Raw genomic sequence first — 112,374 nt, 5'->3', positions numbered from 1 at the left:
GTTTAATTCTTTGTCCAAGTTTGTAAAGAAGAAAAATAAAGGTCACACTTCCTCTATGAAATATTTGTATTCTTCTTTTCCCGGAGAGTACTTGAGTCTAATGATGCAAGAGTTAATCTGTTACTTTAAGTGGATCGTATTCACCTAAGTCTCAGCAAGATGATGGTTAGAAAACTCTTCAGGTCAATGTACCAAAACAAATCAGGTATTTACACAGGGCTGGATTTTGGTCTAGACTGCATCAAGAGCCAGCAAGTCTAAATATGTATTCACACAAAACTTTTATGGCGTTGTTTGTCTGTGTTTAAATGGGTAATTCAAGATCCGTTTTTTTTTTTTTGGTGGGGGGTGAAATTGCTTTTCAATGAAAAAATGGCAATGAAGATCAAAGAATGCACACTGAAAAGGGTAGATCTAGTCAAATCTCGTGGTATTGTAAGAAACACACATTATAGGCATGGGTGAGTTCCGAGTTCTCCACAATTTTAATTTCTAGATCCTTCAGAACAACAAATGTGAAATCTTGAAACATTCTTGGTACGAATGTTAAAAAAAAAGTTAAGTACCCATTTCAGACCTAGTCATCTATAGGACAGATGATGTAAAGGTCATCTGTTTTTATGGTCAATGGTTAATTATGCTGTCATGTGGCCAGCATAACGACCAACCGCCTTTACTTTCTCCAACTTACGTCAGGAGCACATCAGAGTTGGCTGAATTCAGGGGCGTCATCAAAATCCCGAAGTTCAAAATTACTGCCTTCGTTGACTTTGGAGCCCGAGGCCATCGGTTTAGAAGCCATGCGCTATATCACTCAGCCCCCCAAAGCCCATCTAAACTAACATAAACTGGTCTGAACCTAGCAATGAAATGTTTTTTTTTTATTTTTTTTTTTCCGAATTTTTTTTTTTTTGTATCTCTATAATCTTTTAGATCTATGAACTTCACTAACAACTTCATCAAACAGTCCAAATATACCTAATTAGCGTCTATCCTAAAGGTTTAGTTTGGAGAACAGAGATTCTGGTCTAATGATGATGTGAAAATATTCAAATTCAACTAGAGTTAAATTTTTATTCAAAATTTTATATTATTACTAAAGTCTACTACATATATTTTATCTAGACAGATATTGAAACCGTTTCAATTGGAATAAAAATTATATTTGGTATTGTTAACAAAGAAGTTATTCAAGTTATTACAAGCTTTATATGTTAAAATAGAATAAGCCTACAGCCGTTTAGTTGTCTACCAGCAGTTTGGTGCTACAAGTCAACGACCGACAACAGCACCTATATTGACAGAACTATTAGTGAGAAAACAACAACTGAACAGTTATGATTTTACTGACAGTGAGATCTTACAAAAACGCCGACAAAGTTTAATCCCAACACTATTCTCAATAAATACCAAATGTCTCCACATAACAGTAAATTATATGTTAATGTGCTGCCTTGGTTGGTTTTTTGGACACATTTTTCGGTCATTAGTTTTAAAAGACTTTGTTGGCAAGGAAGACAACTTAGATAAAGGGACATAATCATATTTAAAAAAAAAATGTTAACAGTATGTGTATGCGTATGCTGTAAGAGAGGGGAGCTGCTGGGTCTATTGCACCTAGTAGAACAATGCGGTGTGTTGGGAAGGGACATAAAAATGACAGATTTCAAGGGGAGTAATTAAATTTATGTCTAGAAGTTAATGTCAAGATGATGAATGCGCGGCCAGCCAGCAGACGATGTCAGCCCTAGTTAAGACTGATAATTACGTAAAAATATTATTTCGCTTTTGTCTTTTTTTTTTTTTCATATCTCTAAAATTTCTCAAAGTGTGTGTGTGTGTGTGTGGGCACTAATAATCGTTCATCTTGACTTGTACGTCTCTAGGCGTTCCTTCAGAAATAAAGTTCATTACGCCCTTAGGCCAACCCAGGAGATCTCAGTGTGCAGGGTTGGAACCCGGGACCATCGATACCACAGCCCCGAGCGCATACCACATTTTTTATACAAAAATGTCTTTACAGGTGAATAATCGACAAATACCATAATATATTTATAATAATGTTTGATGTCTTTTGAAGGGCTTTGATGGTAATGGTCTACATTTTTCCGGGTGGCCAAATTTCCGATGCCCAATTTACCGATGGCCAAATTTCCAGTGGCCAATTTCATGGCGTGCAAGGTTGCAAAATATAAACTTTGAGCAGATGAAAACCAGACCCCATCGTCTCTTTCATTTGACTACCAACCCCCAGCCTTTTTGTTTTATCTTTTTTTTTTAATTCTATAACATTCGTGCACGGCTGTAGTTAAAAAGAAAATATGATTGTGAATATTATATCAATAATTCTGTCTTCATGTGGCTGTTATGAATTGCTCACATCACTTTCATCATAATTATTTGCATTCACGTCAGGACCTGGACATTTCCATGGCTAAGGGGAAGAACCCGAGCCTTTTATTTCCACCACTACCACTCAGCAGTCACCACGAGTAGCGCCCCTTAGTCCGTTTCCTTGACAGTATTGCGTGATTTAATACCGAAACATTACCACTGGTGTTTTAGATCTTCTGCTAGGCAGACGACACTAGAGTGTGTTAAAACTTAACCAAAATGTCCTTTTCTCATGGCAGCCAAAGTGAAAGTAACAAGACGTTTCTACCTGTGGTAACAGCGCACACAAGAAGAATACCTGATATACATCAGAAGCGGCCATAACAGTGCGCACGGCTTTGGGTGAGTGCCATATGCGAGGCCCAAGACTAACTTTAATACAAAATATTTTTCTAAAAGCTTTCATGGTAATTGGTATAGATGCTGGAAGCAATAGTGAGTAACAAAAAAAAAATGTTTAGGAGAACATGCGTGGCGAGTCTTTGTTAATTTTACGATAGTCTGATGATGGCAAAAAAAAACAACAAAAAAAAACCTAGGTGTGTGGGCATAGGCGGTCGCCTCTGTAAGAAGGCCAGTGTATAAATCAAAGGTACAATACAAGTCAATTTTTAGGAAATAATGTTTTAACACTTATTTAACACTGGTATTTTGAACTAACTTGAAGAGAACTCTTGTCCTTTCTACGTACGTTATTTTAATCAAGTTAATATTACTTTAGAGATGAGGCCGAATCCAATGATTGTACCGACCTACGAAACTTCTTGTTTTAAAACTACATCCACCCCCACCCCTTCGTCCATGTTTTTTTTTTTTTTTTACTTGAACTAATGTCATTGTGTCACTCTTTGGATGTCCAAGGGGGGGAAATCATCCTAGGGGGTCACTGTTAACAGAGCATGTCTAAATAGGTTACCTGCCCCTTCCAAAAGAAGACCGTCATTTGATTGGTGAATGAATACAATCGTCACTAGCGACAGCTCTAAAATACAATTTGGGATAACTCGAGTAAAACCACGGGAAATAGATTCTCTCCCCTAGACCAATATTTCCTTACTTCACCCTTCCCTTGTCTAAAACTAAACAAGCATGGGCGTAATGGAGCTACGACAGCCTACCTTTCAAATGTTCTGTTCTTTTTTAATTTAGTACCAGAACAGTTGCGTAGCTTGCTTTGTTTACGTCATAACTTCTGCTTAATCCGCGCCCTTCCCATTTCTTTCCGCCTCCTTTTTAAATTGCCAGTTAATCTCTTTTGGCCAAATATTAACAAAATATACAATGACAATCGGAGAGATATTATTAATATTAATAGTACACTATCCGGGGAGAAGCCAAGTAAACGGCACTTGACAGGGATGAAAGAGAACGTTATTATTACATCACTATTCACCACACAGTCTCTTTTATGGGAGCCCTTTGCAAAAGTACATTCCCACGTCAGTGGTGGTACATTGTAGGACTTGAGATGGTTTTCTCGTGTTGTTGGACTTCCGAGCTCGTTGTCTAGTTCTGAATGATTCAGATTGTGGAGAAAAACAAAACCAGGCAAGACACATTATCGTCTGCTTACAGCCAGCTCAGAAAGTCAGCATCCATCCACCCGGCAGAAGAGAAAAATCACAAATTTGCACAATCACTGTCGATGACAACACGTCCATTAAAAAAATACCAATGAATAATTTATTAATGGTAATTAATTATTTATGCTTATATGAATAGGAAGATAAATCTTGTACCATTGAGAGATATGACAATAATTGTGCTGTTCTGTAACTTATATAAGCTTTGTGTTAATAGGTATATTTCTAATTCTGCTTGTACCCTAACCCGTATGAAGAAGAAACACACTCTCTAGTGTGCTGGCCTGTAGATGAAGCAGCCTACAAGTGTCTGGTCTGCAACCCAACCAAAGTGCCACGGACTATCTTCAGATCGCTGCCTTTGTTTGTTCTGCTGCTATTTATTTAGCGGAAACATCGAGATGGTTCAAGAGACACCAGGTGGAGCCACAGGATGACAGAGAGCACGTGTACAACTTGAAGACAGTACGGCCATGTTGACCTACTTCTTCTTGCACCATGTGACTTTTCTTCTCCGTTCAAACATCTGTATTCCTAAAATAATTTCATAAGCCCACTTCCTTTTTTTTTCCAAGAGTTTCCCTCTCGCTATATTTGTACAATCTTTAAATCTCTCTCTCTCTCTCTCTCTCTCTCTCTCTCTGTCTCTCTCTCTCCCTTTCTTTCGCTGTCTCTCTCTCTCATTATGTTTCTGCATCCTCGCTCTCTCTCTCTCTCTTTTAGAATATCTCTATATTCTCCCAATTTCTCTCTCTCTCTCTCTCGCTGTCTCTCTTTTATTATATTTCTATAGTCTCTCAATCTCTTTCTCTGTCTATCGCTTTTATTTCAACGTTCTCTAGACCTTGTTCTCTAAATGTCAATTTATTGTTGCACTTTCTCTCCCGCCCCCTCTCTCTCTCCCTCATTATATTTCTTCATTCTCTCAATTCCATTCTCTTTGTTTCATTTTATTTCTGCATTTTCTCTCTCTCTCTCTCTCTCTCTCTCTCTCTCTCTCTGTCTGTTTTTCTCTCTTATTTTATATCTACACTAGCTGATAGTCGTCCTCGCTATGTAGGCCTAAATTGGACAGTGAAGTATAATAGTACTCCTGATTTCATCCCCTTAAACCATCCACCTAAAAATTTATGTGTCGACTTTATGATGGAACCAAAGAATAAGAAGTAAGAACATGAAAAGAGAAAGATCAAGAGAGTGAAAAAAAATGGGCTGAAACTGAAAGAAGAATCCGATCTTTTACAGGAACTGTCACAGCACTCCTCGATGTAAGTCAAGAGACAGATATAAGAGATTGCTAAAAGTGCACACAAATTATAAAATGCTTTTTAAAAATACACATTAATACTTCAGCATTATATAGACTAGACCGGATATACCAAAACCTACATTTATAAAACAAAAATATCCCATAGCTGGATCTAAACAAGATACAGCGGCGGATGAATGGTTAAAAAAAAAACTCCAAAGCAACGAAATTAACAGGTATAAAGAGTCAGATGGACGAAGAAAGACTTTGAATAGACAGACGAGGAGATAGTCAAACCAGAGGCATGTTAATTCACTTATATCATTCTCCCCTCCCCCCAGCAGAGGGCCTCCAGCTCTTCCCGCCCCCATCAGAGAGCTGCCACTACTCATCAAAATCCTAAGCCTTCAAGAGACGCCATGCCGCGAATTGTCCGTGTACGCTGCTAAATGAAGCGGCCTCCTATGATATATACATTTTGACAGCATTTCTAGCCACCTCTTACCTAACGCTATCGTTCTGCTCTGGATTAGACCACACTCTACCCCCTGCCGTCCCTTCCCACTCACGCTCACACACAGACAAGGGGATCTGAAGTACTCACCTAGGCTAGTTCAGCCAGACCAGTCTATTATCTTAGCATACCTCTGAACACAGTTTCACATCGCCAGAAAACAAGCGAGGAGGGGAAGAGGAAGAAAGAGAGGGAAAGGAGAGAAATGGAGAGGGGAGTTTGAGTAGATTGAGAGGGGAAGGGAGAAGAAAGGTTCAAGGCAGGGAGGGACCAAAGATTAATAGAGAGTCACAACAATGACTGGTAATCTTCAGTAAAAACAGTGCTACAATGGAATGCGTTGGTTATTGCGTCTCCAGAAGTTTTGGTCTTATGTCCAAAGTTGGATCTTTTGACCCAATGTCTAAAGTTTGATCGGATGACCCAAAATCCAACGTTTGGTCGGATGACCTTAAGTCCAAAGTTTGATTGTATGACTCAATGTTCAAAGTTTGGTCGGATGACCTAATATCCAAAGTTTGATCTTATGACCCAATGTCCAAAGTTTGATCTTATGACCCAATGTCCAAAGTTTGATCGGATGACCCAATGTGAAAAGTTTGATCGGATGACCTAAAGTCCAAAGTTTGATCGGATGACCAAATGTCCAAAGTTTGATAATGACCCAATGTCCAAAGTTTGATAGGATGAGTTAATGTCCAAAGTTTGATTGTATGACCTAATGTCCAAAGTTTGCCGGTCAAACTTAATTAGGAGAAGAAATAAAAGAATAGCTCTTTACAAATTTAATTTTCACGTAGAAATGGTGAGAGATAGTTTTAAATTTCTACGTTTCAAGTAATACTACACATGGCGATCCAAGTTCAATTAAAGTAGACTTAACACGAAGCTTTAAACTTATTGGCGGATACATTGATTTGTTGACACTGAAACAAGCGCATCCTCTATGTAAATAGATTTTCAAACCGAAACTTCTAGTAGCGGAAATGGAATAAATGTTCTTAACATAGACTTTTCTATACTATATCTAGACTGGACATGGAGATTTAAAAAAAAAACAACACTACAAAAAATGTCGTGAAATTTTTTTTAGAAAGTTGGAACAAGGCGTTGTTTTGTAAAGTAGTTATAAGAAGTAAAGTTGTTTTTTTTCCACCCTAACCTATGTAACATATAATTTAATTTTTAGATCTAGATCTAGTAATTGAACATCAAAAATAAGATCATAATTATTATTTTGCAATTTTAGATACATAATCTAGAAATATCTAGGTAATCAATCTATTTAAATGTACATAAGATGATTAAAATCAACATTAATTATTTCGATCTAGGATTTTTGAAATACCGTCTCAATGGAAACAAACAGGAAATGGCTTTGTTTCATATATTTTCGTGAATATCCGAGAAATGAGTTTGCATTATTTCTAAACTTTGAAAACTAAAGATCATTACTTTTCTAAGACAGAAACGATTGATTGGGGCGACTCCCCTTAGAGCTTGAAAAAGAGTTTACGTACATAAAAATCTAAATATAGAGAGATCGGTGAATCGATCAATCGGGGATAAGAATATATTTCCGGTTTCCAGTCTAGTATAATATATAAGTCTATGGTTCTTCCTTTCTAATTAACTCCCTTTACACCATTCTGTGCATAATTTCGCATAATCGGAAAGCTAATGTCCAATAAATTTTTTTATTTCGTATATATATTTCAAACAAACTTACATACACCTTTATATACGAAATAAAAAAAAAACATTAACTCTGACAAAAACGGAAAATATCTTAGTTGTTAAGAATTATGAATTTTTTAGACTTAAATGAAAGAAAAAAATAATAATTAATACAAAATGTATCGATTAATAGTAAAGCTATATGTTAGCTTATATAGATTGTAAATGTCATGTCAATATCAGTCAAAACCTTTGAAAAGGGGAAATTGTATCTTCTTAAATAAAAAAAATGAGATAACCATCTTCTTACTAGCAGAGTGAATAAAGACATTGTCTTTTTCTTCCATCTTTCACTGACAAAATGAAACAGCAATAATCATAATACATCTGTCTCTCTTTCTTACTCTCAGTCTCTCTCTCTCTCTCTCTCTCTGCTCTCTCTTTCTCTCACTCTCTTTCTCCATTTCTGTCCCTCCCTAAATCTCCCTTTCCCTTCATCCCTCTTTCTCTTTCCCTCACTCTCTGTCTCTCTCTTTCTCTATATTTACTTTCTCTCTCTTTCTCGAACTCTCTCTTTCTCTAATTCTTTCTCCCTCTCTTTATTTCTATATTTTCTTTCCCTCTCCCCGTCTCTCCCTTAATCTCTCTCTCTGTCTCTCTCTGTCTCTCTCTGTCTCTCTCTTTCTCTCAATTTTTCTCTCTATCTTTTCATTCGCTTTGTCTGTCTGTTTCTCTCCGTCTTTCTCTCACTCCTCTCCCTTAGATTTTAATTTTTCTGTCTGTCTGTTTGTCTGTCCATATCTCTCTCTCTCTCTTTCTGTATATATATATACACTTGTCTACCAAACAATTTTCTCCAATATGATTTGAATACTCTTAACCTTGACATTATAAATTATTTACAATAGTGGCGGTTATTTATAGATTCTTAGTTACATATGGTAAAAACAACAGCACAATGAAGTCACCCAGTTGAGACTGGACCGGATACTTTGTCTTAGAGCTGCCTTGAACACACGATGCATTCTTTTCTTCTAAAGCAGATTTCTTTGGGAGGAAAAAAACGAAAAAAAAAAACCCAACTTTCCTGAAGCTGGCAGAGATGAAGCCTAGTGATAGTGTCTAGACTCATTACATGCGATGTATTATGTTAGGAATGTCAACAGTTCACAACATGGAATACATTCTCAAACTTTCACAAGAAAAACCCAACTTCTGCAAGGCATAGAGTGAGTACTTCTGGGATGATTTTTTTTTTTATTAACGACCTGCACTTAACCTTGCATTTGGTATGTAAGTAACCTTTGACCCATTTGTTGATGCAGGTCGTTGCGTAGCTCCAGACAGCGGGTCCCAAAAAAACCGACATAGGTGAGTCTTATTTTCTTTATACAGAACTTGAATAAAACTTGAACAAAGTGATTTCTAAACAAAAATGAACATTTAATTTTTATTGACAATTATAGAAAAATCTTTGAACTTCAGTGTAGAGGTATATAGAGACACAAACAATGGAAACAAACATCTTTGAACTTCAGTGTAGAGGTATATAGAGACACAAACAATGGAAACAAACATCTTTGAACTTCAGTGTAGAGGTATATAGAGACACAAACAATGGAAACAAACATCTTTGAACTTCAGTGTAGAGGTATATAGAGACACAATCACTGGAAACAAACATCTTTGAACTTCAGTGTAGAGGTATATAGAGACACAAACAATGGAAACAAACATCTTTGAACTTCAGTGTAGAGGTATATAGAGACACAAACAATGGAAACAAACATCTTTGAACTTCAGTGTAGAGGTATATAGAGACACAAACAATGGAAACAAACATCTTTGAACTTCAGTGTAGAGGTATATAGAGACACAATCACTGGAAACAAACATCTTTCTAAACTCACGTTGAAACTTCAACCAACGATTTTCCCCTCTCTCTTCTCCGACTATGAATTTTATCAGCCGTTAAACCCCCGCCCTCTTTATCTACTCATTCGCACCAGTCTTAATCGCAGGTTACATAAGAATTTATCAACCACTACACACTCGCGCACTCACTCTTCATAACACCAGTATGTTGAACAGTCTTGTCCAGGTGAGTTTAATCGTTATAATAGGCCTGGCTGCAGATATTTGACCTGGCAACGAGTGGTCAGTTGAGACCAATAGCTCGTTGCCACGTCACAGGTCTGTGGTCAGGCTTGCTAAAACGATTGGTCTTGGTTCAGGTCATGAAACGTGTGCATTCAATCTTTTGATAAAGAAGATTATGTATCAAAAAAATTGCAAAATAATAATTATGAGACGAGAGTACTCTTATTTTTAATATTCAATTACTAGATCTAGATCTAAAAATTATCTGCTAAAACCTAGTAGGGGGGTTTAAACTCAAACCCCCCTGGTAGGTGTTTTAAACTCAAAACCCCCTGGTAGGGGTTTTAAACTCAAAACCCCCTGGTAGGGGTTTTAAACTGAAACAACGCCTTGATCCAACTTTCTAAAAAATGTTCACGACATTTTTTGTAGTGTGAAAAAGTCTCCATGTCCAGTCTAGATATAGTATATATAACATGGACGTAGCCGGGGGGGGGGGGTTTGGGGTTCACCCCCCCCCCCGAAATGAAATCCCCCCCCCCGGGGGGAACGGAATTTATTGACCTATTTTTTGCTTTTATTTTGTTTATTTTAGGTGAGATTTAAATTCTAAACCATCACTTGCACCAGCACAGCCAAGGGTTTTTGAGTTTAAAACCCCTTACCAGGGGTTTTTGAGTTTAAAACACCTACCAGGGGGTTTTCAGTTTAAAACCCCTACCAGGGGGTTTTGAGTTTAAAACACCTACCAGGGGGTTTTGAGTTTAAAACACCTACCAGGGGGTTTTGAGTTTAAAACACCTACCAGGGGGGTTTGAGTTTAAAACCCCCTACTAGGTTTTAGCAGTTAAATCCCCTTCTTCTATAAAACAAAACCAAAAAAAAAATGCAAATGACAATCCCCAAATTCCAAGAGCACAATTAAGGAAGATTTTGATTATAAAACCCCCTCCAAAATTTACGATAAACCCCCTCTTTAATATAAAAAAAGTAAATTACACACTCAATATTTTGAAGAGGTTTTGAGTTTAACCCCCCACCCTCTTCAGTAGTGTTTGAAGCTATAAAAATATCTCTTCAATATAAAACAAAAAGCTAATTACGCACTCAAAATGTTATGAGCGTAGCTAAATGGGTTTTGACTCAGTTTTGAGTTTAAACCCCCCTTCAACGGGGTTTAAAGGTAAAAAAAAAAAATCTTTAATATTCAAAAACAAAGTTTCTATGAATGTAGTCAAAGGGGTTTTGAATTTAAACTCCCCTCCAGTGTATTTTGAAGCTAAAAAATACATTTTCAATCTAAAATCAATGAGCATAGCTAAAGGAGTTTTGAGTTTAATTAAACCCCCCGCCAGCGGGGTTTGAAGTTAAAAAATACATCTTCAATGTAAAAAAAAAAAAAAAAGCAAATTACGCACTTAAAATGCTATGAGCGTTGCAAAAAGGGTTTTGAGTTTAAACCCCCCTTCAGAGGGGTGTGATGCTTAAAAATACCTCTTCAATATAAAAAAAAGCCAAGCCAATTGGGGTTTTGAGTTTAAACCCCTCTCCTCCTGATGATTTTGAGTTTAAAATCCTCTTACAGAGCGTTTTGAGGTGGAAAACCTCAATCTTCAATATTACCGGTATTCTAAAGCAAACTGAGTTACCAAATTCTATGACCGTAGCTAAATGGGGTTTTGAATTTAAAAAAAAAACAACAACTCTAGAGAATTTTTAGTTTAAAACCCCCAGCAGATGATTTTGACGATAAAACTTCCATTTTCGATATAAAATCTAAAGCAAACTACAGTCACATAATTCCAAGAGCATATTCAAGTGATTTTACACATTTTTACCAGTGGCAGGGCTCCCTTAATAAAGTGCATTGAAAAGTCATCTGCGAAATTGTAAAAACACTAAATGTGGCTCAACAAAGATGGCTAAGACAGATTTTAGGAGTCAGTTATAGAGATCGGGTCTAAATCAAGAAAATCCTATGCCAAACTGGGAGTCGACCCCTTAGAAAGATTGTGACAGAGCGTCGCATGAGGTTTGCGGGACATGTTCTCCGACAAAATGAATTACGCATAATAAGAGTTGCGATGACATCCTATTAAGTACAACTTGGCGCCACACATTCATGGAGGTCCTCAGAGCAGGTGGGAAGAAGCTTCCGACATTACCATTGACAGATTTTTGTGGAAACAGCTTGACGGCAAATGCGCTGAACGGCGCGGGAGGCTCAAAGTCAGTAAGAATAGCACATAAGGTTTTTGAAATAAAACTTTTTAATAGCAGGAAAATGCACTGTAGATACCTCAGAATATGATTTTGTTGGCTTTCAATACCAGAAATAGTTCTTGGCGTCGAGGCTGCGCCCCGCGCTGGGGCGAGCTCCTCGCGCTCCCCCAGACCCCCTTGCTAGCAATGGACGGGGATTCTACAATGTATCCACTAACTCTAGGAAGAAATTCTAGGGCACAATAAACGTCTTCCGAAAGAATGGTCAGAATGTAATTAAGATTATGTACACACACACACACATACATACATATAAATATATTTTTTTGCGGAGGGGGGGGGAAATCCCCCCCCCCCCTGGCTACGCCCATGATATATAAGTCTACATTTAGTATACATAAGTTTAAATTTGCTTTACATACACTTTGTGTTCCTTGGGATATCACTCAAAGAGATCCGTTCCCGGGCCAATTTGTCGGGAAATCCCAATAAAGATTGTTTCTTTTTCAATGGGCCAGTTTCTTGCAAGGCGGAAAGAACAAATGGGGGGGGGGGGGGAAAGGGGGCGAGCCAGAGTGTTGGAAAGAAAGGAGGCGTTGGAATAAAAAGTGGACGGAAAGAGAGTATTAGAAGCGCAAACACCGGGCCAGACGGGAAGAGGACTTCGTTGCAAATGTTCAAACGGAATACACCAGATGATAAGACTAGACGAAAACATTGCATAATTGAACGTGGCAAGCACGTGAGAGTTGCCTGCCCCTGAGTCCGGACAAAAAGCAGAGGTCCTCGCACGTGACTTCACTTGATAGGAACTCTTTTGTCAATAAAGATCTAAAGGTGTTATTTAGCGAATCCTTCTCGTTCTGATACGGCTGCTATTATAAAGAGTGATTTTTTTTTCTTTTCTTTTTCTTTTTCATTTCCCTCTCTCTCTCTTTCTCTTCCTTCATCTCTCTCTCTCTCTCTCTCTCTCTCGATGAAAGAATTCATCTTTTTCTTAGTTTTTTTTTATTCATCCCCACAGCGCATGCAGATCTAGATGGTAGCCAGGGAAAAAAAAAGTGTCGCTTGACGAGGTAGGGAGGAAAAAACCCAGAAAAAAAAAAGCTAGGTACACAGTGCGTGTTTTTACACAAATAAGCTGATAAGACGCTCCACAAACACAGGGCCCGCTATTATTGTTTTTTTCCCACTTCAGTTTCTGCGGAGTGATTTCCCCTGCCCTCGGGGAACCTTCAAAGTGATTTTCCGACTCTGAAGAGTAAACTAACATTGCAACATGCCGTCCGGTGACTAACTGGTCTAATCTTTGAAAGATGAGGAATACCGAGGTATGGAGAGACGAGCGGGACGCTGGAAACGATGTTTTCCTTCAGATTTTCTGAGATTTGTGGTGCAGACAGAAATTTTTCAAACAGATGAAAGACCGTGAGGACATGACACTCAGGGCCTCGCCTTGGTTACTGTCAAGTACCTAACAACAAATGCCATCTAACGACAAATCAGTTCATATTGAACTCTGCCTTTTTTGACTCGTTAGTAGGGAAATACCTGGACGAGACAGGGGTCCCTTCCTAATTGGAGATTATTAAGTAACTTTTCTAATTTAAAATCATTTTTTATAAGGAGGAAATACGTATTCTATATGGTCAGGACCGGCCTGAGGCATAGGCAAAGTACTTGAAACTAGCCGGCCGCCTAGGGTCTTATTTGGTGGGGGCCTCTTACAGGACTCGAAACATGGATCAAATCTCAAGCATAGCAGAATTCTATTGGCTAAATCTTTAGTATAATTCAAGTTTGTACTTTTTAACGAATGTTTAGATCTACTTGTTAGACTACATATGTTAGAAGACCATTGTTTAGATCTTCTTGTTAGACTATATCTGTTAGAAGACCATTGTTTAGGTCTACTTGTTGGACTATATCTGTTACAAGACCATTGTTTCGATCTACTTGTTAGACTATATCTGTTACAAGACCATTGTTTAGATCTACTTGTTAGACTATATCTGTTAGAAGACCATTGTTTCTTCCTTCTGGTGAAAGGTCAAAAGGTTATTTCTAGTCACGTGATCAGGAATCATTCATGAAGCACATTTTTGATATCGGCGTTTGGATTGAACAGAAAAATCCTTTTATGGCATCTGTATGAATATGTTTATGAAGCTTATGGAACGCTAATTGGACAATACGGAAATTGTGCTATATGAATTAAACTTATTTGTTGATTTAGAAATAGTTATTGGAAGGTTTTTAATTCATTGCGTATTCTTCGGTCTAAATTTGTTTTTTTGTATTATATTTGGGGCCACCCAATTTACTTCACCTAAGGTCTGTAATCACCTAGGGCCTTGATATGTCACTCCGGAATAGAGTTTAGCAGTACTAAATTTCGCAACATCAATTCAAAACTTTGCCATCACAACATCACAATATCAAATTAAAACATCAAGTCAGTTTCTTGACATTACAACTTTAAAGTCAAGTAAAACTTTCAAACTATTTTTTCAGTAAAACACAAAAGTTGTCTTTGGTTTGGCTTTTTTTATTCTTTTAAACAAAATACTTTTTGAAATTTCAAAAAAAAAAAAAAAGAAAAAAAAAAGTGACCAAAATAGTTAATTTTAGCAACTCTAAAATAAGTCGCTGAAACTTCAGATATACAAGTTTCAGCTTGGCAACAAAAATATAAAAAAATAAGAAAAAAAATTAAAAAAAAAAAAAAACAGGACATACATTTAGAGGTAATAATATGTTCAAACTCTATCCATTGGACATATGTATACAAAAAAACTTGTACTAAAATATAAAACTACAGCCACAAAGACAACTATTTAAGAAATGTACAGTCAAACATTGTGGCCCGAATTCTAGAAATGACAATCATAATATACAATTAAATAATTTACATTCAAAGTCATAGAATGGGTTAAATAATTATGTCACAACTTTTATTTTGGTGACATGACCATGTATGTAAATGTCATTACATGTCATCTGTTCATGTCACTATAAATAGAGCATACACTAAACATACAGGGGGGTTGTTACAGAGTTGTTCAAAGTCTTCGCTTCACTAAGCACTTCTTAAGACATCCTTTTATTGATCTATTGATTTGTTGTGCAACTCAAAATGCTCATTAAGTTCCGTATGTATTGTACTTCGTGTGGACTGTCTGTTTTGTCTTGTATGTGTGTGTTTGCTGTCTGTTGTATTAGTTAATTCAAACTACGTAATGATTTTAAATTCAGTCAATTAATATTTGTAATGCATTGAAAGATAAATGTATAAGCGTGGTCGAGATGCTAAGTACGCTTGAACTTGGCTTGGCTAACTATGAAGCAGCACGGAAAACCTTCTCCCAGATACCCCCCTCCCCAACAAGTGAACTTGGACCATAGCGACTATAAGCTTGAAAGTAGCGCTATATAAAAGCTATAATTTATAAGTATAAATATACAAGTCGCTGTAATCTGAATTTGAATGTACTTTCATTGAAACGACTGATAGTGAAGATGACTGCATCATTTACGATATCATTTGTGTAATTCTTCTTCTTATTATCAATCTTACTATTATAAATTCTTTCAGTTCTGGTGTCATGCTTCCACTTCTGGTGTTGTCACAGCTACAAGTCGAAGCAAACAGAGGCGTGGAACACCTTCCTGATTTGTCACCCAGCTGCAAAGTGCAGTGCCGGCCTTAGGTTGATTTGATCGATTGCCTAAATTGGGCCCCGAGCCTGGCAGGGGCCCCGCAATTTTAAATTTAGCATACACTATCAGTCATGTCCTCTTGTCACAGATGTAGGACTTAAAGGGTTAACATGAAAACATTTAAGCTTCTTGTAACTACAGTACAATACAACTATCTACATTGATTCGTTCCTATTTAGCGAGAAAGGTCGATTGTTGACTTGTCCAGGCTATTAATATTAATAATAGGTCTATGGGTTTAACTGTTGCAGTGAAGAGTCGGGCAAAACTTTGGTGTGAGTTGTGTGGTTAGCAGTGTCGCAGTGAAGAGTGTGGTTTAATCGTTGATAAGAACGTAGTGTATCAGCCTTAGTTATATGTGCATAAAGCATGAGATGTATGAGCTTAGGTTGAGTTGAGAGTTAAGCTTGTGTTTACCGGAAATGTGTGTTCATTAATATATTCAACAGTGACGGATGACAAGCGATGGGATGGGAGAGAACCACGAACAGCTGGTATACAAATTAAGAGAAGCAGTGATCTAGTAGACTTGAACCAACATCTCTGGTCTATGAGATATCTATTTATGTACAAACTCTACGTCACACAAACTAGAACTGACAACATTAGACATTCACCATTGCTCGCAGCTGGGCGCCCATTGATTCATTATGGATGCAGTTATTTACACCATTGTGAAATAGCTAAATGTGTTCTATGTATCCGTTACAACAAACAACATCGATGTTTCAATTTCATGAACGCATGAATATTGTAGCAAAGTCCACTTGAAATTGCCGATTGCTTTAAAATATGAAGCCATGAACCTTTAGTGTTCTTTAATACGACTGCTTCTTACAGAGCTGGCTCGTAGTCACCAGATTTATTGGATCTCCCATTAGTCTTCATATAAATTCTGCTGGAAGTTCCCCTTCTACTGGACAGATAATGTAAAGGTCATTTGTTTTGTGGCCCACGGTTAACTAGGGTGTCATGTGGCCAGCCTAAAGCCTTTACTTTTCCCCAGTCTTCGAATCCGGGACCCTCCGATTCGGCAGCCAAGCACTTTACAACTCAGCCACAGCGCTTCCGAATTCTAATTAGTTATTACAAAAAGAGATGCCGCTTACTGACATTTTAAATTAAAAATTTAAGGTATAAATGAGCTTCCAGTTTGCTTTGTTCTTTGTGTTGACAATAGCAGTAAAAAACCGTAGAATGTTAGCACAAAATTTAACAAATGTACTCATATTAGTTTCTATACAAATAAGTGAGCCTCTTGCTGTTAAAACATATAGAGATACCTTTGTTTGACAAAGAATACAACGCCCATTATGTATTGACAAGATTTAGGTTTTCTTCTCCGGCTCTCGTTAAAATACTGGAGCAATCAAATGACTTCTAGATCAAAGTCTCAATGATAAAACAAGAAGAATTTCTCCTTAACAAGGTTAAAAAAAAATATTCTCATATAGCTTTACAATGTACAATATCTATTTACAATGACAGCATTCTTTACACACGATCTAAAAGTAAATCTAATTTACACGTGAACTATAAACACAAAAAGAACATAAATAAATATATTTATAGACTCTGTTGTTGTTGTTATGAATGTTATTGATAAAGATGTCGTTGCTGTTGTTGTTGGCATTAGTGTAAGAAATCAGATGGTGTTGTATTGAGGTATTTTCAAAAGAACTTAAATATTCACCAAGTCATCTAAATTGAAGTCGGAACTTTCTTAAACGTTTTTTTTTTTGTCTAGTCATGCAAATAATTCAGATTATCTTTTTTCGACCTCAAATTTCTAAATAGATCGATATATTATAAAACTTTAAAAAAGGTTTTTATCTATTTTCTTGTGAGGTGTTCCTTCAATGTTGCAATGTTTAACGATTTAATGTTCAGTGTTGAAATGTTCAGTGTTTCAATGGTCCATGTTTGAATGTTCAATGTTTAAAGGTTCATTGCTTCTTACCTAATGTTGCAGAGAATGATAGAATATTTTGTTTTGCAACAACAAAAAATGACCTAAGTTGGTTAACATTATGAATTGTACAGACTTGAACTCCGATCAAAGTTGTAGTAAAATCCCACACAATTCCAATTCCTGTCATTATGAAGTATGAACATTTTTGTTCGCCACTTAAAGAACTGCTTTGTTCATTGTCAGGAAAAAAAAAGTTCTAGTCTTCTGTTCTTTGCCCACATTGTTAGTTGAGGCTCGTGTTCATATAATATTCACAGAGCATCACTTCCGGTGCCAATAGCCGGCTTCCCTCTCGTTAGTGATTGCTGAGGTAGATGTCTTAAGTATGTATTTTGGGCTCTTTATAGCGCTGTCTCTACAGTCTCTTTATAGCTGTGTGGATAAATCCTCTAATACGACGTGTGAATACATGGCTTTTATAGAGTTGGTTTAGTTCATCCAGTCCTAACGTAAGACCTGTAGTTAAATACAAAGAGATTCAACTAATTGAAACTGGATGAGTTTCAGTCCTTAAGACCTAGTGGAAATTGATGGTCTTAGCTCTCAGGAAGTTGTTCCTTAAAAGATTATTTGGCCTTAAATAGACATTTACTTTTGAAATGCATCATGCTGTCATTAGTTATATAGTCCGAACAATAAACAGCATTATGCATGAAATATACACTTTCACAACTGAATCCCTCAAAGCACCCAAATGAGTTCTGTTTTCTAAAATTGTTGATGTCCTTAGAATCAAATTGACTCATTGAATTGTGTACAGATATTCAATTTGTGACAGTTCATATTAAGCGATAATGCAATAGGAAATTATGAAACTCTTGAATTCTCAGGCTTTTGAGTCTATTTTTATGAGACTCTTTTTCCTATGTTGGAGTCCAATATAATGTGACTCTTATGATATCCAGAACTGGAGTCCAATATAATGTGACCCTAATGTTATCCAGTACTGGAGTCCAATATAATGTGACTCTTATGATATCCAGTACTAGAGTCCAATATTTTGAGACTCTTCTCCTGCACTGGAGTTGATATTATGAGACTCTTATCCAACATACATAACTACATTATAACACCATACAAGCTCTACTATTGTAACATGTCCATAATTTAAAAATATAATAATAATAATAATAACGTTAATAATTAAAAAAAAAACTTGTTACGAATATGAACACAGCCTTATTAACAAACAGAAAATATGTTTAGCTTTTGGCTTTATTTAGTGGTGCTATCTTCAGCTTAGCATGTTACAGCGATGTAGAAGTCTCTCTTGTAACTTTGTTATGAGTTTGTAGAATTTCCTTTTGTATTTTAGTTTTGGTAATAATAGTGCTTCCTGTAACTTGTCAAAGCCTCATTTGTAACTCTGTTCCTTTAATGTAGAAGCCTCATTTGGAACTCAGTTTCAGTAATGTTAAAATTCTCTTTTGTAACTTAGTTACAGTAATGTTAAAATTCTCTTTTGTAACCTAGTTACAGTAATGTTTTTCTAAGCTTTTTGTACACTTTTTACACTCCACTCGACAGCACCAGTAAAATTTACAGTCGCAGTCATGTTTCTCCTCACTAACCAATGTCTGGTACCCACGGCCGCAGCACATGAGCGTGCAGCCGTCCAACCCGTAGCTGGTCTTGTTGCACTGCCGACCCCGGGTGCCCAAGGAGCCATAGTCAGGGTTGTACTCGCAAAAGTCCGGTGACTCGGCCAGATAGACCAGGTCCTTTTTGGTGGGCCTCTTTTGCTTGCCTGTGATGCGCTTCAACCGTTTCCGGCTCTTGTCCCAACGGACGTAGCTCGCGCCGTCGAATTTTTGCTTCAGTACTGCGCCAATGTCTCTGAAGGTGCGCATTTTACGCCAGCAGATCTTGACGGAGCAGTCGCCCGATACGCCATGGCACTTGCACTGGACATCAATTTCATCTTTTATTGTCTAGATGTTGGGAAGGAAAGAAAGAAAAAAGATTAGCCCATGTAAGCGTATGTAACAGCAGCACTAAAACTAATGCTTACATCTTGCATTCATTTCTATTGTGTAAGCTTAGAGTACAAGAATGGTTTAAGTAACAAGTACGTAAAATATTGTTGTTTTTTTAAATCAGTTCTTTCCTTATGACGTTGATGACGTCTATTATTTGTCATTATATTTATTTCTTATAATGCTTCACTTTTACAAGAAGTCTTTCCAGTCAGATTTGCACAGTCATGTTCTTCTGTTAAAGTCCAGCTACTAATTTCTACATAAGACGGTGCGCAAATTGTTCTTGTAAGTCTATCTATTTCTTCAACTCTTTACTGACTACAAAGAAACATTTGAGTCGAGTGCGGGAATTCCCGCTGAAACGTGTTCAGAATAAAAAGACGTTAGCCAAATTTAATTTGAACATGATTATAGTTGCAAATATTATAACGTCAGGCCAGGTTTTTACCGTGTGGCCAATTTTTTTTTTGTTCCAGAGATATACATGAATTATCCAATTTCTCGGAAAATCGTTAGATCTGTTATCAGTGTCCAGTTTCCAACTTTTGGAACTCATGAGTTTGTAATAAGAGGAATTTAAAACAAGAAGGTAAAACTAGCCCACGTCTTCCAACATTTCTATGTGTCTGCTTGAAGAAGTCCGGGCTATCGGCGTGCACTTTGTGTCATTTAATAGTTTAACGCCGCAAATAGGTCGATAGAGTGAAAGTAGGAGCTCACAGTTATCAATTACTTTGTTCATCAATGCATTTCATAATGAACACACTTGTTAAAATTATAGTTTTATAATTAAAGTAACGTTACAAAAACTTGCTGCTATGATAATAGCAGATAGAGGGAGAGAGAGAGAGAGAGAGAGAGAGAAAGAGAGAGAAAGAGAGAGAGAGAGAAAGAGAGAGAGAGAGAAAGTGAAAAGGACGTGATAGAAAGAGAGAATGAAAGAGCGTCAGAGAAGAGGATTGTGTGTGAGGGAGAGTGAATGAAAAAAAAAAAGACAAAGAGAATGTGAAGTTTTAAGAATGGAAAAGAGAGAGAGAGAGAGAGAGAGAGTGAATACGAGATATAGAGAGTGTAAGAGAGATAAAGAGTGAGAGAAAGAGCCCAAGAGATAGATAGATATATATAGAGAGAGATGTTGAAATATAAAATATCAATATGTCTGACGGTGTGGGATGAGTGAAAAAATCAACTGGCTTTGCGAAAGTGACAAATATGAAGACCGGAAATACACATTTAAAAAAAAAGTAATCTTTCTATTTACTCAAACTGTGAATTGTAAAAAAAAAAACAACCCACCTTCCTTCCTGCGCCATTGTTCCAGAGATTCATGGTGCCGTGATCCTTTGATCTGGTTTCGTTTTGATCCAAAAAATCTTTAGAAAACTTGGCGCCGTAACGTATGTTGTCGGAACAGCCGCCCCACTCAAAGTCCTCCCCTGGCTGGCGAGTCTTCACCTTCGTGTCACATCCACATTTGTCAAGCTCCCCCTTGGCGCATGCGCGGGTAACAGCATACATAATTCCCGCAGACGATATGGCGTAGATGTATGCAGTTTCTCGACTTTCTGGAAGAAAAATAAGACGCAATGATATTTCATTTGATACAGGTCTAAATGTTTATACATTATACTTAACAAAACATACAACCAGATACAGGTCTACATGTTTATGCATTATACTTAGCAAAACACAAAATTAGATACAGGTCTACATACTTAGCAAAACACGAAATGCCAGCACAAATATGAAGATTTCATAAAACCCTCTTACAAGCGTTCGTTTTTTGCCATGTTAGCGGAAGAAATACCTTCGCCATATTATCTACACAAAACGAATGGATTCATTGTGTGTCTTCAATTATTCTATTTCGGAGCATTTCGTAAATAGTAGTTGAAAGCATTGCAAAGCCTGAGACAGCTGAGACAGATCGAGACTTTGGAGTCTTAGAACCCTGGGCTGGTTGGCAAAAGAGGCACAATTTTTACGAATTAGGGGGCGCGGTGTCTGGGTGATTAAGCGCTTGGCATCTGAATCTAGGGACCTATGCTCGAATCTCGGTGAGAACTAGGATTTAAAACTTCGGGATTTTAAGGCGCCACGGAGTCCACGCAACGCTAATTGGTACCTGAGTTAAATTGGGGAAAGTAAAGGCAGTTGGTCATTGTGCTGGCCACATGATACCCTGTTCGTTACCGTTGGCCAAAGAAACAGCTGACCTTAACATCATCCGCCCCATAGGTCTGAATGGAGAACTTTACTGACTTTTACTTTTTCACGAATTTAAAGCCCTTGTACCTAAATTTATTTACTATATTTTGGCCAGTGTGAGATGCGAAAATGCATTTAAACAAAAATCTCGAGAAACTTTAGCACCAGGACTAGTTTGGATGCTCTAGTCCTCTACAAATTTAGGGTCTAAAAGAATAAACTCAAGAAGCCACCAATTAATAAGCCCGAATAGATGACGCCAAAACTCAAGTATTAATAGGAAAGGAAGAAATCGAAGAAAACATTGGGGTCAAATCAAAAGTACAAGAAGTAGCAGATCTCGTCTCAAACCTAACAACAGACTCCTAGATCTCGTCTCAAACCTAACAACAGACTCCCAGATCTCGTCTCAAACTTAACAACAGACTTCTAGATCTCGTCTCAAACTTAACAACAGACTCCTAGATCTCGTCTCAAACCTAACAACAGACTCCTAGATCTCGTCACGTTCTCGCCGTGGTCAAAAGAAACAGGTATAAGTGAAATGATAAGTGAATTTACATTGCATCTTTAAAGTATTTGTTAACAACATTTTGTTTTAAGGTTTTAAACAAGTTGTTTATTCACAATAATAGACGTTTAAATTAGGGCTCAAAACCAGCTATTTTTTAGCTGTAAGCTAGTTATTTGAGTACTTTTTTTTACAAGTAAAACTGAAAATGTATGTTTCTTAGAAACTGTCTCAACTCCCGTGCATGTTTAGGCCTACAACTAATTATAATCCATGTATTAAATAAATATAAATGTCACAGGTCGTAAATAAATACTGAACCAAATCGATAGAACATGTTATCACTACATAAACTACCAAAAAATAAAAGCATCTTTTCAACCATAAAAAATGACTGTGTTCTAAATCAAACTACAAAAAACGATCCCTTAGTCTATAAAACAGGTAGTTAAAACAAGAGATGGTCAATATTGATACAACTAACAAGTAAATAATTAGCCATAAATGTCTTTGTGAAAGCTGTCAGCAGATGGCTAAGTACAACAATCGCTCTCCAGTCACAGCTTCAAAAAAAGTTGACGTCATTTCCTTAATCGATTGTCTGTTTCAATGTTTCAAGCTTCCGTCTTAGCAGACGATAATGAGAACTATCTCATGTCCTCAGATTGCTGTGAAACTCAACCTGCCTTTCAAAACCGGTTATAGCTGAGGCATGAATTTTAACTGGTTACAGATGAGCCATGAATTTTAACTGGTTACAGATGAGCCATGAATTTTAACTGGTTACAGATTGGGATTAGGTTAAAACTGGTTACAATTGAGGCAAGATTAACACCTGTTGCAACTAATGCATGGGTTGAAACAGGTTACTACAAGGCATGTCGAACTCATTAAGGTGTATGGGCCACATAAAACTTAATATGACCTGAGGGGCCGCAGCCAAACATAAGTTGCAATACAATAGAATACAATAATTAATTGCATACCTGTCTCTTAGTTAGCTAAATTTGTAGTACAAATTGGTAATTAAACATTACTATGATTACGCATTACGATTGTCCTGATCAGTCCTTTTTTGTTAAAAAAATTAGTGCCGGTACTCAGTGATGAATTGCTTAACTTTTAACTACTAATTAATTAATAATAAACGCTAAAATACAATAAAAGTAATATTTTTCCACAAATTGAAAAAGGTTCCCGTACGCCGTAACGGTGGGTACCGTCACAAAAAAAGCACTGGTTCTGAACTTGACATCTTTTCTGGGATACAAGTTTATTAATGTCAGGTTGAAGGTTTTTTGCTACTGACACTTTCATCACTGATGACAAATTTTGATCAGATAATCACGAACGGTGTGATGATTTTGTAGCTTGTATTATGGAAAAGAACTGCTCACAGAGATCAGTGCTTGCAAACATAGCTAGAATTCTGGCTGCAAATTACCGCAATTCAAAGTACCGTTCAGGTAAATAACTGTAAAATTTTGGCACAGCCACTAGTCTATACTTCGCTTTCAACAAAGAATCTGACTGCTATTTTATCAGCTTTAGTTGCACATTACCAGCAGCAGTTTCAGAAGCAAATGAAAATGGAGATAGGCATGAAGAATCGTCTTAAAGCTTACTTTCTCAAGGTAGATGTCTTTATTCCATATGCTATATAAGGAGAGGACCGCATGCTAAAGTCTATCTTCTTTGGCAAGCTTAAAGAGGGGTGGCGTAACAAAGGGGACCCGCGTAAGCGCTATAAAGATCAACTCAGGCGCAATTTCACCTTAACCGGCATAGAGAAAAGTAGCTGGCAGCAGATGGTCTCTGAAAGAGACGGAGAGCTCTCACAAAGGCTGCGGGACAAACATTTGAGACTCAAAGAAAAGACATTATTGAAGACGGGCGCAGAAGACGGAAAGAAAACTTAAATAGACTGCCAGAGGACAACGGCTTTCTCTGTTGGAGATGCGGGAAAATATGCAGGTCGCAACTGGGTCTGCATAATCATGTGAATCAATGCACACAGCCTTAATCTTCGGAATCGAGGACATTGCCATTATATGGACATCTTGAGTCTTTCTTTCTTTTTGACATGTCCATCTCGTGCAGTTTTACCTTGAATAGTTCCTAGTGTAATACTTTGTTTGGTCGAATTAGGTGTCTGTCGAGCCAACATGTCCTGACCATCTTAATTTGGTATATAATGTCCACCTGAGACACTTGTAGTAGTTCACGACATGGTCATCTTGTCCCATTTTTATTGGTCAAACTGTTAGTAAGGTCAGGGTCGGTAAAAGTCAACGAGGTTACAACTGAGTCTTTCATCAGTCGACATTTACATTGTGTGAGAAACTAGATTGTTATGTTATTTTAATCTTTCACCGTAAAAAATGTTCTCAGAACCAAGATTACTATCAATAGTGTCTAATTATTGACCATAAACATTTTCTCAGTAAATCCAATTGGTCATGGCTGATCTTATTTCTTAGCTAATCTAACAACCAAGCCAGAACACTTGGCTGATGTATTGTACTTATTTCTTAGCTAATCTAACAACCAAGCCAGAACACTTGGCTGATGTATTGTAATGCAATTTTTTTTTATCATAGTTCAGTATGACATTATACATCTGTATAGTTAGGTGCGACATCTTTATAATTCAGTGTGAAATGGCAATTTTTACAAAGCTCATAGTGTCTGTCTGGTACAAATCTTGCACACCTTCTTTCTAGCTTCCCATTCTTGGATCAAGTTAAAACTTTGCACAATTATTCGAAGACAAAACATAAATCATGGAACTAGTTCATGCATAAATCAATAAAAATCAACAACTACTAACCAATTAGTTAATTGCAAAACGGTAAGTAAATAATTTTTTAACAGAAATATTTCATGGCAGTAATTATGTGATCTTATCCAGGGCCTGCCCTAACCATTGTGGGACCCTATGCGAACGGAATTGCGCGGGGCTAGTTATGAGATAAGGATAATAAGTGTAAATTAAAATTTTGGATTAGAAAATAAATTTGTTTTGCATTACATTTTTATTAAAATGAAAGCTGAAAATGCAGATTTTTTTTTCATTTTTATCACGCGTAGGATTGGCGTTTTCCATATTGAATGACACCCCAAAATGACAATCTCTTATGAGTTTTCGGGATATTTTAGAGATTTCAGATTTCCAGGAGCTCCTGGAAAATCTGGAGGCCGCGATTATAATGGTTTAATTTAATAATTTACACCTAGAATTAGCGCGGGGCCCTCTGCCACCGCATAGGTTGCAGTGGCCTAAGGCCGGCCCTGTTCTTACCCTTCTATAAGCCCTTTTTTATAATTTTGTTATTTTTCAACATGACATAACTTTTTGTTTTATAGCTCAGAGTGACATAGCGATAGTTCAGTGTGAGGCATGGGTTAAAACAGATTACATTTGAAGCAAGGGTCCAAACTGGTTACAATGATTTTATTCTACTAAAAACACTTCTCTATAGCAATTCTTTCTTATTTCTAGTAAGGATTTAAATGACCTATCAATCTTGCGTCCTCGTGTCAACGTGCCCTGCTCACGGTTGACCCCTGTACTCCAGGTGTAGTTCGTTGTTCTTCTTGGCTAGCCCATCATGCACCAGGTATATTATGTTACCGCTCATGCCTGGCCCCGTGCTGCTTGCTCGTGTCTACGTGACCCAGGGATACTCAAGCCGCCCAGCAAGACGTGCCTGGCTGTTTGTTTTCACGTGACCAGCCAGTGTTGTGTTATTCTACGAGCGCGGCCAGCGGCACTATCTGTTGTGTTCCGACAATGTCAGATTCTCAGAGATATGGCTCCTCAACCTGAGAAAGCAGTCGGGTTATGTTCCTTTTTTACCTAGTTCTGAGCTCCACATTCCGACTCTCTCTCTCTGTCTCGCTGTCTCCCTCCCCCCTCTCTCCCTCTGTCTCCCTTTCTCTCTGTCTCTGTCTGTCTGTCTCTCTATCTCTTTCTCCCTCTCACACTGTCTCTCTCCGTCTCCATCTTTCTTATCCTCTCTCTCTCTCTCTTTCGTTCTCTCTATTTCGCTCTCCATGTCTCTCTTAGCGTCTCTAGCTCCAGGGTCTTCTCTTTTAATTGTAATTTTGAAAACGTCTGTGTTGGACCGCCACTATTTCAACCATTTTCTGAGCATGTTTGTGGGAAAGTGGGGCTGGGTGGGGAAAGAGAATTGAAAAGGGAGTATACACATTTGGAGGAAGAGAGGTGCAGACCAAAACAAAAAGAAGGTGATCCAACATGAAGCTAAAATGAGGTGTGGGGTAACCTGAGCCCCCTAAGAAGCCCACAGCGCCCTGTGGAGATCGCTCCTATTGAAAAAGAGAATAAAGAGAGTATAGCTGGGACATGCAGTCTCATGGTTCCTTGCAATTAAATTGTAGTATTTACACTAGCTTAGAGGCGCCGGGCGCGAAGTGGAGAGGAGAAAGGGAGAGGAGGAGGGGGGAAGAGGGCGAGGTTACAATACCACTATTGTTTTTCTGCCCCCCCACTCCCCACCTACACTTTTCTATTCTTGTGTTGACTTCATGTGTCCATCAAATGATTCAATAAGTCAAGTTTGTTGAGCGTGTTTGACTTGGAGCGGTGTACACTCAAATGTGATACTAAAAAGACATGTCATATCCTTGTGCTCAACAGATGGTACGTGGATTCTTAGTATGTTTCTCCACTTTTAACTGCAGTCAGGCGGAGGAATAGACGAACTAGAATCTAGACCCAAAAAAAAAAAAAAGATCGAAGCCTTCACGCGAAAGCTGCAGAACAAAAAATCTTAATACAAAATAATTATAGAACCCCCCCCCTTTTTTTTTTTACCCCACAAAAAAAAAAACGAGAAAGAGAGAGAGAATAATTTTTTATTGGTTTCATATTTCAATAAATCTATCGAAATTTTTGGTCAAATCTGAAACTCAATAACATTTTTTTGTTGTTGTTGAGCTCTAAGCAGCAGCAGAAAGTAAACAAAATTTGCTGGTTATTTTTAGAAAATAACCGCTTTACCACTCAGACATTACGCGCCTTTTTTTTCATACATTAAATGTGACATAAAGTAAATAAATATGTTTACCTTTTTTCTATAATTTAATAGAAAGTTTAGTTTTTTCTTTTGAATGTGTATTTGTGATAAAGCATGTACGAGATTTGTTTATTTTATTTTTTCATCTGCGAAGTACGCGATCTGTATATGTGATCCACGAGGTTTGTACCTGTGCCGTGTGCGCTTTCAGTAAAAGAATTAAACATTGTAAAAAAAAAAACAACACTTTTTGTTTCAGTTGATATTTCTTGTCAGAGTAGTCGTTCTTTACTAAATTTTGTAAACAGTAAAAATGATAGATGTAAATATTGTAAAAACAAATATATATGTATAAAAAAAAAATAGACCTTATAATTTGATAAAACGTTTTTAATAGAAATATTTCCCGTTTCGAAAGGATAAAAAAAAAATCGAAACAGAGAATCGAAATAGATTGGATGCTTTAAGGTATGCAACTACCTTTCACAAGCTGGGTGCAGGCCTGTGGAGCGGAGTAGAGGGGGGGGGGGTAGATACCTATACATTTATATTGACATAGAAAACGTTATGAAATGGTAGACACGTGTTTCGTAGGTCAGTGATACGCTCTCCTTGCAGTTTGTGGAGAGTGAAACAAAATCTTGAAGAGAAAAAAAAACTGTTTATTTTTGGCGTTTGTTTTAAGGTTTTTTAAAACAAGCAAGTAGAAAAAAATAAATTTCCTTTTTTTTAAAAAAATCTTTTCCTTCTTTATGAATCTGACGAGAGAGAGAGACAGACAGACAGACAGACAGACAGACAGACAGATAGATAGATAGATAGATAGATAGATAGATAGATAGATAGATAGATAGATAGATAGCTAGCTAGATAGATAGATAGATAGATAGATAGAATGTTGAAAGCCAAGCATGCGAAAAACGTTAATATGCCTAATTAAAGATGTGCAGAGAAATGATGGTATATACGTATTTAGAAAACCAGTCACTATTTTAAAGCTATAATTCTAGTCCCTTCTGATACCTGAGAGTTCTGGGAAGTCATACAAGAACTAGAACTCCCAAGAAACAAACACTGCCAAGTTACATTGTAACGATTTTAGTTGAGATCCATTTTGTGGGAAGAGAGTACCACTGGGGACAGATATGTGGTGGCCAATGCCATTTATTGTATCTGCTCAAACACGCTAATTGATTACACATGTGAGCCCTTTTCATCAGTCCCCGGAGGTCTAAAAGAAAGAAAAAAAAGGATGTGTGTGAAAAAAAAATGACTGGGGGGGGGGGGAGGGATTGGGTGAGTTTTTCTCCAGTGCTGACTCAAGTTGGACTTATGCTTTAACTAGGGCCAAACGGAATCCGTTTGTTTCAATTCACGACTGTGAGCCTGAATTTGATAAGCCATTTTTCCCCGGAAGCTCATCTCTAAAGCTCAGTCCAGCGGGCCGATGTCCGGCTCTAAAGCAAATTTGGTGTTTATTCCAAATGTCTTTTCTCATGAGACGCTCACCCCGCAGATAGAAGTGACCTGGACTTCCTCTCGGGGCGCTCGCATAGGGACCATAGATTTACAGGGGCCCGGCTTGAACTGGCTACCAGGGTGCGCCATCACGAGTCTCTCCCCTTTTCCCCCCGTTTGGATACAAACAGCGCGCGTTGCTTTTGCGAGGCGTCCCTGGAGGATTTCTTTGATCCGACCATCTTGTCCGGGTTTCTTTTCGTGTTCCTGATAATAACGTGCGCAAACATAGACCGACAATCGGTCACGACCTGGAGTTAGCGCCACCATGCTTCCCCTCCTACCCAGTCTATGGCGCCCCTAGCCTGATACCACCTTTCAAGAAGTCTATTTCATTGTAAAGTGAAAGTCAATTGAAGTATTTTGTTCGGGGTGGCCGACCTCTATTACCCAAAGTTTTTTTTTTCTTCGAATCCATTTATCTGTTCGCTTCCTCTTTCCTTCCCATTTTAGTTTTGGACATTTTTTTTTGTATGTTGAACAGTCTGACCGTAGGCAGGACAGCTGTTGATTCTGTTTGGAAAAGCTAAGAGCAAATAGTCTTATTGGAGTTGATTCTCTTGGGAAGACTAGAAAAAGCTCTTCCATTGTTTCCTCTTTTAGTTTGACTCATGAATCACACCTGAGTATGGAAGCATTGAAAAATTGACAGACACCAGAGAGAAAGATAGAAAGACAAACACCTGAGAGAGAGAGAGAGAGATGGAAAGAGAGAAAACAGAGTGATGGACACCACATAGACACCTGAGAGAGAGAGATGGAAAGATAGAAAACAGAGTGAAGGACACCACATAGACACCTGAGAGAGAGAGATGGAAAGATAGAAAACAGAGTGAAGGACACTACATAGACACCTGAGAGAGAGAGATGGAAAGATAGAAAACAGAGTGAAGGACACTACATAGACAGACACCTGAGAGAGAGAGATGGAAAGATAGAAAACAGAGTGAAGGACACTACATAGACAGACACCTGAGATACTGCACTGGAGAGATAGACTAGAGACACAGGCATCAGAGAAACTCGCAGAAAGACAGATATCAAAAGAAAAAAGACATCAGCGAGACAGAGAGATCCCTGAAAGACAAACAGGCAGAGAGACAAACACAAGAGATACAACAGAGAGACAGACAATAGAGAGACACCCGAGAGACATACAGACAACAATTGAGACAGACACCAGAGACATCGGAGAGAGACACCACAGAGCTAAACACCAGAGAGACACCAGAGTGAGACAGACAGACATCTGAAAGATAGACCGACACCAGAGAGACACCAGAGTGAGACAGACAGACATCAGAAAGATAGACCGACACCAGAGAGACACCAGAGTGAGACAGACAGACATCAGAAAGATAGACCGACACCAGAGAGACACCAGAGAGATACGCGAGAGACAAACACCAAAGATAATGGAAGTATAATCTTGTACTTTTTCAATTTGTCGGCTTCAAAATTTAACAAAAAATGTAGGATCGTGGGCGCGAATAAAAAAAAATCGATTTTGGTCATTTTAACTGCTGCGATTTCGATCCTAAAAAATATCTGAGTAGTTGTAGACCAAAGGTAAGTGATAGCAGGTTCAATTCTCGCATCTTTTCGTCCGCGATAAGTGGGAGAATCAGTGATGAGTCAGTGAGGGTTTTTAGAAATGTATATATCTTTACTTGTTGCTTTCTAACCTACATTGTGACATTAGTTTTTGTTACACATTTTTCTTAGACGGCATATTTCTAGAGGATACTATATTAATTGAAATAAAAATTGTCTTCGTTAATTTTTTTGTATAAGTAAAAATGTAAACCTCTCTGACACACCCATCATCTAGTAAAATTAAAGAACGAGAACAGTGAAACCAAGGTTTTCAGGTTAAGAAACAGTTTCGTGAGACAGCAACGTCCTCAACAACCCTTGCCTATGCCAGCGAGGTGTTATTCCTCTTTGTCAAGTCTTTGAAGTCCTAGGCGTCAAAGAAGCTTCAATTTCCTCATTCACATCGCGAGGCCGCAGAAACAGAGTCGGTGGTAAGGTTTTTGGGGACGAATAATCAAGGAGGTTACGCTCGGCACCTGAACGTCGTTTGATGCCGTATTGGGTCAGCTAACCTAGCGCCGCCCAGCTTTCCTTGTATCAAAGCGAAGTCCTTACACTTGCTTGACTGAATCATCCAGACATTTTTTTATTTCGTTCATACCCTCCTACTCCCTCCTCACTAGTTCTTTATGCAGACCCGTTCCCGATGACAAGATTCTCCAAGCAAACCTTTTTTTTTTTTTCTGTAAAAATTAATTTAAAAAAAACAGTATTAAATCATTATTTGAGTACCTCGGCTGGAAAACTACTTATATAATCAACAAACCATAAATGAATACATTAGTATTTAGAGAAGAACTAATGGACGCAAATGGCATCGAAAAGAGACACCAGGAAATCTATTACAAATGTCGCGTACTATACATTTTGAGAAGAAAAGAAAATCTATTGTAGAAGAGAAGTGTAGACGGGGAAAGTAACTCATATCCTACTACTACCAGCAGATATCGGCTTGGTCTGCGTTGAATGTTGCGAAAAATGTAGATCACAGCTAGGACTGCATTGTCTGGTGAAATATTGCATTCCCCCTTTGACTTTGGGCTCGAAGACTAGTCAAAAAAATTATTTTAAATAATTCAATAGAGATTTACAAATCAGATTATCTAAGTAGAGCAGAACAGGCGAACATTTGGCTAAATACTTTTGAATATTTGGTAGGACCATTGGGCGAAATGTTTAAAAACAAACTGTTTAATGATATCAGTAAATAACAGTTGGATATTGATCGAGCCACAATAAAAAAGCTTTTGAAATAAACGAACATCGAAATCAGATTGACCTAAAACAAAACAAAACAACACTGACATATATAGAGTTGACCAAGAGGAAAAAGATGTGCCTATGAAAATGAAAGACTTCTAGTAATGGCTCAAGAGAGACGGATACCAAGGGCAAGCCACTTACTGATATAAAGAACTTTTCCAAATACATCCGTGCTGTTGGTGGTGGAGCAGTTCCACCGTCGATCTCGGAACTGATACTGACACTCCTCGATGCTCATAGAGGCACCACTCCGAATGACGTCCAGCAGTTTGCCGTCGTTGCTGCAGATGTCCCTCTGGTGCGGCAGGAAGTACTGAATGTTAGAGCAGGCTTGAGGCTTGTGACGGACCTCGTCAGCCAGAATCTGATAGGAACTGGTCACTCCCAGGTACCTGATGAATGAAAACACACACGTCTTTGAATTAAGACATTTTTACAATGACATATTTTTTGTAACAGTATTCTGTAAAAACACTTTAAAATATTCACTACTTTAGATAAAATAACATTACTCAGACCATGCCTATCATATTATCACTTTATAAAAACTTATAGCATGATAGTAGTACACTAAATATTTGTTAAAAATTGAATTGAATAAAAAAAAATAAAAAAATTCTGAACTTTTGTAAAAAAAAAAGAAAGATTGTTTGTTTCTGGTCGCTATTCCAAAAACCAGATCCTCATCACACAAATGTGTTAGTATCACGTGATACAGATCTAGCATCCTTTCAACGTGAAAACCACGTGACAACAGAGTAACATATATTCATCTAATAAGTCAGGTGAAATAATCACGTGGGCTTTACAAAAAAAACAAAAAACATCAACAATAACAACAAGAAATTAGTTATTAATGTACATAAAAACTACGACTGAAATTTCATATCAACTTGAAGAAAACTACAGAAGAAAAATACAAATTGCAAATTACTACAATCTTTTAATCAAGCAATTTATTGATACTCATAAGAAAAAAAAATTTAATTTTCTTGTTAACTATATTCTGATCAAAACCAAACGTATTACTGAGTATTACAATACAATCCATTCCTTAAGCCTATACTTTTTTAATACATGACAAGCGCCAATAGCTTGAACCAGCCCACCGCACCCCTTTCTTGTTCCCACGACTTGGACTCGACCGTATTTAGAAAAAATCAACACAGTTCTTCTGGCAACATTAAGTAGGTAACAAGTCCGTGTTATTAGAGCCATAACATTTGAAAAGCGGACGACCTAGCATAGAGACATACGGTGTCTAGAAATGGAGATGTGTGTGTGTGTGTGGTTTGATTCTTCTACTTTTTTTTGTTTGTTATAGCTTTAATATTAGACAGACTGAGCCAAGGATATAGACGTCTGCCAACTTTTCAATGTGTGCGTGTGTCCTCAAAGTCTTGCTGTAGAAGTGTAAAAGTCCTTAAGTTATTGCGTGATAAAAGTACAAGTTCTTAAACTATAGCAAGAAGTGTGCTTGAATCCTGAAGCTAGTTTGGTAGGGATGAACTAGCTCTTGCTATATGTGTGTCTACAATTTTATGCTACCGTTAGATGTGTGTTTGAGTCTTTGAGCTAATTTTAGGTGTGTGTATAAATCTTTAAACAATGTCCGATCAAGCTGCAAATGGTCAAGGCTTGAAATTACGACCAGAAATATAAGATTGATGCATAACAAAATGAATATATAACTTTCTTATTTACCTGTAATATAATTTCTGAAACATAGTTAGAAGTTACCGTACAGTAAAACCATGGTAAAACAAAAGAGACATTTTAAAAAATGTGTTTTATTTCACTAGCATTGGGCAGTTCTTTGAACCGAAAGTAGTACAAAGCAACAGAGAAACATTTCAAAATTAAAACAAATACTGTACGTCACAGAACAGATTATGTTATAAACAGGATTTTAAAATGGATAAGATTCCCCAGTCCCAAACTAAATGCAGCAAATATTTACCAAACAGAACATCACACCATCGATACTAGCAGAGAGAGATTAATGACGTCATATACTTATTGCTTATTATGGCCAGAAAGTAAGGGGGAAATATTCGACATAGTGATACCATCCTTCTTGAGTAGAACACCATAACAATGTTGGCTTTTGTTTGAAGTTATTAGCTTTTATCTGGAATATTTTTATGATTCTAATATATAGCATTTATCATGCACTGGCCTGTTAGCTTTTGTGCCTAGTAGTATCAACTCCTGGTCTTCACTTGTGGCTCAGATGTTGTGTCTGGCCGAACTGTTGTCACTGACAGAGCAATGGGTAAAGGCTAGAATCTGTCGCCTGAATCAGAGAGCTTCGGGCATGAGGGGTTCGTTGGCCTTTGCTGGCTAGAATCTGTCGCCTAAATCAGAAAGCTTCGGGCATGAGGGGTTCGTTGGCCTTTGCTGGCTAACCTTCTTGGAGGAGCAAAACTCCGCTGCCTTGCAATTAAAACCCATTAATCCTATGTAAAAAAACAACAGGAGCTGGTGACCCTTGGGCAGCTTGTAGTACACTTAACTACACTCTGGCAGACCTTGCGACGCTGCTGATCCAAAACTGATCACATTGTAAGGCTAATGGCCAGCCTTCTGCGAGATTTTCCATCTTATCTTCCATGCTTTCTTGTCCTCTGCAATTTTAGTGCCAGTTTTCACAGCGCTACGCCATGGTGCTCTATCATGTGCTTCAGTCTCCCAGGTGGCGGGGCCAGTCTTGAAGGCTTTCAGAGACGCTTCGAGGATGTCCCTGAAGCGTTGAGATTCTCTTTCGAAAATTGAACAAAAAGGAGTCTTTGAGGGATGCAGAACTCTTCAATCTTGGAGGCGTGACCTTCTCATTGCAACTGAACAACTCTCCATGCTAAGTCTATCGTAAGTATTGCGTGTGTGTGTAAATGTGTTTATGTGTGTGCATGGTTCTCTTTTTTTCCCCGCTTCATTCCTTTTTCTTTCTAGTTACTCCATTGAATTCATCATTGCGTTTAAACTCCGGACATACATACAGACATACATACAGACATACATTCATATAGACATGCAAAATTACATAAATGTTTATACATTTTTGCTATAAGACAGGCATCAACAATCACTCCCAACCGTTGACACCATTGCATAATAAATTTCTTGGTGTCTAGAGTTTAGTCTGTTACAGGTTTAGAATTTGTATAAGTCTACTTCATGAAATGCCTGGCTACTTGGACACGACAGATACTGGCAGGTGACATCTGGGACTGCTGGCGGGAAACGGAAATCGAACCCATTCTGCCAAACACACACACACGAACTAAATCATACAAACACACATGCATACTCCATAAACGTAAAATGTACAATTATAATTGGTTAGACAATTTATTTGACAAAAAGCAACAAACAAAACAAACAAAACATTTAATTTGGTGATGATTACACAGAAAAAGTGAAGGCATTGGACACTTACTCCATGACACGATCGGAGTTGCACTGTTGAGCAAAATAAAGCGATTTTTAAAAAATTCGCCGTGGTTCTCAAACATTTTTACAAGCGTGTCCTACAAATATTGGGAGATTGTCATCTATGGTGCAGAATTTTAAATAGCTTATTTTTTGTAGCATCAAGCATACATATAACAGGAACTGTGGATGACCTACTTATTTTAAAAGGACTAATGCTAATTTGTGCTCTTCTACATCTTTCTTTCGCAGAATAATGTACTTTCAAGATGAAGATGTTTTAGAGTTTAGAGATTCTTTCTCTCATTGGCAGTAAAGGTAACAACGTTAAGTTCCCCTTTCACACCATGCGATCTATAGAGCAGATGATGTAAAGGTCATCTGCTTCTGCTTCTGTGACCCACGGTTAACGAGGGTGTCATGTGGCCAGCATAACGACCAACCCCCTTTACTTTTCCCCAACTAATGTGAGATACCCATTTCAGCTGGGTAGACTCAGAGGCGCCCTAAGAATCCCAAAATGTAAAATCCCAGCCCTCGCCGAGATTTGAACCCAGGACCCCAGATTCAGAAGGATTCGAATCCGGGACCCTACATTTCAGAAGCCAACCGCTTTACCACTCAGCCCCCGCAAATTCTATCACTGACAGAGGAACTAACAAGCGATACTGAAGCAGAGCTGATGCGCAGAGGAACAACTCCTCTAGAGATCAGCAGCAGTGACCTTTACATTTAGCCTACTTAAATATTACATTTTCTTATTCCAAAACGTCAATCTTCCTCTTTCCGTCTCTTTCGTTTTTCTACATGTTTCTTTAAATCGCCAACCTTCCTCCCCCCCCCCCTCAAGTTTCCCTATGGACTCCCATCTTTGTTTCTGTTACTTTACAACGTATGTAATTACTCATGTAATGTGCATTGGCTCTTATAAATCACAATGTAGTTACTGTCATTACCAATAGGCATAACAAATCCCATATAAACAACAAATGTCTACAGAGAGAAATAAAATAGGTTGAAAAATGTAACAAGTTTGATCAAATAGTTTCTTTAATATGAATGCTTGGAACTTGTAGGTAGTTAGTTTGTTGATAGGTTGAAGAAATTAGTGGTTAATTATTAAAATAATAGTAACTAGATTGAGTCCATAGATATTTACAGGTATTGACTGGAAAAAGGAAATAACTTCATGTAACTTGAAAACATGTATATCTATTGTTGTCGGATTTCCGAATTCTGAAAAGTTGTATGATCTTCAGTCTTAGAGATTAAACAAAACTATAATGCTCATAAGACTAAGACTAAGACTAAGACTAAGACTAAGACTAAGACTGCTTTATTGATCCTTACGGAAATTTGTTGTGATTACACAACACAACAGAAAAATACACATAAATACAACAGACAACATAAAGAGTTCATTCAGCGACTACACACAGGTATCTTGGTGCATTTCATGTTCCCTGATCAATGAGTGGCGGTGATAGAGTCTGACCGAGTGAGGTACGAACGAGTGCTGTATAATAAAGTACACAAAATTGCAAGTCACAAATTTTCGTTTCATAAAACTCTTTTATCGGCTAGACTATATTTATTTATGTCTATGATTGTGTCACTATGAGTAGTCTTTCTTAGTCGCAGTTTAATGAGAAGGGGACAACTCTGGATTTCTTTTTCTAGTATGACAGGTATATAAGAGATACACACCGACAGCTCCCTCTCCCCCCACACAAACACACACCCGTGACACGTCACTTACATGAAGAACTAATTCAGACCTGAACATGCAATGAAGGCAAAATATTATTTTCAATTTTAACTAATGTGATAGAACGATATATGTGAACCCCGTAAGCGCTATAAAGATCAAATCAGGCGCCATTTTGCCCTCACTGGCATAGAGGAAAGTAGCTGGCAGCAGATGGCCTGTGTAAGAGACGGAGAGTTCTCACAAAGACTGCGGGACAAACATTTGAGACCCAAAGAAAAGTCATTATTGAAGACAGGAGCAGAAGACGTAACGAAAACTTAAATAGACCGCCAGCGGACCACGGCTTTCTCTGCTGGAGATGCGGGAAAATATGCAGGTCGCAAGTGGGTTTGCGTAGACATGTGAAACACTGAACTTATCCTTAATCTTCGGAATCGAAGACATTGCCATTATTATTATTTAGAGTATGAAGAAATATTTAAAACACAAACTTAAGAAAATACGAAAGGACTTGAGAAGACCATGTAAGTAACACTGGCAACTTTTTTTTTTGAGCGCTAAGATGAATATAATGTCATTGAATTTTTAATGGCGTGCATTGCAGGTCTGTTTGAGATCCAGTCGTGACTTACATAAGGACTAACAGAGTGCACAAAACCAATAGCAGCTTTGCACTATGGAGCCACTAAACAAAAAATTGTCGGGACTGTCGGGAGGGTGAGACGGAGGAAACCGGCCAGCGGGTGTATTTGTCAGTTGTCACTGTCAGTTGTCACTGAACTTATCAATGGCAGACATGCGCGAGACTTCGATGACACAATAGGAAGACTGACGCATGACGTGCTCGCGCGGGGTGGGTAAATGATCGAGGCGGTAGAGGAGAGGGGGGGGGGTCAGCAGTTGGATGGGTACCATCGGAGTTGTTTCAAACATTCATTCCTTAAGCTGTCTCTATGTTTTATGCACTGGGTCATGTCACGTGACTCGCATTGTTGTTGACACTGTGTCGTCCACCCCCCTCCCCGGGGGAACATCATTAACATCGAAACAATTTGTACACTCAAAGAGTGATTCACGTGGATAGCGCTTTAGTAGTTCTACCACGGAGTGATTTACTCGAATCACGCAATCTGTGTCGCTATCATTCTATCCAAACGAAACAAGCAAGCACACACACAAAAAAAAAAAAAGTATCAAGAAAAACGTACAAAATACTTTAAAAAAAACAACATTAACTCTTTAACTCCGTAATTATTTTCCACGTTCCGATGGAATTATTTATTTGCTCGATTGTGTTTCACTACCATGTTCTTTTTATGTATGACAAATTAAAGTTTATGAAACCAATAATTAATTTAATTTAATGAGGTCAAATCAACATCGGTATCGTCAGTTAGGAGAGAAAGAGTTAAAGCTGAAACAAAGTGTAGTTGTAACAATTCGTTTGGATCAGTCATTTCATGAAGTTCCTAATAGATCTAGACCAATAGCAATAAATCTGTGCAATTAGAAATATTTGTACCCATTGCTTTTTGTTTAGCGATATTAAATGCGTTTAGCTTTCTCAATACGCTATTATCCTATCACTTCTCTGGACCAGTGGGGAAAACTGGATTGGGGGGGGGGGGGAAGAGAAAGGAATATTTATTTAAAAAAAAAAAGGGGGGGGGGATGACCTGTATTCGAACTCATGACTGAAGCCTCATCACGTCGTCATTCCGACCAGTCTGCTAAGGAAGTGTGTATGAAAAGAGAAGACTGTGTATATTTATCTAGTGTTTGTTTCTAACGGCGACCTATAAAACTAATTCAGCGCATACCACCACCTCAGTCAAGTACTATTTCTTTTCCTAGAATAGGGTATATTAATCTATTGTTTGTTTCAAACTTGCTTTAAAGCGGCGACATTTAAGGGGACAATTCAGCTTACACCACCACCTTATTTCTTTCCCTTGTTCAAGATAGCCACAAAAATAAAATAATTATCAATAGTTAATTCACACTAATAGTTTCTTTTTATTATTGATTCTTGTGTTGTCAGGTAAAAGAAATAATTGTGCAAAATTTCAGCTTGATCGAGATTGGGTGATCCAATTTTAAAACAAATGGCTAAAAACAAAAACCGAAGCAACTTGACACGCAACACTTTGTGATAATATCTTATAACATTTATGAATATGTTTTTGTCATTTGGGAAAGCAATGTTATTTTAAAAAACATACACAGACACATACATATCTAGATATATCCCAAAAGCTCACTTGAAACTTTAAATGTTCATATATTATTCAAATTCAAACACTTCAAACACTCCACTCCGCCCCACCACGAGCAACTAAGTAAGACAAAGTAATAATCGCCTCTTTTATTCACATATCGATTCCAAATTCCTATCATTAATTGGAGGGGGGGGGAGGGAAGAATCGAGTAGAAATGCTAAAATCGGTATCCCCACTCATTTGAATTATGTAGAAACGTAACACTTTTACTTGCTTAGAAATTATCCTCATTTTTATTTTTTTTTGAGGTCTTCTCTATCCGGCAGACATTGGATTGAAGCGTGAAACTGTCCGACTTGTATGTACTCAACCTCCTCACGATATCAAACTATTTCTTTGGAACAAAACGTTTTCACTGGTCAAAGCAAAGGCTTGGTCTCGTCTCAGTAGACAAAAGTGAGAAATATATTCCCCATTGACTAAAACAGAGGTTGTCTTCTCACCAATGCACTGGGAAGAACTGTCGTTCCTAGCGTATGTTTCATAGTTAGTCGCAAATAATGAACTACTTCAAAAAGTCGTTTCCTCTAAGTATTGAGTTACTATATATAGTAGTTTTACAACCAATGGCTTACAGACATGTTATTTTGTGCATATGTGATGCAAATCTAAGAATCTCAGAGTATATTTCGTGCCTAAACACATAGAATCTGAATCTGTGTATTTTCTTTCAAAAACAGGCGAGGAAATGCCAGTCCAAGTGCTGTGAATACAAGATCAAGGTTTCGTGTACTAAACACATAGAATCTGAATCTGTGTATTTTCTTTCAAAAACAGACGAGGAAATGCCAGTCCAAGTGCTGTGAATACAAGATCAAGGTTTCGTGTACTAAACACATAGAATCTGAATCTGTGTATTTTCTTTCAAAAACAGACGAGGAAATGCCAGTCCAAGTGCTGTGAATACAAGATCAAGGTTTCGTGTACTAAACACATAGAATCTGAATCTGTGTATTTTCTTTCAAAAACAGACGAGGAAATGCCAGTCCAAGTGCTGTGAATACAAGATCAAGGTTTCGTGTACTAAACACAGATTTGATAACTGATAGATTTTCTTCCGGCTGGGGGACATTTATAGCAGGGCCGGACATCGGTATTACGACACCCTGTGACACATATGGCCAGAACAATAATTTCCCCTTTTATTACTATTAACTATAGGGGCGGAGAGCTCAACAGAAAAGGGAGAAAATGAGTAAAACATAGAATGTCAGAATGAGACAGGGGAAAGAACTTAATCGAACTATATCTGTCAATCGTCTTTGTTCTTGCTTTTTTAAAAACATATTTTATTAGCACATATGTTAAAACTCTGTGTGCATAGTAATGAATATTCATAGGAGATAAAACGGTAATTCAGGAGTCCTGTGTTTCAGTAGCGTAGCAAGGTAGTCATAGGACCGGGTTAAAGAACAGGAGTGGTGGTCGCCCTTTTTTGGTAGATATTGTGTAACAATAATTAAACTGAAACATATAAATATCGGTATGGCAAACATATTTCTTAGAAGTACTTCTTGGAGACTATAAAGGCTTGGGCCCTGACGCATTGAGTACCTTGCAACAGTATTTCGCCATCTGACTTTGTTCAGGGCCATTCCCCAGAGTTGGGTCCATATCTATTCTGTCATCCCTTTTTCTTGATATACCGACGCTTGCATTAGTGTCCCAACCTTTCTCTTCTCCTGTGGGTTCCAATCTAGGGCCCCAGTCTTACGACTTTTTCTGTTGAATTGCATCATTAAGCAGCAATTTCAAAATGTCATATATAGTATGTAGGTATATGTGAATATGTTCGATGTGTGTATGGGGTGCAGTAGAATTTCTGCTCTGACAGTAATCTAATCAAAATAGCTTTTTAGACTTGAAATTATAATTCCTTCAAGATCAATTGCAAGATCATACAACCAAAGTTCATTTCTGTCTCCCATTCATCAGAACCAAAGTTCATTTCTGTCTCCCATTCATCAGAACCAAAGTTCATTTCTTTCTCACATTGAAATGTGGGCCCCTTAGTCTCTAAAGGTTAGGAACCACTGGCCAACGGTTTCTATGAAAGCTTGGAATTTTCGTTTAATCGCTACACCTCATCTTGCTGCTAAAGGAAAAAAAAAGATTTACTCGGAGGAAAATGCTTAATGAAGGAAATATATCTGTTGATTTAAAGCGCAGACTAGGGTAAGGGTGGGTGGGGGGGAGGAGTCTGAGCTCACACTTCTGCTATTCGTATGTCAATCATAAACATGACATGCAGCCCTCGCCTATATGAGACATACCATTTACATCCGCATCTTAACAGTTTTGGGGGCTCGCCCCAAGTTTGACTATTCCTTCCTTTTTTTTAAATTAACTCCTGCCCCTCCTCCCTTACTCTTCAACAACTCCCCCCATCCATTTTTAAATCCTCCCGGCATCACTCCTTACAGCAACGGAGAAAATGTCTGTTACAATTGAAACTAATATAAGCATCTATCAAGCCGAAATGTCAAAGTCTGGGAGGGAGATAACTCGCAACGGCTAGTCAGCACAGAGTCAAGAAAAGGTAAGTTCATGAGGAGGGAAAAGAAAAAAGGTTAAAGGGATGGAACACGAGCACAAGTGCCGGCTAACGGAATGAAACCGATAAATAATATCACATGAGATACCCGATTGCTTACAGAAAGAGAACCGAGGGAGGAGGGGAGGCTTGAGGAGGGGGAGAGAAAAAGATCGAGAAATAAATAACAGGGAGTTAGGCTGTGGGCGAAACTCATCTTCCAAAAAAACAAAAAACAACTTTATTTAATTTTTTTTTTTCGGGGGGGGGGGGGGGGGGGGAGTCGTAGAAATAGTCCATCAAAAATGTTAATTATAGGAACTTGTATATTGCTACAGTTTTGTGTAGATGTGATCCCACCGCTAATTTAATCTTTACATTCTATTAGTAGATCTGGTGAAAACAGTTTCGTAGGTCGAAACAGAAAAAAAAAATGTTTACTGATAAACTTTTCTCTCCAGTTTAGGGGAAGAGTGATGAATATCAACTATCGTTTTTGTTGAGCTCTCTAGAGAAGTTGTCGATATGGTTTGGTTGTTTAACTTGTATGTCCAGTGATTGTACAAAGTAAATGTATTGTTATTACTTATTATTGCATAATGAACTTGACATCAACACGTTTATACTATTGGATCTCTTGGACTAATTATTTATAAACTATTTAGTATTTATGGACTAACCTGTTTGTATAACTGATTAATTATTAATTTAACTTCTTGTTATTTTTACAATCCCTCTATTCAAGTCAGAACTTCATGGAGCAACCTGGGTGGGTGGAACCTGGGTGGATGGAACCTGGGTGGGTGGGACCTGGGTGGACACGGATATCCGAAACGGCTCTAACGATTTTGCTAGAAAATTAACAGTTGGTGTATATCGCTAACTTCCACAAGCGCTGAATCTCAAAGCGATGCTTTTCATATTGTGGTATTTAATTGTTTTTGTTCCTTTTAAAATTAATGGTCGATACTAGTCGATAGTGGTACTGTAAAGTCAATGATTGCTGCGTATTTTTAATGTTTGTTAATAAATAGTTGACTAGATCGATGAAATCCACCGTATGGTCTAGTAATACTCTCACTCAGTAAATGGAAATAACATCCTCGGGCAAGCAGTTTTAGAACGATAACTCTTGGACATACAATTTTGGAGCGGTAACTCTTGGACATACATATTTAGTATGATAACTCTTGGACATAGAATTTTGGAGTGGTAACTCTTGGACATACATATTTGGAATGATAACTCTTGGACATACAATTTTGGAGCGGTAACTCTTGGACATACATATTTGGAATGATAACTCTTGGACATACAATTTTGGAGCGGTAATTCTTGGACATACATATTTGAAATAATAACTCTTGGACATACAATTTTGGAGTGGTAACTCTTGGACATGCTTATTTGGAATGATGACTCTTGGACATACAATTTTGGAGCGGTAACTCTTGTATCTAAAGCATGAAATTGCTAAATCAACACATAAGTACGAGAGTTGAGAGGCCAAAGTTCAAAAGAGCCAAGAATAAAATGAGAAAATGTGTAGAGAAAAGCATCAGATCTAATAACCAGTTCTTCGCTTAACCTCCCATACGATATCATATCATTTTCAATCTATGTCTATATTCACAACTATTTGCATACATTAAAAGTTATCACATGATTTTCTTCTACACTTTGGGGTCTGTGTCTATTTTCATAACTATCAACATATTATCAAAACCATCACAAGAATCTTTTTAAACATAGAGGCCTGTGTCTATTTTCACAACTAACAACATGCGAAATTATCACAATTATTTTTTTTTAGACATTAGGTCTATGTCTATTTTCACAACTATCGAAAGAGATTATCACAAGAATCTTTTTAGACTGAGGTATATGCCTATTTTCACAACTATCGAAAGAGATTATCACAAGAATCTTTTTAGACTATGAGGTCTCTGTCTATTTTCACAACTATCGAAAGATAGAGATTATCACGAAATGACACGAAATTCTTTTTGCATTGAGAGGTCTATGTCTATTTTCACAGCTTTGAATTTAACGATAGTTTGCGATTCACTTCTTTCCAATATTTAGATTCCTACTTTTTTGAGTTGTTTGTGAGTGTGTGTGTTGGTGTTAGGGTGGCAGGTATTGTCCTCTAACACAAGGAAATATATTTTTTCTCTCTCTATATTCGGAATGTTTCTGCGCGTTTTCACACATATTTCTGTGTGTATATAAGATCAAGTTTTATGGACGCGATAAGGAACACACAACTGGAGAAGTGTCTGCAGCTGGGGTGTGGGGGTCGCTAGTGGTAGGTGGCTGAGGGAAAAAAATTGGGAGAGGGAACAATAAAGAAATCAACAAGCATCCCCAAACAATAAATCGAAAAGGAAAAAAAAGAGGGGGGGGGGGAGGGGGAAAGCAGATGTTGAAGATTGAGTAAGAGTGACCTGCTCTTGCAAACATGTATCAGCCCATCGCTTGATTTGCGTCCTCTTGTTATCCGTCCCAGCAGCCGACAGTGTGGAAGTTTTCATCGCCGTGCGAATTGTATAGATTTCAAACCGCGCGGTGTCGCTGATTTAAAACCCGCCACACGGGGTGTCAGGGCAACCATTGTCACGAGCGGTATTCTCAACTTGATGACACACAAGGACCCGGCAGGGAGGGAGAACCGTGGGGGGAAGCCGGTATTATCTCTGCCTCGAGAGGGCGTGGCCAGCAGACAATGAGAATAGGAAGCCAGGAAAAGCTGATAAATACATCATGAACTTGTTGATGGAAGGTGAGTCCTGATGGAAGGTGAGTTCTTTTTTTTTTTTTTTTAATCAAGTCTACAATTACTGCAATCTTTTCAAAGAAGCAGACGGCCAGACAAAGAAAACGGGGAAGTGGGCGGTAGTGTCAGAAATGTCAAAGGCGGCACCGCGCCAAGTGATATATGATTTGGTTTCATGCAAACATCTTTTAATAATCTGTATTTATTTTTATGAGCTCTAGAAAAGTTGCATATTAAAGGATTAGTCTAAAATTGTAGCAGACTGTACTTAGATAAACAGGAAAACAGGTACACTTTTGGATCGGGTTAAGAAATAAGATTTGTTTTTAGCGAAAAAATATTTTTATTCTTTGCTTTTCGGTGATACAGTTTTAATAGACTACTGAGACGTTATTTAAAATCATACTTAATGTAAAAATGAGTATGTTTCAGACGTTATTTAAAATCATACTTAATGTAAAAATGAGTATGTTTCAGACGTTATTTAAAATCATACTTAATGTAAAAATGAGTATGTTTCAGACGTTATTTAAAATCATACTTAATGTAAAAATGAGTATGTTTCAGGCGTTATTTAAAATCATACTTAAAGTAAAATTGAGTATGTATCCTGCTTTTAAATACACCAACTTGTCTCTTCTAGAATCATTGATGTCTTCTTTGTTTTCAGCCCACGTGCGAACTGAAGGAACAATGCACAGTTTCCACTCCAATCTCACAGAACAATAAAAAATAAAGTTTCGAAATGTTTGCAAAACTCTTTCATTTAATTCTTATCTTTCTATGACATTTTATTTCATCAAGTCAAGTTCAAACGATAAACTAGGTCACTACGTCAGCCACTCAAGACGGATCTGACCAGCTAGACACGAGTCTATCCCGCCGAAGCAACCTGCGCCATTTGTTAGTTTCCATGCACATAGGATCTGCATTAAGGTTCAGTATCTCGTCTAGGCCAGTCTAGGGATCAGTTCTCCATAGGGTTTCCTTTATCTCTGTAACAGCAAATTCTCTAGACGCACTCAAGGAATTTCGAATCATGAGAAGTTACGAACAATAGGACGTCGTTAATCCGGACGTCAGTAATACGGAACGTCAAAAATTCGGACTCCCCGCTTTGTCCCTCTGTATATTTAACTTAAATTATAGGAATTTTTTTTTATGTTGTTGGTAATAGGGACCTTTATAATATTCCGCATTCGGTTTTCCGGACGGACCTGGTTCCCTATAAAACCGTTCTGGTGTAGGCCCTATATAGCCTTTAACAAATAGATATAGAGATAAGCTATATAAGTGTTAATGAGGCGCGGTGGCCAAGTGGTTAAGCGCTTGGCTTTTGAACCTAGGGTCCTGGGCTTGAATCTTGGTGAAGACTGGGAGTCCATCGAACTCTAATGGGTACGTGACTTTAGCTGAGGAAAGTAAAGGCGGTTGGTCGTTGTGCTGGCCACACGACACCCTCCTCGTTAACCGTTGACCAATGAAATAAATGACCTTAACATCCTTTGCCGTATAGATCGCAAGGTCTAATAGGGGACATGTTCTTTCCTTTAATCTGATGTAAGTGTTAGAGAATTTTAAAATGTGTGCTATGAATAAGTTACGAATGTCGTGTGTGTGTGTGCGGTAGAAATATTTTAGAAGTGTTTAATAGTATGATGATTGGGTGACCATCGATTCGCACTGGCAAGACGGAAACTTAGACTTTGATTCTCAAGAAAATATTTGAAAATGTAGAACCTTGCATCGCGCACCTCCGTAATTATTTGTCACCCCCTCTTTTGAGATAGTGTCTGGCGTGAGACTTGTTTTGTTTTGTTTGACATGTTTCGGATGTTCCTTCAGAGTTGAAGATAATTTACTTCCTAGTCCGAACCTCCCGCAGGACGACGGGGGATGGGAGCGGGAAGGGTAAAAACCCGGGACCATTGATACGTTCGAACGACAGTCCAGCGCGCAAACCGCACGACCAGGTAGTCAGTGTCACTCTTCTATTTACTTGTCCTACTAAACAAAGTATATTAGGAAAATAAGAAAATTCAAGAACAAATAAAATAGAATTAAACTAGAATCCACCTTTAAGACCAGGCTGGGAAGCAGTATTGAAATAATACACTCACGTGATATGTAGGTTAAGAATAAAAAAAAATGTTTAATGCTCACACTGTATACCACGAGCCATGTCAGGTGCCAGCGATGCATGCGAGGAAAATGATTATAACGCAAGTGACCGTCTGTCCTATTTATGAACGGTATAGACCAAATCTTCAGATGATAAATGCCCGAAACTCAAATCTTGACAGTTTAAGTGCAGAACAGTGACACGATGGCATATTGGAAAAATGAATAATCCCTGGCACATTGGAACTATTGATAACCGGCATAAATCTATCGTCAGGTTCCAATGTTTATCAGAAGCAGCACAGTTCTTGTGAACTCGTCCGTCTGTGGACATTAAACAAAACAAACAAATACCAGAGGCTGGAAGTGCCGACAGACTGGTTTTAAAACGAGTCCATTTATTTATCACTGGGACATTTCTGTGTGGCATGGATTCTATTTGAGCAATAGGTAGACGTCTCCATTGCATGATTATGAATAGCCCAAGATTGGGCAGCATGTGGATAAATCGCGCGAGCTTGTATGATCATGACAGATTAATCTCCAACTCATCTAGAAGAAAACAATAGCAATGAATCAACTAGGTGTATACTTCATCTCGCCAAGATATAAGCATAGTAAGTATAAGTACGACGATATGCATAATAAAATCTAGATTGATATTTTTAAAAATGATTTGGTTTGGGAAAGTCAACTCTCTGGGTCAAAAAGTAGCCTAGAGTCAAATGACTGTACTTAAAAATTGGTTAACTAACTACTCGGCTAGGTATTTTTTTATTTATTTCAACTAACAACCTTAATGAAGACATACTTTCTAGAAACATACACGGGATCATCTCTAAGTGTTATTTACGAACGATGAGTACAATCTCATAGGCTATATGTCAATTGTCTCTTAAATTTTTTCACTCAAGTCGATGTTGATTTATCTGAAATTTGAAGAAGGTATGGAGGCTTATGGTTAACTTTATTTGTTGCAGGGTATAAACCATTTATTGTCTTGAACTAGTACAAAGTACAATGGTATGCACATATCAATTACCTTTTCAGTTTCACTATTTTATCAAACAAACATCTAATTGCCCCCAAACACACCCTCCTCAACAATTTCTCACTCTCAATATATTTTTACTCAAACGGTTTCTCTCTTTTCCTCCCTCTCTCTCACCCTCCCTCTCTCTCTCTCCCTCCCGCCCTCTCTCTCCCTCCCCCTCCCTTTTTCTCCCTCCCTCTCTCTCCCTCTCTCTTTCTCTCTGTCTCCTTCCCTCTCCTTCCTCCCTCTAACTCTCTCCCTCTCTCTAACTCCCTCCCTCTCTTTCTACAAGTCTTCATTCTCCTTTAATACCATTCTTTTTCTCATCCTCCATATTTCTCTGTATCCTCTTATACACAAACACACACACAAATCAATGTATATATAAGTTTATGTTTGTCTCCATGCGTGTATATACTATTTGTGTGTGTGTGCGCCTGTATACTGTGTGCGTATGAATATCTTTTTTTTTTCCTTCATAAGTTTTTACCAGGTGAAGTTAAAAATAAATATGGCGGTCAGAAACGTCTGCAAGGAATTTTGATGTTTAACTTTATGGAAATTCTAAGGATTAATGGAGTCCTAGGTGGATTTAGGTAAATTGCTAGAAATGATGGTTGGACTGTTGAGTCGGGAGACCAGGCCAACACATGTCAATAGACTGACACACGTCATAACATCTTCTGGTCTCTTAATACGGGTCAGCTATTATCCACTAGCTGGCTCCAGTCGGTTTTTGATGTGATTCAGTTAATATACTAGAAATCTATTTCAATATTGTCAATACTCGGTGGTTGTGTTGTACCTATGAAACAGAATTAAGCGTATTAATTCTTGATGAAATAAACTTGAAAAAAAAATTGCGACGACTTTTAAAACAAAACTGAATATAGCTTTAATTCATAAATATACGCAGATTGAATTTGGAAGTAGACGTAGATGTAGACTTAAACATGAAATACACATATGCACGTCTTTTCTGTAAGTCTTTTTTTTAACTCTTAGTCTTGTATTTATCCAATTGTCTGCCTGGTCGTGCGGTATGCGCGCTGGACTGTCGTTCAGATTTCTAGATGGACCCGGGTTCATTACCCTGCCAGCTCCCACACCCCCTCGTCCTGGAGGAGGTTTGAACTAGGAGGTAAATTATCTTCAACTCTGAAGGAACAGCCGAAACATGTCAAACATTTTACCACACGTTTCATTTATACAAGCATCCGAGACCACCTTATGGTTTCATCAAAAACTCTTCCGTCTACACAACCAAAACTATCCGCCCTGCCGACACAATTGTTGGACCAGAAGCACGCGAGTGCACTACATAACAAATATCATAGCAGACGTCTTAGATATTTAAACGTTTTAAATAGAACACATGTGTTTGATTCATTTTGTTGGATTAAAAAGGACTAAATTTTAAATTGATTTGTAAAAATGTGTGATTTAGGGACATTTTAAATTGAAATATTACATTATTTGTTTTGCCCACAAAAATAGTACAGAAAACTAAAAACAGTTCATCTAAAGGGTTCTATGACAATCACCTGATCTGCACTTACTCGAAATTTTGACATGGATTGCTACATACAAGATGGCGGAATTAAATTTAGCTAGATCTAGAAACAATAGATAAACTAACTGGTAATCATTGGCCTCCATCGTGAAACGACTATGGTTCATCTCGAACACTTTTTCATATGGCTGTGGAGAGACTCTCCCGTCCACATATATTGCAGGTCAAGGTGGCTTTCTCTTTGGTGGTAGAGGAGCTGGCCATTTTCCGTGTGGCACGCTTTTCTTCAAGAATCGAGGCCCATGTTTTCTCGCTGTCGATAGCTTTCTTGGTCACCGTCTCTCTCCAACTAGTGCGATCTAAGGATCTGTCTTCCCAATGGTGAGTATCAATGTTAACTGATTTTAAATCCGTAACGAAGGTGGGGGCGACGAGTTTTTCTTGAGCCAGACGCAAGTTGCCCGTACAGAGAGATTTTCGGGATGCGATTGTCCTCCATCCGTCGAACATGTCCGAGCCAGTGCAGGCGGCGTTGCCTGAGGACCGTAAAGATGCTGGGAAGGCCCGTTCTCGCGAGGATCTCAGTATTACACACTCTTTCTTTCCATGTTATTTTTAAGATGCTCGAAGGCAGCGCAACAGGAATAAGTTTAGTTTCATCTCTTGTTTTGTGTAGGTTGTCCACGACTCACTGCTGTACAGTAGCGTGCTAAGAACGCATGCCTTGTAGACCTCCATTTTGATCGCTGTGGTGAGCTTCTGGTTTTCCTAAACTCTTGGTCGGAGTCTAGCGAAGGTTGATGCGGCCTTCCCTATGCGTTTTTTTTTATCTCCTCTTCTAGTGACAGGTCACTTTGGATTGTAGATCCAAGGTAGCAGAATTCGTTTACTGCATCTAGCTTGTTATCGTCAATGAGGATGGATGGTGGTGCTGTAGCAAGTGGTCCCATAACATTAGTTTTCTTTGTGCTAATGGTTAGGCCATACTCTTTGCAAGCCTTAGAGAAGCAGAACATTAGTGATTTTAGTCACTAGCTTGTAATAGCGCGCTGGATCTTGAGTGTTACACATAACATTTTCAAAATCTAGAAACAACATAAGAGCAATTTTTGTATAGCAAACATTATTAACAAGGTTTCAAACCAACAAAATGGCGCATTGCCGAGTCCAGTATCAAAGAACCTCTCGTTGTATAAGACGGATACGTCACTTCGCCCGTCCATAGGTAAACTCAAAATAACGAGTCTGTTTTGTATTGAGTGAGTTGAGCTTAATAGAAAGCTAAGACACTTCAAATGTAATTTTAGAATATTCCTGGCAAGTATCAATATAATAACACATTTATCACACTAAATAATCAAGTACAGAGCCTCACTACACCCCCTCCTCCATCACCCCCCTCCTTTTCAAAAGTTTCCACCTGAAAGCCTGAAAGTAGTTAGCGGCTCTGCACCAGAAGTAACTACAAAATGTAGCAGTAGTCACAGTGTCCTCATTTCTGACTATCTTATGAATGACTGAGTCATGGCTACTGACAGGTATGGTAAGGTGATCCTGCTACTAAAGTACTTAAGATAGTTATCTGCTCCTGTTTACAGGGATCAAAATTGAGCTGGAATGTTTTTAAGCTAAAAGAAAATAGATTTAAAAAAAAAAAGTACTTCAAAGTACGAGATAAGACTGAAGGATTTAGCTAGGAGAAAATTTGGGGGAAAAAATTATATCAAGAAAAAAAGACGATCACGACAATATGAGATGGTAAAATAGTTTTAGATTGTTAATAATAGAATCAAGGGAGAGAACTTTGAACAGTAAATTTTGGAACGATCAATAGTAAGTTCATTTGCGATTAGTCTGTTGAAAACAAGTTTCAATGTTTTCCTTTCTTTAACCTCTTTTTTTTTAATACAAATGTATGTTTCACTATCAAAATAATTGTATAAAAATATCTAAAAAATAATTTGCTTATATGGACAGGTGAAAAATAAATATTTACTGATGTCTCATTCGGTGTAAGCCAACAAAAGTAATCCACAATCAATTTTTGGACTTCAAGCAGTAACATCAGTACAGCACGATTAGAAAACGAAGTAAAATAATTAAAACGAATCTGTACGAGTTTATTAGAATAACAAACAGGTTTATAGAAATAACAAACAGGTTTATAGAAATAACAAACAGGTTTATAGAAATAACAAACAGGTTTATAGAAATAAGAAACAGGTTTATAGAAATAAGAAACAGGTTTATAAAAATAACACACAGGTTTATAGAAATAACAAACAGGTTTATAGAAATAACAAACAGGTTTATAGAAATAACACACAGGTTTATAGAAATAACTAACAGGTTTATAAAAATAACAAACAGGTTTATAGAAATAACAAACAGGTTTATAGAAATAACAAACAGGTTTAAAAATAACACACAGGTTTATAGAAATAACTAACAGGTTTATAAAAATAACAAACAGGTTTATAGAAATAACAAACAGGTTTATAGAAATAACTAACAGGTTTATAAAAATAACAAACAGGTTTATAGAAATAACAAACAGGTTTATAGAAATAACAAACGAGTGTAAATTAACATCAGACGAGATAGATCTAGTAAGAATTACAATCGGGTTTGTTGGAATAACAAACGCGTTTGTAGGGGGAAAAGTTTTTAAGAATATTAGAGTTTGATAGTCGATAAATGTATTGTCAAGATTTGTAGTCCCAATCATGGCTTATCTTTACAACATAAAATATAATGATATTCTATTGTTTTATGGTTTGAATGCAAGGCTAACATTTGATTGGTCAAAAACCAATTTCATGTTGAACCAATCACCATTGTTGCATCATTCTAATGTCACCGATACTTTGATTTACTAAGTCTTATGATATTGTTTCCTTTCTTGTTACGTTTACTCAGTGTTGATTCTCTCTGTCACCCCTAAAGCTACGAGATACCGTCACGTCGGTGCTTAAACTGGATCCCTTGAGTCCAGTTACCATTTTACTAGGTCATAACATTCACCCAGGGTCCACTGCAAGCACCAGACTAAGCCAAGGTGATCACCTTACTGATTCATCTATCAAACTGACGTATTTTGGTGGGGTGGGAAGAACAGGACGGTGGGAGGATTCCCTCCCTTCGAATCCTGACCTAAGTCTTCAGCTTCACACTCGCAAGAATAGCTCAAGGAGATCGTTTACCTTCCTTTGTTACCTAACTCTAGAGTTACCAGGTACCTGAATACAATTGTAGACTTCTGGGACACAGGCACTATTCCACAATGTCCCCACTTTTTTTTTTCATTCTGCATTTGCGACAAAGTGTATATCCCACTTCGTCAGAGAATAAGCAAAATATAATAATACTTCAAGGTTATATGAGGGAAAGAACTGCACATTTACAGACACGAGTCACAATACTGTAAGATTTATTTCCCTTTATCAAATAAATAAATTTCATACCACTAATTAATCAATTAATTGGTTAATAATCGATTTATGTTTTAGGGGACAATGAATAATAGTTCAAAGTCTTCACTTGGTCCGAGAATGGGAAGTATGAGAAAAACGTGCACACAATTTTTTTACCAGACAGACAGACAGACATATAAAATGAGTTGATATAAGCTTTGTAAAAAAAAAAACTAGACATAACAGATATTTAGAAAACAATCTAGGTTTTCGCAAAAGTAATTGAAGGTTTCGCGATAACTATTTTAAATATTGTTACCTGCTTTTTGCTTGCAATTGTAAGACACTATTTACATTCTTGAAGCAATCCAAACACAGTCAAATAGTTGGTTTTTAAAAAAGAAAAACAGCGATACGGAGAAATATGGGGACGCTACAGTGGCGTAGCTATGGTGGGGGGGGTGGGGGAGGAATTTGAAAATCGCCCCGGGCACCCACTTGAAGGAGGGGGGCAAATGATTGTTCGAACTTTTTTTAACTTAAATATTAAATATTACGCCATTATCTCATATCATACTGTCGAATGTCAAAATGCAAGGGACCCTAAAATGATGGTAAATCCCTAGTTACGCCAGTGGGGCCCTCCCTATATGTTACCCTAAAAGAAACGTAAGAATCTACAAAGAGAATAAGAGAAAGATTGGGAGACAAACTAAACTAGGTCAATAACGCCATATTGAAAATGAATTTTGCCAACTAAATAATACAAATTACTAGAGCTGCAGCGAAAGAACTTAAAACTATTGCTTAAAATGTATCATAATTACCATCTACCTTTTACAATATCAAAATAACTAACAATTTTTAGTTATCCGTCATGGGAATTTTATATGTAATTGTATATTGAACTTATGGTATTAACATTATGGCCGAACTAAACATTTGGTACATACTTATAATACAATAATTGTAAAATCGATAGTTATCAGAATTGAACATATTTTGTTACGATATTGCCTTTAAATGATTTATTTTTAACGTTGCACGATTGACAAGTACATTTTCACGGCGGCATTGTTTCCCCACATGAACCAGAAGTCGATCAAACATCGTTTAGTACGCATCAAGATCCGTGTCACTGAACCTGGCATCAATCAAGACAGAAGGTCAAGCACGTTTAAATCTTTCTTCCAGATGTAAGGGCTTTTCTTGATGCAGGAAATCAGCGCCGTGACTTCATTTCGAGACCCCCTGTTTGGTATTTAGCGAGAAGGCCGTGATACACCCCCCCCCCTTTTTTTTTCAAACGGTCGTAATTAATAACATTAGTAGTCAACCGCTTAGTAGATAAGTCAAGGCGCTACGGTCACCTAATGACCCTTGAGGCCATGACAGGCATGGGTCACGCCAATTAGACTCAAACTAAAAATAAAAGGTCAAAACACGCAGACAGTGAAATCTACCGGGATTTCTTCTCCGGACATTTGAGGACTTATGGGTACCGTTGGGAGGGGGAGGGAGAATGGGGTCAAAGGGCTTTACTAAATGACGTGTGACTAACGCGTGCGAGGGAGGCTGACCTCATGCCCCAATGTAAGATTAATTACATTGATTACCGATCCTTTGTATGTTCCCTTCTTCCTGGCTAATCAACATTAATGTAGTCAGGACACTTGTTTTTCATTAGGGCAGAGATTTGAAACTTTTCCTTAGGTCTTGCTTCGCTGGTTTTCGAGTCGTGACCCACACACCAGTTTCGACGACTTTGGGACTGCATGCTCATGCTGGAAAACTACAGACTTCGAATGCTGAAGGACTTCTGTTAAGTTTATGAGATAGTAACGTGGCGAAACTTTAAAGGGAATTCTGAAACTTAGCTCTTTATAGAAAACATAAGCAAAATGTGTGGCTGAGTGGCTTAAGCCGCTCGGCTGCCTATCAAGGGGGATTGAGTTCGAATCCAGGCTTGATCTGAGTTTGCTGAGCACCTAAAGGCAAACGGAACCTTTCTCCCAGATTCCCCTGTCCACAAAAGAGCCTGGACCAGAATGCAATGATGTTAAAGTAACATGGAGACCAAAGCGCTCTGAGCATGCTTGAACAGTTGAACAAAAAAAAACGAATGTGCTACATTTGTTTAGAATTATATACTGGTATTTGTATGCAATACCGTCATACCTTGACCCTCTTCTTCAGAGTTCGTTGAGCTATTGCCCTGTAATCACGTTAAGATTTGTTTGAAAAGTCTGTCAATAATTTTTGTTGCATCAGGTACAACTGACTGACATTTGTCTTTTTTTTTTTTTCAAAGCTTCTACTTTTGCAGTTTTCCTACGTAGAAAACCAATCGTCTGCTAATAAATAAGATACTAATTGGTATAAATGGTGCTTCTATTTTCTGAACGCTGTATACGGTACCGCCACAAGATCTTTAGTGTAAGAAATAGTTGTCTAAAAATTTTTCAGTATGCCAAAACATTTAATTGGCGCCAAAAATGTCAGTAACGCCAAAAAAATTCAGTAGCGCAAAAATACTTCAGTAGCGCCTAAACTTTTTTAGATCATGTTGAGTCATGACGTCTGTGGTATTAATAAAAATAGGTCAAATGATAGAGTCTCAATAAAACAAATAAATGCTGGACTGTTGTAGAAAATTCTTAAGAAATATTTTTGAAAAAATAAAAACTGTTTCGCACACTAGTAAACAGGTTCAAAAGAGACAAGGATAGTTTAAAATCTGTGAAAGAAATTGTGGGTAAAATGAGGATCAATATATTTGAAGTTAAGTGCAGCTAGTTCAATTTGGTTTCAACCTACATACAAATAATTATTGCTACACAGTTGTCAGTTTTAGTGTTTCAAACATAATACTTGACTTCACTAAAACTATACTTTGTATTGCATTTTAGGGTCAAGAGAATCAAAGTTCAAGTCCGTAGTTCAACTCTTTCTTTCAAACCTGCCCCGCATTCGAGTGAGAATCATCAGGCGCTTTTTGGTTCATTAAAATTTTATATTTCTAACTATTTCATTTGTTTCAGGATCTCTATTTTTTAAAGTAGGCCCTACCAATTACTTATTAAGACTGTTACAATTATGCTATACTACAATTATTAATATTATATTATCAATAGTTATTCTTGAATTTCAAAGAGCAGCTTCTCATTAAGACAAATTAAGAGAAATACATACTATCTGAAGATATTCATTAATAACCAAAGCATCGAGGGTAATACATCTTCACTAATACATACAGCAAATTCACTAATACATCCCGCAATTTCTTAATGCATTACATATCTTCACTAATATATTACATATCTTCAATATATTACATATCTTTACTAATGCATCACATACCTTCGCTAATGCATCACATACCTTCGCTAATGAATCACACATCTTAACTGATACATCACACATCTTAACTGATACATCACACATCTTAACTGACACATCACACATATTACCATCAGCTGCACGTGGCTCTAATAAGAGCTGTGACGTCAAGCCCTTGGTCTAGAAATCTTACAAATAAAATGCCAGGAGAAAGGGGAAATACAGGGTTTTTTTGTTTTGTTTTGTTTTTTTATTTAAAAGATACTGATATAGAAAATGTTAGTGTGCTCAGAATAATTATTTAATCCTGATCGCCAGTGGAAAGTCCACAGCAGCACTTACAAAGTTCAATACATTCTGGAAAGACAAATACATGGCCTTCGATACTAAAATCAGACTAATGCGCTCCGTGGTCAAGGCCACATTCTTATATGCTTGTGAATCTTGGATGCTGACTGCAGAACTAGAAAGGAGGATCCTAGCATTGGAAATAAGATGCTACAGAAAGATACTTGGTATCACCTACAAAGAACGCATCACAAATGAGGAGATTCGAAAGAGGATCTCAGTGGCTATTGGGCCTCACGAAGACCCTGCTGACCACTGACGAAAAAGGCAAATTAAAACTTGATGGCCATATCACAAGGTCCTCAGGGCTCGCCAAAGACCTTCCTCAGAGAACAGAACCAAGAAAAAGAAGAGAGGCAGACAGACAAAGCGATGTAAAGACAACATTAAAGAATGGACTGGCCAGACTTTAGAAGAGATTCTATTCAATGCCAAAGACAGAGAGGAATGGAGAAAGACTTTCGGCAAATTACATGTAGTGATGTAGTAGACCAAGATTCAATAGACTACGAAACAGGTGAAGGTGAATCGTCAGAGATCACCGCAAAGGGAAACACTTCGTTAAAAAATAGTTGGACTCATTAATGTTCTCGACCTTCGTCTCATGCATTAAATCAGCCAAACTTTTGAACTTTTCTTCTTATATTTGTTTATTTCTAGCAGACCTAAAGTTCATTTAGACTTTTTTTACTTTCTTATGAAATGTTTAGTACTCAAAATGAAACCCGATACTTTGTATTGGCTTAACTATTCGGAGTGACTGGTAGGTATGTTAGTCATTGAAAGACTCAAGAAAATAGAATTTAATATCAATGTCTGCAGAAAAAGAATGATTGGAAAAAGTAAACAGCTTAAGAGGACGGAAGGGACACATACGCGGTATGTGATACTGGAATGAGTATCCCATCCTGCACTACACAAGCTATTCCGAAATGTAATCATATGCACTGGGTAGAGGAGTCTCATCAGAATAGTCTCTTAAAGTGAAAAAAAAAAACGTCCATACCAAAGTGTCTTCAAAAAATTAAATATTATCTCTATGTTCTATCTCCCTCTCTCTCTCTCTCTCATTGCCTCGGTTGGCCTACCATGAAACCTACAACAAATAAACATTACAACAGATCACAGAGTTAAAGATATGTTTAGTGTAAGTCTATCTTCTGGGCTCAGTTTCACCTTGCATATTAAAAACAAAAAATCAAGCTAGTTTTTAGATACTTCTTTTTTTCTGCATATGTTACGCCGTTGCTGTATCTAGTCTGTGAAATGTTGACTAAATGGAAAAAATCAAACGAGGCTAGGGGAAAAAATTCTTACAAAAAAAAACAAAAAAAAAAAACAGCCCAGTAATAACAGCTAATCCGTTGAGCCGTAAACCGTTTGGTAAAACTAGCAGACGATTCCAGCAATGCGTGGATGATTAGCAGTACTCGTGATCTTCTGCTAGGAGCAGACGTGACGTTGTGAGAGCAGGCGAGACGTTTTGGCTTCACTAGCATGACCACTCTCCGTGACATTTCTCCTCGTCATATATACCTAGTTCTGGGTTCTCTTGGAAGGGAGAAGTGGGGAGAGAGAGGAGAGAGGGAGGGGGTAAGTGGGTGGTAGAGAGGGTGAGTGAGGGAGAGATAGGGGGAGGGAAGGAGACAAGAGAGGGAATAAGAGAGGGAGGGAGATAGAAAAAGAAAGATTGAGAGAGAGGCGGAGAATAAAATTTAGAGTATGAACGTTAAGTGGATGTATGGAGGTGGGGGGGGGGGAAGATGGATGAGAAAGGGAAACAAGTGTGTGTGTGTGGGTAGATACAATGGGTTTTGTAGCAGATGTGGGTGGAATGCATACTTTTTTTTTGGTGGGGGGGGGGGGGGGTGTTGTATTCTTGTTTTTATGAGGCGCAGTGAAGGCATGTCTAATTCGGAAATAAAAGGGAGACGGGGGGTGGGGGGGACGAAACAAGAGTACAGGGATTAAGGCGTAGAGCACTGTCGGGGAGGTGGAAAATGGAATGTTAGGGGGCGAGGAGGGGGGAGGAGAGAGAGGGTATAATTAATGAGGCATGATGAGATAGAGAAGCCGAAGAATGATAAAAGAAATGGGGAAAAAAAAAAAAGATTGGAAAGGTGAAAGCGGTCTTTACCTGAAAAAGAGAGGAAGAAGATGGCAGACTCGGAGGGCATGAAAGGAATACCTGATATTTTCTGTCGTTAGCTGCTCTCTCTCTCTCTCTCTTTTCTCTTTTCTTTCTCTCTCTCTCTCTCTCTCTCTCTCTCTCTCTCTTTATAACATTTAGTCCTCAATCAGAATGACATCTTTACACTAATTACACTAATTTTAAAAAGTAAAAAGGAAAGTAGCCATTTCATATCTTGCGATCTATGGGCCCGATGATGTAAAGATAATCTGTTTTAGTGGCCAACGGTTAACAGTGGCCAGCGCAACAACCAACCGCCTTTATTTTTACCCAGCTATTGTCAGATACCCGTTAGAGTTGGGTGGACTCAGGGGCGCCCTAAATTCAAAATCCCAGTATCCATCGAGATTCGAACGCATATCCATCAATTCAGAAGCGATTCTCTTTACCTCTCAGCCACCATACCCCCCAAATCTAGTGTAATAGCGATGATCAAGCTACGACCCGCGGGCCATATCCGTCCCGTAATATAGCGCTTTACTCCCATTGGAAACTTCTAACAGTGCGTAATGAAGCAGCACAGGCTCTAACTTTTTAGCGGTGTGGCCGCATGTGACAAACATTTCTGTTATTTATGCCTCCCCCCCCCCAACTCATTTTTTACGCCAAGGAAAAAAAAAGTTAGCCCACACTGTGGTAAAACAGAATTTAGAATAAAAGCTTCGAATAAAATGCGGGTACTTATTCACCACATTTAAAGCTATGAAACAAATATTATCTAAAGCCAAGTTGAAAGAAGTAATATGGTAGCAATGTTTATATCATATATTCGAACGCGGGGTCACGAATATTTGTACGATGGGCTGAAGGTGACAAAATATTCTCCTTATCGCAGGGGCTCCCTAAGGCGCATGGTCTGTTACTGTGGCCCCAATCTGAATAAAGTTCTACAGAACATTGCAGACCGATGTCCAAGACACAAGATGTTAAGGACGTTTCCATTGTGTGGATCCAATGTAATAGTGTACCTGAGATTTAGTGGTTGAAAAGTAAAGGTAATAGGTCCGTTGCACTGACCACACAGTTCATATCGGCACTTCACTGACAGTTGCTTTTGTTTTACTTACTTTTTATTTCAAAAGGATTAGTGAGGGGTATCTTTGAATGACTGGATCTATAGGACGATAGTTCAAAGAAAGCACTAGAAGTACTGCAATGTATCCAGAGAGAGAGAGAGAGAGAGAGAGAGAGAGAGAGAGAGAGAGAGAGAGAGAGAGAGAGACGCAGACGTAGACGTAGAGACAGGCAGAGAGACGGAGAGACGAAGAAAGAACAGATATAAATTTAAAAATGGATTTTTGAAGTTGAACCGTGTTGATGTGCACAATGCAAGAGCAATGTCTGTATATATTCACGTGAGTAATAAGCACCGTGCAATCCTACTCACCCACACACCCACACGCACACACTTATCTATTGCGTTTTTAAGAGGAAGCTATAAGTTTTAAATGCCATCTAAAAATATTTTTTTTCTTCCTTAAAAAAAAAAAGAATTCCCCAAGCATAGCCTGGATCCAAGCCATGAAGTCTAGATCCTCACGCATTGAGACAGTACGAAATATTAACTCGCTACTTTTCATACGCAGGTCTCTGCTACTGCGTGTGTTGTTGTTGTTGTTTTGTTCCTAGTGAGGGTGTGCGGCCATTATGTCTTCTGGAAAGTACTGGATGAGCCATGCAGCTTAGTGGTAACTTAAGATCTTCCGAAACGTCTGCTCTACATGGGGATTACGTCACATTCACGTTAATACTTCACAGGTTTCTTGTGGGTAAACATTGACGTTGTGTTTTTGTTGTCTGCACCTCACAAAGTCTGTCCCACCCCCACCCCCTTTTTTTGTATGATTTGTTTTTAAAGTTATAATGTTGAACATTTGTATGAAGTTTAATTTGCTTATTTCAATACGTCTGCAATGCGTCTATTTTAGTTGGCTTGCTTTAGTTAAGGGCTGTTTGTGTGTATTTTGACTGATGTCATGCATGTACTGTATTGACTAAGATACTATTGCGTGCATTGGGCATGTACCTGATGAAAGACGGAGACGACGCGACGTGTGACTAGCGGGAGCAACTAGATCTGAACCAGAGATGTTACAAGTCAATGGACATCATGTGATCACATTTGTATTTGACATATTTATCGCAAGTAGATATTTGTAATGACAATAAGTTTTACATTTGTTCCTAAAGATTGTATTTGAGACTAACCAAACATTGGACTGAAGGAAAGATTGTACTTGAGACCAACCAAACATTTGGACTGAAGGAAAGATTGTATTTGAGACCAACCAAACATTGGACTGAAGGAAAGATTGTACTTGAGACCAACTAAACATTTGGACTGAAGGAAAGATTGTATTTGAGACCAACCAAACATTGGACTGAAGTAAAGATTGTACTTGAGACCAACCAAACATTGGACTGAAGGAAAGATTGTATTTGAGACCAACCAAACATTGGACTGAAGGAAAAATTGTATTTGAGACCAACTAAACATTGGACTGAAGGAAAGATTGTACTTGAGACCAACCAAACATTGGACTGAAGGAAAGATTGTAGAGAAATCTGGTGGGACACGCCAAACTGGCAAGCGACGGATTTGAAATATTTCTCGATTTTTTCTGACCCTTAACTAGGGGAGATAATAAAAAGTTTATTTAGATTACCGTAAAATTTCCATTTTTCGATTGTTCTCATTTTCTCTAGAGATAAACTAGAATGAAAACATATAAAGAGAGGATTTCCGGATAGATCGAGAAACTTTAGGGATACCTTGAAGTACCACTACCAGCAGTACCAGTACCACAGTTTGAAAAGCACTGATTTAGGAAAGAACAAATTTTTAAAAAATAATTATCAGCTTTAAAAACAATTTAGAAATAACATCATAAGCCCAAAAAAATAAATATTTATGATAATAGAAATGACTTGGACGCATTCTTTTGTTATGCGGCCCGCGTATCGTAACGCCGCTATGGTTTTTTTTTTTGCTGTCCGACTTTTTGTTGGCCAGTCTGATGTCGCTATCTCAAAAGTAAAGCCACTCTTCAGTCTGTTGAAAATATTGTTCACTTTGTGTTCACTGTCTAATCTCGCTCTTGTGAAAGAGAACTTTTGAATCTAAAGGAAAGAATGCATAATGCATACACATTTATTTCAACAATTAAAAAAAAAAGATTTATAAAACAGCATTTGATATTTAAAAAGAATAGCTCCACAATGTACCTCAAAATGTGTACAAAATGAAGTAGACAAAGATCTTCATTGTTCTCCTTCAAAAGTTTTTTTAATAATATAAAGATTTCGTATTACTACTATTAGTAAATTCTTAGCCACTGTTGAAATGTATATCAAATTGGTATGGCGTAATATGTGAGTACAACAGACCTATAGGGCCCGCCCACGAGTTTGTGTAATAGAAACTCCCTTTGACATTTTTGATCACTGTTACGAGAAACGCTTGCTATGGCCTGCAAGTCATTTCAATAGGATACTAAATAAATATGTCATTCGTGCACATAAATTGACATGGGGGAGGGGCTTCCTGACGCAATGGGCGTGGCCCGTAACGCTTGATTGAAATCGAAGGAGAACAAATATAATCCACACTATCCACAGTTTTTTAGTATTTAAAGTTTCAAGGGTTCTTAAGATCTGCTTTGTGTCATAAGTTCTTTCCATTTTATAATATATACAAACTAAACAACGGCAACTAATATTTAGATCCTTTATACGTCAATAGGACACAAACATTAAGCTATTGATGGGATTTACTTCTGAAGAAATGAAGCATTTATTCACGTCTCCGTACACCATAACGCTTGCAGTGCATATCTTAGCATGTATTAATACCAAAGTAATGATGTGCGCTGTGTATATAGTATAAACCTTTACTGACTGATGATAATGTATCAGCAAAGCCCAATATTAGTAACTGACAGAGTCTTAAAATGCAAGCATTAAATGACTTCCTTTTAATTTATTATAGAAAGTTTTGGATTGGGAGCAAGAGCAGTAACACGGAAACTGCACTTGGAAATGTTAGTACGATCTCTTTTTTTTTTTTATAGTGATAGCTCATAGTAGTGAAAAGCGTGCCAAATGAAAAATGGCCAGCTCCTCTACCACCAAAGCGAAAGACACCTTAATTTGCGATATATGTGGATGAGAGTGTCTCTCCAAAATAGGGCTCCACAGTCAGATGAAAATGTGAGCTACGAGATGAACCCTAGTCGTTACGACTGAAATAGGCCAACAACAATGATATCATACTGCCTAGTAATGTATATATATATATATACATTATATATACATATAATTGCTTGTGTATAGCGCCAGTAAAGCGCACATCTTTCATGCTCCAGCGTGTACAGTGCTCTATGATCTCTATTCTGGATATGTTGGGGGGGGGGGGAAGGGATGGTGCAAACACAGTGCAGTCTGAGATTTGAACTCGAGCCCGCTTGACAGACAAGCAGTATAGGCTACTTAGCCACACACCTTACAGTCCTATGTTTGGCCTATATTATTGACCGAAAAGATGAGAAAAAAAGACGTTCTGTTGACGTTAGTGGCCCAGTCTCAAGTCAGGATGTGAACTAGAAGATCATATCCAACGCCTGGTGTTTGAGGTATGTCAACGCCAACTCTACGTGTCACTCCACACGCCGTACAGCGTGTCATTTTGTTGTCTTATGGTCATCTTTCACGAAATTGTGCGTTAAATATTAAATAGTAGGGGGGGGGGGTGCCAGGTTTACTTGAAATTTATAGGCGATAGGACTTATGGAATGTAGGTCAGTGCCAAGTCACTAGACATGATGTAATGCCTAATCTTAGATTTGCCGCCCTGAAATATATAGACCTACATTGCACAAATAAATAGGCTGTGTTCTATTAATTGTATTATGATGCTGCAAACAAAAAAAAAAAAAAACGAAATGCGTTACTAAGCGGAAGTGACGGGATTCTATGACTTCGTTTCTCATGTTCGTTTAACAACTTCCAATTTTCTCAATTACTATTATTAACTCAAAAGTTCGTCATAGTGAAAACCACAACATACGCCCAAAAACTCCAAACCACAAGTCAAAAACATACAACTGCTGTTTAAAAAAAATCAAATACTATTTTGAGATGCGATTGAACACATAGCTAAATTAGGCTAAATAGCTAAGTCGTTAGAACGTCGTGGTAAAACCCGAGTGTCGTGGCGTTCAATCCCCATAATGGCCAGTAGTTTTCTTTTTATTTCTGTGAACAACAAATGAACTATGATTGTTTCGTTCACGATATTATTTAAACATAAAGTCACATTTCAGTTTTTCAATCAGCTCTCACTCACAATTTCTGTCCCGATTGTCTCCCATTCGTTGAAGTATTCAAACATCTTCGTTTCAGTTTAACTTCTAAATAAACACAAAAACAAAACTGGCCGGGAAAAAAATACAACACTTACAAAACGAACACAAAGAAATCATATTATGTCAGAATTGTAAAATAGAATGAGAATCTACAAGCTACAGTCTACACGCTAGTTTTATTGATCATTGAATACACCAACATTTCTCTTTCCAATTATTCCGCCAACAAGTTCAGAATTTAAATTCACGCGCGAAGAAACAAACTTGGCCAAGTTTAACCTCCAAAATAAATAAATATCGACTTGGAATAAAAGTTGAAATAAATGAAATATAACGATTACGATTTAAATTAAAATCCTTCCCATCATTCCAATTCAAAATAAAATGCCAGTCTACCAAAATAGTCACAAAATGTTTGTCTAAAATATGAAATTAGAAGTCTTTAAAAATTCATCAGTTTTAATATTGACCGATTGTGGCGTTGTATTTTTCAAATTTGTTTGACGCAAAGAAGCGAAACTTTGACAATTTCTTTTCCCACCACAAGTTCTTGTCGGCTAAATCAATATGCGCAGATTGAAAAATAATTACTTGGCAATGATTCGAATTAGTCTGGAACACGTCAGTAACGGAAATGAGCAAATAATCAGAACATTTGAAATGTCACGTGACGACTGGAAGGGTAGAGCTGGGTATGGTCAGAGATAAAATAGACGATGGTCGATAGGGATTAATTTCCTACTTTTTTTCCCCTAGAATTTATCAGATAAATTCCGCGAGGATTGTTCTTATTTTTAAAGTTTTAAATTTAATTGTAATTAGTAAGTATAATAATTATTTCATTTATTTTAATAATATCTCATATTAAATAGCAAACTCTTCATGGGTTCTAGGTAGACACTGGAGGATAGTTCGAAAAAAGGCTCTAACGACTTTTTGTAGAAATTTGACAGCTTATGTACCGGTATATCTTTTGCACACTGTGAAAACTCTGGTTTGACATTTATAAATTTTATATTATAATTATCTTAATAATTATCTTAAACAATAAATTTGGCTTACGTTTTTTTTAAAGTTTGATCACGCTTTAGTGGGAATTACCGCATTCGACTCAAATGTTTCTTTGTATTTAGTAAAGGGCATGAATAATAAAAGTACATGACACTTAGTGCACCGTTTTAAGTAGAAATCATTCATTGGACGGTTAAAAGAAGAATTATATTGTGTAGAACTCGCTGGACAGAATCCTTTCAATAATGAACTATTACGAGAAATTAAAAAAATAAGAAATTATAGACCAGCATCAGATTTATAAAAAAAAACTTTTTAATGCAATACAATTTTTAAAAAATAATTTTAATGCTACTTTACTTTTTTAACAGGTGTCTTAAAAATTAAAAATAATTGTATAAGATTTTGTGAAATAAATTATTTCGATGTGAAGGCAAGGGTAAAGAACTCTGTCAATCTACGACATCAGTTCAACACAAGACGGACACGAGTCATTAGTTACTGAGATGAGATTGTGCGCTTCTGAAGTCCTATACCAGTGTTTCCTAAACTGTGTTCCGCGGAACTCTACTGTTCCGCCAGGCCTGAATAGCTGTTCCACCAACTACTGGAATAATTAATTAGTAGGCCACCGCGTACATTAACCTCTCTAAAATTAAGCAAAGTTTTCCACTAAACACTCAAAATGTGCGAAGTGTTCCTTTAAAGAAAAAAGTTTGACATACACCTTGATATTTAATTAGATTTTAACGAAGTCTTATCACTCAAAACACCGTATTGTCAGAGATACTTAATTAAGTGAAAAAAAAAAATTCCTCCTAACAACAGATTTCTATTAAATTATAGACATTTTTACTATTTGAGCTATGAATGGACATTATTTTTTTTAAATAACTTAGCTGTATAGCATTCAGCTCTTGAGCTATAAAGTGGAAACAAACCTTGACATGGGCTAAATTGTGCCAAAACCTCAAAATATCAAATACCTTTCGAAATAAAATGCCTTTATTCCTCATCTCGGAAATATAAATTATTCACTACAAATACACAATATACTTTAGTTCACTAGTAGATTCACTAAAGTAGACACAATCAACTCAATTGAACGAGCCCCTCTTTTTGTCTTCCCTTGTTTAGATATACAGCTCCTTACAACAAAATACTCGACATTTGCTCTTAGTTCCAGGAACATTCCAGTCCATTAATATGCAAATAATTGCATTTACTAGACGCAACTTAATTGTAAACAAATGTATGCAAATTTAAGACCTTGAGGAGTAATTACCGTACGTTCTAGAATTTCATTTGTTAGGCACATTTTATTAATTTAAACCATGAGTACCTGAGGCGCACATTTCTAGACAGTAACAAAGTATTTTTGGCTAACTACTCATTTTTTAGAAATCATAAACGACGTAGAGGAGAAATAAGAATAAAACGATGATTATTATTGCGTGTTTTCCATACTTCTGTGTGCTCTGATTCAATCTCATTTATGGGTGGAGGGGATATCTATCTTATAGCTCTCAGTCAAATGTCGAATTTAAATTACTGGTCTATATAAGGATTCGAACTGGAGATTTGCATGTAACCGAGTGGTTTAAGCCACTCAATCGAGTATATTTTTAATTGCTTTTTAAATATCGCATCTTTCATTATGCTCAGTGTGTTATGCTAAAATCTCGTTTGAGGGGAAAAGGGGGGGGGGGAGGTTTCCGTCCTGTCTCTAGGCGCTCAGCAATCACCACTCTAATCAGGTCGGGATTCGAACTTGAGTCATGGCCAAACGGTTTTTTCCTCGCGGCCACATATCCCATACAGACGAAGTTTGTCACCAACAGTTCATGCACCAATACTTTTTCTTATCTCTAAAGTAAATGGTTTTTACTAGCACTGAAGAGGACACATTATTACCAATAATCTTTGAACTCTTTCTTCCGAATGTGCAAAAAAATGTTTCTCCATTTTTTTTTCTTCCAGCGCAGGAAGTTCCGGTCCTTGTTTATTTATAAAACAATATCAAACGAAACCACATTTTTTAGTTTCGAACTTAAATGCTCAGCACAATCAAACGCTGTGGCGATGAAGAGGGCGTCTAAGGTATAGAGCAAAGGGGGTGGGGGGTGAGTTTGGAAACACGAGAAAGACTTGAAGAGAGCCACGCCCGAGTTCAAAACCTGTTCGAGAGTTTCCAGCGCCCCGACTTCAAAGCCTGTGGCGCACTCCTTGCCGTCCGGTGCAAATACGATCGCAGAAGTGCCCCCATCTCGAGCCGCGGGCTATGAAAATATCGTTTTTATTATTAGTGTCAATACAGCGTGGGGATATTATTTCAGCTTAAGGACACTCCAGGCAATCCATCTCAGACAGACTTGTGTGGGAGGATGGTATTTAAGAGGTGAGGGAACTGATTGAGGAACACGTTGGTGATAGGGTGCAATGACGCTATTCGGATACAAAGCTATGTATCTATTAATTCGTCCGTCCATATTTAGTGAGTAAATACATGAACACAAGAACGATAATTAATGTCTCTAGTACATACGTTTTTACAAGATAGGAAATTAATTTTTAGTACAAGACCAAAAGAAATAGAATCAATCAAGCTATGCATTTATTCATCTACGTATTTGTTTATTTGTCAATCTATTAATCCGTCAATCCGTCCGTCCGTCCGTCTGTCTGACTATATATCTATCTTATCAAGTCTATGTTTATGGAATCAATTATATACACCATTTTACTATTCACTTTTTGATTCGATTAGGTGTATGTGAAGCCGAGGGCTGTAATGATGATAAAATGCAGAATACAGTGTTCATATATTTTAAATATTCATTTAGTGTGAAATTAAAATTTTATTAAAGTCGTCTATGTATTTCATGTTTTAAGATCTGATCTTCCAGTACCCTCCTTTGTACAGCTGTGTAGCGTGAATACTTATAGTTATAGTTAACATAACATTAACATAATATCAATTTTTTTTAACAGTGTCATCTTTATCCACTTTTTTGGACACTAATGCTGATTGTTAAAAGAAACTTAACTTAGTCTAATTGATAGCTATGAATAGGTTTCTGTAAGGCTAAAATGCTTTTATAAATTCACAAGCATTAATTGTGTGACATGCTTGTTCAGATACTTAAGATCAAAATAAGATTCACAATCATTTTATGCTTTGTAACAAATTAAATCGCCACGTTACTAAGTTGTTGTTTTTTTTTTTGTTTTTGGTGGGTTTTTTTTTTAGCTTCCAAAGACTTAAGTGTTAAAAGCCTGTAGTTGATAAAACACAGCTGGAATAAGTTACTTCCAAGGACTTAAGTGTTAAAAGCCTGTAGTTGATAAAACACAGCTGGAATAAGTTACTTCCAAGGACTTAAGTGTTAAAAGCCTGTAGTTGATAAAACACAGCTGGAATAAGTTACTTCCAAAGACTTAAGTGTTAAAAGCCTGTAGTTGATAAAACACAGCTGGAATAAGTTACTTCCAAAGACTTAAGTGTTAAAAGCCTGTAGTTGATAAAACACAGCTGGAATAAGTTACTTCCAAAGACTTAAGTGTTAAAAGCCTGTAGTTGATAAAACACAGCTGGAATAAGTTACTTCCAAAGACTTAAGTGTTAAAAGCCTGTAGTTGATAAAACACAGCTGGAATAAGTTACTTCCAAAGACTTAAGTGTTAAAAGCCTGTAGTTGATAAAACACAGCTGGAATAAGTTACTTCCAAAGACTTAAGTGTTAAAAGCCTGTAGTTGATAAAACACAGCTGGAATAAGTTACTTCCAAAGACTTAAGTGTTAAAAGCCTGTAGTTGATAAAACACAGCTGGAATAAGTTACTTCCAAAGACTTAAGTGTTAAAAGCCTGTAGTTGATAAAACACAGCTGGAATAAGTTACTTCCAAAGACTTAAGTGTTAAAAGCCTGTAGTTGATAAAACACAGCTGGAATAAGTTACTTCCAAAGACTTAAGTGTTAAAAGCCTGTAGTTGATAAAACACAGCTGGAATAAGTTACTTCCAAAGACTTAAGTGTTAAAAGCCTGTAGTTGATAAAACACAGCTGGAATAAGTTACTTCCAAGACTTAAGTGTTAAAAGCCTGTAGTTGATAAAACACAGCTGGAATAAGTTACTTCCAAGACTTAAGTGTTAAAAGCCTGTAGTTGATAGATCACAGCTGGAATAAGTTACTTCCAAGGACTATAAAAACGACTAACACTTTCTTAGTAAAACAACATAAACTGAACAACTAAAACAAGACGACATAAACTGAACAACTAAAACATGACGACATAAACTGAACAACTAAAACAAGACGACATAAAAATGGCACAGTATCAAAAGAATGTCGTGGACCTACACAAGAAGAAATCTGATTCGTAAAACTAAGAGCACATCTCTGTCAAATTGTCTACCATAAAAAAAAAAAGTTACTTTGGTCCTCTTTGTTTAGAAACTTCGGGAGGATGAAATTTCACCTTTGTCGAGTTGTCCGCAATGATTAGATATCGTCTTCCAGGAGAGTCGCTTGCCATAACACGATACCAGCGCTCTGTTTGGGATCTACGCCTCTACTCACAATCTTTCCGAATCTTTCAGGGTATGAATATCAAATAGTTTGAGAAGCCATTTTCTTTTGAACCACAATTGTTAAAAAAATATATATAAAAAAAATGGACGTTTTTAAAAGCAGGGCACATTTCGTACTGTTGCGTTTTGTTTGATAAGGGAGTTGACTCTCTTGCTCCGTTGCAGACAGACAACGAGGCCATCACGAGCTATTAGCTGCACGGGTGCCGTACCATTGAACAGTAATTGAGATCGCTATTGGCAACAATTTTCTCTTTCAAGAGTCATTACACTACAATTATCCTCCCCATTATTTGACAGAACAAGGGAAACAATCCCAGTGATACCCTTTTTATTATTTCCCTTGGCATTTTCTTCTATTGTTTTGTTTTCCATATTAATATTTCCGCATCCGGTGAGGGAACGAAATTTTCGACACTCAAAAACAGTAACTAAATACGACTTTCAGAATCGATTCTTATCAGTATTAGGAATGCGATCCTGTAACGATACTCAGGCACTCGGTCATAAAGAACTCAGAAGAGAATGGTATGGTTCCTGACAGTTTATGATTTCATCAAATCTAAGGGTCAGATCTTTTGACGTTTGAGGATATAAGGTTTTATGTGCCCCCTTTCTTCCCTCGCTAAGCTCCTACTTTAGCTACAACGTTATTGTGTGGCTAGTTTTACGAGCGTTCGCCCTCCCCCCCTCAGCCCCCGGCCCTCCCTACCGCTTCTCGTACCACTACCTCATACCTACGCCACGGCTTGGTTTATGTGAAGTCGGGGGTGAAAATCTCATCAATAAAACTCCGGGACGTCTTTTAAGGTAAGTAGTTACAGTCTCGATAATATGGTATCACGAAGTAAGTACCTTGGGTTCTTGTAGGGAAGTTCCTTTTTCGTATACACAGTCAACGCGGGAAAGAGAAAAAAACACCAAATGAAAACCAGGTGTGGCTGAGAACTCTTCAGGTTTGGGGAGAAGTTTTCTCACCTCTAAACGCAATTGGTGTTTTACGTTACAAAGCTCAACAGTCTTTTTTTTGTTGTTAATACCATGCAACATTGGCCTAGTAACATAATATATTAGAGTGTACCTTTAACATAGTAACCTACAAAGCAAAAGGATTATTTATAAATTCCTGAAATAATTGGATAGTTCTAGTTCAGTCCAATGTTAAACAATTAAATTAGGTTTACTCAGTTTGGATTAGAACAATATGAGCTCTCTTTATCCTCTTCTCTCTATCTCTCTCTTTCTCTCTCGCTCCCTCAATCTTTTGTTATCTTCTTTATTCTTTTGCAGCTAATAATAAAAAAAAGACCCCTTGATATGCTGACTAGACATCAATATCACGTAGTGACCAAAGCAAATAATAAACAACTTTTATTCGCCCCAACGTTGAGATGACAGACATAACATCCTAACACAAATCATGAGCCCGCTAGAGCATCCAAGAGCATCCCGCAATAAATTAACAAACAAAAAACACCGAACTCCGCCAATCCTACAATCTAATCCGCCGTCACTTCGTGGGGGGGGAAATCATAAAATGAGGAATTGTTTCAATATGAAACTATAAAACATAATGGAACTTTTCATTGGAATGCCAGATTAATGCCACATTTTCATCATCTTGGCTCTCTGTGTAAACGTTTGCAAGGGCAGATAAACCAGCCTGATGCAACCACTCCGGTGTTTAAACCAATACATCAAGGTTGATAAACCCAGCTCACACAAAGCTGCTACCCCGGGGAGCTGGGGCTAAATTATTTTTTCTTACCATGTTCCAATCATTTCTACAGACCAACAATCTAAACAGCTTTGCAAAAGATAAGACGCCATCTTTTTTTATGATCTGTTTCTGATGGACGATCTTATTTCACATCAGGACAAGTTTGATTTTGTTTTTTTAAATATTTTAGGAAAAGTGTGTGTGTGTGTGGGGGGGGGGGGGAGGTTTGATTCTAACTATAGAAAGATGTCCTACATTCATAACTCGAACTCAAAATACGCCCGCAAAAAAAAAAAAAGTGATATGCTTGCATATGTCTATCAGTGTCTATCACGTACACATAGGCCGTGACAAGCTGCATGTCTAAAACACGACACACACAAACTCTATCAGATATATAGAAGAACACATAACCAATAACCAAAACAAAAGTTATAAAAGTTATAAAATATTTACTTTTAAATCTCAAGATAAATACCGGACGTTTTAGGCTGTTTGATTTCATTTTATTTAGTAACTAGGACTTTTGGCGTCAAGGACTAGATGTAGCTGTTAGTAACTAGGACTTTTGGCGTCAAGGACTAGATGTAGCTGTTTGTAAGTAGGACTTTTGGCGTCAAGGACTAGATGTAGCTGTTTGTAAGTAGGACTTTTGGCGTCAAGGACTAGATGTAGCTGTTTGTAAGTAGGACTTTTGGCGTTTAGCACTAGATGTAGCTGTTTGTAAGTAGGACTTTTGGCGTCTAGCACTAGATGTAGCTGTTAGTAAGTAGGACATTTACAGTGACATTAGTCAAACATGTTGTCATATATTTATATCTATCAAATAAAACTGCTTTCTATGCCTTTTGTATATATATATATATATATATATATATATATATATATATATATATATATATATATATAACTTCCGTTTTAAAGAGGCGATCTATAAAGGGGGATAATTCAGCTTATACCACCTCTTCAATCAAGTACAGTTTCTTTCCCTTGTTCGAGATACCAAATAAAATAATTAATTGCCAATAGTTAATTATCTAATTGTATATTTTTAAGAATTGATTCTCCAGTCGTCAGGTAAAAGAAATAATTGTGCAAAATTTCAGCTTGATCCGATTTTGGGTGTCGGAGAAATAACATGTACAAACTTTTGACCAGACACACAGACAAAGTGAGTTTGATATAAGCTTTGTAAAAAGGAGTCAACATTTTGTGTCTGGTGGTTTCAAATGCCCAACCTTTGACTGTAGATGTGTATCAATATCACACACATGGAGTTGCAATGGAAAACATCGTCTCTTGAGATTCTAAATACCACAGAACATAAATATACAAAAGTAAAACGTTTTTTTTTCAGCAATTATTATTTAAAAAGAAATAACAACTAAAATTTCATATATTTAAAAAACAAATCTCCAAGTTCATAAACCTTGTGTACTGAAATACTTGCTTATCCTTCTTACTTTTTGTTCCAAAAAACTCATAATGATATTATTTTTTTGTTTAGTTTGAACTCTCCAAATCCTATCTGACCTGACAATCCACTTGCTGAATACCAGGCCGATCAACTCGGCATTTTTTTGTTTTTTAGAGTTTTATTTTAAACTCATTTGACATTTATATTATAAAGTCGGCAGGGAGGTTTATATACTCTCTGGAACATGAAGATGGTTGGGAGGGAAGGAGAGAGTGGGGCGATTGTCTAGGAAGGCGTGGCTTATACTGGCGCGTGCAAATAGCGCCATCATTATCTTACGTATCTTGTTTACTAAATTGTGAGAATAATTGGGCGAGGGCAATCAGGGAGAATGAATTCGATTGAATAGAGCAATGACCTAATTGGTTGAATGGAGCAATGATCTAATCGATTAAATGAAGCAATATCCTAAACAAATGAACAGGACAATGACAATAGAACAGAAGAATGACCAAAACAAATGAACAGAGCAATGACCAAAACAAATGAATAGCGCACTGACCAAAAGAATGAACAGAGCAAAAACCAAAACTAAGGAACAGAATAATGACCAAAAACAAATGGATGACCAAATTGTTTGAATAGAGAAATTACCTCATTGTCCATGAAAGTTTTTGTATACCAAGTTCAACAACAAGGGTCTTCAAGGGTAGATAGTTCAATAAGTTGCAAATAGAGAAGTCGTGTGAGAGTTACTTTCCTTTTTATTTAACTTTGATCTTCACTTTAAAGGAAGTATCTATGTACCAATCAATCCTCTTTAAATGTCCCTCCCTAATCCACCTTAGGCAGACCCTACTACCACTACAGCCCAACATAACCAACACCATGTACGGCAGTGCTGAACAACTGAAGAGAACAGCACACTATTTTTTCCTTGGCACAGTCAACAAAAAGAGCTCACAGCTCAGCAGCAAAAAACCTGGCTAGAAGAAGAATTCCAATCCACATTTCTTAAACAATACCTCGTTCAGTCCACAACTAGATTTGACCTGATATTATCTTACTCTGTCTGTCGATTCCTCTTGCCATTACGATGAAGCCTTTTACACGCTATTTTGCACAAGTCACATTCCCGAGTCCAGTTGAAACGTTGCACAAGTCACATTCTCGAGTCCAGTTGAAACTTTGCACAAGTCACATTCTCGAGTCCAGTTGAAACTTTGCACAAGTCACATTCTCGAGTCCAGTTGAAACTTTGCACAAGTCACATTCTCGAGTCCAGTTGAAACTTTGCACAAGTCACATTCTCGAGTCCAGTTGAAACTTTGCACAAGTCACATTCACGAGTCCAGTTGAAACTTTGCACAAGTCACATTCTCGAGTCCAGTTGAAACTTTGCACAAGTCACATACTCGAGTCCAGTTAAAACTTTGCACAAGTCACATTCCCGAGTCCAGTTGAAACTTTGCACTAGTCACATTCTCGAGTCCAGTTGAAACTTTGCACAAGTCACATTCCCGAGTCCAGTTGAAACTTTGCACTAGTCACATTCTCGAGTCCAGTTGAAACTTTGCACAAGTCACATTCCCGAGTCCAGTTGAAACTTTGCACTAGTCACATTCTCGAGTCCAGTTGAAACTTTGCACTAGTCACATTCTCGAGTCCAGTTGAAACTTTGCACAAGTCACATTCCCGAGTCCAGTTGAAACTTTGCACTAGTCACATTCTCGAGTCCAGTTGAAACTTTGCACAAAATTATTCATTTTCGATGACAACATAAAATCAATAAAAAAGTAACAATTAGTTCATCAATTTTGTTCTATAAAGAAAATGTAGAGAATTAGGTCGTTCACTAGAATTCTAAACTGACAATAGTCTATAACACCTTCTATTTGTATAAGAACTTGATTAGCTCAGTGGCTAACATCACATATGCTCGAGACCTGAGTTCAAATTCATACTATAAGTATGAAAGTATAAGCTTTTTTATTTATTGTTTGTCATTTTTAAAGTCTGTATTTTTAAGCATCAATTTTTGACCAACTCATTGATCACGAACCTTAAGAAGAACTTCTTTCTAATGCTTTCAGAGCATGAACTTGGTTTCATATCAAATTGAAACTCAACCGCTAAATATACCCTTCCTTCATAAACTATGTATTTACTAAATAGAACTTTCCAATTCTTGTTTTGTATTTCTTAAAAGTTTGGTTCAGAGAGTTTAGTAATACAAAGAATGACGTAAATCTGACCACACAGTAACTTAACTCTACACACACACACACAGCTCACGTAAAACCCGGCACCCAGATGTAATGGCCATCTCAGGTCTGGAGCACCCCCCGCCCGCTCATTCTAACCATGTGAGCCTCCTCTTCCCCCAGGTATCGTGCCCCCTGAAGTTCAATGTTTAAATTGGCAAGATTTCTGGCAATTTTATCTTCAGTCCGTGATTTAAGTCAATATTTGTTTCTGTTTCACTCGGTAAAGAAAAACGAAATAAAACACACATTTTTTTGTTATAGAAATACCCAGCCAAATGCAGGAGGAAAAAAAACATAGACTGAAGGCGAATATGCTGCTTGAATACTAGTTGCGAATTATATATGGACAATAAAGTACTTATATATATATATATAATGGGACTGCTTTAAGTTATAATCAAAATATAAGAGCCCTCTTCATCGTGTTATAATTCAGCACAGGAGTTGCATATAGTAAATACTTATAGCGTGACGTCGGATGGCAGTGATTTTACACCATTGCTTCGAGTTTAGATTAGAAATACAAATGTTATTAGTGCGTTGGTAGACAACTAAACCGCTGTAGGCGTAATGTATCTTTAACTAATAAAACGTGAAATAACTTGAAGAACTTCTTTGTGAACCAAACTAAATAGAACTTTTTATTTAAATACGGACAAAATGAAGTTGATAAGAGATTAAGCTAGATATACTAGACTTAGTCATTTATTTAACACTAACTCTACCTAACTAGAACACAAACTTTCAATCTCACGTTCTGGAATCGTCTATTCCAAACTAAAACCAATGACGACAACGCCACCCATCTTGCATCATTCACAACCCAATCGCTAACCTCTTCCCACCGTCACCCTAGAAACACACAAACACACACACACTCCATAACAAAGGGGCGGCTACTATGATAACAAGACGTACAGTGATACGGCGAAGGTGAGGAACAGAGAATGGTCTCAACGATAACATCGATAGTCAGAAGGAGTGGACAATTAATTGGACTTCTGGACAAGGAGATTAGGAATGCATGTTACTCGCCTTCAAGAGAGACGATGAGTACTCGCCAGAGCTACGAGTGTAGATAAAAGTATACTTCTTGAAATACGAACAAAACTATAGTGTTAAACAGAGGACAGAAAAGCATATGTGCTAAGTGCTACAAGACAAGCGAGCGTGGTCGACGGGCATATCTAGCCCCGAGATAACAAACAAAATACATTTGTTGGATATTTACAAGTTAGGAAAAAACAAATGATAAATCTACACGTTCTTGTACAAAACGAAATATATGTGTATAATTACAATCCTCGGAAACTACCAGATTGACAAACAGACAGAGAACAGAACATTTATATAATGTTCAATTTAAAGAATAATTTATTAGTATTGAAGGATAGTTCCAGTATAGAAATGAAATCACTTGCGCGGTGAACTAGTGACGAAACACTCATAATTATGACATATTGGATAGAACTCATTAAAATCATGTGTTTGGCTTATGTAGCATACAAATAGCACTATAGAACAAGTAGCCTGACTGCATGTTAGCATTAAATCCATCTCTAGTGATAATACTTTATTCTACTGAGACCATCCTATCAAACTTCATTCGTAACTCAACAGTATAAATAACGTTTGCATGCCAGTTGATTACATCTGGTGTATGCACCTTTTGAACTGGTGTAGGTGTGGACAGGGTTATAATTGTATGCAACATTCAGCACCATCAACAAGGAGACGACAACAGCTATAGACTGACAAATCGACAAATTAGAGAGAAACATATATACATGACTAGACTGTTAAAACAAGACTCACACACATATAAACATATATACATGACTAGACTGTTAAAACAAGACTCACACACATATAAACATATATGCATGACTAGACTGTTAAGACTCACACACATGTAAACAGGTACTCACCACCAGGAAGCGTGAACCACTTGGAGCACAGATAAAATGACTATGATGGTACTGATCCAGGTATTTGTGACTATGGCCATTATCAGGTCACGCTGGCCACCTGGGGCCAGGCCCCTGCCGTGTTGGGCTACCGCTGCCACGTCTAATCCAAACAGCGCACCCTGTCCATATCTTGTTTTGAGTTCGAATGGTTGATCTATCACATGGCAGTGTCTAGATGTAAGAGAACAGAAGGAACACTGGTAACTAAATCATTGTCAAGTCAGGACTAAAAACAAATTGACTATTTCGATTTTTTGATTATTTCAGTGACAACATTTTTTTAAAATAATAATCTTTATTGTCCGTAAGGAAATTCGTCTTACAATTTGTGCATTACACCAAACACAAAACATTAGAACTAGAACAAAAAAATGTACATTCCCATTCACTCATAATTTACATGTGAAACGTTTATATCAAATTGTTTCTATTTAATGATTTGATTGCCAACGGAACTAAAGAGTGTTTGTGTCTGTTTGTCTTTGCAATCGGTGTCTTGTATCTCTTTTGGGATTGTAAAATCACAAAATCCTGACCCAAAGGTTTTTTTTTTATTTCTAGAATTTTTTTTTAGCTTTTTGATGGATGCTTGTTTCAAACAGATGCCCAAATGGGATTTGTTTTTTTTTTACCAATGACTTTACCAGCAGCATTTAGGATTTTTATTCACCGCTGAGAAGTGACACTGGCTAGTTGCACATTTGTAATGCGAATGTGCGCCATTTATACTTACATCATTTCGAAGTAGCCCTAAAGGATTGTCATACGAGTGTGAACGCACCTTAAATTTTAAGATGTCCTACCAAGACCGCCAATAATAAGTTCTAATTAAATTGATTAGTATTTTTGAGGACAGCAAATACTCAAAACCACGCACGCACATTTCGGTATTAAAATAATTTTTTTTTACAAACTCTTTTTCTAAATTCGGGAGTTGCGGTTGCCAAGCGGTAAAGCACTTATAGGGTTTGAATCCTGGTGAAGACTGGAATTTTTTATTTCGGGATCTTTGGGCGCCTCTGAGTCCACCCAGCTCTAATGGGTACCTGACATTGGTTGGGGAAAAGTAAAGGCGGTTGGTCGTTGTGCTGGCCACATGACATCCTTGTTAACCGTAGGCCACAGATACAAATGACCTTACATCATCTGCCCCATAGATCGCAAGGTCTGAAAGGGAAACTTTTTCTAAATTGACTAAAAGGGGAACTGGTAGTGAATGTGATAGTTGAACAAGAACTGCGAGGAATTGTCTAAAATTGTTCTATGTATGTACACACAATCTACAGATATTGCTCCTCCATACACATTTGAGCGCTTTACGGGTGATAATTAGTTGCTCTTTTGAACATTAGGTATTTACAATGCACTGGACTATTACCAAAAAAAAAGTACATATATATATATGTGACACAGAAGACTTTATAATTTAACTATTTTAATGGATAGGTGATGTCATCCACTATATAGTGATACCTCATTCAATAGTCTTGTAAATATTGTTTAAAAAAAAACTTTTTTAAAAAGGGGATTAATTCAGCTCACACCACCACTTCACTCAAGTACAATTTCTTTCCTCTGTTCGAGATACCAAACACAATAATTAATTTGCAAAAGTTATTGATAAAACAAAATTAATTGATTTTGTGTTGTCAGATAAAAGAAATAATTGTGCAAAATTTCAGCTCGATCCAAGATTGGGTGTCGGAGAATTAACGTGTACAAACTTTTTATAATACAAACAGACAGAGTGAGTTGATACAAGCTTGGTTAAAAAAAAGTGTATGGCAATGGTATTTTATATTTCTTTTTGAAACAAAAAGATACGATTTCATTTGACCAAAAATAACCGTTGCACCTATGTTGATCAGTGAAATATAGCGGATGATAATTATTCTTTCTATATTGCTATATTGCTTGTAAAAAATATTTGTAAAGTGTTGAAATAGTGTTTCACGTGTTCCTTCAGAGTTAAAGATAACCTACATCCTAGTCCAAATCTCCCGCAGGACTACGAGGAATGCCAACGGGCAGGGTATGATCTCGGGATTATCGAGAATACAGAACGACAGTACAGCTCCAGCGCGCATACAGCACGACCAGGTAGGACTTTTAGCTTTCAATAGCGAATTTACTTTCTGAGAAAAAAAGCGTGACAGACTGACAGATGGACAGCACAAAACGGCGGCCGCTTAAAAAAAAAGTACAAAAAAATACAATACAGGCGTACTATTTATAAGTTACCAACTAAGAATTAATTAGTCGTTACACATGAAAACCATTTATCATGTGTTCAGTTTCAAGCTGCTATTATAGATCTTGAGACCAACGAGTAAATGATCACATGTTGCAACAGAACATTTCCTACTGCCAGTAGATCTAAGTAGGCGTGAAGGTTGGCCATCTTGTAGCAGTTGTTTGTTAATCATGGATACTAATACTACTAATTAACATTTCTGTATCAGACACACACGCTAATATGCAATGGTCATTATTATATGATTATCTTATTTTATAATGATGCTGGTCAGTTACAATAGTGAAGTAAAGAAAGAAAAAATATTTATAGAGCGCTGTTAACAAACAAAATGTAGCCCCAAGGCGCTGTAATAACATTGCAAACACAAACACGACAGCTAAAATGACAAACTAATCTAAAAAAGTTTTGAACAGATAGGTCTTAATGTTCTTCTTAAAATATCCCTTCCAGACATTGAGTTCTATGACGTAAAGCTCATCTGTTTATATGGCCGATGTTAATGCGAGGGTATTGTGTGGCCAGCACAACGACCAACCGCCTTAACTCTCTAGTCCTCACCGAGATTCGAACCAGAGCTCCCTCGGCTAGGAAGCCAAGCGCTATAACACTCGGTCACCAATCCCCCTTCATTTAAATATAAAACATGAGAAATTTGATTGGGGGTAGGGGGCAGAATTCCAATGTATTGCCACTGATCTATACAAATATAATCAACAAAGACTATACTACATTACACAGATAAGCCCACCCCATTCAGCCGAAAGGTCTACCATCTGGTTGACAGACCAAACAAAACTAATAGCGTCTTTTCTTCTTTCTGGAGCCTCTGCAAGAAGTCATTTTTACTGGCCTCCTGTTGAGTTTTATGACGGAATGGGTTAATAAAACAAAGACTTAATTAAGTTTCTAATCAATGGACTGGCTCCCCAGAAATGTTCTATTCAATTACTGGGTCATGTTTATGTTTATCAAATTTGCTCGGCTATTTCAATCTTTTCTCATCGACTTCTGCCAGCGCCATTTTGTTTTCGAATATTAATTAGGCACCAAAAAATGTGGATCAGAATGAACTTATAAAGGAGAGGGGGGAAAAGTGTGTGTGTTTGTGTGTGTGTGAGGGAAAGAGCGAGAGATAGAGAGGGGGAGGCTAAACTAAAAGACTGTGTTCTTCATTGCAGACAATTATATTCATATGTAGGCCTACGTTGCTGTGATGGGCGACGCACATTTATTGAGCGCTATGATATTATTTCTGTTACGAATCAGCTTATCCTATACATTTCCATCGAAGGTAAAAGCCACCTACACGGCTCTCTGCAACAATTTACAAAAAACACATAAAACACTATTCGTAAAGTTACGAACCAAACAGACCCCGGAACATTTTAAGTACATTTTTTTTCCAATAATAAATCAATGGAGGTGACTATCTAGATTGAATGAAACCAACGACACACTGTTCGAATATAAAGTGCAAATAAAACAGTGAACGAAACCTCTGAAATACGAACACAATGTTGAACCTTGGTCAGCTGGTACTACAAATAATACTACAACATCGATAACATACCATACACAACATTTAGACATCTGATAGTCTACAATACACAACATTTAGACATCTGATAGTCTACAATACACAACTTTTAGATATCTGATAGTCAACCATACACAACTTTTAGATATCTGATAGTCTACAATACACAACATTTAGATATCTGATAGTCTACAATACACAACTTTTAGACATCTGATAGTCTACAATACACAACTTTTAGATATCTGATAGTCAACCATACACAACTTTTAGATATCTGATAGTCTACAATACACAACATTTAGATATCTGATAGTCTACAATACACAACTTTTAGACATCTGATAGTCTACAATACACAACTTTTAGACATCTGATAGTCTACAATACACAACTTTTAGATATCTGATAGTCAACCATACACAACTTTTAGATATCTGATAGTCTACAATACACAACTTTTAGACATCTGATAGTCTACAATACACAACATTTAGATATCTGATAGTCAACCATACACAACTTTTAGATATCTGATAGTCTACAATACACAACTTTTAGACATCTGATAGTCAACCATACACAACTTTTAGATATCTGATAGTCTACCATACAAAACTTTTAGATATCTGATAGTCTACAATACACAACATTTAGATATCTGATAGTCAACCATACACAACTTTTAGATATCTGATAGTCTACAATACACAACTTTTAGATATCTGCTAGTCTACGATACACAACTTTTAGATATCTGATAGTCTACAATACACAACTTTTAGACATCTGATAGTCTACAATACACAACTTTTAGATATCTGATAGTCTACAATACACAACATTTAGATATCTGATAGTCAACCATACACAACTTTTAGATATCTGATAGTCTACAATACACAACTTTTAGATATCTGATAGTCTACAATACACAACTTTTAGACATCTGATAGTCAACCATACACAACTTTTAGATATCTGATAGTCTACAATACACAACTTTTAGACATCTGATAGTCTACAATACACAACTTTTAGATATCTGATAGTCTACAATACACAACTTTTAGATATCTGATAGTCTACCATACACAACTTTTAGATATCTGATAGTCTACAATACACAACTTTTAGATATCTGATCGTCTAACAAACTAAACCTTTCAACATCTGATAGTCTAACAAATTAAACCTTTCAACATCTGATAGTCTAACAAACTAAACCTTTCAACATCTGATAGTCTAACAAACTAAACCTTTCAACATCTGATAGTCTAACAAACTAAACTTTTCAACTTTTGATAGTCAAACCTTTCAACATCTGATAGTCTAACAAACTAAACTTTTCAACTTTTGATTGTCTTGCCATGGGTGCCTCTGAGTCCACCCAGCTCTAATGGATACCTGACATCAGTTGGGGAAATGTAAAGGCGTATGGTCGTTGTGCTGACCACATGACACCCTCGTTAACCGTAGGCCACAGAAACAGATGACCTTTTCATCATCTACCCTATAGACCACAAGTTCTGAAAGGGGGGAACTACTTTTTTTACTTCCCATGGGCTGATGACCGATTGTGTCTCATCTTACGGCCTATCCACAAAACAAGATGACCAAACAACAATTTATTTCACACACAGACAATCACGTGAAATTTTATTGGAAATGAGTGACATTGGTTAATGAGAGAGACATTGGTTAATGAGAGAGACATTGGTTAATGACAGAGACATTGGTTAATGAGAGAGATATTGGTTAATGAGAGAGATATTGGTTAATGAGAGAGATATTGGTTAATGAGAGAGACATTGGTTAATGAGAGAGACATTGGTTAATGACAGAGACATTGGTTAATGAGAGAGACATTGGTTAATGACAGAGACATTGGTTAATGAGAGAGATATTGGTTAATGAGAGAGACATTGGTTAATGACAGAGACATTGGTTAATGACAGAGACATTGGTTAATGAGAGAGATATTGGTTAATGAGAGAGATATTGGTTAATGAGAGAGACATTGGTTAATGACAGAGACATTGGTTAATGAGAGAGATATTGGTTGGTTAATGACAGAGACATTGGTTAATGACAGAGACATTGGTTAATGACAGAGACATTGTTTAATGACAAAGATATTGGTTAATGAGAGAGACATTGGTTACTGAGAGAGATATTGGTTAATGAGAGAGACATTAGTTAATGACAGAGATATTGTTTAATGACAGAGATATTGGTTAATGACAGAGACATTGTTTAATGACAGAGATATTGGTTAATGACAGAGACATTGTTTAATGACAGAGATATTGGTTAATGAGAGAGACATTGGTTAATGAGAGAGATATTGGTTAATGAGAGAGACATTAGTTAATGACAGAGATATTGTTTAATGACAGAGATATTGGTTAATGACAGAGACATTGTTTAATGACAGAGCTATTGGTTAATGACAGAGACATTGTTTAATGACAGAGATATTGGTTAATGAGAGAGACATTGGTTAATGAGAGAGATATTGTTTAATGACAGAGATATTGGTTAATGACAGAGACATTGTTTAATGACAGAGATATTGGTTAATGACAGAGACATTGTTTAATGACAGAGATATTGGTTAATGAGAGAGACATTGGTTAATGAGAGAGACATTGGTTAATGAGAGAAACATTGGTTAATGAGAGAGATATTGTTTAATGAGAGAGATATTGTTTAATGAGAGAAACATTGGTTAATGAGAGAAACATTGGTTAATGAGAGAGACATTGGTTAATGAGAGAGACATTGGTTAATGAGAGAAACATTGGTTAATGAGAGAAACATTGGTTAATGAGAGAGATATTGTTTAATGAGAGAGATATTGTTTAATGAGAGAAACATTGGTTAATGAGAGAAACATTGGTTAATGAGAGAGACATTGGTTAATGACAGAGACATTGGTTAATGAGAGAGACATTGGTTAATGAGAGAGATATTGGTTAATGAGAGAGACATTGGTTAATGAGAGAGACATTGGTTAATGAGAGAGATATTGGTTAATGAGAGAGACATTGGTTAATGAGAGAGATATTGGTTAATGACAGAGACATTGGTTAATGAGAGAAACATTGGTTAATGAGAGAGACATTGGTTAATGAGAGAGATATTGTTTAATGAGAGAAACATTGGTTAATGAGAGAAACATTGGTTAATGAGAGAGACATTGGTTAATGAGAGAGATATTGGTTAATGAGAGAGACATTGGTTAATGAGAGAGACATTGGTTAATGAGAGAGATATTGGTTAATGAGAGAGACATTGGTTAATGAGAGAGATATTGGTTAATGACAGAGATATTGGTTAATGAGAGAGACATTGGTTAATGAGAGAGATATTGGTTAATGTGTACGTCACTGAGGTGTTTCTTTTTGAACTGGCACAAAGACTTGCTGAAAACATGAAACTTAATGAAGCTGAGCGACGGACCTGTGATTAAAAAGAACGTCAAGATCTTTTGAATGAGGCCCAGGCATAAACTACAACCACAGACCTATATATATATATTATATCTAGACTGGACATCTGGATCTTTTAACACTACAAAAATGACGGGAATTTAAAAAAAAAAAAAAAGATTAATCAAGGCGTGGTTTTGTAAAGTAGTTATAAGAATTTTTTTTTTTTTAAACCCTCACCTCTGTAACATATAATTTAATGTTTAGATCTAGATCTAGTAATTAAACATCGAAAATAAGAGCACTCTCGTCTCATAATTATTATTTTGCAATTTTTAGATACATAAAAACAAAAACAATCTATTTAACTCTTTCTCTCCTGACTGACGATACCAACGTTGATTCCACCAGAATGTGGTAAATAATTAGGCAGAGAAAGAGTTAAATGTACATAAGATGACTAAAATAAATAGACGTGAGTCAGATCTATTTCGATCTAGGATTTCGCGTATACATCTTAATGGAAACTAACAGGAAATGTCTTTATTTTATGAATTGGAGTGAATATATAGTTCTGTGATGAATACATAACAATGTATATATAACGGTCAGTGAGTTGATCCATCGCGGGTAAGAGTTTCTTTCCGTCTTCCAGTCTAGACAACCGAAGCACAAATTTGAGATTCTCTTTGGGATCAAAATTCCTCTTTAGAATAGAACATTGACAAGCTGTTAGAAAAAGTCTGATACATTGTGAAGAAGAATTTCACACAACTTTTAACTGTTTACGTCATCAATTCTTGTGTTGTGCTTGCTTTGTGTCTCTTTTTCAAGTTTTGTAATAATTGTAGCCAAATATCTTTTTTTAAGTCTGTTGATATAGAGTTTTGTTTTAATCGACTTAAAGTCTTTTTACAGACTTAATTTCTATATTGTTCTATTGCTGTGACTGATTTCATTTGAATTATTTCAATTTTTCTGTTGTGTTTATAAGTTCACTTGTCTTGCATATAGAAGTATGTGGGCTTATAGAACATCTTATAAAACATCTTACATATAGAGATAAGTGGGCTTATAAAACATCTTACATATAGAGATATGTGGGCTTATAAAATATCTTACAAATAGAGATAAGTGGGCTTATAAAATATCTTACAAATAGAGATAAGTGGGCTTATAAAATATCTTACAAATAGAGATAAGTGGGCTTATAAAATATCTTACAAATAGAGATAAGTGGGCTTATTATAAAATATCTTACAAATAGAGATAAGTGGGCTTATAAAACATCTTACAAATAGAGATATGTGGGCTTATAAAATATCTTACAAATAGAGATAAGTGGGCTTATAAAACATCTTACATATAGAGATAAGTGGGCTTATAAAACATCTTACAAATAGAGATAAGTGGGCTTATAAAACATCTTACATATAGAGATAAGAGGGCTTACAGAACATCTTACATGTAGAGATATGTGGGCTTACAGAACATCTGACATATACGGAGAAATAATTATAGGGAATGAGTGACAGGAGGAGAGGTGAGAGCCGGTATTCTGAAAGCAATGGACAGGACATGATTAATGGGGACGTGTTCAGTGTCTTGTCAATATAATAACATGTTATATCAGATCCCAAGTAGTAAAATTAAAGATCGTTTTATGAAGTGTTTTAAGGTCAGGTGTCACGTGGTACTTTTGGGTCGGGGAATATAAAAAAAATGTATTGCTTTTATCTCGCAACCTGCTTTTCTTTTCAGTTCTAGTTGCTTGAGACCTGAGCAAGACAGACTAGAGATTATCTTTTGTATTTCCTCACACTTCCTTATACGCTGTGTTTATTTACTTGAAGGCAGAATAGAGAGTCGAGTTATTGAATATTAGCCAATACCAAGGATTAGCTACTTATAAGTTCCCACAGGGGCGGTAAGCGAGGGTTTCTCACCATTTGAACGGAGATTAAAATTGAACCAAAGAACTTGAATGACACCACCGCTTTTCGTTTGACGATGACAATTGACCAAATTGCCTTGACAATTTAGTGCTTGTTGTAGGAGTCTAATAAAGCGGGGTTACAGGTAGTTTGCCTTTTATACATAAACTCACAAGCGGCCCCTTTGGCTGCTCTGTTGGTAAAAAAGTTTATTTAGATACTTTTGAAAGTATTGTGAAATGCGTCAAATTAGATTATATTTCGCTTTTATTGTTTGAATATGAGACTTATAACAGGTTTCAATATTTTCAGTTTCATTAAGAATAACAGGTCTATGAACTACAAATTATCAACAACCACAACCTCATCTCCGTCCATACAAAAAGAAGAGACTTGCGCGTGTCGAAAGTGTTGCCGATACTGTTAGCACAGGATACGGAGATTTATTAATGTTATTATTACATTATTAATATTCATATTTTACTTAGTGAGTTAATAATTATGAAGATATGGTTCAATGTGAACCTGGCATAAGTGATGTTATTGAATTATTATGCTTTCTAAAAGGCCAATCTTTCATTCAACCTAAGAAAAATAGACAAGGTTGAAAATATTGGTCTAAGGATAATGACAGGAGCAATCAAAACAACACCCATAAGAGCTAGGGAGGAAACCGCTGCCCTGATCTCTCTGGATGAAAGAAGAGAAATAAAAATCCTTTCCCAATTCACTAAATTGGAAACCTTGGAGAGGCACCCACTCAGAACAAAAATCCACAAAACTGGCACAAAAAAAAACGTCTCAAAAGGACCAATTCCATACAGGAATCTCTAAACCTAAAAAAGAAACACCAACTTGAAAAAATTACTCTGGAATCCTCGATACACTATAATGAATCTTAACCCTGGGACGAAAGCCCTCTACCTACTATAAGGGACCATATTGAAAGCATAAAAAGAAAATCTGATTACAGACCAACAGAGCTCAAGGAAATAGTGAACTGTTTTCTACATACCAATTACCCTAGCAATCAGTGGATCAGAGTTTACACGGATGGCTCATCCCATAAAGCCACCACAAATGGAGGAGCTGGAATACTCATCGAATGGCCAGATGGAGGAAAACTAGACAGTCCATTGCAACTGGAGAGCTCTCTGACAGTCACAGAGCAGAAAGGGAAGCACTAGCACTAGCTGCTACCATGCTAGCAAATCATCCAAGTTCCCCACACAGTCAGATTGTCTTTCTAACCGATGCGAAAACAACCCTCCAAAGCTTGCAAAACTCTGATTCCTCTTATATTAAAAACCTCAGGACAGCACTTACAAAGTTCAACAACAACAGCAAAAAAACTGTTATTCAATGGATACCAGCTCATATACAACTAGAAGGAAAATGAGAAGGCTGACACACTCGCTAAGAGTGGGAGAACTAACTCACAAATAAACTCTGCACTCTATCCAGAAGAATTGAAGAAATTAATTGTAAATAAAATAAATGAGAAATGGACGAGCCCTCATCCAAATCACAAGAAAGATGACGCTTACTATAAGCTATCCCGACAAGTCCAACGTCTAATCTTTCGACACAGGACCGGACACAACAGAATGCGACAACACATGTACCGGAAGCTCAAAATTGGAACCAACGAAATCTGCCCATGTGGAGTATCACCAGAGAATGCCGACCACGTCCTCCAAAACTGCTCTCTTTACCAAGAGGCCCGTACAAGACACTGGCCCCAAACACCCCAATAGAAAGAAAACTATATGGAGAGCTCCCTGATTTGGAAACCAATGCGCAGTTCATCCCTCATGTATTGGTCTAGTCATCTGAACACTCCAACATAACAATGAGAACGAAGAAGAAGAAGAATTCAAGGGCCTCAAGGAAGACACTTTTCCCGTTGGTTAATTAAATCATCGTTTAGTTACTCTATCTGTTATATAGAAATGTATGTGTATAATATGTAACACTTCTTAGTCAATGGTGTGCTAAAATATATTCGACATATTTCCAAATTAAACGCATCCTTGCTTTTTTAAAACAAAATGTAATACATTAGTTCAAATAAAGCAGTTACAAGGGACACTTCATTTAGTGATACAAACATTTCTAAAAATAGTGTATTTCATAATTTAAAGACAACTATTCTTATTTACTCCTATGAGCTCCCGTGCTTGCTTTTAAAGAATAAATAGTCAATAGTGGTAAAAATGGTGTATTTTATGAAAAACGACTTACATATTTAGTTTTAAAATTAAACAGTTCGCTTTCAGAAAGCAAAAGAGTTGCCGTTGCATTAGAACTTTGAAAGATCTAAAATATAGTGATGTTGGATTATCTTTTCTAGTTTTTGCTATCTAAGCGGTATGGACAGAAAGACAGACAGAAAGACCACTTAAAACTGACGCATATTCCCTATTAGGCGGCCGATAAAAACCTCTAAATGTTCATTCTATTAAGTCAAGTCTTTTCTAGTCTGTACTATATAAGTATTGAAATTATTGTCTTAAAATGTATTTACATTAAAACCACAAAAGCAACAAACAAACCGTTAGCTTATTTAATTCTTAAAACAAAAGAGTTGGCTGTGATAGAAAGATGAGGATACCTTGATCAGGGCCGGCATTAGGTAATTGGAGGCCCTAGGCCAAGAGAATATGGTGGCCTCAAGTGAAACAGAAAGACAAAACAAATTAAATTAAGATTGGAAAATACGCAAAGAATTATAAACCGTTCTGTGTATAAATCAACATATATGTTACATTCATTTAGCTCCGATAGCACTAATGTGGTTCATAGACGATTCATAGTCTCAAGTAGATCTAAACATTAGGGAAAAAACCTTGAATCATAGTTGAGAATTATAGCTTTGGTAGAAGACATAGAGCCATAGTGACTATTGAAGTTCTGCTATTTTACAAATTTGATCCTAACAAAAAAAAATTTCTTTGGAGTTCTGTGCGAGGCCCCCACCAATCGGATGCCCTAGGCGCTGCCTAGTTTGCCTATGCCTAAGACCGGCCCTGCCTTGATAAACGCTACAGTTCTATTATATTGTTCATGTACACAATACTTACACGTTTGGCATAGCAGATCATTATTTCAAGAAGGAAGGTGGAGGCGTTTTATTGATACGTCCTTAAAACTGTTCCCATTACACTCAGATCATGGCAACAGACTGGGTGCTAAAAGTTTCAATGGGGCAAATAGCAAGTTAGCAGTAGACAGAACAATGGCTATTAAGAATGAGGTGTTCAACGGCCGAGAAATGAATTGGTAAGAACCTTCAGATCACCATTTAGAAATGATTTAAAAGTGTATAGATCGATATATACCTTGTACGAGATGATTGATGCAAAGGGTTCTCCATGATAGAGAACGACCATAGAATAAGCACATAGTAGACAGCTGGTAATCAGCCATTTGATATCAATCAACTAATATCAACGTATGTCGCGACCATTCATTCTTAGATGGCTAGTAGTCGTATGATCAGAACACTCGTTTTAGTACAACTCACATCCAAGTGTTTGGATTTAATTAGGTGATATTAATTGTTATTATAGATTTTATATAGCGCTACTTTCATGCTGATAGCATACTCAGAGCGCTCAATCTCATATGTGGGCCAGTGGGGGAGGGGGTATCTGGGAGAAGGTTTTTCTGTGCTGCCTTTAGGCGCTCAGTAAACACAACTCTACTCGAGTCGGGTGTCGAACCTCGAGCCCCCTTCGTAGGTAGCCAGCCAAGTCCACGCTTCCCACTAATTGATGGAACATATCAGTACAAGTATGGTATTACTGTAGAATGATGATATAATAATAATCTTTATTACCCATGGGGAAATTTGTCTTACAATTTGTGCATTAAAAAATACATTATAACTAAAGAAACAAAATACACATTCACACTAGGTTCACTCAAACATTATATGTGAAGTGTTTACATCAGATCAATCCTATTTAATGATGTGATTGCCAGGGGAATAAAAGAGTTTTTGTGTCTGTTAGTTTTGTAAACGGTATCTTGTAACTCCTTTTTGATGGTAACATCTCAATGTACTTGCCCGAAGGGGTGTTTTTTATTTGTAAAATCGTTCTAGCCTTCTTACCAACAGGTGTCCGAATGAAGTTTGTTTGTTACCAATGACTTTGCTAGCAGCATTTATGATTTTTCTGCAGTTTATTTTCATTTTTAATGTTCAGATTGCCATACCAGGCAGTGATATTAGCAGATAGATGATATTGATAGATGGATGTTATTAATTGATGGATGATATTAGTAAAAGGACGATAGATGTTTTAGTAGAATGGGGAAATTAGTAGTTGTATGATATCAGTGGTTGGATGAAATTAGTAGTTGTATGATATCAGTGGTTGGATGAAATCAGTAGTTGTATGATATCAGTGGTTGGATGAAATCAGTAGTTGTATGATATCAGTGGTTGGATGAAATCAGTAGTTGTATGATATCAGTGGTTGGATGAAATCAGTAATTGTATGATATCAGTGGTTGGATGAAATCAGTAGTTGTATGATATCAGTGGTTGGATGAAATTAGTAGTTGTATGATATCAGTGGTTGGATGATATTAGCTGATGGATGTGTAATAAGTAGTTGGATGATATTAGTAGAATGATATATGTAGAAAGATATTAGAAGGATGATATCAGCAGAAAGATGATATTGGTTACGTGTTGTTAAAAGATGAATTGTATTAATATATGTGGCCTCTATGTGGGTAGATTGATTATAGTTTTTTTTTTTATTTCTATTGATTAAACAATTTTTGGGTCATTGACGTGTTGAATTGTTGATTTGTTTCACTCAATTCCAATGCGTCTGTGTGTGTGTTGCACTCTCTGTCTTCACTGAATCATGCCTCGCTTTAATCCGTTAATCCTTTTGTTAACAACTATGTCGTTATCTAACACACAGACACACATACCTACACTGAGACACTCGTACCCACAAAGAGAGACACACACCCACACGTATACTCGACACACTGACACCATGAAACTGTGTTTCTTTTGCATTCCCCTTTAAGGCCGTATAACCAAATAACTCCACGAATTCTAGCCTTACAATTAAAACGTATGTTTTAAAGTGAGGAAATATTTTCAAGCAGTGGCGTAGCTAGGGTGGGAAGGGGGTCCAAATTTGAAAATCTCCGGGGCACCCACTTAAGTGGGGGGTTGGGCCAAAATGAATGCCCAAAACATTTTTTTATATTAAATATTAAGCCAATGCCATGTTTTCTTGCTATATTAATTCTGTTATGTAAACTACTGCCCATGATGCATGTATTCCACACATCAGACTTACATATTTATTAAGTACACTATCTCATGTCATGACGTCGAATGTCAAAATGTAGGGGCCCATAAAAAGGTCAAGCCCCCCCCCCTCCATGGCCCCCAAATTCCTTGCTACGCCGCTGTTTTCAAGTATGGCCTTGCATTTCACTAGCTGTAGTGAGAGATTAAAGGGACATTAATATTATTTCTTTGATTTCCTATCTTGTAGTTAATGCGCCTGATCATTTCTTGTTTGTTTGCTGCCAGTGTCTGGATTTGTTTTGTCTGAGATTCAATAACATGGTCATGGCGAGATAAGATTGAAGGCAGAAGTCTGAACACTGTGATCATTCTTTTGTGTGAAGTTCTTTAGTGGCTGCTACTTGGCTACCTTCAACTCGTACTCACTGACTGACAATAATAACTCAGTAGCTGAATTCAGTGCGGCTATACTGTCTCATATTAAGGCTAGACTGTACTTTCATTTGTTTTATATGATGATTATTACATCTTAGTCGAAAAACGGCGGGGTATGGGCGGCAAACAGGGTTCAAACCCGGGACTATGGCGACGACAGTTCAGAGCAGATATAACACGACCATGCAGCCATCCATTTCGACTTCGACTCTTGGGCTGTCTTGTGCAGCTGAAACTGATCTAAACATATCTTTTAGGATACATTATGATTCATATTAGGAAACATAATACACAATATAAAATACTTCGGCGATTAAATAGCATTTCAAAGTATTAATGTCATCAGTGCACTTCAGAGTTGGCTCAAGACTTCACCTGGCAAGAATTAGCCCTTCAAGAATTGGCTTGTTTAGTCCCAGCAGACTCTGCCCCGACTTAAGGAGAAGCAACAGTCATTCATCAAGGTACATCCATTTATCTCTCGAGACAGAAGGATAAATATATCAAATGTTTCAACAGTCAAGTGTTTGTGTATTGTATGCACCTTGCTACTTTCTTGACTGACGTTGCGGACGCTCAAATGCAGCCTATCTATTCACCTATTTTAAGTACAAAATGTAGTGGTACTAATAGTCACTTAATATCAATATTATATAGACTAAAGCATATAAATCTGTATGTAGCTAGAAGATTAATTGAAACTTAAATTATTTTAATAAAATTATATTAAAAAGAAAATACCTCTTTATTCAACATATGACGCGATTGGTTTTTTTTCTTTTTAACTAATGAAAGTTTTATTTTTTTTTTAAATATCAAAACTTTTTTAACCCACCCCATTCCCTTCCTCCAGAGAATGAATCCTGGTTCAGCGAATGTATAGATCTACTACAGTTTATAATATTCCTATGATAGGCCTTTAGGTGTGCACACAATTTTCATGAACACTGATTTATTAAACTCTTGAATAAATAAAGCCATACATTCGGAAATTCCCGAACGCAATAGTCCTTTCAATAACGCGATATTCTTTTCAAAACCGATGTTGGATCTAGATCTAGACCTAGTTCTCTAGCCAATTTTAAATGTATTTCTTTTTTACTTTGTAAATTTTTAACGGTCGAACTAGAGCATATCCAGAGTGGCCAACGAGCTAGTAATTCTTTTCTCGGCGATAGTAAATTTCTGAGTTTGAGTTAAGGCACATAGGCACAATTTAGTCCATTAAATTTCTAGGAAATCGTTAGAGCCGTTTTTGAGATCCGTGTCCATGTTCCTCCATCCTCCATGAAGTTGTGACTTGAATCACTGACGGATCGGGAAGGGGGGGGGGTAGGTGCAAGATTTAGAGTAAAACTTTTAAGCTGCATTACTTGGGCAGTAGCACTTATTGTAAACAGAGTTTAACATTGCAGATGTAGCCTGTATTTTACACAATTAGACGTAGCCTCTTTATATTACTAGATGTAGCCTGTATTTATATTACTAGATGTAGCCTGTATTTATATTACTAGATGTAGCCCGTATTTATATTACTAGATGTAGCCTGTATTTATATTACTAGATGTAGCCCGTATTTATATTACTAGATGTAGCCTGTATTTATATTACTAGATGTAGCCCGTATTTATATTACTAGATGTAGCCTGTATTTATATTACTAGATGAAAGTATTTTACTGCTACATTCAACCTATTTCTTGCACTATTTCCACGGTACTAAACGTTGTCTGCATTCCACGGTACTAAACGTAGCCTGTACTTCACACTATTAGACCTAGTTTTATGTTTCTTTCTATTAGACGTAGTTTTGTGTTTCATTCTATTACACGTAGTTTTGTGTTTCATTCTATTACACGTAGTTCTATGTTTCACACAATTATTTGTAGCTTAAGTTTCACACACTTAGTCATCAGTAAGATAATTAAGAATTTTGCTATCTGTGTGATAAATCTCTCTCTGCGTGATAATCTGGACGTGATAATTACCCCAGACTTATCACAAAACACGAGTGCTACTTCTCTAGGTGTGTTTACAAACTGTGGAGACACCTTCAAAGTTACGAGTGTTAGCCCAGACCAGAAATGGCAGCTCGATTTTCAGTCTTTCTCTTAGACAACTTGTTTATACAAATATAATTCTAGTCTAAGATTTTGTCACTTTGTTGATGCAAGAGTCAATGCAGTAAATATTTACAATGTTCAGAAAACGTATGCCGAATAGCATATGCTTGCGATAGCCACGCCTACTTTTTGATATGAATATATATATATATATATATTTGTATGCATGCTCCGCCCATAGATAACAATCCGCCAAGTTACCAACACAGCTCATTATTCATATATTATAAAACAGCTGATCTTTGTGAAAAGTTTGTCCAGACAGGAGCAGACCTAAACATGAAGGCCGCCCACCACGGAGACAGTATGGCATCGGCATTTCCTTTACTAATCTCCGTACACCATTTGTAAGACTTGCTGATACATTGGAACATGTACATGTAGGTTACGCTAATAGCTATCAACTCAAGAAAACATAAAGAAACTAGAACAGGCACAAAATAGAGCCGTGAGATTTCTAAACAATTAATATTCATATTTGACTAGAGTAACACCCTGAGTACAATCACTAGATTTTTCAAAAGACAGAAAACGTAAAGTAGCCATTCTACAAACTTGCAAACACAAAAAACATAACCTAATAAAATACTCAGAAAGACATAAAGGCCTATTGTAATGTCTTTGGTTTCAAGAACAAAAATATCTCTAACTTCCCCCATCCCACCCTGAATCAAAATGCGTCGCAAAAGTTGTAAAAAAAAACTGATTTAGATTAAGTGGTTGTAAGGGTGACGACCCCTTAAAAAGTTAAATGTCTATGAAAAATTTTTTTTAACCCTTTCCAGTTGAGACATTTCATTTTTCCCGTTCTGCTCGAATGTCCCACCCAGACATTGTGTTTTGAACCAGCTTCCATTGTTAGGCCTACATATAAAAAATGACATAAAAATCTACTGGATTTGTGTTTATGTTTTATGTGATTTTTTTCTGCTTTCTTGTAAAATAAATATAAAATGGCTAAAATTTAATTCGGTTTTAAAAAGATTATATTTAAGTAATTAATTTGATCAATACACCTGTTTGAAAGTTCGTTCTGTTACAGAACTATAATCAATCTTGTAATGTCTATAGGCTAATATAATTGATGTGGGATGTGAATAATAGACCCAAAGTGACATGTTTAAAAAGCTGGAGAAAAGGCGACGAGAAAAAAAGTATACGTCTTATCTTATCTTATATAATACAGACGTTACTTCAAAAAAGATGATTACGTCCTACGCGTCATGCATATGGGTTGAGATCTCATCGTATACAATCTAAAATAAGATAAAAAAGTCTTTCTATAAATAATTATGACAAAGTCATAACAATAATAAACAATTCAGAGACAACAGAGTTACATAAAAATTGTGGCCATATTAATCATTTTTAGGTCATCTCTCCATTTTATAATGATTGCATTTTACATTATACTCAATTTTAAAAAGTAATATGTAGAATTTAAAACGTGTCTTAGTGACAGATGTTTTGGACACAAGTTCTGTCTCCACTCTCCTCCCTCTTCAAAGGTTGTCGTCTGTCGGGGTTGTGGGAGAGGTGATTGCATTTAGCTCCCCTCCCAAGGTCCCGCCGTGTATCGAACACATTATTGCATTTAGCTCCCCTCCCAAGGTCCCGCCGTGTATCGAACACATTATTGCATTTAGCTCCCCTCCCAAGGTCCCGCCGTGTATCGAACACATTATTGCATTTAGCTCCCCTCCCAAGGTCCCGCCGTGTATCGAACACATTATTGCATTTAGCTCCCCTCCCAAGGTCCCGCCGTGTATCGAACACATTATTGCATTTAGCTCCCCTCCCAAGGTCCCGCCGTGTATCGAACACATTATTGCATTTAGCTCCCCTCCCAAGGTCCCGCCGTGTATCGAACACATTATTGCATTTAGCTCCCCTCCCAAGGTCCCACCGTGTATCGAACACATTATTGCATTTAGCTCCCCTCCCAAGGTCCCGCCGTGTATCGAACACATTATTGCATTTAGCTCCCCTCCCAAGGTCCCGCCGTGTATCGAACACATTATTGCATTTAGCTCCCCTCCCAAGGTCCCACCGTGTATCGAACACATTATTGCATTTAGCTCCCCTCCCAAGGTCCCACCGTGTATCGAACACATTATTGCATTTAGCTCCCCTCCCAAGGTCCCACCGTGTATCGAACACATTCTTTCAGTTTATTTTGACTAATGATGGAATTTGAGATTGGTTTAAAAACAAACAACTAAGTAGCATATATAATATATAAATATTCATCTATTTTTGTTCACAAACTGTTATTTCTGCACAATAAAATTATTCCCCCCCCCCTAGTAGTTAGGGTCGTGATGGGGTGGTAATTGTAATCTCTCCCCCTCCCCAACATCATCGAATCGGCCTACTAGAAAAGGAAAAGTGTTGGGGGTATAATAAAACAATTGGTCAAAATATAAATGATTAGCATATTATTAAGTATACAAAGTGTGTTATTTCTCCATGAAATTCGCCCTCCCCACCCACCCTCGAGGAGGGTGGAGGCACTAAAGTTGTTCGAGTGGGGATGGGGGGGGGGCGATTTGCTCCTACCGGCCCACATCTGGTTCCGCCAATGTGTTAACATTATGAAGTCTGTATCTCCAGAAAGATGGAAATTAACTTACTAAACACTACTAATTGATCTCAGTTAAAAAGAAAGATTGGTTTTATTTGCATGCACCTAGGACAGTAGTCTTCAAAAACACGTGAGACAGAAATAATTTTTTTTTCAGAATTCAGAGAAATCCAAACGTGACCTCTCTGTGCCGCTGCTGCACTAATGAAGACGTTTGACCTGTTTCCCATGCCAGGTCTAGAAGACTTAATGCTGACATTAGTATTTGACCTACTTTTAAAATAACCGTTTGAGTTCGTCTACCTTTGGCAAAAAAAAAAAAAAGTTCACAAAAGTAAATAAATAAGAATATTGTCCATCTGTTTCTGGAGAAGTCGTCCAAATGTTATCGTTGGTCTCAAATGAACCTTGCACTTGACCAAAGCCTTCTTCCTACGTCTGACACCAAACTCGAGCTTCACTGAGTAATATTTATAATGATCATTTATTTAAAACATATATAGCAAAAAAAGAAAATCTATTAAAAAAAATAAAAAATGTCACAAACTCCGGATCCAAACTTTGCCATCATAGTATTGTTTACAAAAATGACTTCATGCATAGGGTTGGTAGTTTGTGGGAAAAAAAGGCGGGGGGGGGGGGATGATTTAATAACGTTTTAATTAGTAAGTTATTCCAACATATTCACAATAAATAGCTTTAAATGAAACCTTGGTTGTCGTGAATAAGTATTTATATCTGTCGAATGAACAAACGGGTTATATCAGGTACATAGGTCTAATTGAGTGTAACTGTTGTGTTGCTGTTTTTTTACATGATATATTTTTTATGTATTTTACAAATAAACAATATTAGATATGGATCAATGAGTTGGTCCAACATAAAAAAAGGAAACCAGACAAAAATAACTAATTATTCATCTATTTTATATCTATTTATAATTGGTTAACAACAGTGATGCAATATTTAAATCTAGATCTATGTCTGTAGAGAGGAAACATTTGAGTCAAGAAAGTCTGCACTTGTATTTATTTATTTATTCCTTTTTGTAGATATTCTTTATATAAATTCAAATGTTGCGAGTAAATGCTCAGAAAGGTTCGGCCAGCAATAACATTGCCCTGCTTAAATCAAATCAATATCGGGGGCCAGTTTAAGTACAAGTGGCCCATAGAAGTAGAGTGACCATGGAAGAGCTTTAAATTTAAATCAACTAAATGTCAAACTTGGGATAATTTGAATAATTTAATTACAAATTGTAACATATTATATTCACTCAAGTTTAATATTAATCTAATGTTGCGAAAGTAAAAAAAAAAATCCTTTTTCGAGAGAACATAAAGATAAATATTTTTTTATATTTAATCAAAATGTGAGATCAAACAATTCTATTTAGACTTCTACAACAAACGTGGAAAGAATATGACAACAGTTGGGGAAAGTGACGGCGTCTGACATTGCGGTGTACCATCGTCGTGACATCTGGATGACTTTATGAACATGACCATCTACCAAGACATTTTCTCCGCGACATTAAAATGTCTGTCTCTAAAACTTGTTTATTAGATCAAGAGATAAGGTACATAGAATGTTTGGATTAGTACAATTTGTCTTTTAGTAAGAAACTTTTTCAATTCTACTTCTCCACCTTTATTTCGACATACAGAATAGTCAATTTAGTTCAGGCTTTTTCATGATTAAATATTTTTATATAAGTTTAATAGTTACTGGGTAATATTCATTTCCCATGGTAAGAAATATGGTGTGGCAGCTTTTTGGAAAAATTTCTTGGCCAAGGATTTATTGAAACTGGCAAAGAGGAACTGTTTTAACGTTCTTGGCAAAGCTGGTATGGCTGTTCATTGCAATAAATGGCAAAGTATACATACGATAAACTACACTTTGAATTGGGAGAAAAGAAACACTAGACAGCTCTAGCAGTCTGTTCTGAGACACTAGTCAGCTCTAGCAGTCTGTTCTGAGACACTAGTCAGCTCTAGCAGTCTGTGCTGAGACACTAGTCAGCTCTAGCAGTCTGTGCTGAGACACTAGTAGCTCTAGCAGTCTGTGCTGAGACACTAGTCAGCTCCAGCAGTCTGTGCTGAGACACTAGTCAGCTCTAGCAGTCTGTTCTGAGACACTAGTCAGCTCTAGCAGTCTGTTCTGAGACACTAGTCAGTTCTAGCAGTCTGTGCTGAGACACTAGTCAGCTCTAGCAGTCTGTGCTGAGACACTAGTCAGCTCTAGCAGTCTGTTCTGAGACACTAGTCAGCTCTAGCAGACTGTTCTGAAACACTAGTCAGCTCTAGCAGTCTGTTCTGAGACACTAGTCAGCTCCAGCAGTCTGTGCTGAGACACTAGTCAGCTCCAGCAGTCTGTGCTGAGACACTAGTCAGCTCCAGCAGTCTGTTCTGAGACACTAGTCAGCTCCAGCAGTCTGTGCTGTGACACTAGTCAGCTCCAGCAGTCTGTGCTGAGACACTAGTCAGCTCCATCAGTCTATGCTGAGACACTAGTCAGCTCTAGCACTCTGTTCTGAGACACTAGTCAGCTCTGGTAGTATGACCTGTGCTGAGACACTAGCCGACTAGCAGTCTGACCTGTGCTGAGACACTAGCCGACTAGCAGTCTGACCTGTGCTGAGACACTAGCCGACTAGCAGTCTGACCTGTGCTGAGACACTAGTCAGCTCTAGCAGTCTATGCTGAGACACTAGTCAGCTCTAGCAGTCTATGCTGAGACACTAGTCAGCTCTAGCACTCTGTTCTAAGACACTAATCAGCTCTGGTAGTATGACCTGTGCTGAGACACTAGCCGACTAGCAGTCTGACCTGTGCTGAGACACTAGCCGACTAGCAGTCTGACCTGTGCTGAGGATACGACTTCTCTTGGTAGATCCGTGCAACTGTCTTTTCTAAAACTGACCAATGTTTACATCTAATATGTATGACACTAGTGCACAATATAAACACAATGTAATTATAGATACCACACATGTCAACACACAAACCACACAAGTAAAAAAACAAGACACTGCAAAAACCATACAAGTCAAGATACAAGACAACACAAAATCACACAGGTCAAGATACAAGACACACAAACCACACAAGTCAAGATACAAGACACCACTCAAATCGCACAAGTTAAGATAAAAGCCATTCAAGCAAACCACACAAGTCAAGATACAAGACACACACACAAGTCAATAAGTCAGCTCAGATGACTGAGGCAGCCACGATTCGCGATTCTAGGGACATAATTCTAAGTTTAAACCTAGCTTTCAGTACACCCCCCGACCTATCGCTACATTAGTAGATTTTAAAGACATTTCTTTAATTAAAAGAAAGTAAATAAAGTTTACAACAATACAGTGTGCTATAAAAATACTACATGAATTATACCGTATTTATAGAATGACATTTACAGTAAATATGACATTCGTCAGTGTCAATATATTCGCTCCATTCACTCAATGTTTAGTTCTGATATATCTATATTATATCTAGATACACATCTTTAGTTTATAATGTCTAACACTGAAACATTTAAAGATAGTATGTACACTGGTAAATGTGAAATTGTAATAAAATTGATCGCTAGTTAGCCAAGTTCATCCGTCAAGGAATCTTGCAGGAGATCAACACCGATTCACCGAGCAAGCAAAGAAACAACAAGTAGGCCTAGCCGCCCTGCCGTGACATTACTACCCCCCTTACCAGCAAGGAAATACTACATGAGGCTGAATAAAGAACCTAGAGATAGTATCTTAACCGTTAGGGCGCTATGAGATACATGCATGATTGCTACTCGATTCAAAACCATCTCTTCCCTTCCATTGGGTGGTTCAACCCGCTCCTATTCAGCGTGTGCTGGCTCAAGCACATCTAAACGCCATTAACAAAGACACGATGCCATTTGTAAAATCACACATCACGGGAAACTTCAGAATGAACTATCGCAAAAACTACAGCAAAATATCTTTCCATTCGACTATCGAAAACAAACTCTAGTCATCAGGTTTATTCAGTTTAGTTTATAAGTGTGGGCTGATTATTGTTGTCACGGGTTTGAAACGTTAGTCTAAAATGACCATGATACGTACATATATAGACATATCAACTACACATCTAAGCATATCAACTACACATATATAGACATATCAGCTACACATCTAAGCATATCAACTACACATATATAGACATATCAACTACACATCTAAGCATATCAACTACACATATATAGACATATCAGCTACACACATAGACATATCAACTACACACAGACATATCAACTACGCATATATAGACATATCAAATACACATATATAGACATATCAACTACACACATATATAGACATATCAAATACATTCATTCAAAAAATTCAGAAAAGCATATCAACTACACACATAGAGATATCAACTACACACATATAAAGACATATCAAATACACTCATTCAGAAAATGTGCTCAATAAATCATTCATTTAAAAAAATATCGTGAAAAAGAGTTTTGAAAATGGTGTTTTAACAAGTGACGGCCATATAACTAGACCAGCGTACATTCCGATAGACCAACGAGGCAGTGGTGACTACATCTTAGGCAGCTTTGCACAACAGACGTGTGAGCTAATGTAGACTAAATGACCATTACAGAAAGGTGGTGGTACAGTATCAAGTGTTAGAATGTATGACAACATGGAAATGCGAGAGGACAAAAAAAACCCCCAGAAATAAATGTAAATAATGATATTCAAAAAGGAAACATTTCGTTATAAAGCAAAAAATAAAAATCATCTAAAGCATGTAGGACTGCATTCAACTGTAACAAAGCTTTAAGCCTTTGAGAAATGTTGAAGTGACTGTCCGGTTATAAATTATCGTTACAATGTCTTACATATTTCGGAAGTTCCATCAGATTTGACGATTATAACATACTAGCCCAAACATCCTACAGGACGACGCGGGATGGCAACTAGCAGGGCTCGAACTGAACAGCCCAAAGCGCATACCAAACGATCAGGCAGCCATTTAAACTAGTTCATACATGTTTATCTAACACTAACTCTGAAAGTACTAACTAACTAGAAGGAAGATATAATTCTTTTATTTAAAAAATAAGATTTAAGCACAATGGTCTGATACGAAATATTTAACTACAAACATCTAAAGATTGTTTTTAAAAAAATAAACTCTTGTAGTACACCATTATATATTTAACTAACATTCATCAATAAATTATTTTTTCGCAAATAACCAATGACCTTGATAAAAAAAAATCCTTTGAACAATTCAAAATCACATACAAGACATCTATGAAAAGGCACAAACATTCAAAGAACCTACAAACATATAAGAAAACAAGGTTACAAAGTCGATATATGTGGAAACCCAAACTCAAAATCGGTCCCCGAAGTGGTCCACCCAGGCAGGTAAAAAGGCAGGGTTCAATATTTTCAGAAAGAATATCAGAATGAAATTCTATTAGAAGTGGTCCACCCAGACAGGTAAAAACGCGGTTTCAATATTTTCAGAAAGAACATCAGAATGAAATATTATCAGAAGTGGTCCACCCAGGCAGGTAAAAAGGCGGTTTCAATATTTTCAGAAAGAATATCAGAATGAAATTCCATCAAAGGCAAATGACAGGGAAGAATGGAGAAAGAAGGTTGACAGATCCTGTGTGGTGCCCCAATGATCCAGCAGACCAAGGGATAGGTGAAAGTGAAGTTTGATGTGAACCTGGCCTAACTGATGTCGTGTAATGATTATCTAATTCTTTTGTAAAGGGTCAATCTCTTCTTTAAAGCCTCAAGAAAGAAAAAAACATTTCCGTAAAGAAACAAAAATTCCTTATTTTTCTTTAGTTAAGTGTTCCGTGGCGGTCGCTATTCCCTAGAGTTCACGCGATGATGCGTAAGGACTACTTCTTAATTGTTGTTTTAAATTATTTTCCACTTATATGCATATTAAATAGATTTTTTCTCATTAACAAAATAGTAAACATTTTTTGTAAACATAATAGTTGGTATGATATAACCGATAACATACTTTGTCTAACTTTGCAAAACTATTGTAAAAATAAAAAAATTGTTTGACAAAAAATATATAACCGTTTGCATAAATGTGTTAAAACTATGCTGAACAGACATCTCCCTTACTAAATAGCCTCCCGTGTTTGTTACTATTAATAGTGAATAGTTGCAAAAGTGGTGTATTTTTATGGAAAAAAAAACTGCTTGCATAGTTAATTTTTAAAAAATAAATTGTTCATTTCAGAAAAGAAAAAAGTAGCCGCTACATCAGAACTTTGAAAGGTCTAAAATTAAATATCATGATGTCGGATTTGTAATATCTTTTCTAGTTTACGAGATCTTAACAGGACGGACGAACAGACAGACCACACAAAACTAATAGCATCTATTCCGCTTTCGGGGGCCGCTAAAAACATCTATAAGCGTACCGAAAAAAAATTCAAATACATTTAGAAACACAGTTTTACACAAACATCCAAAAGCCTCTCTAAACATACAAAGCACTGGAAGACATCTGTAAACAGACAAAACAGTGGAAGACCTCTAAACATACAATAACACTGGAAAACATCTGCAAATATATAAGAACACTGGAAAACATCTTAAATATACAAAACTCTGAAAGACGTGCAGATATACAAAAACACTTGAAGACATCTTAAATATACAAAACACTGGAAGACATCTAGATCTACTAGCATCCAAGTACACGCACTACAAGCGCGCAGTTTGAAGTAGTCTGGGAAAGTTCTGCTCCTCCGTCCTACCCGCTTCCAATTATCCTCTTCATATTATAGCTCTCCAAAGACTCACTCATCATAATTCTCTGTCCCAGAATTCACTTTTCATACTTGCTCTGTCTTGGGATGGCCTAACTCCGCACTCGGGCTCCAGTTCTTCTTCCCACTTTAACCACAAAATTGAAGCAACTCCACCGACTGTATTCAAAATAATGTAACCGCAAAATATGCACTTCTTGCGTGCTTATGGGTCCGTGCGCGCCATCTTGTGCGAAGTAGATATGGTATTTATAGAATCTGTCCACCCAATAATCGTATAAAAAACAAATTTGATTGATACTATTTGATAGAGAAGCTAGACTAAATACATCTACTATTTGTTAGAGAAGCTAGACTAAATATATCTACTATTTGTTAGAGAAGCTAGACTAAATATATCGACTTTGTTTCGTTCAAGAGTTCGACAACATATGTGTGTATATAAACCATTTGTTTGAACGAGATACTTCGTATTCTATATTTAAACAAAATGATATTGCATCAATACTGAAATCCAGTTTAAACACTGAGGCACAGATTCTCTCAAATCCAGTTTAAACACTGAGGCACAGATTCTCTCAAATCCAGTTTAAACACTGAGGCACAGATTCTCTCAAATCCAGTTTAAACACTGAGGCACAGATTCTCTCAAATCCAGTTTAAACACTGAGGCACAGATTCTCTCAGATTCAGTTTAAACACTGAGGCACAGATTCTCTCAAATCCAGTTTAAACACTGAGGCACAGATTCTCTCAAATCCAGTTTAAACACTGAGGCACAGATTCTCTCAAATCCAGTTTAAACACTGAGGCACAGATTCTCTCAAAACCAGTTTAAACACTGAGGCACAGATTCTCTCAAATCCAGTTTAAACACTGAGGCACAGATTCTCTCAAATCCAGTTTAAACACTGAGGCACAGATTCTCTCAACTAAATCCGGTTTACTACAACCGAACTAACTGAAGCCTACTGGTGAGTTCTACGTCTACGTTCCTCGTATATTATTTCTGAATCATTGCACTTTCTAAGGCGGAAGAAAATAACAAGGACTTTAACCAACAGTTACATATTATTTTTCAAAGTCTTTTTTAAAATAAACTATCACAAATTATCGAGGAAACATTCTTCTAAAACTTTAGACTTTAGGACATCTAACTTCTAACGCTATCGATTTCATCTGCAAGTCTTTTACATGCTTCAAAAGTTAAAAAAATAAAAAATAAGATTATAACTCAAAGTTTGGTAAGAACAAAAAAAAATCATTGAAAATATTTTTTTAATATATTCTGATAGTGTCACAATTCAGATCTACATGTTTGTAAGATTAACCAATTCAATTCAGATCTACATGTTTATAATATCAACCAATTCAATTCAGATCTACATGTTTATAATATCAACCAATTCAATTCAGATCTACATGTTTATAATATCAACCAATTCAATTCAGATCTACATGTTTATAATATCAACCAATTCAATTCAGATCTACATGTTTATAATATCAACCAATTCAATTCAGATCTACATGTTTATAATATCAACCAATTCAATTCAAAAGGTCGAAGACTCCAACCAATTTGTTCGGATATCTTAGTTGGACATGAATGTTGTATTTCTTGTGTGTGATCATCTTTATTATGATTTGATTCTTTACCAATAAATTAAAAAAAAAAAGAAAGAATAGCGTCTGTGGTAAGATTATTTGACCGAAGTCAATGTATGGATCATTATAGGATCAATATCTGACAATGTGGTAACATATTAACATAGGAAACTCGTCTGTTGTTTTGCATCTCCACTTTAAAATTGTGGACATATGAAAAGAGGACTATTGAGCGACATGTTAATGTGCACAAAGATTGATCTCTTGGTGTCATTCATTTACCTGTTTTTTTTTCAACATATATATTTTAGCCATAATTAGATTTAGGCCAATGCAATAACTGCTTCTTTTTTTTTTATCCCAGGGGCGAGTCTACGACATTATAAATGAGATTGAAGACACTGATTGTCATAACAACAAGCAATGATGAATATAATAACTGTCTACTGTCTATGGTTCGAGTGTACAAATAGAGAACATTTTTTTATTGAAATTAATAGAGACTACAAGCAGTAAACAAACAAATCGTAGTGACATAATGCTTTACCTTTGTAAAAAGAAGTTTGTATCTTTTTTTTTTTTTTGCTAGTTTGTTGTGTATATTTATGTTTGACAGTGTGTGTACAATAAACCTCTATACTTCATTTAATGCTTATAAGCGTTGTCATATTTAACAAATGTGTCATATAATAAAATATAGCAGATAATGAGTCATGGTAACATTTTATAGCAAGATCCTTTTAAGATTTAGGACAGATATATAGTTTAGTCTAACGGCATTGTCAATGCGTCAAAAGATTTGAAGTAAAAAAACAAATTCTTAACTAAAAAAGTATATTTTCCGTGTAGCTAACTAGATGACAAGACCAGCACAAACCTTTTGCTACTGTAAGTTGGTTATAATGTGATATAATTGATTAACTCTGGATAAATCTAACATCCCCCCCCCAAACATTAAAACATTGATCGATCTGTTGAACACTTTTCAAGCTCCAATCTTTCAATAAGCCCCCCGATGTTCTGGACTTGTGAACATGTAACAAGATTAAGAGCCTATGAGGAAGGATTAGCCTCAGTTCAAAGGTGACTAGACAAAGAGATTGTGTTGTGTTTATTGTTACTTGTTTCTTTCCAACGTGGAAACACACTGCAGGCTCTTGTAAGTTTGGAACTTTCGTTCTTGGCCGTGTTCTGCTTAGGGACAAATTGCCTGTTCGTCACGTTTTAATGTCATATTCCACTGCTTGTTTTAAGGGCTGGGACCCGAGGCCTACAAAGACGTCTGTTTGTTGACGATGATGGAATGCGCGAAAGAAAGAAGGGAAAAAAGAATGTATTGAACACTAAAGATGGAGTATCTTTTGGTTTTCAAATTTTCAACAATATATATATATATATTTGAATTCGGAGTTACGGTCGCTTAGCGTGTACCAGTATATATTATATGATGTAAATGTTGACCTATATACATAGACCTGGCATATCGTTTAGAACAAAACAACAACATTGCAATATGTTTGTAGGTCCTAGTGATGGTATGTTATGGTTCAATGTCTAAGTACATTTGAAAGCTAGTTGCAGTTTGACGAGGTCTATAATCCACATGTATAAACTATATATCACTTATAACTTTGAAATATTAGTAAACCTTCATTTAATTCATAGATAACACTATTGTAAATGTTTATTTTTTAATGTTTTCCATTGCTTGACTGGGAATAGTGTACTTATTTACATATTTTATTTGTTTAGATTGGTCTCCTCCAATGTCGCCTCAAGAAGTTTAAAAATATGTCGCCTCAAGAAGTTTTAAAGATCTGCCGACTCAATAAGTTGTTTTTTTGTTTTTTTTTAAGATCCGTCGTCTCAAGAAGTTTTTTTTTTTAAAGATCTGTCGTCTCAAGAAGTTTTTTTTTTAAAGATCTGTCGTCTCAAGAAGTTTTTTTTTTAAAGATCTGTCGTCTCAAGAAGTTTTTTTTTTTTTAAGATCTGTCGCCTCAAGAAGTTTATAAAGATCGGTTGCCTCAAGAAGTTTATAAAGATCGGTTGCCTCAAGAAGTTTATAAAGATCGGTTGCCTCAAGAAGTTTATAAAGATCGGTTGCCTCAAGAAGTTTATAAAGATCGGTTGCCTCGAGAAGTTTATAAAGATCGGTTGCCTCAAGAAGTTTATAAAGATCGGTTGCCTCAAGAAGTTTATAAAGATCGGTTGCCTCGAGAAGTTTATAAAGATCGGTTGCCTCGAGAAGTTTATAAAGATCGGTTGCCTCAAGAAGTTTATAAAGATCGGTTGCCTCGAGAAGTTTATAAAGATCGGTTGCCTCAAGAAGTTTATAAAGATCGGTTGCCTCGAGAAGTTTATATAAAGATCGGTTGCCTCAAGAAGTTTATAAAGATCGGTTGCCTCAAGAAGTTTATAAAGATCGGTTGCCTCAAGAAGTTTATAAAGATCGGTTGCCTCAAGAAGTTTATAAAGATCGGTTGCCTCGAGAAGTTTATAAAGATCGGTTGCCTCAAGAAGTTTATAAAGATCGGTTGCCTCAAGAAGTTTATAAAGATCGGTTGCCTCGAGAAGTTTATAAAGATCGGTTGCCTCGAGAAGTTTATAAAGATCGGTTGCCTCAAGAAGTTTATAAAGATCGGTTGCCTCGAGAAGTTTATATAGATCGGTTGCCTCGAGAAGTTTATAAAGATCGGTTGCCTCAAGAAGTTTATAAAGATCGGTTGCCTCGAGAAGTTTATAAAGATCGGTTGCCTCAAGAAGTTTATAAAGATCGGTTGCCTCGAGAAGTTTATAAAGATCGGTTGCCTCAAGAAGTTTATAAAGATCGGTTACCTCGAAATGTCTTTTAGATCAGTCGCATTGTTTAGTAATTTTAGAATGGTCACCCCATATAATACTATTATTGATTGCTTCCAAATTACAACTTTTATACTGGTTTCCGAGTGTACTAATTTTAAATCAAATTATCAGTAATACTTTTAGATCGGCAACTAAAAAAAAATGGATTGCGTCTAGATCTAATAAGACACATTTAGATCGATAGCGTCAAGTTGATATAAAAGACATTTACAATTGTTGTCTCGGGAGACACGTTTCTGGAATCCTGCACAGAACATCACTAGCAATGCTTACAAATACAAAATTAATGTTGCATTATTTGCTTATACATTTTAGGTCTATGAATCTAGATATAAGTTTATATTTAGATTTCTGTTTAGCTTTTTTTAAGTATTTAAAATTCCTAGTCCTAAAATCTACATGCTAGTAGAATACCGGTAAATAGAAGCATGGAACGGGTTGTTTCAATCGGTCAGGGAGACTAATCAATGACTTGAGTTCTCTAATTATTTTGCAAGACTAGATTGATAGATTGGATCGTCTGTAATGCATAAGATAAGATAAGATAAGTATTTCCGATTCCGACTAACGAATTATACGAATGGATCTCTATTAGGACAAGTACAAGGTTCAGAAAGAAACAGAGACTCACCTTATATGATCAAATATTCCGTGTTGCAGATTTGAAAGCCTGTTACCAAGTAGATCTGACTATTTCATAATACACTCAAAATCCTCAAAAGAAAATTTGTTGATTTCATTAGAACATCACATTCAACTAATTCAACTCATTCACACGTTTGATGTTGATGTTAAATCCCAAAAGTTCAACACATTCACAAAACGGATGTGTTGTTTGGAAGTGAACGAATAAATCCAATGACACAATCAACACATCTAAGAAATCTACACCGAAAACAATTAGGCCTAATCTAGATCTAATACTTAATACTGCGTCTCTCGGAACGAACTGTCTTGGTTTTTAATTAGGACGTCGTGGCGTAATTCAAAGTTAGTCTTGAGAGTATTAATAATTGTACGTGTGCTGGCCGTCCATCATCACACCAGTGTGTTGACACACGGACCGAAACAATGCTGTGTTGTCCACATATCATGCGTATATCACCCGTGGGTGGTAGAGACACGTCTATGACTTTCTTTCGTCAAGTGTAAAACTATTTTGTTTCTCACTAACACTTAATACATGTCTGGCAGAAGGACATTATCCTGAACTTTTTTCATTATCTTTCGCAAATAAAAAAAAAAAAATACTTGCTAACTAATTATTTTCGAATTTAAATGATTAGAAAGATTATATTTAATCATCAATAATCCAATGACGCAAAACTTATTTGCATTAAATTAAAACGAATCAATCACTGACGCAAATAAAAAAAAAATCCCCGCGGTTGTCTTCACATCGTCTGGAGTGATGTACACAGAGCCCTGGACTCCATTCGTCGCGAGGCTTGCGAGACGCGGAGCGAACACCTCGCCCCCTCCCTCCCTTAGTTTTCTTTCTTAGCCTCTCCACCCCCCTATGCCACCCCGCACTACGGCGCAGGAATACCACGGGGGGCTGTGTTTGGGTTCAAGACGCAGAGAAAGGAAAGAGATTTTAAAAAAAAAAAAAAAAGAGAGACAGGAAAAAAAAAAAAATTCGGCCCAGTAGCATTACGGTCCCGCCCCCTTGTGGCTCCTGTCTCTTTGGCTAGATCGCTACGGTTAGTGGTGGAACCACGAGACACAAGTAGGCCTATAGTCTAGGCTGGGTGGAGGAAGTATCAGAGAGGGGGTGGGGGTGGAACATGGACATAAATTGTCATAATCAATGTTGTGTTATGAATACATATATATCATAAATAGTCAACACACCAGGGACAGTATACACATTCAAACGCGTATTAACTGTATTTAACCCTTTAAAAAATATAGATAGTTCAAATTATGTAAACCTATAGGCTATATACATCTAGTATGATTATCGTATTATAACCTGTAATATGCAGACTTGCATAAAGTACATTGTTCTAATAAAGGCCATAAATGTTACTTAGTTATACATAGTTGTTTTTTTTTTTTCTTTAATAATGGGAGGTAACAATTCAGTGGTGGACATGGCTACTAATACAATTCCTTTCGATGGAACATCTAGAATGTATAAGATCAGATCAGATTCCATTCTCGAATGACATATGTCAACAAAATGTGTGCGTGTTATTTCTCTGCCAGATATAAGGAATGTTTCTTTCATTTGGTTTTCACAGTGGCGTAGCTAGGAATTTGCCATCATTTGGGGGCCCCTGGAGCTTGACCTCTTTTGGGGCCCCTGGAGCTTGACCTCTTTTGGGGCCCCTGCATTTTGCGTAATATTTAATATTTAATGTAAAAAAAATATTTCGAACACTCATTAGGGGGACCCCTTCAAGTGCGGCCCCGGGGGGATTTTCACATTCTTCCCCCCTCCCCCAAAGCTTCGCCACTGGGTTTTCAGCGAATAAATTGTCTTTGGTTGTATTGAGGACTAAAGGTAGAGAAGTACATCACCTGTGACGTCTTGTTGTCTGCAGTCACAATTTACATCGTTACATAACACTATTAATGGAAGTAGGTGGAAAGTTTGACCTGCTTGATATTAATTAGCAAAATTAATATCATTGGTAGGTGTCCAAACACAACGGTATGAGACTGGAATAAAAAAAAGAAAAGAGCCATACGCCCAAAACGAATTAAATAAATAAACTTTCAATACTTGTGTACGCATAACGAAATAAAATTATACGTCAAAACAGAAGCACCTTTATTTCCGAAAGATAAAAAAAATGTAATACTAGAATTACTTAGCATTTACACACGCACAGACCATTTCACAAACACACACTTGGCCTAAAAGACAGGCGCACACCTGAAGGAGGGAGGGTTGCTCTGGAAAGGGGGTGGGGGGGGGGGGACGCGACGCAAACTCCGTGAATAAATTGTCTTTGGTTGCACTGAGGACCAGGGGGAGTGAAGCCCAGCACCTGTGGGATGAATTATGTCCCATCACGGTTTTTAAACAACAACATCAGTGGATGTAGATTTAAAAAAAAAAAAAAGGTGCGGGGGCGAGGGTGGGGGGTAGACAGCGAGACACATCCAGCTCTCCGTGTCACTTTCAGTTCTGGTCGCCCAAACTACCTCTCTCCTCTCCTCTCCTTTACCCATTGCGTATACTAGTCGTAGTATTATACACCCATTACGTATAGAATAGCTGCCTGGTCGTGCGACATGCGCTCTGGCATCGTCTTGATGGTCTCCAGCTCAAACCTTACTCTCTGCTCCCCCCCCCCCCTTTTCCGCCGTCCCAAGGGCGGCCTGAACTAGAGCAGTGGTTCCCAAAATGTGTTCCTTAACTGGAACACTTCGCACATTCTTAGACTTTAGCGGAACACTTTGCTTATTTTTGTTAGAGAGATTAATTCATGTAGTGGCCTACTAGTTAATTATTCCAGTAGTTCGAGGAACACTTATTCAGGCATCGCGGAACACTACGTTTCCGCGGAACACAGTTTGGGAAACATTGGGCTAGGGTGTAATATTGTTCAATTTTAAAAGAACATCCGAAACAATTAAAACCAAATTGTGGTTGTAGTGGCAGTATTATAGACCCACCATGCATGAAAGTGGCTGCGTGGTGGAAGAGTCCTACATGGCTAGACTTACGAATTTGGTTTTCCTTTAACGAAACTGGACACTGGAAGTGACAGAGAATGAAAATAATGTATTTTCATAATAACAATAGTTTTTTTTTGTTTTTTTTTGTACTGTTAAGGCATTTGACAGCCAGCGTCTTAGGTATATGTGTTTATTTTTTCAGCAATACAAGTCAGCCCGATCTGTCACGCTGTCTCTAGATGCAAAGACGAATGTCAACTTACCGTACGACTGGGGGTGGTAGATTTGGCTCTGCTGTTAGAAGTACTAAAAGTCGATTTTATTATGTCAAGCGCAATGTAATAACAGTTCCATGTTCAGATGATGCTCAGTTTTCTTATCCCGAAAGGACTAGTTTTACACCTTGGCCAGAAAGCAGAGAAACTTCGCCTCTATTGAAATAGAAAGTCCATCAATAAATCATAGGTGTATGTTGCGCCGCCAGCCTTCCTACTTTTGAGCTGTTGTAGACCAACAAAAAGTGGTACAAATCTCAATGTCAGAAATGCAATGAGCAGGCTACACAATGACTCAACGAACTACAAAGACCACTTCACAATAGACGAAAGCGTTCCTTCTCTCGCTTAAGACCAATTGTTTGATATATCATTGAAACTTGGACGACAACAAAGAATTTTAGATGACCTCGTGATGGTGATGATCTGACCAGCGTCAGAGCCGGCCTTAGGCATTGGCAAACTAGGCAGAACCAAGATTCATTGGCGACATAACCAGTTTTGGTAGTAATAATCGCAATAGAATAGATATATAGGAATATTGGGATATCACACGAAAGGGTTGTGATAACTGACCTCGCAGACATCGTCGAGGCCCTGAAAATACCTTGGATGATTCTCTTAGGATGGGGGTATTGCTGGAGGCCTGACACAGCGCTTGAAATTAGTTTTATATATGCATACATTGCTGAATAAATAAAATGACTTACAAATGAATGAGATAATATATTTATTTATTGAGCAATTGACCAACTCGAGACAATTCAGAAAGCCTTCAGGACAGAGGGCTCAAAAGTAAAGTAGCAATTATACATAAAACACTGAACCATAATCTTCAAATACTAAAAACAAAACCTAATCAAATACTCAGAAAGACACAAAGATAAAGGCACATTCTTCGTTCCATGTGCTAGGACAAATTTGTACAAATGCTCCTTCTTCCCTAGTGCTTTTAGAGCATGGAATGGGTTGCCTGAGCTAGCCAGGAAAACCAGTGTCTTAGCCGAATTTAAGT

The 112,374-nt window shown here is 37.0% G+C and overlaps 1 protein-coding gene across 1 annotated transcript; it reads right to left on the bottom strand.

Annotated features, from left to right (window-relative positions):
- Window positions 1-14,752: 14,752 nt before the first annotated feature.
- On the bottom strand, window positions 14,753-109,041 carry LOC106069384 (protein Wnt-4-like). The gene is made up of 5 exons (XM_013229038.2): window positions 108,083-109,041; window positions 76,537-76,749; window positions 31,691-31,941; window positions 20,708-20,976; window positions 14,753-19,363 (listed from the first exon to the last, which is right to left on the bottom strand). The coding sequence occupies exons 2-5, from the start codon at window positions 76,614-76,616 to the stop codon at window positions 18,902-18,904; spliced, it is 1,062 nt and encodes a 353-aa protein (XP_013084492.1). The 5' UTR covers window positions 76,617-76,749; window positions 108,083-109,041; the 3' UTR covers window positions 14,753-18,901.
- Window positions 109,042-112,374: the final 3,333 nt, after the last annotated feature.

This window comes from Biomphalaria glabrata, chromosome 1 (assembly GCF_947242115.1).
Source record: "Biomphalaria glabrata chromosome 1, xgBioGlab47.1, whole genome shotgun sequence".
Lineage (NCBI taxonomy): Eukaryota > Metazoa > Mollusca > Gastropoda > Planorbidae > Biomphalaria > Biomphalaria glabrata.
The sequence above is the reverse complement of the archived record's forward strand: the minus strand, read 5'-3'. Positions and strand labels throughout refer to the sequence as shown.

What these genes read in the sequence shown, in the direction of transcription:
- LOC106069384 (XM_013229038.2), bottom strand. Translation starts at nt 76,616, where the DNA reads ATGGCCATAGTCACAAATACCTGGATCAGTACCATCATAGTCATTTTA. An exon ending in GTGGTTCACGCTTCCTGGTG is followed by an intron (nt 31,942 to 76,536) that starts GTGAGTACCTGT and finishes TTCATTCATCAG; the next exon opens with GTACCTGGGAGTGACCAGTT. An exon ending in TGGAAAAGTTCTTTATATCA is followed by an intron (nt 20,977 to 31,690) that starts GTAAGTGGCTTG and finishes TTTTTCTTCCAG; the next exon opens with AAAGTCGAGAAACTGCATAC.